This window comes from Mya arenaria, chromosome 14 (assembly GCF_026914265.1).
Source record: "Mya arenaria isolate MELC-2E11 chromosome 14, ASM2691426v1".
NCBI lineage: Eukaryota > Metazoa > Mollusca > Bivalvia > Myida > Myidae > Mya > Mya arenaria.
In genome coordinates this window covers 9,702,218-9,815,765 of record NC_069135.1, presented here as the reverse complement: position 1 = coordinate 9,815,765, position 113,548 = coordinate 9,702,218, and the positions used below count along the sequence as shown (strand labels likewise).

The 113,548-nt window shown below is 37.1% G+C and overlaps 8 protein-coding genes across 8 annotated transcripts; 2 read left to right on the top strand and 6 right to left on the bottom strand.

Annotated features, from left to right (window-relative positions):
- Positions 1-4,905: 4,905 nt before the first annotated feature.
- LOC128218417 (uncharacterized) lies at positions 4,906-6,513 on the bottom strand. The gene is made up of 2 exons (XM_052926082.1): positions 5,975-6,513; positions 4,906-5,740 (listed from the first exon to the last, which is right to left on the bottom strand). Exons 1-2 carry the CDS (start codon positions 6,504-6,506, stop codon positions 5,046-5,048), a joined length of 1,227 nt encoding a protein of 408 aa, XP_052782042.1. The 5' UTR covers positions 6,507-6,513; the 3' UTR covers positions 4,906-5,045.
- A 13,498-nt stretch (positions 6,514-20,011) lies between these two features.
- Positions 20,012-21,124, bottom strand: LOC128217538 (uncharacterized). Its single transcript, XM_052924736.1, has one exon. It carries the CDS (start codon positions 21,122-21,124, stop codon positions 20,012-20,014), a length of 1,113 nt encoding a protein of 370 aa, XP_052780696.1.
- A 5,628-nt stretch (positions 21,125-26,752) lies between these two features.
- LOC128217535 (uncharacterized) lies at positions 26,753-27,769 on the bottom strand. The gene has a single exon (XM_052924726.1). The coding sequence runs from the start codon at positions 27,767-27,769 to the stop codon at positions 26,753-26,755; it is 1,017 nt and encodes a 338-aa protein (XP_052780686.1).
- Positions 27,770-27,782: 13 nt separating this feature from the next.
- Positions 27,783-37,200, top strand: LOC128217529 (uncharacterized). Its single transcript, XM_052924710.1, has 5 exons — positions 27,783-27,791; positions 31,461-32,978; positions 33,169-34,575; positions 34,803-36,762; positions 37,172-37,200. The coding sequence occupies exons 1-5, from the start codon at positions 27,783-27,785 to the stop codon at positions 37,198-37,200; spliced, it is 4,923 nt and encodes a 1,640-aa protein (XP_052780670.1).
- Positions 36,977-43,174, bottom strand: LOC128217528 (transforming growth factor-beta-induced protein ig-h3-like). The gene is made up of 6 exons (XM_052924709.1): positions 43,015-43,174; positions 41,769-41,992; positions 41,319-41,508; positions 40,990-41,091; positions 37,618-37,725; positions 36,977-37,344 (listed from the first exon to the last, which is right to left on the bottom strand). The coding sequence occupies exons 1-6, from the start codon at positions 43,172-43,174 to the stop codon at positions 37,244-37,246; spliced, it is 885 nt and encodes a 294-aa protein (XP_052780669.1). The 3' UTR covers positions 36,977-37,243.
- A 4,558-nt stretch (positions 43,175-47,732) lies between these two features.
- LOC128215832 (uncharacterized) lies at positions 47,733-57,678 on the bottom strand. Its single transcript, XM_052922442.1, has 6 exons — positions 57,525-57,678; positions 56,511-56,756; positions 54,556-54,689; positions 54,253-54,430; positions 48,488-48,541; positions 47,733-47,996 (listed from the first exon to the last, which is right to left on the bottom strand). Exons 2-6 carry the CDS (start codon positions 56,752-56,754, stop codon positions 47,941-47,943), a joined length of 666 nt encoding a protein of 221 aa, XP_052778402.1. The 5' UTR covers positions 56,755-56,756; positions 57,525-57,678; the 3' UTR covers positions 47,733-47,940.
- A 144-nt stretch (positions 57,679-57,822) lies between these two features.
- On the top strand, positions 57,823-60,704 carry LOC128215833 (complement C1q-like protein 4). The gene is made up of 5 exons (XM_052922443.1): positions 57,823-58,418; positions 59,036-59,180; positions 59,670-59,776; positions 59,902-60,121; positions 60,491-60,704. The coding sequence occupies exons 1-5, from the start codon at positions 58,371-58,373 to the stop codon at positions 60,586-60,588; spliced, it is 618 nt and encodes a 205-aa protein (XP_052778403.1). The 5' UTR covers positions 57,823-58,370; the 3' UTR covers positions 60,589-60,704.
- A 238-nt stretch (positions 60,705-60,942) lies between these two features.
- LOC128215784 (uncharacterized protein C12orf56-like) lies at positions 60,943-85,033 on the bottom strand. Its single transcript, XM_052922353.1, has 13 exons — positions 84,692-85,033; positions 83,068-83,294; positions 77,795-78,547; positions 76,914-77,085; positions 76,300-76,370; positions 75,471-75,612; positions 72,853-72,950; positions 72,018-72,107; positions 70,809-70,902; positions 70,423-70,491; positions 64,989-65,066; positions 64,601-64,782; positions 60,943-64,365 (listed from the first exon to the last, which is right to left on the bottom strand). The coding sequence occupies exons 1-13, from the start codon at positions 84,914-84,916 to the stop codon at positions 64,251-64,253; spliced, it is 2,316 nt and encodes a 771-aa protein (XP_052778313.1). The 5' UTR covers positions 84,917-85,033; the 3' UTR covers positions 60,943-64,250.
- Between the last annotated feature and the right edge of the window lie 28,515 nt (positions 85,034-113,548).

The following is a 113,548-nucleotide window of genomic DNA, read 5'->3' as shown; positions in this document are numbered from 1 at the left end:
GCTTTTTTCACAACGGCAAAAATTGGCTAATGCCTCGGTCCATATACACCTTTGTTGAGAACCCTTTCATGCAGCGCTATCAGCGCTTTGATTACACTAACAATTATTGAAAATATCTAACGTGCCAGGTTTAATCAATATTTTTTTAGATCAATAATTGGACCGGTTGTATTTGGTTGCCATAGAAAAAAACAAATACAGAGAATAACTATTTTTTTGTTCATATCATGAAAAAAACGTCATCTTTTAGAGTTTTAAAAATGTGTTCACATACAAATCATAAAAATGCATAACTAGATAAAATTGACAACAACCTATATACATGTATAACAATTAACATGTAGACTATGTACACTCGTTTATTATAATAATGTCATGAATAAAAAATGAATGCCATTACTCTAATAAATGATATGACTATGAATAAAATGTATCTATATGCTTAAGTTTTCAAAGATCAATCAAGTGTGTGTTTTTGGTTGCCATGGAAACCATACATTTCCAAAAATCATGATCTAAAGTTGTTAGCCAAGGAAATAAGTTCTTTAAATGATACTGAAAACATCCCACTTAAATATATATTTTTGAATATACGTTTAATTCCCAGCAGCAAATAAAATATGTTTAAATAACTCTTATGAGTCATGCTATCATTGTTATGGATATTCTATCAGAAATGAATCTCGTCATCGTCATTGCAGAGATGTAATTATTGTTTATTTAAATGCCCCCACTTATATGAAAGGGGATATAGATTTGCGTCCGTCCATGATTCCGTCCGTGATTCCGTCATTTTTCGCACTTGTGTCAATCAAAACCCCAATACTGTATTTGACCTACAACCTTGAAACCTGAGGGGAATGTTGTTGAGATGACGAAGATGTTCATCTGTGGTTTTGTTTTCCACTGCACTGAGTGAAACTAGAGTTTTATCGATGACTTATGTCGCTCAAAAATCCAAAACCAAGAGTTAAGAAAACCTTGGCGAAGTGTTATACTGAGAGCTAAAGTTGCATACCTGGGCTTTCTTTCCCCGCTGCTTTTAGTAAACCAGAGTTATGGCATTTATTTGCAAAACTTGTTCGTATTTGTTTTGGTACATGCCATCTTCCCATACATGTGACGCCGCTTTTAAAGCTTTTGAGGTTGTACTGGACTTTTCTGGTTGTTGTTTTTTTGCGTCTAAATATATGAACATTGAAATACATTGAAATACACATGTAGTACCTATTTTTATGTTCTAGGTACCCATAGCTTTCCATTTCGTGTTTATCTAAAAACAATCTGTAGTTTACGAATAAAATTTTATCTTTTCAGGCCCTTGGTTGAGCCAAACATAAGTAAACCCAATAGTTGGTTTCTGCTGCATTATTTTGTATGTCAATTTATGCCGTTATCTGATAGTTTTTCTTACTTCTGTCGTTGTTATTTTCAATCAAAATTGAATGATGGGTGACAAGCGGTATACACTTAGTGGAACACTACATATCTATCCGTATAGAAAAATGTCTAACATTTGTTTTAAGAAATGAAGGTGAATTTCTCAAGGTACATCTGCTTTTGAAAAAAAACACTTTTACTTCTGAACCAACCTTTAGTATCGGTACTATCAATGTGTCAAACAATATACATTGGTATAAACGACATTCTAAAAGTAAATGAAATTCCTCTTCAAGAGTGTTAAAAAAATGGATTTTTTTTCTGGTATTGCGTGCGATTTTTGCCACCGTTCCAATTCCTTTTCTCATCGTTGAGATAAAACTCGTTATCTTTATAATGCCTTTCTGCGATGTTTATTTTGAATTTTATCAAACTATTATTGGAAACTAAAATGAGCAGCTGATAAAACATAAGAGGAGTGTCTTAACGCTGCATTTCATTTTTGCTCGTTTTTTTTAAACTTTCTTGTAAATATAAAGTCTACTGCTGGGCCGTAGAAGCCGTAGAAGATTGTCATAGCATAAAGAAAGTTTACGTTTTGCTGAATTTATGAATCACTCTTCAAATCTAGCAATAAATTATTGGTACTGTAGCTTTAAGGATATGCCGTTTTATCGAAATGAGTTTCCTCAGTATCGGTTTTGTGTTTGTCCCCATGGTTAAGAGTGAAATATGTGTTGATGGAAAACCGTAGTTTGACGCAATAAAACATTTTAACGAACCATTTATCCAAACACAAACTAACATGCTGCCAAGTGATGGTTCTGGTTGAGTGGTGTTCCGTTGAGTTGTTGGCCTCACTTTTATTTTCAGCTAAGGGAGCTTCACTTTCAATACACGTTTGATTGTTTCCAGTATGTTCATTATCGTCATCTTCCAGACAGGAGCATCGCCTGCTTATACGAACCAATCGCTGTAGAAGTCTTGGGATCGTCTTATTGTTGCGTTTATTATAAAGCTTTGCATTCAGCAATATGAGTACAACAATCACGGCACTGGATACGTACCAGGTAAAAAAGACGATGGTGATGAACGGTACAGGATCGGATGAGGAAGATTGTCTGCGACCAAAGTCATGTATACTGATACCGCAAGTAATACTGTTAGAGCGAGTCCAAGCCTGTCTCCTCCATCTTTAGGGAGAAGGAACACCAAAGGTGCAAGGGACACGAGCATAAACACAGGAATAATCAGGATAAGAATAGGAGCAAATGGTTTGCGTTCAAATATGAACTCGACTGTCATATGATAAATTAATTTAACATAGCTAAAACGCTGATTAACTTTTGTGTCAATCAATCTCCAATTTCCATTGAACCAAGCTTGTTTTATTGATTACTAGATTGGTCAAGATTAACATAAGAAACATAGTGACATTGGGGTCACTAGGTAACATTCGCGGTGACATTGAACGCAAAAACGGGTCCGATTAAAGCTGAAGTATCTCTCGCCCTTTAGTCTTCAAACTTAAAAAGATGGATGTTCTTGACCTGCTTATGCCCTATAGTAATTATAAGGTCAGTATTTGAAGGTCGCGGTGACCTTGAACTTAAAAACCTTAACCGACCAAAATAAAGAGGGCGTGGACATACGGTACTCAAACTTGTTCAAAACAAATTGGTTCCCTCTTCAATTGACCTTTATGCAGCTATCTATACATCTGTTTCATCTGTATTGCCCATTTTCTTAAATCTATACTTTAAAGTACCCATTAACTAATCCACTGCTCTGTGTTCGACACATACATGCTTAACTGTGAACTGTAACCCATCAACTCCTATGACAACAATTAGAACTGGTTAATTACTATTCCTGCTATACTAAAAATAAAGGAATAATGGTCATTACCTTAAATTACATCGAACACTTTTAAATCAAAAAGACTAATGTGCTGCCATTTGGGAGTATACATGTTTCACAAACATCTTTTGTTCTTTCAAGATGGCTATATTTCCGACGAGGACCGATCGGGGGACATTTTGCACGTTTCGCTGATATTTTAGATGAGTGCATTTCGCTTGATGTAGCTATATTTTAAAGCGGTTGAGGTAGATCAAGTCGGCACCACGTGGTGACCTCAATTGACGTTGTTGCAGCATGAGCAAAACGACCTTTATTCAAATTTAAAATTAATACAGCATGATTCTTCCAGCAGGGTTTTATCGATTTATGAAAGCCCGGTTACATCCTTAAATCTGGTTTAAAAAGAGCAACACATTACGTCTAATAGAACATAAAAAAGAATAAAGTATTTTTTTGTCAGAAAAGAACTGTTTATAAAACAGTTTTAAATAATTACAATTTTCTAAAGTTAGCAAACCAATGGTAAAGTGCACTGTCATTTCAGTGGATTTCAATTCGGCGCGTTCTTTATATAAACGTTTTTGATCAGGAGTTAAACGTTTTCCCTTGCAAATCGCATTTGAATGCAGTATGTAATTTACATGTAACCTCGATTTCCGGGCGAAAAATGTCCTTAACTTAACCTGCCTCACATGCTATTGAGCTAGCATTTATTGTGACTCTGTAGTGCCCAACTATTGAGCGAAAGGTCATTGGTCCGATCCCCGACATATGCACATTGCAATGTGTGCATTCCGTTATATTTGCGCCCAACGTAAATAATTCACGTTGCACGATGAGCATCAAGTTCATTGAAAATAGACCTTAGACTTCGGTCCGAAATTCGGGGTCAAATTTAAAAATAGAGGGAGCAGTGTAGCCTTGTATTTGATATGTATATGTTTTTGAACATGTATGATCAATATTTAGAATTGTCTAAGCTCTGGGTAATAGTTTAGTTCACTCTTGTTTCATAGCATAGTCTGTGATTAATATAAAGTCTTTTATTTCAAACAAATTTTGTTGTTTACTGTTTACTGTTTCGAAAATGTCGGAAATTTGTTAATTGTTTTTTTTTGTTTATTGTGATTATATACCCGACTTTAAATAATGATTATTGTTTATTGTATCTTGTATTATGCGGTTGATAATGACTCACCCTTCTTAAGAACCCAGTAACATTAAATATTGCAGACGGTAGTTTATCAAACTTTACACTGATTCAATGACAAATATAATATTATGTATATGACGTTCGTGCGTGGAGAGTATGTTTGTGGTTGATTTTGTACACATTAAACATTAAATAAGACATTGGAGAACACTCATAATTATTAGATAACAACAAGTAATCCTCATCATATGTTTTCGACTGGTGAGCTTACCATACTATTTTTCGACTACTAGGCCCCTCATAATAGGTTTATGGCTATTCAGCCTGGCTTAACTGGTTTTCGACTTCTGACCCTGTCGTTTTATATCTTCGACTACTGAGCCTATCATAAAAGATTTACATCTGAACATCGCTGAATGTCACTGTGGAGACAAAAACAGGGCAGGTAGGATCAGCAATATTAAACAACGTGTTTTTTTTAATATTGCACAATGATGGAACGACTGAAAACGATGGATGAAAATTGCATATTTGATTACAAATTTACTGACAAACTTGAAGGATAAGTTTTTGTTTCTCATTTATGGGGCTGATTACACTTAAAGGGTTCAAGTGCTTGTCAATCATGCTGTATGCTGAAGTTGTTCCGTCAGTTGCACATTAAAGCATGGATATCTTCCACCATTTCTACAACATCATTGGTGTTAATGACAGTATATTTATTTGCACGTTCATTAGACGGATCAGTATTTTGCCACTGTAAGTATTTGAGGTTTCTCCAGCGTGCCATGGCCTGGAAGTGTACATTTGCAGTGGGCCAGTAGTTCGGGTACAGCTCGATCAAACCGGCATGCTTAGGTAGGAATAACGTGTGAGTAAGGCCGGCACCATGCATACCAATCAGTATGTCCGTCCGTGATATCAGAGTCAACTGATCTTTCATGGAAAGAAGATCAATTTGAGAACAAAGCACATTATGTCGAGGCAAAAACTCCTTAAGACTTTGAACCAGTTCTTTATCATTTTCTATTTTTCTGCTTACTAATCCTGATGGGTTTCTAGGATGTGCTATATAGTCTTTGCGTAAAAGGAGTACTACCGTCAGATTATCACAGTCGAGTGCGTCATTGAAATGTACAGAGTGTCTTAAGAGAAAGAAGCTTCTAAATTCCTCCAGAAATGGCACTTGATGTAGACGGTGGCTGTTGAGCATGCTGTCGTAGCCGATGGTGGACCAGACCATACTTGGGAATGTTACTGCTTCAGTTATCTCACCTGCACGAATCATGCCACCAAAGAGTCGAGACCACGTGCCGTCTAGCGCACCTGCTGGGTGGCCGTCCACTATAAATACGATCACGTGGTCAGGTACTAGCCTGAGAACCTTAGCGACAAGAAACGCGTTGTAAACGTCCGTCATTGTGTGATATAGATTTGCGTATTCAAACCGCTTTATCGCGATTGCTGTCTTATTTAACCGTTGTTGAATAAATATCATTTTAGTGGAGATGTTGTAAAATTCTAGTGCATTAAACCAGTCATTTAAATGGCTCTTCTGTTTGAAATGGTATGATTTACCTTCCTGACAGCGCAGCTTGAAGTACCCCTTTTCTAAAGTATAATATTCCAGATCTTCTCTCTGATTTATGACTTCAGGTATATTTTCTCCACCTTTTCTGCCATGCCCAAATTTCGGATCAACGCTGACATTCTTAAGTAAGGCGAAACTACGGTTGTATCCGATAAAGTTTCCTTTACACATATCTTCGACTTTTCCAATGACTGCTTGTATCTGATCTGCACCTAGATTTGGCAAAGTCCACATATCCCTGGCAGTGGTCACATCTAGCAAGCGCATTACTGATAGATTCTTGGTCAGCAGAATGTACCTGGATTGACGTGATTTGTATGAGTGCCTCCTTGTAAACTTCCTTTTAATGCCAAGTTTCCTAGCTAAGAACATTTGGTATAATGAGCTATGTTGATTAAGATCGTCACCCACTAGACTGTTGCTCGAAATCCATGAGGCTTTTATGATTAATAACGTTAACAGTGTAAACACACTCGTAATCAAGACCATTATAACCGCTGTCCTTACATAAAACTTCATTTCTTCGTGTGTGTAAATTCCAACAGTGTTGTATCACCTTGAGGGCTGAACGCTGTTTAAATATGGAGAGTGGTTTAAGATTGACAGGCGTTGCTCATCAATTGTGCTATGTTGTTAAAATATAAATTTACACTTTGCACTTAATAGATACACAATATGTGTTAAGTGTATTAATTCAATGAATAAAACAATGCGTTCAAGGTTCAAGGTGCATAATAAACTTGATAGATGCGCTAAAAACTATCAACTATAAAGTATATTATGTTTGACTCATTTGGCCTTAATCATCAAAACAAAACAAAACATATGAGTTGTGTGCAGATAAATAGATATCAGACTTTGTTAAGTACGAACAACCAACAAATAATTATTCGAAAAAGATCTCAAAACATATTTCGGTTCTGGACGTAAATACATTGGTCGACTAAAAATACCAGACAAAACGAGAGAGACGTTAGAATTTATTTTTAATATAAAAGCTCTTACTCCTCTTTGTTACACCTTCTTACCAAACATAAGTTTTTTTTCTTAAAAACGGGGTTGGAAGGCGGAGAGTTCGAAATTACAAATGAAAATTATTTTTTTATATAGCAAGATATAAACACAAGCACGTGTTTACCTCATGCATCGCTTTGCATGATATGACGCTGTATAATATGAACATGCAATCAGTTTGGGCTTTTAACGACATTGCGGAAGTTAGGTTAAACAGTAAGAGAGCAGTTTCAATTTTATGGTTTGAAAATTATCATATGCAAGCCAATCCTAAAAAGTTTCAGGCAACATGTATTGGTAAAAAAGCTACTGACTATATTAAGGATTTTAAAAATGATGACTCCATATTTTGATGTCACACTAGTGTCAAACTATCTGGGAATTGAAATTAATTTTATGCTTAATTCTGAACAACATGTGTCGTCTGTCTATAAACACGGCACGATTATATAAGTAATTAGAGAATGATATTAGAAGTTTGATTTTTCACATCTTTTATAAGATCAAACTTTAGCTATGTTTCACTTGTCAGAAAGGCAAATACCGAAGAGATTGATCGATTGGGATATGGAGCCTTGAGATTTGTTTAAATGGTTCGACATCTAGATACACACAGATGTGAAATAATGTAAATATGCCAAATCTGAATGTCAGTCGCTTGAGACAAATACAGCTAGCAGTGGAAGTGTTTTATTGTCTTCAAAAACTATACTCTGTATGTGTTAAAAATACAAGAAACAATGCATAGCGGCGCGATAAGAAAAAGAAGAAAAACATACATGTAGATCACCCAAAAAAGATGTTATTTATTTCAATGAAAACGCATGCTCGAAATACATTATTGTTAAGAATACTGTAACAATGGTTTTTGTTTGAGTGAACACACTTTACTAATATGAGTAAACTGAACGGGGATAGAAAAGGACTATCGATCTTTGACGGAAAAATCTAAAATGTAGTCTTTTAATGGCATTTGCAAAACAAACAATTAAGTTTTCTGTAAGTTTTTCAAAGCTCTCTTTTTCGCTACTCGCCGAAGGAAATTACTGTGTATGAGATTGAGAAACATATTGTTATAGTACCATGTAACCTTGATCTAATCTCGAGGAAAAGTTTTTATTTAAAATCAATATTTACACAAAAAACCCAGAAGTCAGTGCTGGTATAATTTCAAATAAAGTATACATTTTTTAAAACACACTGTACCTCACATTTCATTGTGCAACGTGGGAAATATCTAAAACAATCTTCTACAATTTATGTACTGGTCCTTCAGTTAAAGCTGCATTTTGAACATTATCAGAAATAGTCCTGAAGCGCCGACTAAAAAGCATTACTCTCACAGGTATATTATAACTGTCCTCGATTCATTACCGCATGTAGCATGTGGTAAGAAGAGCTTTCGCTATGAAACCATCCAGGTAAATAACCATCTTCCAAATCGCATCAGAGCAAACACAGAATATGGTGAGACTGATCCAGACCTGGAGTGTCTTCAAGTGTGGCTGGTTTATGTGTTCATAGTTTGTATGTTATATGTATACTAGCATGTGTTGATGTGCCTCTAATATATATGTTTCTGTGTGACTATAGTGCCTTACATAAAGTATGTTGTATTCCTTCGGATTGATTTGAAATGTACAAAGACACAATGTTTTGGTTACATATTACCGTGTGATGTCTGATTAACAAGTGCTATTAAAGTGTTAAACACCAGTTTAAAATAAACAAAACATGCAATAGAGTTTATGATTAAAGGGAAGTAATGTAATTTAACTCGTTGTCTATTGTAGTGTTTGAGTAGTGTATAAAATACAATAGCTCCACATTCATGAATTAAATTGAAGGAATCATTTTAATACAATTTCACTGAAGAAAGGAAAGTTCATCAACACATTGGATTAATTTGGAGCTGTTCTACACTTGAAACATAAGATTAAATGTTAAATGAGCATATGTTATTAATGCAATTGGCAGAGTGTCCACCGTTTGTCTATTTCACATGAATTAATATCAAAACAAAATAGGAAAATAACAAAACATGAATATTTACATTATTTATTAGAAGCACGTTTTTTAGTTAACTTGCTATACTATTTGCCTTTGTTGTTGTTGCTGTTGCACTACAGGGAACGTCAATGGTCGTGATGTCATTGAACTGGTGTCTGCGATAATGTACCATTATGTGATGGTAATAGATCAGGTGCTTCTTGTTTAGGAATGTTCAAACTGGCTGACAGGGTATCATGTGATTGTGGTGTGTGCACTGAAGTCTATTATCGGAAATGGCTTTTCATTAGAACTAAGTAAGTGTCTTCGATTTCGTCGATACTAACCTCCTTCGGCAGTTTCATGTACGACCTACCGTCAACTATGTTTATTAAAAATAGCTGGTACCCATTTCTCACCTTGTTTAATTCATATAGCTTTACCTTTGGATAGTATTTTAAGAGGTGTTTTTACCATAGCTGGTACCCATTTCTTACCTTGTTTAAGGCATAATTAAAATTATAGCTTTACCTTTGGATAGTATATTAAGAGGTTTTTTTACCACATCATTATACGATTTTGACATGTGCTGAGTTTTCTGCACATTTTCTTTGATATTGTGTTTGTTGTTAGTTTTTTTTGGATGTAGACGATCTGATGTCAATGGTAATATTGACCTTAGTAGGCGAGATATCAATAGCTCGGCAGAGCTTTTACCACATGAATGTGATGAGTTGTAGTACTCAAGTATAGCTATGTATGGATCTTTATTCTCAATTTGCGCTTTTGTGAACATGTGTTTGATAGTTTGAATGCACCGGTGAGCTGCGGCATTGCCTCGTGAATACAATAGTTAAGATGTAATGATCTCAAAATCTAACATGTTTTTTGCAAATTGTTCACTAGTGTATGATCCGGCATTATCATATATGAGTTTAAAAGGGATACCATGTGTTGCATATAATCCTTTCATCTAGTGTGATAGTATTTGATCTGAGATTCGGTATTCAGCCAACTTCAAAGAATCTTAAATATAAGTCTTCTACGACAATGTTACCTTCGACATTCCAATGAAATATGACTTCCCATGGTCGATCGGGAACAGTGTTTAAAAATATAGCCTCTTTTGCGTCAGCATTTCTGTTTTCAAGACATATTGGGCAACTGAGAACCTTGTTCTCAATGCATTTTTGTCATTTCATGCCAAAACATTATTTTACAGGCTCTTTGAATGCATTTTTCTACACCAAAATGTGACTCAGGAATCTTATGTAACATCCTCTGTCTACATGTTTGAGGTATAATACCTTTGTTGCTTTGATCACTTATCAAAATGTTGGCCATGATTGTCTCTGCATGTGCGCCTTACCCTTCGCAAAATTCTGGGTTTTTGTCAGACAACTGGATGCGGCTATGGCTGTCGGTTTTTCGAATATATTTTCCAGAGACATGGACAATTTCGTAGTCCTGAATTGTCACGTGTCGTCCGTCTGTGCTGAATTCCTCTCTGCATTGGTCAGTCGTTTCATAGCGAAACTCACAGGCTTGTTATTTTGTAACAATACACAGCCAAGGCCAATTTGGGTTGCATCAACCTGTATATTCGGATCAAAGTAGGTTTGTACTTGACCAGGTTGTTGTGTAATAACAGTCTTTTGCAAAGCAATTTCATGTTTTGCATCCAAGAGGAATAAAACGTCTGTCTTTATCAGATTTCTAAATGGACTTGCAATATTTGGTGCGAATCGTTGCAAATACTTTATCATGGCAAGAACCGTCTCTAGTTCTGATTTGCTTGTCGGTGATGGAATTTCATTGATTGCCTAGGTCATGTTTGGGTCGATTTTAGTCCATGTGGAGTCAGTAAATGTACATATTTATTTTCGTTCTTTCCAGTTTCCGTTTTGTCAGCATTTAATTTGATGCACTTATCTCGACATCTTTGAATTAGCATGCCGAGGTTTGCGTCATCATCGGCTCTGTCTTTGCCAAAACATACAATGTCATCAACAATGACCTTGACCCCAGTAAGACCTGCTAAACATTCGTCTATCTTCTGTACAAACGCATCATTTGCATTATAAAGTCCGTGTAATAAGCGAAGAAAATGATATTTAAAAAAATAATGGAGTGTTAAATAGCGTCAAGAAAGAGGACATTTTACTCAATTTATCTAACCAGTAATGGTTTTGGGCATCCAGTTTTGGAGATGTCGCTTTTACAGTCGCTCATGTAAGATCTAGTTATATGTCGTTATAGGGATAGTGCAGTCTTAGGATCATCGTTAAGGTCTTTCAGATCTAGACCTATTCTTAGATCGATCGACCATGCTATTCACCCAATGAGAAGGACGTATAACCTTTACAATGATCACTCTGTCACGTTCTTTTTTTAGTTTGCCTTGGATAGCAAACGGAACACGTCGCGCAGAATGAATGGTAGGTTAAGCGTAGGGGTTCAGATTAATTTCAGATTCGTAGCTTACCTAACACGGTAAATACCTCTTTGATTTTTTACAATACTTGATATTTTGTAGGGTTCGGGATTTGGTTGCACTGTAGGCACAAATTTCAACATGAGTTTAACACTTGTGCTGAGACCTCATTAGAGACTTGATCTTGTATCAGCATGACGTGTTAAACTGTTATGTGTGATTTGCATGATGACTTGACCTTCCACCTAGAGCTTAGACCCATTGGACCTTTGACCCCTAGTGTTTTGTATATGTCCTTTGGTATGACATTGACGAATCAAGTTTGAAATTAACTCGAATTTCTTTCGGTCCAACAACAACAGTAACAATTGCCTGTTTATTTCGGTTAACTGTGATAGTATCTACGAAATATTGATCTGTGTAATCATAATCTGCATTGCTGTTATATTGGCCAAGAAACAAATCATTTACATGTCGAGCGTTTTTCGTGCACGTGTCTTTGTTCTGCATAACGCACTTAAGTGTGTGTGTTTTTTGCAATAAAGACACGTTTTCCCATTCGCTTGACACGTTGTTACGATTATGTATCTTTGGCTTTGGTTTGTGAGTCTGTACTGTAAGTATTCTTTTATAATTTCCATTAGTTATTTTCACTTGTTTTCATGTATAAATACGTTGATATGTGTACTACATAAATGCTTATTTTGTTCAATGGCTACCTGTCAATACTGCTCTGTTATCTTTTATCTTATCAAATGTAAGCGTCTTTAAGTTATTTTAACTTTGCGAAGTATTTTTTTGTTTTTAAATAGTTCATGTATATTTTGCATATTATTCCTTTTTAACTTATCATTTTATATAGGGTTGAAGAATGTAATATTTGTAAACTAAGAGTTTCTATGACATTTTTTTATACTTTAATCAAATTACGTGAACTCATATGGGCGTTCAAATATTACTATTACTAGTTGTTTCACTGAATATCTTTTATCCTTTGCTCAATGGAAAAGGGTGTTTTGTTTTCAACTGGCCTACACCCATATGGCATTTAAATACCAGAAAATATTTCAGCGGACATTTTGAATATGAATAACAAATAATCAAATTAAATAATAAAGGTTAATATCTATTTATGATCTATTTATAATTATTTTGTTTATGTGTTACGATTTTGTATGGTCAATTAACATTCTTACACAATGGTAGGTGCTGATATTGTCAGGACAGTGGTCGGGCAGAGGGTTTGATGGTTACCTGTTGGAAGGGATTGACCCAATCATGGGATCAACAATGCCTTTGTAAGCTATTGTTTCTGATAATAACATTTAGTGGTAAATATCATACCTCCTCTAAGCAATACTTTCCGAAGATTTTCCTCTCAAGCTAGATTGATTATAACATTTTTATCTACTACACTTCAATGAACTATGCTGTAATTCGAATGCAAATAATGCTACTTACAATTTTGCTATTTAAATGTATACGATTACCCTTTAAGTTATACCCTTGAAAGAATTAGCCATTTTACAGTGGTATGTCAACTTGTGGAACCGTGCACGTGTCGATTGGCCGTACAGCCTGGAATACTTGTTGATGTTATCACAGTCTTCAATGCTGTAATTCATCTTACTTTTTGTAATTATATGCATGAATATAACATCTTTTGTAAATACTTGATCCAATATTGTACCTATTTTAAACGCTTAAATGATTTTATTTCCAGGTCAAAAGCTCACTGTTATGTTTTATTATGTTATGTATGTTTTTTATTCATGTCGGAAAATAGCGCATTGAGCTAAGGTTTTCTTGTTAACATATACCCATCTTCCAATTAAGATTCGTGTATCTTGTACCAGTTTAAACTTTCCACATTTATCAAAAAGTTATGATGGGAATGCTACATCTTTATTGCACCGTTTCAGTATAAACATTTTTATCCATATACTAGTAGTTCGTATTAAATCAATCCGGTATAATATTACTTAAAGTATAAGAGCACGTTCTGAAAATAGAAAATAATAAAATTACTTATAACAATACTTATATAACTGTTCTTGTAGTATAAACATAATGAAGTAAACATAATTATAATATATACGTTACTTAAAAATGATAATACACATACGTCAAGTAATTGTCTAGTGTCGTTTATATGACATGACACATGCAATGACATAAAAATGAACATATACAATAGACAAATATGTACAAAACAGTTCACATTAATCACCTGGACTGAATTCTTTACTCTAAATCATAGATCGCTGAGGTGAAATACCACGAAAATACATAATTCAGCCTGACAAATCAACCAAATGCATTTCCATATTTTCAACACATTACGAACACAAATAGAATTGTTAAAAGATCAAATGCAAACAATACTGACAATAATAGTTTTCCTTTACTTGGACCAATCAAGCTTCGACAAATTCTTAAACATTTTCAACAGGCAGGGGAAATCTTTGCAACAATAAAAAGTACGGTCACCTGACACCTTTCAAAGAAATTACTCAACCATATAACAAACCATGTTTCAAAGTTTCAAAGTTTATTGTACACTCTGCACATATAATACATGTGATACGAGGTTTACAACAAATAAACATACACAAATTAAATCGGTCAAACTGTGTAGGTACTAAGAAAAATAAGAAGAACGCTATATTCTATCTTCTGGAGTCAACTAAGACAAATATAATAAATATATTTATATTAATTTGTGACAATTTATTAAAAAAATTGAGGTAAGCGCTAGTTAGCCTGGTGTATTAATAAAATAATCCAGTATAATCTTAAAAAACTTCGCTAAATCTATCAATTTCTTTTCATCTGTTTCATTCATCAATTTTTTATACATAATTGTGTTACAGTTATCACCTTTAATATGCGGTAGCAGTCGTTTTCTTGCATCAACAAAGTGAGTACATTTAAAAAGATAATGAAATTCGTCACCGACATCGTTTGATTGACAAAGATGACATTTCCTATTATTACGTGTATAGGATAGATAACGAGTAGCAGTTTGATATGGAATTGATCAGCGAGCGTAGCGAGTTGATAATTCCATATCAAACGGCTACTCGTGATCTATCCGACTTAGACAACAGAAAGTGTATTGCTTGTTTCTCAGTCCGATACCATACATTTGTATGAGAAAAATGTCAGAAAAGCACAGGAAACAAACATTTCTGTAGTATTAAGAACGTCCTTGTAACATAAGTAGGTGCACGATTTGCACGGGATTTACCAGTTGAAATATCCGACAGAAAAACAGTTGTGTGTGAGATTTATCAAACACTTTTGCAGGCCTATGATTGGCCGGCTGGAGGTAGCTGTTGTCTAAGGTCTGTTATAGCTAATGCTACTCTGTATGAATGTAATCGACGTTAAATAAAGATTATTTTATATTATCTATCTATCTACCAGTATTGTTTATATTACAAACGATTAAGATCAAAATACACAAACGTGAACTGTTGTGTGATAAAGGTGTTAAAGGTTGCAACTCGCTTAACGTGTTTCCAAAGCATACAAAAGAAGTGAACGATGTATATACATGAACCTATAATTAAATATTTTCGACTGATAAGCCTTCCAATATATATGTTTGACTTCTGAGATTTTCACAAAACATGTAGAGCCTTCCAAGAAAGTCTTCAGCTTATGAGACTGTCAAACTCCTGAGTTTGTTAAAAATGGTTTACTGAGCCTTTAAATATACGTTTTTAAATACTGCGCTTTTTCCGATAGGTGTTAAACTACTGAGTATGCCAAGATAGTTGTTCGACTATGGTGTCCATCCAGATAGTTATTCGATTATGGAGCCTGTCAAATTAGGTTTTTGAATATCAATCTCTCTTCGATATAGAATTTCGATCATCGATTCTTTCGAGATATTTCGACTATTGAGACTGCAAGAATAGTGTCGGACTCCTGAGCCTTCCATGATACGTTTTCGACTTCTGACCCATCCATGATATGTTTTCAAAGCCCGAGCCTTCCAAGAAAAGTTTTCGACTTCTGAACCTTTCAAGATATGTTTTCAACGCCTGAGCCTTCCAAGATATGTTTTCGATTTCTGAGCCTTCCAAGATAGGTTTTTGACTTCTGAGTTTTCCAAGATAAGTTTTCGACTTCTGAGCCTTCCAAGATAAGTTTTAAATGCCTGAGCCTTCCAAGATAGAATTTCGACTTCTGAGACTGCCATGATAAGATTTCGACTTCTGAGCCTTCCAAGATAAGTTTTCAACGCCTGAGCCTTCCTATATATGTTTTCGACTTTTGAGACTTCCTAGATAAGTTTTAAACGCCTGAGCCTTCCAAGATAGAATTTCGACTTCTGAGACTTCCATGATAAGAGTTCGACTTCTGAGCCTTTCAAGATAAAATTTCAACGCCTGAGCCTTCCAAGATATGTTTTCGACTTCTGAGCCTTCCAAGATAAGTTTTCGACTTCTGCGCCTTCCAAGATAAGTTTTCAACGCCTGCGCCTTCCAAGATATGTTTTCGACTTCTGAGCCTTCCAAGATAAGTTTACGACTTCTGAGCCTTTCATGATCAGTTTTTTACTTCTGAGACTTCCAAGATATGTTTTCGACTTCTGAGACTTCCAAGATATGTTTTCGACTTCTGAGACTTCCAAGATATGTTTTCGACTTCTGAGCCTTCGAATATGTTTTTGACTTCTGAGCCTTCCAAGATAAGTTTTCAACTTTTGAGCCTTCCAAGATAAGTTTTTGACTTCTGAGACTTCCAGATATGTTTTCGACTTCTGAGCCTTTCAATATATGTTTTCAACGCCTAAGCCTTCCTACATATGTTTTAAACTTCTGAGTCTTCCAAGGTATGTTTTCGACTACTGAGCCATCCAAGTCATGTTTTCGATATCCGGCATTCGTCAAAACTCTTGTTCTACTATTGAGATGGCCAGGATATGTGTTCCATTATTAAGCATGTCAGGATCAAATTTCTTCTAATAAGCCTGCCCATTTACTTAGGATTCGAATATTGTTATTTGTTCGGGATTTCTTCTTAATGTTTTCTTGCGAAGCGCCATTTATTTGTCGTTAATATACGTGAATGTATGTGAATGAACAAGCTGCTGTAGAGCCACTATAACCTCATAAAACATCTTTGTTTTCGCCGGCAACCAAGACAAAAATATGAATAGCGTTTTGTGCTGGTTTAATTGGAAAATCCCGATGAAATAGATTTATTTCTGTCCTATTCTAGGATTTGAGTAATATTTACTGCATATGCTACATGAGCTATGTAGATTAAACACGGGTTCGAGGCATTATTTCAGTTAGAAGATGCTTGAACTGTTATTAATTGTAATTCATTTAAGCTTGCATATCAGTTCTAAGATTTTTGTCATATTATCCTAAAGTGTCATATGTTTTTTACAGTCGGTTGCATTATAACTGTAGAATAATTTCGATCTTAATCATTTAATCATGCTTTAACTAGTCAGAGTACATGTATGTTATTTTTTGTATAAGCAAACCTAATTTAAACAGCTTACAACTGAAATCTTGGCAAATAATTATATTTGTCATAAGGACCCCATTGAAAATAAGTTGAACAAGAAAAACTGTGATACAAAGTATCACAGCGGACCCACAAACAGATCTACCATGTAAATATTTTGAAGTTGGTAATGGTAAATGAACAAATAATAAATAAAAATGAAAATATTACACTTATTTCGCCATTAATGATTCATGCTTTATTTTTTTCACATATGAAAATTTCATTAGCAACAGTTTGCCTTGTTTTCCACAAAACAACTTCGAAAATACAACAGCTTAAAAAGAAATCATTTCTTAATTACAATGATCAATAATGGATTGGCAAACAACATTCTTTTAATCGTTCTTTGATGTAGTGCAGATAGTTTTTCACAAGTTGTGAGGCTAACATTTAAAGCTACATTCACAATTAAAATGATTGGTTCAAACAATTGTAAATGAAAAACCTAAAGAAGTAATTTAATCCGTGATATCTCCTCATATTTTCACCAAACCAACAAAAAAATACTCAATTCATTTCAATGAACTGCCTTTTTCAATAAATATACACAAACATCCGTCTTTACGTACAGTTTAAGGAGTATATAAAATAAATTAAACAAAATAAGTCTTAAAAAATCTTTAATTTCAAAACATTATTTTGTTTCCTTCTTTGTCTATATGGTCAGCAACTCTACTTTATTTCTATATCGTCAGCACTTTCGTACGTGCCCAGAAATGTTGCGAAAACAAACGTACGAAAGACAACTCTGTAAAATACATAGACTGTGTCTTCATTATTGATGTCAAAAGAAACACCGTTTATTTAATGACGAGACAATCATTATGGTAAGAACGACAACTCATGTATTCAAAAGAAAAAATGACTGCGTCTCATTTCCAGCTCAAAAGTACTTGAATTTTTTAGGAAAATATATAAAGATATTTGGTTTGTTACTATGACATATATATATGCACGAATCTATCCATCCATCCATCCATCCATCCATCCATCCATCCATCCATCCATCCATCCATCCATCCATCCATCCATCCATCCATCCATCCATCCATCCATCCATCCATCCATCCATCCATCCATCCATCCATCCATCCATCCATCCATCCATCCATCCATCCATCCATCCATCCATCCATCCATCCATCCATCCATCCATCCATCCATCCATCCATCCATCCATCCATCCATCCATCCATCCATCCATCCATCCATCCATCCATCCATCCATCCATCCATCCATCCATCCATCCATCCATCCATCCATCCATCCATCCATCCATCCATCCATCCATCCATCCATCCATCCATCCATCCATCCATCCATCCATCCATCCATCCATCCATCCATCCATCCATCCATCCATCCATCCATCCATCCATCCATCCATCCATCCATCCATCCATCCATCCATCCATCCATCCATCCATCCATCCATCCATCCATCCATCCATCCATCCATCCATCCATCCATCCATCCATCCATCCATCCATCCATCCATCCATCCATCCATCCATCCATCCATCCATCCATCCATCCATCCATCCATCCATCCATCCATCCATCCATCCATCCATCCATCCATCCATCCATCCATCCATCCATCCATCCATCCATCCATCCATCCATCCATCCATCCATCCATCCATCCATCCATCCATCCATCCATCCATCCATCCATCCATCCATCCATCCATCCATCCATCCATCCATCCATCCATCCATCCATCCATCCATCCATCCATCCATCCATCCATCCATCCATCCATCCATCCATCCATCCATCCATCCATCCATCCATCCATCCATCCATCCATCCATCCATCCATCCATCCATCCATCCATCCATCCATCCATCCATCCATCCATCCATCCATCCATCCATCCATCCATCCATCCATCCATCCATCCATCCATCCATCCATCCATCCATCCATCCATCCATCCATCCATCCATCCATCCATCCATCCATCCATCCATCCATCCATCCATCCATCCATCCATCCATCCATCCATCCATCCATCCATCCATCCATCCATCCATCCATCCATCCATCCATCCATCCATCCATCCATCCATCCATCCATCCATCCATCCATCCATCCATCCATCCATCCATCCATCCATCCATCCATCCATCCATCCATCCATCCATCCATCCATCCATCCATCCATCCATCCATCCATCCATCCATCCATCCATCCATCCATCCATCCATCCATCCATCCATCCATCCATCCATCCATCCATCCATCCATCCATCCATCCATCCATCCATCCATCCATCCATCCATCCATCCATCCATCCATCCATCCATCCATCCATCCATCCATCCATCCATCCATCCATCCATCCATCCATCCATCCATCCATCCATCCATCCATCCATCCATCCATCCATCCATCCATCCATCCATCCATCCATCCATCCATCCATCCATCCATCCACATCCATCCATCTATAACTGTTTCGAAATAGTTCGAAGCTTACCGCGAACTATCGATATTATTTTTACGCAATCCACTTATTGTACGGTTGTTTCAAATATGAGAATTACATATAAGGTTAACTACTTTTTGAATCAAACATTCTACTTAACTTCGGTCATTTGCAATCATGCATCACGTGCATATACGCATGATAGCATTGGGCAACAGATTTGATTTTATAAAGTTTTAAAGAACATTAATGACATTTTACTGGGGTATGGAGAAATAAATAACATCATCAAGCATTATTTTCAACAGGTAATATGCAATAATATATCACAATTGATTCGATATAGTAAAATTATTTCTAGTACGTTGAGGAAACATATTACTTGATTATTGAGACACAAACAGGGCAGTTGGGGTCAGCGGGATAAAACAATGTATTTTTGCACAATGGTGAAACATCTGAAGGTGAAGGATTCGAACTTATCATATTACATCATTAAAAGTGCATATTTGATTTAAGAAATGCTATAAGATACACTGACTCCCTTAAAGGATAATTTGTTGTTATTCATTTCACTTAAAGAGCAAGTCAGTCATTCATGATGTTCCGTCAGTTGCACATTAAACTATGGATATTTTTCAACATTTCCACAACATCAGTTGTATTAATGACCGTATATTTATTTGAAAGTTCATTAGACGGATCAGCATTTTGCCATCGCAAGTATTTGAGGTTTCTCCAGCGTGCCATGGCTTGGAAATGTACATTTGCAGTGGGCCAGTACTTAGGGTATAACTCGACCAAGCCGGCATGTTTAGGTAGAAACAATGTGTGGGTTAGGCCGGCACCATGCATGCCAATCAGTATGTCCGTCCTAGATATTAAACGCAACTGGTCTTTCATGGAGAGAAGATCAATTTGAGAACTTAGAACATTATGGCGAGGCAATAACTCCTTAAGTTTTTGTACCAATTCTTCATTATTTGCTATTTTTCTGCTTACTGATCCTGATGGGTTTCTAGGATGAGCTAAATAGTCTTTTCGTAAAAGGAGTACTACCGTCAGATTATCACAATCGAGTGCGTCATTGAAATGTACAGAGTGTCTTGAGAGAAAGAAGCTTCTAAATTCCTCCAGAAATGGCACTTGATGTAGATGGTGGCTGTTGAGCATGCTGTCGTAGCCAATGGTGGACCAGACCATACGTGGGAATGTTACTGCGTCAGTTATCTCACCTGCACGTATTATGCCACCGAAGAGCCGAGACCACGTGTCGTCCAGCGCTCCTGCTGGGTGACCGTCAACTATTAATATGATCACGTGATCAGGTACTAGCCTGAGAACCTTGGCGACCAGAAATGCGTTGTAAAAGTCCGTCATTGTGTGATATAGATTTGCGTATTCAAACCGCTTTATTGTGATTGCTGTCTTATCAAACCGTTGTTGAGTAGATATCATTTTGGTGGACTGATTATAAAATTCTAGTGCATTAAACCAGTCATTTAAATGGCTCGTCTGTTTGAAATGGTATGGTTTACCTTCCTGACAGCGAAGCTTGAAGTAACCCTTTTCTAAAGTATAATATTCCAGATCTTCTGTCTGATTTATTACATAAGATATGTTTTCTCCACCTTTTCTGCCATGCCCAAATTTCGGATCAACACGGACGTTCTTAAGTAAGGCGAAACTACGGTCGTAACCGATAAAGTTTCTTTTACACATATCCTTGACTTTTCCAATAACCGCTTGTATCTGATCTGCACCTAGATTTGACCAAGTCCACACATACTTGCCAGGCGCATTTGGGCTACTTGTCGTCACTACATGCACGTGCAATAATACCTTCTTGGGAGACAGACTGTACTTGAATTGACTTATTATGTCAGAATTTCTCCATGGAAACTTCCATCTTGTGCCAGGTTTCCTACCTAAGTTAATTTGAAGATTCTCACCCACGACACTGTTGCCCAAAATCCATGGGGCTTTGATGTTGATGAACGTGGTTAGTATAGAAACACACGACAAAACGACAATTATAACCGCGATTCTTAAATGCAACTTCATGTTATCTTGAGAGTTAAATCCAATATTGTTGTTCAATATACTGGCATATAGAAGAAAGAAGAACGTTTATTCAAAGAAATATTTCATACAATACGTACTTGAAATAGGCCAACATAACCCTTGATTAAATCAATGCAATACAATGAATGGGCTTTGATGTTGATGAACGTGGTAAGAAAAGTAACACACGACATCACGACAATTATAACCCGCGATCCTTGAATGTAACTTTATGTTATCTTGTGAGTTAAATCCAATATCGTTGTCCAATATACTGGCCCATCCTGCTTTACCTGTGAGAGATGGATGCTAATCAGATATAAATAGAGTTTTAACTATTAACAAGCAACCAATGGTGCGCTAGGTGAGTAAAATAAAGCTTTTTTGTTATTCATTATAACCAACGGGGACGTTTTATGTTTAGTTAAATAAGTAGATTAGTGCCCTCGGCGTTTGTAGTGGTTCAATTCATTGTTTTATTTCAAACAGAATGCTTTCTGTCTGATGCTTAAAGAAATACACCATATTGGAGAGGGTTACAAAAACGCATCCTTTTTCATACAATAAACTGTAAATATTGAAGATGTTTTATTCATAAACGATATCATAAACATAATTGTTCAAAAATTAGTCAGTATGACCAATGATTTAAAAAGTTCAATACATACAAACCATGCATTTTAAACAATAATTTAGACGGACATAATATTGTATATATTGACAACTCCAGACATTTGGTATGTTGATTTATAATTTTGTTAAAAACTGCAAAGAGTTATATCATATATATGGTATGTGATTATGTTATATTTATTATTATTATTATTATTATTATTATTATTATTATTATTCCGTGGATTTTGTCGTAGTAAACAAATATAACATCTACGTTTATATATATATATATATATATAAGTAGATGTTATCTTTGTTTACTACGAAAAAATCCACGAAAAAAATAATTCGCAATCCTAATGACAAGCACAAAGGCACTTAAGACCATCCATTGGACCCAATGAAATATGTGATATTGGCTTTAAGTATTATTGCCGGAAACGTTAAAGTTATGAATCTTTATTGACGTCAGTTTGGAATAGGCTTCAGTGTTGTACCATGTAGGGTCAAGTGATATGAATAGACCAGCCAACATTATTATTGTAAAATAAAACCATAAAATATGTTTCATAAAAAACAACCTTTATGAACAAACAATTGTGTAAACTGATTAAAGAAAAAACAACATCAAGATAGAATAAAAACGTATGTCTTATACCGTAATTACAAACCTTTGGACATATATAAGTGGGTTTTAATAACGTGTCCCCAAACTCGTAGTGTACGGGTTTTTTATAGCTTGGTTTACGAACCGTAGGACCCGATTCATCAAATCTCAGAAAAAAGTTTCGGAAGATGTTTTGCATATTTAAAATAATAGGATTTTTAATAAATGGGTAAATTTAAAAATTCAATGACAAATCATTACATATAACAGTCTGAATGTTACAATGTTGGAACTGTTCATACCCAACTATGCAATAATCGTGGCTGTATCATTGTCTTATTACCTCCCTTTTCTACAAACAACATAATTAAGGTTTAAATTGAAATATTTTATGAAAAAAAACAGTGTTGGTATGAACGTTGTTAGACATAAAGGATATGTGTGATTAAAATTAAATAAATATATTAATATTACTATTATTTCTATGCTACTGCAGTTTAAATATCTTGAAGTTCTTACATGATTTTAGATTATTTTTTTCTAATTGATGGCTAACATCTAAAAATTTCTTTAGATGCTTCTGAAATACGGGCACTGTTGTTCTTCTGTATCATACCTCTAAATACATTACAGTTTGCTTGTTTTTCAGACCAGTGTTTTCTTGCTAATTGTCGAGTAGACAATTTAAGAGATTGTATTTACACCGGGAGGCTCTTTTACTAAATGTTTGATACACTATCTGCTCAGGCTATGAAAGCGATTTGCAACTAAAGCAGTGTTTGTCTAAATTTCCTACATTGTCTGTTAAACAAAGATTAGATATTTTTGACAAACTTATATATTCTATTCTTAGTTACGGCTCTGACGTATGGGGTCCCTTTAATAATCCACAAATAGAAAGAGCTCATTTACGTTTTTTTGTAAAGATTTACTAGGGGTAAGAACTCTAAACTCAGAATAATTTTGTTGATGGTGAGCTAGGTAGAACGTCATTGTTTATTAACCGTGCTTTAAATGTTATTAGATATTGGCTGAAAATAGTGACTATGCAAACTATCAAATATAGAATTGCTTTATCGAGAATAATAGTATCTGCTCAAAAAATGCAAGTAGAGGCAGGTAGATGGCATAAGCCAGTAGCTAATTCATATGCAGAAAGAAAATGTAATGTGCTCGAAGGTGAGTATCATTTTGTTTTTGAATGTACACTCTATACTGATATATGAAAAACATACAAGGTAAGAGTTACTATGTACGACCAAACATTATGAAATTTGTAAATTTATTCACCTCTCAAACTATAATGCAAAATAGAAAACTAGCGATGTATGCTTTCAAAGCTATAAACTAAAAGAAAAAATATTTTAATTGCTACGGATAAATATTGACAATATCTCTTCACGCTTTTTTGTTGTTGTTTTTTTATGTAGATAAATAGTATATATATTGTATATATATTTTGAAGAAAATTTGGTATTTTTTAACGGAAGAAAGTTCCATGGCTGCCGTCGATGGTTTTTACAGTGAGAATACAGTAAGAATATTAAGTTAACCTACTTATTTCAGCAATTTATCAACAAAAGCAGCTGCGATGAATCTGATATTTCCTATTAAATACCCAAAACAATTACCAACAACTTGGTGCAGTCTGTAGACCCAGATTACCCGAGTTCGAATCCTTACGCTTCAAACAGAGTGCACCTTGAGTTTAAATCATTTCACTGCACATCGAGTTTCCAAGGCGGTACCTAACAATCCTTGATAAACATACCTAGTTCTTTATTAGAGTATGTATGCACTGTGCTGTTTGTGGATTTTTGTGCTGTTCTGCAGAAAACATTTTATTTTTATTCTCTTTTTTATTTATTCGTGTTTGTTGGGGCGGGGGCGTGCACACGTGCGTGTTATATATTTTCGACTTCTGAGTGTTCCAAAATATATATTTTATATATTCCTATATATGTTTTCGACGTATGTCCTTCCACGATAGGTAGTCGACTCATGAGCCTTCCAATATGAGTTTTCGACTTCTAAGCCTTCCAAGATACGTTTCCAATACCTGAGCCTGTCAAGATACGTTTTCGATTTTCAACTCCTGAGCCTTCGAAGAAATGTTTGCGAGTCTGAGTCTTTTAAGATATGTTTTCAAATTACGAGCCTTCCAAGATATGTTTTCGACTTTTGAGCATTCATAGATATGTTTTCGACTCCTACGCATTCAAGGATATGTTTTTTATTCTGAGCGTTCCGAGATATTCCAATATTCGACTAAAGAGCCTGATTACTTTTTGCATCAAGCATTCTACTTAAATGCCTAGTTTGAATGGCCTAGTTTAAGGAATGGTTGGCAAGATAATCCTGCATTGGATCCTGTGTATTTGTTTATTGGCTCAGGGCCATTTAGGGTTGACACTTGTAGAGTAAATAATCTCATTGTCTCACTAATACATAAAAACAAAATGCATAGCTAATGTATTTATTAATCAAACCGATTGGAAATAAATAATAAACAAATAAGAGTGAAACGTTAAATGGTCATATAACATATATATTTAAATTCATTTTAAATGCATGGTCACCATTATTTTATCCATATTATGAAGCACCCTGGTAATATCATATAATTCAGCTATCATGTATAACAAAACTCTTATTATTTTTCAAAGGCATTACATAATGATACGATTATCATTTGAAAACAACAACAACCACAACTAAAGGACAAGATGTATTGTCCATTTTTATATAATAGTCACTTATAAAAGGTTTAAACTAGGCCTATAACTTCTGTCATTTGCAATTACATGTATATATCATGTGTATATACGCAGGAAAGCATTGTGCAATGGATTTGATTTTATAAAGTTTTGAAGTACTTCTGGGGAATGGAGAAATAAATAACATCATCAAGCATTCTTTTTAACTTAGGTTATTTGCAATCATATATCACAATTTATTGATGAAAAATATTTCTAGATTATGGAGACACAAACAAAGCAGGTAGGGTCAGCGGGAGTAAACAACGTAGTTTTCCATATTATTGCATAAAATGTATGTTATCGGTCCGTTATCGTGGTGTGTTAAAACGTAAAAACCCGGGTGTTATCGGTACAAAACGTGCATTATTCAGTAAATTCACATATATAGCTGTAAACAAATATTAACAAAATGAAATCATTCACATTTAACTTACATATTTTCTTCTGAGTTGTCTTTTCTTGGCAAGCATGTTTACTAGATAGTACTTTCTGTAGTTGTTTTGACAATTTGTTTGCTTTAAAAGCACTAAATTCTGTCTTATCTTTAGAAAACGTTTAACTCCTCCCAACTTTAGTTATATCTGTCGATTTTATTCAGAACAAACGACTTATATGGACATGATTCCATTACGTCGTATGCAATGAACAAAGAGTTTCAAATATATTTTCTCTGATGTTGAAGATGCTGTACATTTTATCCAGATCATTTTAACATTTTTTTTCCGGGTTCAATTAGTTGCCAAAACATATAAATGTTAAAGTAGGAATACATCGGTAATCCAGTAAATTTCTTTAAAAAAAGCTATCCAATCGACTGAACACTGGAAAAAATGGCGTCGAAACAAAAATGCAACTGTCGGGTTATGTTGCGGCCCTTATCGAGCTTAATGTAAAACTTTTTCAATGACATCGCTCGTGACGTCACACAAGTACCTGTTATAGAGGTTATTTTGAACTAACTATTTTTTGCATTTTCGTGACATTTAGCAGCTTTTCTTCACACAAAAGTTACTCATGTTGTGTATTTTATGCAATAATAACTATGATACAACTTACACAGCTACGCACACGGGCTTAACGTCTAACGACCTCAAAAAGGTGTATTAACCCTATAATACTTAATGATAAACCGTCTGAAGGTGAAGGATGTGAACTCATCATATAACATCACCAAACTGCATATTTGATTTGTGAAATGCTGTTAGATATACTGACTCACTTAAAGGATAATTTGTTGTAACTCATTTATGGGGCTGATTACACTTCAAGAACAAGTCAATACTTCCGGATGTTGAAGTTGTTCCGTCAGTTGCACATCAAAGCATGGATATTCTTCACCATTTCCACAACATCAGTTGTATTAATGACAGTAAAATTATTTGCACGTTCATTAGACGGATCAGCATTTTGCCACTGAAAGTATTTGAGGTTTCTCCAGCGTGCCATGGCTTGGAAGTGTTCATTTGCAGTGGGCCAGTAGTTCGGGTATAACTCGACCAAGCCGGCATGTTTGGGTAGGAACAATGTGTGGGTTAGGCCGGCACCATGCATGCCAATCAGTATGTCCGTCCTAGATATTAGACTCAACTGGTCTTTCATGGAGAGGAGATCAATTTGAGAACTTAAAACATTATGACGAGGCAATAACTCTTTAAGTTTTTGTATCAGTTGTTTATCATTTGCTATTTTTCTGCTTACTGATCCTGATGGGTTTCTAGGATGAGCTAAATAGTCTTTGCGTAAAAGGAGTATTACCGTCAGATTATCACAGTCGAGTGCGTCATTGAAATGTACAGAGTGTCTTGAGAGAAAGAAGCTTTTAAATTCCTCCAGAAATGGCACTTGGTGTATGCGACGAAATGCGTTGTAAAAGTCCGTCATTGTGTGATATAGATTTGCGTATTCAAACCGCTTTATTGTGATTGCTGTCTTATCAAACCGTTGTTGAGTAGATATCATTTTGGTGGACTGATTATAAAATTCTAGTGCATTAAACCAGTCATTTAAATGGCTCGTCTGTTTGAAATGGTATGGATTACTTTCTCGACAGCGCAGTTTGAAGTAACCCCTTTCTAAAGTATGATATTCCAGATCTTCTGTCTGATTTATGACGTCAGATAAGTGTTCACCACCTTTTCTGCCATGCCCAAATTTCGGATCAACACTGACCTCCTTAAGTAAGGCGAAACTACGGTTGTATCCGATAAAGTTTCCGGTACACATGTCCTCGACTTCTCCAATGACCGCTCGTATCTGATCTGCATTGAGACTTGACCAAGTCCACACATTTGGTCTAGCTGTGGTCACTGCATACACGCTCATAATCAATGAATTGATGAACGTGGTAAGTATATAAACACACGACATCACGACAATTATAACCGCGATCCTTAAATGCAACTTCATATTTCCTTGAGAGTTAAATCCAATATTGTTGTCCAATATACTGGCACATAGAAGAAAGAAGAAGAAGAAAGTTTATTCAAAGAAATATATCAGAAAATACATATTTAAAATAGGCCAACATGACCCGTGATCAAATCCATGTAATACAATGACTTATATGTACATGTATGGCAGAACAGATTTATTGACTCTATTTATATATTCATATCACAAATTTAACAACTACATTTTAAAATAATAATATAATTGTCTATATATCAACCGTATAACTTAAGCACAACACTACAATGATGTCATGACTTTTATTAGCAATACACGTTACTACTATACTCATTATGTACAAATAACTTCAATAATGCTTTGCTAGTTTGGACTAAGGTTTTAAAAAGGTAGTCTATGGTATATACAAAATTCAGGCTGGTACGTACAATTATGCATGATTGTCATCGATACAATCTGGTTAATGTGTGTCAACTTATTCCTATCAATTTTTATTAATCTGCTGTATTTCATATATACACTGTACGTCTACTATAAAGAGTACCGTTATTCAAATACAATGCTGCTGTACACTTTAGTCGTGTTTACACTCACACTTGTTTTACTTATTTCAAAAGCATGATATATGTATGCTGATAAATTTATGACAGTATTAACGTTCTCAAAATTGTACAGTCTTATACATATTAGGCCTAATTCTATAATATCGTTTTATATATATTTTCTCTAATAGTATTAAAAAAGGTTACATTCCATCAAAAAGTGGAATTCATCAATATGATATGTTTGTTCCAACTAGTATATAAAAAGCAAATTATTGGTTATTGTATTGTATACTATTATAGTTTGATAGATTTGTGATTTACTATTCCAGTTCATCCTTAAACATAGATTAATTATAATATTGATTTAATTTTTCACACTACATTGTATAATTGTAATATATTTAATATGTATATGAAACACACACAAACTTTATAGTTTACGTGTAATAAATTCTGTTCTGTTCTGTTCTGTTCTGTTCTGATATAGCAATGTCTCTATTCATATGTCTATGTCACTATTTGAAGCAATATTACTTATATCACTATTTAGTTGTTGTACATGGTTTATAAAATCAATGTCATTAATACTTTCATATAGACTTCTTTATGTTCTGTGTTCCACTTATAATATACATTCATGTTTAACCCAGGCGCACAATTTTCATTCTGCACACATTCTATAGTATAACCGTTTTGGCAAACAGTGTTAAATTCTATTAGCAATGATCAGATAAAATATTTGGTCCATGGTTGACAATCGCTAAAAAATATTTAATAAATGTTCGCACACAATACAGTAATCTACCACGCTTAATCCATTACTGCCAACGTAAGTCAAGCCATCACAATAAACGATCTGCAATGTAACCATCGGGTAAAATATTTAGAGTTGGTAATTCAACAATTTCATCTTCGACAAAATCAAGTAAATTCCATGTGCGTGAATTTGAATCGCTTTGAATCATAAACGTATATTATATCCTCTCCCACTGCGTTTTCAAAATGGACGATATTGTTAAAATATCGTCAAAAGTAAAATTGTCTACAAGTAAATTTCTGCTGGAGTTAGCCAATCAGCCATAAGATCAAAATGTTTTCCATCTAATTTAACCCGAAAATTTTACTTGTATTGTTGCATAACACACATATCTGGACTTGCTCTAATATATAAGATTATTCCACCTGAATTTAGAGTACTGTCTTTAATATTCTCTTTTCTGTTTTAGTGCTGGTCCTACATTGTCAGCCAATCAGGGGTGCTAGATTTTTTTTTTTAAATATTTCGTTTCTTATTTGTGAAGAATCGTTACTTTATGATTAAGTTAATTGCTATAACTGCGCATGCGCATATTTTAGGCGTATTTTATTACTTTTCTTCTCCTAAATCGAGATAAAAAGTAAACGTTGACGATTTTAGGGGGATCTAATGATTGCTTTCAAGTTTGATACTACGCTTAAGTTTTAATCCCTTAATGTTTGATAAAGCAAATTAAACATTGTCTATGTATACACCGGTTGTACTACAATCGTTCTATGCATAAACCCCCATAGGCGGTTCACATACTGATATCCCTGTGAGAATCAAACCAAAAAATACTTTTCCCATCGTCAATCCCAAACGGATTGGAATATATTTTGTCAAAGCTTTTAAGAAAGCACAAAATTCAGAATTTCAACATATTCTTTATTTGTTTGAAGCGACATTGAATGCCAAAGGACAAGAAGAAAACATTGTTACATAGATATACAATAAACTTAATGATCATATCACGTTTAACTTGAAAAACTTCCCGAAATGTGTACAATACATTTTATGGAATGAAATCCATTAATAATATTATGATCGAAAAACCCTCGTTCATGTGTCTTGAAATGTAATTTGGCGCTTAAAATTTAGCAAAAATATTATTTTAATAAAAAACGAAATTTTCATCCGTCATTGTCGGCTGTCCAAGCGCTGAATGACAACGCGGTAAAGAAACACGAAAACCCCGTGGACAAAATCGCACCACTTACCAATCCATTGGAAATAGACAGGGAGCATTAATTGTCTTCTAATTCACTGCGTTCAAACGCAGAAAATTATATGTTGCGCAAGGTGATTAAAACATAAAGCCTTTTTGTTATTCCTTAAAACAAACGGGGACGTTTTATATTTATGTATTTATTTATTTTATTTTTCTATGTAGATAAGTGCCTTCAAATTCTTACACTGCAGACCGAGAGCACCCCGAGCTCCAATCCTTACACTGCAGACCGAGAGCACACTGAGTTCCAATCCTTACAGTGCAGACCGAGAGCACCCCGAGTTCCAATCCTTACAGTGCAGACCAAGAACACCCCGAGTTCCAATCCTTAAACTGCAAACAGAGAGCACCCCGAGTTCCAATCCTTACAGTGCAGACAGAGGGCATCCCGAATTCCAATCCTTACACTGCAGACAGAGAGCACCCTGAGTTACAATCCTTACAGTGCAGACCGAGAACACCCCGAGTTCCAATCCTTACAGTGCAGACCGAGAACACCCCGAGTTCCAATCCTTACACTGCAGACCGAGAGCACCCGGAGCTCCAATCCTTACAGTGCAGACCGAGAGCACCCCGAGTTCCAATACTTACACTGCAAACAGAGAGCACCCCGAGTTCCAATCCTTACAGTGCAGACCGAGAGCACTCCGAGTTCCAATACTTACAGTGCAGACCGAGAGCACCCGGAGCTCCAATCCTTACAGTGCAGACCGAGAGCACTCCGAGTTCCAATCCTTACTCTGCAAACAGAGAGCACCCCGAGTTCTAATCCTTACAGTGCAGACAGAAGGCATCCCGAGTTCCAATCCTTACACTGCAGACCGAGAGCACCCCGAGTTCCAATCCTTACACTGCAAAAAGAGAGCACACCGAGTTCCAATCCTTACACTGCAAACAGAGCACCCCGAGTTCAAATCCTTACACTGCAAACAGAGAGCACACCGAGTTCCAATCCTTACAGTACAGACATAGAGCACCCCGAGTTCCAATCCTTACACTGCAAACAGAGAGCACCCCGAGTTCCAATCCTTACAGTGCAGACCGAGAGCACCCCGAGTTCCAATCCTTACAGTGCAGACCGAGAGCACCCCGAATTCCAATCCTTACACTGCAAACAGAGAGCACCCCGAGTTCCAATCCTTACAGTACAGACATAGAGCACCCCGAGTTCCAATCCTTACAGTACAGACCGAGAGCACCCCGCGTTTCAATCCTTACAGTGCAGACCCAGCGCACTCCGAGTTCCAATCCTTACAGTACAGACAGAGAGCACCCCGAGTTCCAATCCTTACAGTACAGACCGAGAGCACCCCGAGTTCCAATCCTTACAGTGCAGACCCAGCGCACCCCGAGTGCCAATCCTACAGTGCAGACAGAGAGCACCCCGAGTTCCAATCCTTACAGTGCAGACAGAGAGCATCCCGAGTTCCAATCCTTACAGTGCAGACAGAGAGCACCCCGAGTTCCAATCCTTACACTGCAAACAGAGAGCACCCCGAGTTCCAATCCTTACAGTGCAAACAGAGAGCACCCCGAGTTCCAATCCTTACACTGCAACAGAGAGCACCCCGAGTTCCAATCCTTACAGTGCAAACAGAGAGCACCCCGAGTTCCAATCCTTACAGTGCAAACAGAGAGCACCCCGAGTTCCAATCCTTACAGTGCAAACAGAGAGCACCCCAGTTCCAATCCTTACACCGCAAACAGAGAGCATCCCGAGTTCCAATCCTTAAAGTGCAGACCGAGAGCACCCCGAGTTCCAATCCTTACACTGCAGACCGAGAGCACCCCGAGTTCCAATCCTTACACTGCAGACCGAGAGCACTTCGAGTTCCAATCCTTACAATGCAGACCAAGAGCACCCCGAGCTCCAATTCTTACACTGCAGACCGGCCCGAGAGCACCCCGAGTTCCAATCCTTATACCGCAGACCGAGAGCACCCCGAGTTCCAATCCTTACAGTGCAGACCGAGAGCACCCCGAGTTCCAATCCTTACAGTGCAGACCGAGAGCACCCTGAGTTCCAATCCTTGCACTGCAAACAGAGAGCACCCCGAGTTCCAATCCTTACACTGCAGACCGAGAGCACCCCGCGTTCCAATCCTTACAGTGCAGACCGAGAGCACCACGAGTTCCAATCCTTACAGTGCAGACCGAGAGCACCCGGAGCTCCAATCCTTACAGTGCAGACCGAGAGCACCCCGAGTTCCAATCCTTACAGTGCAAACAGAGAGCACCCCGAGCTCCAATCCTTACACTGCAGACCGAGAGCACCCCGAGTTCCAATCCTTACATTGCAGACCGAGAGCACCCCGAGTTCCAATCCTTACATTGCAGACCGAGAGCACCCCGAGTTCCAATCCTTACAGTGCAGACCGAGAGCACCCCGAGTTCCAATCCTTACATTGCAGACCGGGAGCACCCCGAGTTCCAATCCTTACAGTGCAGACCGAGAGCACCCCGAGTTCCAATCCTTACATTGCAGACCGAGAGCACCCCGAGTTCCAATCCTTACACTGCAAACAGAGAGCACCCCGAGTTCCAATCCTTACAGTGCAGACATAGAGCACCCCGAGTTCCAATCCTTACAGTGCAAACAGAGAGCACCCCGAGTTCCAATCCTTACAGTGCAAACAGAGAGCACCCCAGTTCCAATCCTTACACCGCAAACAGAGAGCATCCCGAGTTCCAATCCTTAAAGTGCAGACCGAGAGCACCCTGATTTCCAATCCTTACACTGCAGACCGAGAGCACCCCGAGTTCCAATCCTTACACTGCAGACCGAGAGCACTTCGAGTTCCAATCCTTACAATGCAGACCAAGAGCACCCCGAGCTCCAATCCTTACACTGCAGACCGACCCGAGAGCACCCCGAGTTCCAATCCTTACACCGCAGACCGAGAGCACCCCGAGTTCCAATCCTTACAGTGCAGACCGAGAGCACCCCGAGTGCCAATCCTACAGTGCAGACAGAGAGCACCCCGAGTTCCAATCCTTACAGTGCCGACAGAGAGCATCCCGAGTTCCAATCCTTACAGTGCAGACAGAGAGCACCCCGAGTTCCAATCCTTACACTGCAAACAGAGAGCACCCCGAGTTCCAATCCTTACAGTGCAAACAGAGAGCACCCCGAGTTCCAATCCTTACACTGCAACAGAGAGCACCCCGAGTTCCAATCCTTACAGTGCAAACAGAGAGCACCCCGAGTTCCAATCCTTACAGTGCAAACAGAGAGCACCCCGAGTTCCAATCCTTACAGTGCAAACAGAGAGCACCCCAGTTCCAATCCTTACACCGCAAACAGAGAGCATCCCGAGTTCCAATCCTTAAAGTGCAGACCGAGAGCACCCCGAGTTCCAATCCTTACACTGCAGACCGAGAGCACTCCGAGTTCCAATCCTTACACTGCAGACCGAGAGCACTTCGAGTTCCAATCCTTACAATGCAGACCAAGAGCACCCCGAGCTCCAATCCTTACACTGCAGACCGGCCCGAGAGCACCCCGAGTTCCGATCCTTATACCGCAGACCGAGAGCACCCCGAGTTCCAATCCTTACAGTGCAGACCGAGAGCACCCCGAGTTCCAATCCTTACAGTGCAGACCGAGAGCACCCTGAGTTCCAATCCTTGCACTGCAAACAGAGAGCACCCCGAGTTCCAATCCTTACACTGCAGACCGAGAGCACCCCGCGTTTCAATCCTTACAGTGCAGACCGAGAGCACCCCGAGTTCCAATCCTTACAGTGCAGACCGAGAGCACCCGGAGCTCCAATCCTTACAGTGCAGACCGAGAGCACCCCGAGTTCCAATCCTTACAGTGCAAACAGAGAGCACCCCGAGCTCCAATCCTTACACTGCAGACCGAGAGCACCCCGAGTTCCAATCCTTACATTGCAGACCGAGAGCACCCCGAGTTCCAATCCTTACATTGCAGACCGAGAGCACCCCGAGTTCCAATCCTTACAGTGCAGACCGAGAGCACCCCGAGTTCCAATCCTTACATTGCAGACCGAGAGCACCCCGAGTTCCAATCCTTTCAGTGCAGACCAAGAGCACCCCGAGTTCCAATCCTTACATTGCAGACCGAGAGCACCCCGAGTTCCAATCCTTACACTGCAAACAGAGAGCACCCCGAGTTCCAATCCTTACAGTGCAAACATAGAGCACCCCGAGTTCCAATCCTTACAGTGCAAACAGAGAGCACCCCGAGTTCCAATCCTTACAGTGCAAACAGAGAGCACCCCAGTTCCAATCCTTACACCGCAAACAGAGAGCATCCCGAGTTCCAATCCTTAAAGTGCAGACCGAGAGCACCCTGATTTCCAATCCTTACACTGCAGACCGAGAGCACCCCGAGTTCCAATCCTTACACTGCAGACCGAGAGCACTTCGAGTTCCAATCCTTACAATGCAGACCAAGAGCACCCCGAGCTCCAATCCTTACACTGCAGACCGACCCGAGAGCACCCCGAGTTCCAATCCTTACACCGCAGACCGAGAGCACCCCGAGTTCCAATCCTTACAGTGCAGACCGAGAGCACCCCGAGTTCCAATTCTTACACCGCAGACCGAGAGCACCCCGAGTTCCAATCCTTACAGTGCAGACCGAGAGCACCCCGAGTTCCAATCCTTACACTGCAGACCGAGAGCACCCTGAGTTCCAATCTTTACACTGCAAACAGAGAGCACCCCGAGTTCCAATCCTTACATTGCAGACCGAGAGCATCCCGAGCTCCAATCCTTACACTGCAAACAGAGAGCACCCCGAGTTCCAATCCTAACACTGCAGACCGAGAGCACCCCGCGTTCCAATCCTTACAGTGCAGACCGAGAGCACCCCGAGTTCCAATCCTTACAGTGCAGACCGAGAGCACCCGGAGCTCCAATCCTTACAGTGCAGACCGAGAGCACCCCGAGTTCCAATCCTTACAGTGCAAACAGAGAGCACCCCGAGCTCCAATCCTTACACTGCAGACCGAGAGCACCCCGAGTTCCAATCCTTACATTGCAGACCGAGAGCACCCCGAGTTCCAATCCTTACATTGCAGACCGAGAGCACCCCGAGTTCCAATCCTTACAGTGCAGACCGAGAGCACCCCGAGTTCCAATCCTTACATTGCAGACCGAGAGCACCCCGAGTTCCAATCCTTACAGTGCAGACCAAGAGCACCCCGAGTTCCAATCCTTACATTGCAGACCGAGAGCATCCCGAGCTCCAATCCTTACAGTGCAGACCGAGAGCACCCCGAGTTCCAATCCTTACAGTGCAGACCGAGAGCACCCCGAGTTCCAATCCTTACAGTGCAGACCGAGAGCACCCCGAGTTCCAATCCTTACAGTGCAGACCGAGAGCACCCCGAGTGCCAATCCTTACAGTGCAGACCGAGAGCACCCCGAGTTCCAATCCTTACAGTGCAGACCGAGAGCACCCCGAGTGCCAATCCTTACAGTGCAGGCCGAGAGCACCCCGAGTTCCAATCCTTACACTGCAGACCGAGAGCACCCCGAGTTCCAATCCTTACAGTGCAGACCGAGAGCACCCCGAGTTCCAATCCTTACAGTGCAGACCGAGAGCACCCGGAGCTCCAATCCTTACAGTGCAGACCGAGAGCACCCCGAGTTCCAATCCTTACAGTGCAAACAGAGAGCACCCCGAGCTCCAATCCTTACACTGCAGACCGAGAGCACCCCGAGTTCCAATCCTTACACTGCAGACCGAGAGCACCCCGAGTTCCAATCCTTACATTGCAGACCGAGAGCACCCCGAGTTCCAATCCTTACAGTGCAGACCGAGAGCACCCCGAGTTCCAATCCTTTCATTGCAGACCGAGAGCACCCCGAGTTCCAATCCTTTCATTGCAGACCGAGAGCACCCCGAGTTCCAATCCTTACACTGCAGACCGAGAGCACCCCGAGTTCCAATCCTTACAGTGCAGACCGAGAGCACCCCGAGTTCCAATCCTTACATTGCAGACCGAGAGCACTCCGAGTTCCAATCCTTACAGTGCAGACCAAGAGCACCCCGAGTTCCAATCCTTACAGTGCAGACCGAGAGCACCCCGAGTTCCAATCCTTACAGTTCAGACAGCGAGCACCCCGAGTTCCAATCCTTACAGTGCAGACCGAGAGCACCCCGAGTTCCAATCCTTACAGTGCAGACCGAGAGCACCCCGAGTGCCAATTCTTACAGTGCAGGCCGAGAGCACCCCGAGTTCCAATCCTTACACTGCAGACCGAGAGCACCCCGAGTTCCAATCCTTACAGTGCAGACCGAGAGCACCCCGAGTTCCAACCCTTACACTGCAAACAGAGAGCACCCCGTGTTCCAATCCTTACAGTGCAGACCGAGAGCACTCCGAGTTCCAATTCTTTTGTCGCAGAAAACATTTTATTTTTATTCTCTTATTTATTAATTCGTATTTTGAGGGGTTGCTAACATATGTGCGAGTGCGTGGGTGTGAGAACGCGTGCGTGCCCATGTGTGTTTTGGTGTGGTTGTATTTTGAAAGAAGTTAAAAACAAACAAACAACAAAAATCTCTGTAACTTTTATACTCAATATATCACGTTATCACTTTATTTCGAATAACTACGGGCAAATTTATAACAAATGATTTCAACAACCGGAGTGACAGGATCATATTTCAAAATCATTTTATGATATGTAAATAGCAACATACAAATTAGCCAATGAATACACTTAATAATATTTGAATTATATTTAAAGTCATATTGACTTTTTCCTAGAACTGAAGCCGATTTCAGAGGATCTGTAGTAAATGTTATATGACGGTCCTAACCCCTGGGTCGGCTGCAACGCTAATTAGCTGGAATGAGGACGCTGTCTATCTCGTGAATGACGCCATTTGAGGCTGGTATATCCGCCGTTACTACCGTGGCATTGTTCACCTTTACGCCATCTGTATATATAGGAGAGAGACAAGGTGCGTACTAAACTGTTGACTGAAAAATCTCCACTCTGAGATCAAACCTTTAATATCGTGTCTCTGGTATGAAAGCATTTATTTGTTCAAAATTATGTGAAAAGAATCAACTCGAATTATGAAAAGTTATAAATAATGATATCAAAGGAAATTGTATTGTTTTTATTTATCATTTTATTTCATGTTTACCCGGTAAACGGAATCCTTAAGCTTGTGCATGCAATGAGACACGAACGTAAGAACGCATACCGTTAGTGACGTCAATTTGGATAGAGCGTCCCTCGAGTGTAGCCACCGAGCCGTTGGACAGCCCGGCGCTGTAATCTGCCGCCGCCAACACGTGATACTTCAGCACCGCTATAAGGCAACATAAAAATGTTAAGGTGGCTTTGACGAAGGTATTTTTGATTCCCGTCCGACCCAGGTAATTGATTTGCTAAAGGTGTAATGATATTTATATATTTTTATTCTGTTAAATACAGCTTAAAGGGATTCGCTCATGTTTTTGTAAAATGCCCTATTTTGTATGACGAAATACAAAGTGGCAAAATCATAAGGAGTGTTAAAACTAAGATACCAACATTTTAAACAATTCATCAAATGTTGATATTTGTTCAAATATCGTCCATGAAGACCACACTTTTCGTTAGCGTTAATAACGGCATTGAGCGATTCGTCGTTGCGTGATTGGTTGATTGACATTATCACGTGAGGTTATCAAGTTATTGTTAAAAGGTCAAAATATCCATCACCTTTGTAGTTGTCCTGGGGCCGTATTTAATAAGCATTGTAAGACCTTATTTTTCCAAGACTATGTTCTTCCCACCTGGGAAAAATAGGATCCTATTCTTCACAGCTGGGAAAAAAAATCTCATTTGTCACACATTTCGAACATATATGTCACAGCTCCTGGGAAATTTTGGAAGCCGGGTTTTTTTATGTACCATGAAATCACATTCCTCACAAGTCAAAAATTGCATTATCTTGTTGGCACCGTAATAGTTGGTGTATGCCTAGTAAAGGTAGATGGCATTGTGTTTGTTGTCGTAAGTTGTGTTGGCATAAACAGATGTACTGGAAAAAAGTATTTCCAACGCTTTCGACGGCTAAATTTCGGGCAAGCAGTGAATACCGCAGTTCTAGAAAAGCTTTGGTTTAAAGATAGTTCTGTTCCGAGCTTGCCTGATATGGTCGAGCATTTACGATAGTGTAATAATACACCTTCTGGGACACAATCCGACTAAGATAAATATAGAGAAAATTTAAGTTTTAAGAATTGGTGCTGGTGTTGTTGTTATTGTTGTTGTAAGAATATTTTTATTGTTTGTGTATAAGGCGTAGTTTTAAGAATATGTGTTGTTGTTGTTGTTGTTGTTGTTGTTGTTGTTGTTGTTCTTCTTCTTCTTCTTCTTCTTCTTCTTCTTCTTCTTCTTTTTCTTCTTCTGATTATTATTTTATTATTATTATTATTTTATTCGTATTATTATTTTTATTATTATTTTATTCGTATTATTATTATTATTATTATTATTATTATTATTATTATTATTACTTTTATCATGCTATTATTATTATTTCATTTTTATTTATTTTTTTATTTCTTTTTATTATTACATTTTTTAATATCAAATTTATCAACAGCAATGTCATCGATAAAATCTGTGAGGAATATGATTCTCTTGCTTACCGCCATTTTGGTCAATCATATATGTTTGAAACTGTGAAGAATAGGATCCTATTTTTCCCATACCTGTGAACAATCTGATCTGGGAATAATAAGGTCCTTCAAAGCATCTTTTCAATTAAGTGAAAAATTGTCTTTTTTCTAATTTGAATTCTTAGAAAACGAACAATGTTTATACACTAAAAATATGAAAATGAGCAAGAAAATGGTCTAAACAATATATGCATGTGAATAAATCTGATGAAAAGTAGTGGTTACTTTAATGAATTAATGTAAAAAATTACGAAATTCTGACCAAGTGTAAAATATTTACTAAGATGCTTATTGAATATGGCTCCAGGTGGTCAAGTTGTCAAGCATCTGTTTTCTATCTATTTTCTTTACTTTACCGGCGTGGGTTTGTACCCCACAAAAACCAAACTACTTCTATATTACAATTGCCTTTTTTGACAATTTCGATATCATAGAGTGAAATAATGACGAAATAAGTGTTTTCAGATGCATCACCGGAAAAACTATATTTTGACCCCAAACTTGGCATAACATGAGCGAGTCCCTTTAGGACAAAAGCAGTATTTCTCCTCTTTATTCACACATTTATATGTAATGGCTATATTCTGTTTAACTACAAGTATACACATATTATTAATCTACCGACCGATCCAAACTTTACTACCTTAGTCGTCAGATGGTTGATTCGGGCCTTTATAAATACTTAAGATATCCAAACCACAACTTATTAAATAAAATTGGATGTCTGGTGACCAATAGTATATCAAAATATGTTAAAAAAAATAAATAACCGAAACAATTATTAATTATTAAAATAAAAAGCATTGTTTTATTTCACAGATTGCAAAATACGTCAATTTATGTCCGATTTCAGTTGAATAAAGCGAAAATATAATACTGTTATCATTTAATATAGTATATGTTTTAATTGCAAATTCCTTTCAAACGATGCCAATATTATATGAAGTCACTAGAAATGAAAACAAAATATTTAAAGTTAATTGGGCTATCACTAGCTTATGTGTGTGATTCCTTACCATGGCCAGTGGTTGGACATCGGTCACTGGCTCGTTATCAGGAAAGTTTATGACTTGATCAGTGTAAGTAGAACTGTTCAACAAGAACAATAGGACTGCCAATAAAATCAATCTCAAAACAAAATGCTGTGGTGTTTCTTATTTTATCGTTCAATTATTCAAATTTTCCTAGAATATCAATCAGCAATGTCTTTGATACGATTTGTAATAAATCAATATTCAATTTGTTCCAACTTCAGGTCATTACTTTACCTGTCTGTACTTATATCATAAAACTAGTCTAAAGGAATCAGCGTGCCAATATAAATGACCATTGATGCATCACGCATGGAAAAAAACACGCAAATCGTCGACGTCAACTATTAGATTGTATACGACTTTCAATACTGAAAAAACGATCACTCCATAGGCCATTATTACAAACTGTCTTAAGTCGAGTCCGAAATAAGACTCAGAGAAGTACTTTTATCAAATTACAAAGAATGACTTTTATTCCATTTGTTTTACAAAAATGTCATCATCAAAACTTAACTAGAAAGAAAGTTGAAATGAAAAGAAAATTCCAGTTTTGTCCCTTGAGTATAAACTCAGACTTGAGACTGTTTGTAATCATGGCCCCTGACGATCATGGATTGAAGATATGATTAGATATGATTATTATGTTTATAGTAGTAACAGATTCCATTTTGAGACAGTTTTCTGGTGGGGATCGAACCTACAATATACGATATGCGAGGCGGGCACCTATACCACTTGACAACTCTCACACACAAACTATTTGGGTATATAATGTCCTGATAGTCGATAATACATGCTATTTCGCTTTCCCTTCCCTCCTAAATTCGGCCATGACTACCATTTTTCTAGGTGCTGTCCAATATTTCTTACCAATGAGGGCTGTCTGGTTGCTCAGGAGGTCACTGAGGGCGTTTGGCGGGAGTTTGTCGAAGGCGGCGTTGTTTGGAGCAAAAACCGTAAACGGACCCTTGCCTAAAATGGATGGGGTCACTACATCTCGTAACGTTCAATTTTAACAGGCAAATGAAGAATACTGGATCTCTTATATCGTTCTCGAGCTAATATTAACAAACTAGAACTCAACTATATAGCTGGCTGCGCTCTCCAGATAAAACAGTTAACGCTTAATGCTAAACCAAAACTATCTAGCCAAAATTTCCTAATATGAGTTCGACAAAACTCAGGCGACTTTAACACACCTTCCAGGGCAGGAATGAGCTGACCCTGCTGAAGGGCGTATACGAGGGTCCCGAACTGCTTGGCCACAGCTGCCACCAAGGGGATGGTTCCCGACGGAAGTGGGTACATCACATGGTCGATTACGTGGATCACGCCATTTGTTGCATTTTGGTCCGCCATGGTCACCAGCGCGCCGTCCACCGTCACAACCTGAGGAACAGACACCGGTGGAACAATGAGGGTATTTAAATCATCAATAAACGGTGGGGTCATTTAATATTGAAAACAACAATTTATTATCAACATCTTTAAACATGAATTTGGTCAAACTTGACTGTATGCCCTCTAATCTTATTCAGTCGACAATTAGTGACAACATATAGCTGAATCTTAATAAAACAAAATAAGTAATTAAACCGAAAAAAGTTAGTAGTATAACTCGCGGTAGCGAGGAAGATGTATATACATACTGGAGATCCCGACTTCTGGTAGATGTTAACCCGGATCTTATCGGCCGAGTCTAGTGTGTCCACGAGCATGTTATTAGTGAGACCGCTTGAGTAGGCTAGTCCATTGGTCACGTGGAAAGCGAGCACCTGCTTCAGCAGCGCCATGTCGCCCGAGAGTTTCTCAAGGACATCCTTGGGAAGGGCGGCAAAGGCGTCATTTGATGGTGCGAAAATAGTGAACGGGCCTTGAAGGAGGACTGTAAATTCACTGTGTTATAACGTATACACTGACATCCTTCACCAATATTTCTGCAACGACCTCACAACACAGGTGTGTGTTTTTCTTTTTTACTTTTTCACGGCAGGGAATCCATGTGCCCAAATTGTTGGTTCCAGTTCAAAATGACGTCGCATACGAAAATGTATCTAATACATAAATTCATAATGTTTTCTTGAATTTAAAACATAGCCTGTCATGTGCCCACATACCTAGTGTTTATTATCATACTCATGTTTTCTTGAAACTTTTACCGTTTTCGAGAACACTTCTGCAATGTTTCCAAAATGTAAGCCTCGTTACCGGCTTACGCGCGTGCACTCGGGTCGGATGTTTATATCCGAATCGGAAACACATGATAGATACTTATAATATTCGACTTGAACACTAAAAATAAGTCACAGGATTAAGCTGTCCAGATGGTAACCTATTTGTGGAACTTCAACATATCTCTTTGAGAATCGGAACTGCAACCTATCATTTTCTTTTCGTTCTCATATCTTCATAATCATAAAAATATTCGTTCACAAATGAAGGTACCTGTTATATTTAAACAAACCTTAAGTGTTGTATACGTTTTTCTCAAACTATTCCCTCATAACTGAGTCTGTAACCTACCAGTCGGATTTTGAACATTTCGGAAACATATGCTTTTAAACACTAGGTAGGTAGGCATACGAAAGGCAATGTTTAAAATTCAAGAACATATAACTATATGTATTACCTTGATTTTCGTCTCGAATCGAGCCTTCTGGCGACGCCATTTTGAACTGGAACCAACCATTTTGTCACGTGGAGTCCCCGCCATGTTTTTAGTGTAAACGGATTCATCGCTTGGTAAAGTGGATAATGCTATCTACATCTATCCGTATATGTTTCAGCTTATACAACTCAATAAAGTAATTTTGTTACAGTCCAGAAACTGTCTGAGTTTGTTGAAGCAATCTCAAAATAGAGACTTAAGTGAATATGGACTCATATAGCTCCTACCTCCACCGGAAAAGGTGCCCTCGAAACCAGCCCGCCGCACGAGCTGCACGAGAGTCGTGGCCCCAAGCTGCTCCGCAAGCTGCACGAGGTTTACGTTTGCTCCGAGACTGCCGGAGACTAACACGCTCACAAACAAACACGCGATTTGTAGAATATTCATTTTGTAATCTAATTTTGTATTTTGATAGTTAATTGTAACTAAGGTAAGTACTCTGGCACAGTATGGACAATCAAAACGCCCGGACTTGGTTCTTTTAAAGACCTAAGTGAAGTCACGTGTTTGTACAACAAGTCCACTGCCTTAATACAGTGGCTTATGCAACCATAGCTCATATATGAGATAAGATCTCTTCCATAACTATGTTCTAGATCAGTCCTTCGCAATGTCAAATGCGGTCTGAACGCTTCATCTGTCGTATATCTACCATTTTCGAAATTTTCCTTGCTTGCCGCGTGTAATGCAGAGCTTATATTTAGAATATTTTTTTAATCATATTGATTCAAAAGCAAAGTTGGTAATCATTCCCATGTAAAAGATACAATATAAAGGGTCATCCGGTTTCACAAAGAAAGTTGAATCATTTAATAGACTTATCAGGAACATTTTCGCTATCTAGTTATTATAACTGTTTTTTCAAGCACATTGTAAAGATTTTCTGAAGAGAGAGTGAAAATCTGTTAACATAGTGATAGCTTGGTACTATTGTCATTGTTTAACTTGTCTCAACCCTTTTGGCGCTGCAGTCACAAACGTAAAACATTCATTTTTGAGACAGCTGGGGACAATCAACCCCATCGATCATATTTGTTCTAACCCTTAAGGCTTCGTATTTGCACAAAAGCGTCAGCCTGGCAGGCCGCCGATGCCGAGTCTCACCAATGCTCTATACAATAGTATATTATGTATTATATAAAATTGGTACCGAAAGGGGAAAACAAGTTTTCTACCTGAGGATTTAACTGCCATATTTGTTTAATGTAGTTATTGTAGTGATGTTAGCATTTTGCAGGAGCAGTACACATTGAAATGGTGTACTTAATATTCTCGTTATCCTTTTCTAAGTTTAATGGACGATGAAGTGGGTCATATCCCTATGACAGGGCACGCTTTTAATATCTGATTTGTCCATGACCAATAATAAATTGAAATATCAATATTTATAGATCATAAACTGATGCTGTATCAAAAGCAACTTGACAATTCAATCCCAGCGCACAATTGATGAGCCATATCAAGTGACCCTCTCACAAATATAATTTATCAATTCAGTTTTATATTCATATTTCTCCTTCAACAAATAAATCACCATCATTTATTTAGTGAAAAACGACAACGTCTTCTATAACCTTCTGAACTATAAAAATAAATCGATGGGCTATTGACGCGCTAGACTGATAACATTGCCTGTGGTGAGCTTACAAGCGTTAAAAGAGTTATAGATTATAGACCACTTTTTAATAAAAGCATACAATTTATAGTTGAAGTCCACCAATCTTAAAGCTGCACTCTCACAGATTGAACGTTTTGACAACTTTTTTATTGTTTGTGTTGGAACGAGCTAATTTTTGCGAAAATCCATAGAAACCAGTTATATCAGACTGCTGACAAAAATCAGATCGCAGAGTTTTATATTTAAGTACAAAAATGATGTGTTATGCATTTTGCTTAAACCGTTAGTAACAGTTTAAGCCATAAAACAATAACTTTTGAACGGAAATATGAATATCTACGATCTGATTTTTTGTCAGCATTCTTATATCATTGGTTTGCAGATACCAAAAATTTGCCCTTCTAAGACAAAAAAATAAAAAAGTTGTAAAAATGGTAAATCTGTGAGAGTGCAGCTTTAAACACATGACAATAACAATCATGTCAAAGGGAGACAAACAGAACCTCCAACATCAGAATGTAAACAGACTTTTCAATCAAACAAGGACATCTTTAAACAAGAAGTATCTTTAAAAAAATGCTCGTCCGAGATATACCAGCGGAATGAGTTTGACTAGTGTTCAAATGGTTTAAAATTGCTACAATAGTCCAGATATCGATTTTGGTTTAATTGTTGTGTGGAAATACTTTAGTCAGTGCAGCTTTTGAAAGGAATATCATAACCATGCACAGTATTACAGAATTATTTTATGTTTGACATGTTATTTTTTAATACAGAAATGTGTTCAGCCTTAAAAATTAAACGAAATTTGTATGCCATGTGCTGTATTATTAGAATCATTGTAGGGGGTCAATATATATGACTAACTGGATCTGCATGAGTTCTTGATAACATTTGTTTAGACTTTATAATGATCGACCTTGAAAGTAGCGTACGCCAGTTTGCTAGTGGCTTTAATTGCAACTAAACGCTCTTATAAAATATAAAAAAGTATCAACTTTAATGACATATCATTATGAATAAAATATATAACAGACTAAAAGTACATAATGAAATATAAAATAACTCTTCATACTACTTTATTTCGCTTGTAAGAATGTCCTTCTCTTACTATACGGGTCAGAAGTATCTCTTTAGTCCTATATCGTCAGCTAATTGGTCAGCATTTAAGCACAGCCCGAATCAATGTTTTTGTTAAGTAGGTCGCAACGCCAGGAAGGGAAGCAAAGCAGGACCGTAATAACAAAAAACAGTCATGTCCGAAAATAAAACATTGTGAATACTATTTTTAGCGTTTTACTTTCGTATTTATTTTTATGGTATTTGACTCATAGTGTTTTCAGTTTAAAGGAATAATAACCAATGGCAATCTTAATTTTATTCAGTTCATTTCTGTCAATTTCACAGGAAGTCAGGGTAATTTCAGACGGCTTAAAGCCGAAAAAGTAAAAGACAGTCTATCTAGAATATTAACTGATTTACAATTAAGCAAATACCAAGCATATATTCGTGGTATGATTTTCTGGATGTGATTCTTTATCATACAATTATTATTTTTTGTGTACATTTTTGCGTGAAATCCTTTAGATGCAGAGTTAAACAAACTAAAGAACTCTTTTACATGAAAAAGCTGTCATGTTTGATCAATTCTAAAAGTTTGAAGTACATAGTGAAAAAAAGAAGATGTTAACGATTAAAATCTTACTTTTTTACCAAATTACATTTACATAAACAGGTTAATTCTCCTAGCTCGTTTGTCAAGCATTAACCTGGTTTGGTGTACTTAAGTGAATAAAATACTGCATCCGTGAAAACTGAACGCGCTTATATGGTTGAACCCGTGAGGTTGAAGTTACAAGCAGTTAATTATTTGATATTGCTGGACAAAAAAGCCAATATTTATCAGATCGCCATATTCATACACTTGGAGTGTCAACTTTATTATCCCTAAACTTCATAATAATAAAAGCTATTACTAATAGGCGGAATTCAAGGGCACCATTCAAATGCCCTCGATTGGGCACACGCTATTTTTATAAAAACAACAACATCGATGCCCCCCGAATGGCAACCAGTTAGTCATTTTGTTGCATGAAATGTTTGTGGGGTGATTTTTGACAGTCATGACAAACCAATCCAGTTTGAAGGACATGGTCTTTGTGGTTAAGGTCATTGTGGTCCTGAATTTTGATATGCTGACCTTAAAAAATAGGCCTAAGAATACCCTAGTTTTCAACCGAATATTTTGAGTGCTAGGTCACCGAGGCCTTTGACCTACTGACTTCGAAAAGAATAGGGGCCAACTGCTGGTCATGACCAACCTCGTTTCTACTTTGAGGACCAGACAAACCATATTTATCAATCGGACAAGCTGACCTCAAAATCAATAGGGGTCATTTGCTGGTAATGTCCAACATATCTACCATGTTTGAGGACCGTTGGACAAAGAACACCCTAGATATCAATCGGACAAGGTATTTGTGTTCGAGGTCACTATGACATTGACCTTAGATTGATCTCAAAGTAAATAAGGATCATCTGCTGGTAATGACCAACCTCCATATGAAGTTTGAAGACCTACTCTATTTATTAATCGGACAAGCTTTTTTGTCCAATGTCACCGCGACAATTACCACGATATCTAAGGTCATTTGCTGTTCATGGACAACCTCCCTGTCAAGTACGAAGAGCTGAAATACTTAGTAGCAAGCATGCTCTTGTTTGCAATCTGACATTTTATGCCCAAAGTCACCACGACCCTAAATTTATCTTTGACCTACTGACCTCAACATATATAAGGGTCATCTGCTTGTCATGAACAACTTTCATGCTAAGTTTGAGGACCGTATGCACAAGCATACAGTAGTTATTAATCGGATAATACTTTTGTGTTCAAGTTCATCACTACCGTAACCTTTTGACCGACTGGTCTCAATATCAATATGGTCATCTGCTGGTCATTACCAGCCTCTCTACCAAGTTTAATGACCATAGGCCTCTAGTTATCAATCAGACAAAAAATGGTGTACCGACCGACGGACCGAAAAGTGTAAAGCAATACACCCCGCCCCTTCGAAAGGCTATACAATGTATATATTGGCTATTATAGTCATGTTCTTCATTGACCAATTACCCTTTGAAGATACTGGTGAGCCTCACGCCAAGTTTTGAAAAAATTGGCCTAGCCGTTCTAAGGTAGATGTCGTTTAAAATAAGACTTTTCTCAACGGACAATGGGCAGCCCCCAAAACACACATTGTGCACAAACAACTAACCTTTACATTCTCCATAGCTTATACTCCCAAGCGGGTCATGAAAGAAAACATGTTAATGTTTTATTTTTGTTTTATTTGAAGGAATGGAATAGTTAAGAGATCAAGTGTAAATTACCTTTCTTTACAGTGATGGAATTTTAGCTGAACAATATTTATTCAATGTTGTTCCACGCGTTTCATTAAAACCAGTTTACTTATAAATATATCAACGTTCTTCTACTGAATGTTCGACACAGCGTATCGTTTACTGCATGTAGCTATCAGACTGTGGCGGGAAAAGCCTTGGCCATGTTGCTGAACTCCGCTGCCATTTGCACTGAAACGTGTTATACATGTACAAGTTAAATATATGAATAAATTGGAAGTTTGGCATATACAAACAATTGTTAATTTCTGACATTTGTAAACCGTGCTTGTTATTATGTTGCTATTTGTTCAAAAAAATCAAAAATTAAAGCACTGAAAGTATAAAAGGAAGGTGGAGTAATATTTAGTTCATTAGTTGATAATGAATGTTGTTATCCTTGTATGAAAATCTTCTTTAACTGAGAGAATTTAGTGTATCCAAAGTCAGTCATAGGCAATACTTGTCTGTCAGAGAATTTAGTTCAGCCTCGGCTCTGGTGTGGTGTCCATCACAACAGTTCCTGTGCTTAACGATCACGTGGAAACAAACATCACTTTCAGAATTACCTTTTCTAAAACCATTGAATGTTTTTATATTTGTAAATCGCTTTTAAAAATATGAAAGCATCGCAATAAGAATATAAATATTGCAAAGAATAAAAAAATCATTGAAGTTCGTACCTGTGAATACAAACGGTCCTCCTTTCATCTCATCTGTGTCCAAGTACCCGTCCCCTGAAAGGGCGTATAAATGTAAGGAATACCTTATCAAAGCCACACTTCATCAAGTGTCAGGACTACCATAACAAAACCGCACTTCATCAAGTGTCAGACCTACCATAACAAAACCCCACTTCGTCAAGTGTCAGGACTACCATAACAAAACCGCACTTCATCAAGTGTCAGGACTACCATAACAAAACCGCACTTCATCAAGTGTCAGACCTACCATAACAAAACCGCACTTCGTCAAGTGTCAGGACTACCATAACAAAACCGCACTTTGTCCAGTGTCAGACCTACCATAACAAAACCGCACTTCGTCAAGTGTCAGGACTACCATTACAAAACCGCACTTCATCAAGTGTCAGGACTACCATAACAAAACCACACTTCATCAAGTGTCAGACCTACCATAACAAAACCGCACTTCGTCAAGTGTCAGGACTACCATAACAAAACCCCACTTTGTCCAGTGTCAGACCTACCATAACAAAACCGCACTTCGTCAAGTGTCAGGACTACCATAACAAAACCGCACTTCGTCAAGTGTCAGGACTACCATAACAAAACCCCACTTTGTCCAGTGTCAGACCTACCATAACAAAACCGCACTTCGTCAAGTGTCAGGACTACCATAACAAAACCGCACTTCATCAAGTGTCAGACCTACCATAACAAAACCGCACTTCGTCAAGTGTCAGGACTACCATAACAAAACCCCACTTTGTCCAGCGTCAGACCTACCATAACAAAACCGCACTTCGTCAAGTGTCAGGACTACCATAACAAAACCGCACTTCATCAAGTGTCAGACCTACCATAACAAAACCGCACTTCGTCAAGTGTCAGGACTACCATAACAAAACCGCACTTCATCAAGTGTCAGGACTACCATAACAAAACCCCACTTTGTCCAGTGTCAGACCTACCATAACAAAACCGCACTTCGTCAAGTTTCAGGACTACCATAACAAAACCGCACTTCATCAAGTGTCAGACCTACCATAACAAAACCACACTTCGTCAAGTGTCAGGACTACCATAACAAAACCGCACTTCATCAAGTGTCAGGACTACCATAACAAAACCGCACTTCATCAAGTGTCAGACCTACCATAACAAAACCGCACTTCATCAAGTGTCAGACCTACCATAACAAAACCCCACTTTGTCCAGTGTCAGACCTACCATAACAAAACCGCACTTCATCAAGTGTCAGGACTACCATAACAAAACCCCACTTTGTCCAGTGTCAGACCTACCATAACAAAACCGCACTTCGTCAAGTGTCAGGACTACCATAACAAAACCGCACTTCATCAAGTGTCAGACCTACCATAACAAAACCGCACTTCGTCAAGTGTCAGGACTACCATAACAAAACCGCACTTCATCAAGTGTCAGGACTACCATAACAAAACCCCACTTTGTCCAGTGTCAGACCTACCATAACAAAACCGCACTTCGTCAAGTGTCAGGACTACCATAACAAAACCGCACTTCATCAAGTGTCAGACCTACCATAACAAAACCGCACTTCGTCAAGTGTCAGGACTACCATAACAAAACCCCACTTCATCAAGTGTCAGGACTACCATAACAAAACCCCACTTTGTCAAGTGTCAGGACTACCATAACAAAACCGCACTTCATCAAGTGTCAGACCTACCATAACAAAACCGCACTTCGGCAAGTGTCAGGACTACCATAACAAAACCGCACTTTGTCCAGTGTCAGACCTACCATAACAAAACCGCACTTCGTCAAGTGTCAGGACTACCATAACAAAACCGCACTTCGTCAAGTGTCAGGACTACCATAACAAAACCACACTTCGTCAAGTGTCAGGACTACCATAACAAAACCGCACTTTGTCCAGTGTCTGGACTACCATAACAAAACCCCACTTTCCCCACTTTGTCCAGTGTCAGGACTACCATAACAAATCCCCATTTCGTCCAGTGTCAGGACTACCATAACAAAACCGCACTTTGTCCAGTGTCAGACCTACCATAACAAAACCACACTTCGTCAAGTGTCAGGACTACCATAACAAAACCGCACTTCATCAAGTGTCAGACCTACCATAACAAAACCGCACTTCGTCAAGTGTCAGGACTACCATAACAAAACCGCACTTCATCAAGTGTCAGGACTACCATAACAAAACCCCACTTTGTCCAGTGTCAGACCTACCATAACAAAACCGCACTTCGTCAAGTGTCAGGACTACCATAACAAAACCGCACTTCATCAAGTGTCAGACCTACCATAACAAAACCGCACTTCGTCAAGTGTCAGGACTACCATAACAAAACCCCACTTCATCAAGTGTCAGGACTACCATAACAAAACCCCACTTTGTCCAGTGTCAGACCTACCATAACAAAACCGCACTTCGTCAAGTGTCAGGACTACCATAACAAAACCGCACTTCATCAAGTGTCAGACCTACCATAACAAAACCGCACTTCGTCAAGTGTCAGGACTACCATAACAAAACCCCACTTCATCAAGTGTCAGGACTACCATAACAAAACCCCACTTTGTCAAGTGTCAGGACTACCATAACAAAACCGCACTTCGTCAAGTGTCAGACCTACCATAACAAAACCGCACTTCATCAAGTGTCAGACCTACCATAACAAAACCGCACTTCGTCAAGTGTCAGGACTACCATAACAAAACCGCACTTCATCAAGTGTCAGGACTACCATTACAAAACCCCACTTTCCCCACTTTGTCCAGTGTCAGGACTACCATAACAAATCCCCATTTCGTCCAGTGTCAGGACTACCATAACAAAACCGCACTTCGTCAAGTGTCAGGACTACCATAACAAAACCCCACTTCATCAAGTGTCAGACCTACCATAACAAATCCCCACTTTCCCCACTTTGTCCAGTGTCAGGACTACCATAACAAAACCGCACTTCGTCAAGTGTCAGGACTACCATAACAAAACCGCACTTCGTCAAGTGTCAGGACTACCATAACAAAACCCCACTTCATCAAGTGTCAGACCTACCATAACAAAACCGCACTTCGTCAAGTGTCAGGACTACCATAACAAAACCCCACTTCATCAAGTGTCAGGACTACCATAACAAAACCGCACTTCATCAAGTGTCTGGACTACCATAACAAAACCCCACTTTCCCCACTTTGTCCAGTGTCAGGACTACCATAACAAATCCCCATTTCGTCCAGTGTCAGGACTACCATAACAAAACCGCACTTTGTCCAGTGTCAGACCTACCATAACAAAACCGCACTTCATCAAGTGTCAGACCTACCATAACAAAACCGCACTTCGTCAAGTGTCAGGACTACCATAACAAAACCCCACTTTGTCCAGTGTCAGACCTACCATAACAAAACCGCACTTCGTCAAGTGTCAGGACTACCATAACAAAACCGCACTTCATCAAGTGTCAGACCTACCATAACAAAACCGCACTTCGTCAAGTGTCAGGACTACCATAACAAAACCGCACTTCATCAAGTGTCAGGACTACCATAACAAAACCCCACTTTCCCCACTTTGTCCAGTGTCAGGACTACCATAACAAATCCCCATTTCGTCCAGTGTCAGGACTACCATAACAAAATCGCACTTCATCAAGTGTCAGACCTACCATAACAAAACCGCACTTCGTCAAGTGTCAGGACTACCATAACAAAACCGCACTTCATCAAGTGTCAGGACTACCATAACAAAACCCCACTTTGTCCAGTGTCAGACCTACCATAACAAAACCGCACTTCGTCAAGTGTCAGGACTACCATAACAAAACCGCACTTCATCAAGTGTCAGACCTACCATAACAAAACCGCACTTCGTCAAGTGTCAGGACTACCATAACAAAACCGCACTTCATCAAGTGTCAGGACTACCATAACAAAACCCCACTTTGTCCAGTGTCAGACCTACCATAACAAAACCGCACTTCGTCAAGTGTCAGGACTACCATAACAAAACCGCACTTCATCAAGTGTCAGACCTACCATAACAAAACCGCACTTCGTCAAGTGTCAGGACTACCATAACAAAACCCCACTTCATCAAGTGTCAGGACTACCATAACAAAACCCCACTTTGTCAAGTGTCAGGACTACCATAACAAAACCGCACTTCGTCAAGTGTCAGACCTACCATAACAAAACCGCACTTCATCAAGTGTCAGACCTACCATAACAAAACCGCACTTCGTCAAGTGTCAGGACTACCATAACAAAACCGCACTTCATCAAGTGTCAGGACTACCATTACAAAACCCCACTTTCCCCACTTTGTCCAGTGTCAGGACTACCATAACAAATCCCCATTTCGTCCAGTGTCAGGACTACCATAACAAAACCGCACTTCGTCAAGTGTCAGGACTACCATAACAAAACCCCACTTCATCAAGTGTCAGACCTACCATAACAAATCCCCACTTTCCCCACTTTGTCCAGTGTCAGGACTACCATAACAAATCCCCATTTCGTCCAGTGTCAGGACTACCATAACAAATCCCCACTTCGTCCAGTGTCAGGACTACCATAACAAATCCCCACTTTCCCCACTTTGTCCAGTGTCAGGACTACCATAACAAATCCCCACTTCGTCCAGTGTCAGGACTACCATAACAAATCCCCACTTCGTCCAGTGTCAGGACTACCATAACAAATCCCCACTTCGTCCAGTGTCAGGACTACAATAACAAAACCCCACTTTCCCCACTTCGTCCAGTGTCTGGACTACCATAACAAATCCCCACTTTCCCCACTTCGTCCAGTGTCAGAACAACCTCAATAAAACAAAACGTCATCAAGTGTATGTCTTTCCTCAACCAAAACACACTTCATCAAGTGTATGTCTTTCCTCAACCAAAACACACTTCATCAAGTGTATGTCTTTCCTCAACCAAAAACACACTTCATCAAGTTTGTGTATTACCTTATCAAGACTACTATACTTATTCCAGCGTATAGGTTACTTTCGCCAAACCACACTTCATCCAGTGCACGGTTTGCTTATAAAACCCACTTCATTAAGTGTACTGGTTACCATCACCAAACTACACTAACAACACCACACCTCATCAAGTGTTTTACTCTTACTTCTCACTTATATTACAAACAAGTAGGCGAGTGTACAGAAATGACTGGAACATTGGATGTTTTCGTTAGGTTAAACCACGTTGCTGGCACAACTAGTATAAATTAGAATACCCTTGAGCAGTTTTCACCATAGCTCTTGCAAACAGGTATGTTTAACACGTTCGTCTAAATAATAACGTTATTAAAGATACTTAAAATGGCTATAACTATAGTGTGCCCCTTTCTACTTTGTGTTCTTGAAAACAAGTAACATGTAATAGATGACTTGAAGTGAAATCTTAATGATTAAGAATGGGCAGCTTGAGCTTAGCGAAAGAAACCTTCCTTAATCATTAAGATATTACTCCGCAGGTCATCTAACTGACTTAGAATGCAACCTTACTGGCTGACACATTGGCAATGCAAACTCTGACGCAAGGTGTGTGTATCAGATACGTGGTAAAAGGCGAACCTTTAAACACATTCATAATGATTAAGTTTTTTCTTAATGGTTTATCTGCAAGTCTAGTGGCTGAAACTGTACATCGTTTTCTAAAATAAGTAATAGGAAACATATACAGGTACAGACTTCGGCAAAGACTACTGCTAATATTTCCAAAATACGCCAGACATCCTACCATTGAAATCGGCAAAGTCGAAGATGACCTGCGCGTCCTGTCGTGACACACCCTCCTCACGTGCGAACTCCTCGAGCGACACGCGCTTGTCATCGTTAACGTCATACCGCGTGAACTGGAACTCACTAGGAACAACCTCGAAGCGCGAGTTTCCTACGTATGGGTTCCGGGCTATAGTCTGTGGATGGAAATAAAATTATCATCTAAACAGCCGTACATTTCATACCGAAAAGTGTTGACAAATATGACATCGATCTGATACACAATGTGTTAATTAAATGTCTTCATACTGTAACTGATTACCTGTTTATTACAGACGTTGCCGCACACGAAATGACAATCAGTGACGTTGACGTCAGGACTGGACCGGCTGGCGCACCAACGGGGGCATATGACGTCACACACGTTCGTATACCCCGGAAGCTGCGTCGTTGTCTCTGTAATGTCATACAGCAGATTGGTTAAACACTTCTTACAAAATGTATGCAATACTAGATATTTACATTTTAAGTAATAGAATGCCGAAAATAAGAATTATATTTGATGGTTGAAGGCATCACATGGATGACCACATTACATTAGAGGATAGATCTACGCATAAGTATTACATTTAAATGCAATGAAAGGAAACGACGTCATACTGATATCGTACAGTACAGTTTTGAAGAACTTGGACCCGTTGCAATAAAGTTTTTAGTCGATTTTAGTTGCATATTGAAATACTGTTAGTGCTACACATGTGTGGGAATTAAACCTTTCCCAGTGTTTAAAGTGAACACACACAGGTGAAGATAAACAAAACATACAGATTTAAGAAGATTGACTTCATTAAAATGATCCTTTACTGAAACGGCCCCCTGGTGCACGAATCGCCCCCTGGTGCCTTAAAAGGGCCCCTGGTGCCTTAAAAGGGCCCCTGGTGCCTAAAACGCCCCCTGTGCCTAAAACGCACCCCCGATACATTCAAAAGGTCCCTGGTGCCTAGAACGCACCCCCAGTGCATTAAATGGCCCCTGGTGCCTAGTACGCACCCTGGTGCATAAAACGGCCCCTGGTGTCTTTAACGCCCCCAGGTGCATTAAACGGGCACTGGTGCCTGTAACGCCCCCCCCCCCAGGTGCATAAAACCGCCCCTGACGCCTGTAACGCACCCTCGGTGCATAAAACGGCAACCTGGTGCATAGAACGCACCCCCGGTGCAATAAACGGCCCCTGGTACCTAGAACGAACCTCCTGGTGCCTCAAACGGCCCCTGGTGCCTAGAACGCACCCCCGGTGCATAAAACGGCCCCTGGTGCCTAGAACGCATCCCCTTTTGCCTCAAACGGCCACTGGTGCTTCAAATGGCCTCTGGTGCCAAGAACGCACCCCCGGTGCATAAAACGGCAATCTGGTGCCTAGAACACATCCCCCTGGTGCCTATAACGGCCCCTGGTCCGTTAAATTGCTGATGTTGGTAAACACATACTTTTATGAAAAACATATATTATAATGTCTATTTAAACAATTGTTTATGTCAATGAAGTGAACGTTATACGTTGAAAGTTGACAAAGGCCCTAGGTTGATTTCTTTTTGACTTTTCTTATGAATTATTTTTAGCAAATGAAAATACAATTAAATGGGCGTGAACAAACAAACGCACTTCGAAGTCGTCCATTAAAATGTCTGCGGTTATACGGTAAGTTGAAAGTATGTGCGTAAAAGCCATTTAAAATATACCAAAATAACTGGAGAAGTATACAATCATACTTTTGATTGAGTAGTTTTTAATTGTAAACACATCGGTAAAAGGAGTTCAATCAGCCTATACATTGGTAATGTCTTTGTTTCATTTCTCGGTTAAACATACTGTTTTTTATAAAGTATATAAAGTACTAGTATCAGGGGCGGATCCAGGAAATGACGTTAGAGGGGGCGTGACTTAGGGGCGTGACCTTTTGACACGCTCCCCGCCCTCAATTCCGAAAGTATATGGCATAAACGGTTTGTATGGGGATTTGGAGTTACTCCCTGAAGATAATTTTGACCATTTGTAGTAGTAAATTGTGCATTTTGAGCGTGTATTAATACATTTTTACATCCAATATTGACATAAAAAGTAAACTCAGAAGATTTTAGAGGGGCGCGCGCAGGGTGCATCCCCCCTCTAAACTCGCTAGTGAAAGAGCTAATTTAAATAAGTTTTTTTTCAAACTTTATATTTATGCACACTGGATCAGTTGCGTCTAAACGAAGGACATTAAGTCAGACTACTTACCCCTGACTGTTTGAGCCCTGTTAGACAGATGCGACATAGACTGCCTGATGGAGTTCAGGAGACTGATGGGCCGTCGATTCGTTGTGGGCTGCGGGTGATGGCGTGCCCAGGCAACCTGGCTGAGGGCTGACGGCGATGGGATCTGCTGTTGGTACTGGTGGTACAGGTGCGCAAAGTCCAAGAAGGAATAACCCTCGCAGCCCAGCATGACCGCTCCCAGCAGTATGTACGTGAATAGTCCCATAGCTGTAACATCATTACTTTAGGTCAGGCTTTCCTCAGTCCCATTATATCAGAAACCTTTTCGCCATTGAATTTAGGTTAGCCACATGTTTGTAGAATTATCATGTTTTAAAACTACCGATTCAACTCTAGTGTTCCTACATTATTTGTTTTAGATGAGTAAACTACTTTTCCTACCGCCTTTTCTTTCCATGTATTATAAACATACACACACACATGTAATAACAATTGTCTAATTCTTAGTTAAATTCTAAGCCATACAACGAATATGCAAGCACAATGAATTGCTTTTGTTTTGACAATATTTGTTCTGGTCTACAACGACCTTATAGCATTTAGGAAATAACAGCAACTTAGCACCACATCAAGCTGCTCATATCATGTCCGTATCAAATGAAAGGTGCTGGTAAGTGAAGAAGAAAGAAGAAATATGTTTATTATGATCAACCAAGCTTTTTGGCATTTAAAACTAGCAAAAATTGTCATGTTTCACGTATGATTATTAGTTGAATTAAGTACGAAACTGTAATTATGTATACTGCAACTATATATAACCCTATGTGTTCGTGTAATATGACTTATCGATGTCATATAATTCACATATTTGTAAAAAGCTAGCTTTCCTATGGTTCCCTAAACGGACGATACCACCTGGCAGTAAACGTATACATAGTGTGGTATTAGAATAGTTGGATAGAGTCATGGAACTCGCGGTAGACAATAACGTGGCACATATTTATTAATTATATATGAGGAGAAAGATCAACTAACCTGATTTCTTGTTATCCGAAACTTCCTATGTTTGTTTAAATCAGTCTGGCGTGGGATTCGAGTTTCAAATTATAATTATTTCGATGATGGATGCTTTTGCTTAATAATATCAAGTAGTTATAAGCGTGTCACCACGTTAATGTAACGTTTGTAGCGTTTGTGTCACATGGTTAAGCGTCGAACGTTATGATTAATGAAAAGCACGTCACGCTTTTGAAAGTGAAAAGTATGCATCAGTGAGGATTAAAATAAAATTTATTACTGATTAATTTGAATTAAATGTTTCTTTCAATGCTAAGAATGACGGTTGAATAGTTTTTAAGCAGTGGGGAGGGGGTATTTGCAAACGCTGTTTTTTCGTATTTTCGCTCAACTGTACCAGTACTGAATTACGTAATCTTAAACTACGGGAAGGGACTCAATCAAGATTGACAACTACTGAATTGGTTGTTGTCCGGTTAGGGCAGTGAGTAGCGCACTCGCTTCTCACCTAGGCGACCCGGGTTCCATTCCCGGCCTGGGCGCATATGTGAGTTTGGTTTGTGGTCACCAGGTTTCCTGCACAACACAAGACCACACGACCGATGCAACATCGTGCCACCGAAAGTGATTAATATAATGTTGTAATGTCATGAATGTGTTTCACAATCGTTGAAGAATAAGTTTAAACTAACTTCTGATTTAGGTGCCTTCAGATATAGAAAAGTGCACATGTCTATTTGAGACGGTGCTTTTATCACATTGAGTCTAATATGATAGAAACCGTTCCAACTGACCATTATCAGGAAGGCATAGACATGTTATCTTGAAGAATTGAGGTCGAGTCAGCCGAATATAAGGTTATATATGGCCGTCATGTTGGTTCTTGTGTTACTTGGTCAGCTTTCTGTACATGTAAGTGTCAGTTGTACCGTTTATATTTCTGATTGGCTATGTTCTTGAAATATATATATATATAGCAAAATAGTGTAGTAATATATACGTATGTTCATTCTCCGCGAATCTGCCGTATGTTCATCCTTACATCCTTACTTTACGAATACATGTATGTTCAGTATGGAATATGTATGTGTATGTTTTACATAAAATTTAAAGTTTTAAGCAAGTGATGTGATAGGGGACTACCGTCTTTCCCCCCCCCCCCCCAACCTGAATAAATAAATAATTAAATATGTGAATATCGGAGAGTAAAACTAAATACACCATATACATGCATATATATTTCGTGTTGTTGACTGTTGTTGTTGTTTTTGTTGTTTTTTTTTGGGGGGGGGAATGGTCGTACATGTTCAACGCTGCGTCCCTCCCCCAAAAGTCAACGCATGGAGCCGCCCTTGCTTGAGTGTTTTAGCATGAATCTAAAATTTGCAATACATATAATTAACACTAGCAGTAAAATAGAAAAAGTTGCAATTTACATTACATGTAAATCCATTCAATATGTGTGATTTTTGCTCAAATCAATGATTATTTTTAATAAACACTGCTTGGTGGACACCACTAAACTTCAGGTGTTGGGTCAGAGCCTGCCCGCGGAGCTGGGGACGACGCTGCTTTCACTGGTAGCGGAAGAACGAAATCTGCGCGCGCAGCTCGAGGCGGAAGCTGACCTGCTGGAGCGTGAACTCGACAAACTGACTACGCTCCGTCAAAACGGTTTGACAACGGCTACCTTGTTTACAATTACGTGGACACTCCTAACATCTACATAACAGACTTACTGACCCTTTTACGATCAGATAATACTATTTTCCATACATCTCAGAATGTATCACGCTTCCAACTTGTATGACACAACGCCATTGGTCCAGGGCTTGTCACGCGGGGTAGCCATGTTTTTCCATATTAGGTCACTGATCTCTATATCGTACCGAAATTCCGTATAATTTACGATTCCGATGAATAATATGAAACATTTCCCAGATAGCGTTGGCGTCTTGGTCATTGTTAATAGGTTGTTGGTGTGATATTTACGCTTCGGGGCTAGTAAGTGACCCGATATATATTGGAAGCAAAGCTCGAATCCGAATATTGTTTTCTGCGCCCTGTATATTCCACATCGGGTCACCTACTAGTCCCGTAACGTATAATATCTAGAACATTCATCAACAACCTAATATTCCCGAACCTTTCTGTCCATAACAGCGACGTGCGGGTGTCCGTCTTTGTCTAGCAGTCCTGTGGCCTTCACCGCCACACTCGGACACAACATCGCCACCCTCGGGAAACAGCAGGCCATCATCTATGAGGAGGTAAATATTCGAGTTAACCGATAAGGATAACCTCTTTGTCATGCATCTGAACGATCAAATATAACTAGCCACGAAATTATATGAATGCAAGGTCCTTGAAACTATACTATTTTTTTTTTGGCCAGGTGACGTTGAATCTCGGTGACGCGTACGACGTCCGTCATGGTATATTCACGGCGCCGTTCGCAGGCTTGTACGAGTTTACGGCGGTGGTGTTGAATAGGGGTGGTGTGAGCACGGGGTTGTCGCTGGTGCTAAACGGGGAGGCCGTCACCAAGGTCCAGTCTGGGGACAGCAGCTACTACACCATGGGAACCAACGCTGTCGCTCTCAAGCTCGTCGCTGGTAGGTCACCAATACGGAAACTCGTACGAAACACAACTTTCTAATATTTAACTAAGCATACAAACGTGTAACTCCAACAACAATGAGAGGGGGGGGGGGGGGGGGTCTGTGTTGGTCCAACAACAATGAGAGGGGGGGGGGGTCTGTGTTGGTCCAACAACAATGAGAGGGGGGGGGGGGGTCTGTGTTGGTCCAACAACAATGAGAAATGTTGAATGTTAACTTCAGTATTTAAGTCTTTTGTTTCATTCAATTATACTTGAGCACTCTGTAACGGGAAAGGGGTGGTGGGTGCACTGCAAGGAGATGCGTAATTGTGTTGATGTAGGGTATGCTGTGTGTTGATGCATGCATTATCTGTGACCGCAGGTGACGAGGTGTGGGTGCGGCACACGGACCAGAGCGACAGTAACTCTATCCAGGGGGAGTCCACCTCCTCCTTCACCGGCTACCTCATAGATGTCTGAGCCCCGTCCTGGGGTCGAGATTTGGGGTGATTGCGCGGTATTTTGGTTGCTGACATGTTTGTCATGGAAAATAAATATTTTATTTAAAAGTCTGTACTAAAACAAGTCTAGTTGTTTGGCGTCTTTGGTGAATACTCCTAGATCCATTATATAATAGATGCTATAAAAGTGGCTGACCTTGAAACCAATTCAGTTATACAACAATGTGCGCATTAGTTTAAAAATCAATTTGTACTTCTCATACTTCTGTAGTCATTGTCATTCATCATTTCAGAAAAACAACAACCATAACAATCATGAAATTCCCTGTCACATTTGAATGAGTCAACAAAAACAAGTCAACTTAAGAATTGCCATATTTTATTTCATAAGAAAAGTTTAACAAAGCAATGCAATATGTATGCGGAGGGTTTATAAGGTATAGGAAAAACACTGTTGCACACGTAATCATGTAAAAACACTAATCTCAATATGTGTTTCAGTAAGATAAATAAATTTTGTTTATAAAATAAATATATCTAAATCATGTAACAGTATTCAAAAAAGAAATATAATAAATTATTAATAAAGCTTAAATAAACTCTGATGAGATGAATGTCCATTGAGAGAAAATCAGTAAAAACAATAGAAGGTAAGCATTGAATGATTAATTTTGTAAACTTTCGAAATGCAATATTACAGCAGTAGGGAAACCAACTATAGTATTTGTATATACAGCTAAAGCCTAAATGATTCTAACTTGATAACAAATTGAAAGAAATGACTGAGAAAAAAACGCATGGTTTATTCAAAATGGTGAATTGACAATCCGTAACAGAAGTACAAAAACTGCCCGGTCAAATGGCATCTGAAGAGACAAACTAACACACAATGGTAACTATAGTTCATACCCTGTCAATTAAGAACAAAAAGACTTACACCCTAAAGCTTAAAGCTGTTCTTGTATATCTTAACATTAAAGAAACTATACTTACACAATCATAATAACAAGTTTTCAATAAAAGTATCAAAACTAAAATACAAAACAGCAGGTAAACCATACATCATTTACAACAATTGAAATCTAGTTAATATACAGCGAACATGTAATTGTAAACAGAATGAATGTTTAAAACAGAATGTTACTGTATAATAAAAAAAAACATCTAAAGAAATGAAAATAAAATGATTGCTAAATAAACTATGTCATGAAATGCACATTTATTACAAGTACAAACACAATGGATGGTCAAACAACACTGAGACAGTTTGGTCATTGCATCAAAACATACTTCTATCACATAATTGTTTGCTTTATGACATATTTTTTTCAAAACTATTGTTTGTAAAGAATCAGTATAAATAAAGAGTTCTTGACTCAAAGAATTAACATCTCCTATTTACAACTACACGACAAGATTTGTTCCTACCCATGATCCTGGCCATGTACATGCAGAACGTCTGTTTGTACAATTACAGATAATACATGAAAACAAACAACTTATACCATCCATGTGATAAAGCCGTGATAACTAACAGAATAACGACTCATTTAAATGATCGGAGTTCAGATTGTTACGCATTCTTTCAACATTTTGTAGTTTTTGGTACAAACCTGAAGTTCTGGAAAAAAACACAACTACGTGTTACAATGAATGTTTTAGCAAAAGAAACAGAAAGAGATCATTTAAACAAGCAGCTACATTCCAAAGATAGAAAATTCCCCGTTTATATGCAAGCAAAACATGACATAATTACGAATTTAAACAATGCAATTAATCTGAGCTGGTGATTTAAGTGTATTTAAATTACCATGCATGTCACTTTTATATGCATGCATTCAAACACGTGCTGTATTCAAAGCAAAAATCTCCTCTATGATTTATTATTAAATTAATCTTAATTTGTTTCCATAAACTGCGTGTTTTGATTTCCTTACATAGTTAGAAACCTGTCCTTAGTGGTTACTGTAACATTAGGAATGTTCAATATGTTCATTTTGTGGTCATATGCTAACAAATTCAGATTTTATGTATATAAATAAATGACAAAAGATTTAAAAAAAATCTTGTTGAAATAACATTATAAAACAAAACAAAATATGAGACCACCATTTTCATTCTCATATATTTACCCCTAAAGCCAAAGATATGGCCCTTTAAAGACCAAATTCTTACTGTTCTTAAAAGATCAAAATAGTTCATAGACTTTATGAAGAGAACATAAATTAAAATGTGTGGAAAACTGTAAAGACAAACAAGCTGCATTCTCAAAGATTTACCGTTTTTACAACTTTTTTTTTGTCTTGGAAAGAGCAAGTTTCTGCGTAAATATCTGCAAACCAATGATAAGAGATTGCTGACAAATAATCAGATCAGATTTGCATATTTCCGTTCGAAAGTTAATGTTTTATGGCTTAAACCGTTACTAACGGTTTAAGAAAAATGCATAAAACATTAAGATTTGAACTAAAATATAAAAATCTGCGATCTAATTTTTTGTCAGCAGTCTTATATAACCGGTTTCCATGGATTTTAGCAAAACATGGCTCGTTCCAAGACAAACAATAAAAAGTTGTCAAAACATTTAATCTGTGAGAGTGCAGCTTTAACATTTATTCTTACATAAAGTATATACAGCAAAATATATAATGCATTCTGCATATACTTTTTGCATCATAATATTGAAACATGATGTTAGGTCTCTTAAGTCATAAATATTTTAGGTGTTCGTTTTGACGATTTAAGCAGTTTTCTTCAAGCTAAAGCATTTTTTAAATTTTTTAGACATAACTGTTTGATATAAAAAGATGATCTTTTTAAGCACTTTGCTTCCAATCCAATTCTAAAATGTTTGTATTGAAATAAGTTGTCATGTGACCCTTTTCATTAAATAAAATATAATTACCGTTTAAATCTATATAATTTTAATATAACAAAAGTAGACTAAAATATTTTAAATTCATGAAATATTAATATCAATTAGTGACTAGTTCATGAAATGAAAATCAACTATAATGGAAAAAAGATTGCAAAGAATAAATGAAGACATAAATTCCTTCCAGCAAATGGCAAAATACATGAGTTAATTTGAGTTTGAAATAAAACGGTACATATAAAATGCAATGACATCAGTAATTAAAATATACTTGTATTACCAGCAGTACAACCAAGCATAATTCCCCAATAAAAGGATTGAATATTAATACATTGACAAGCAGATATTTGCAAAGCAGTAAGGAGTTACTACATTGGCAGATTTACATAGTAAACCTACCTATATGTGGATGACATTACCATGTGTGGCCTTGACCTTGATGGCTTGAGTAATCTTTGTAGATACATATAAGTGGAAAGATCTTGTTAGATAGCAGAAGTTCTATGCTTGGTTGGAGAAAGGACTGGTTCGATGTGAGGGTTAACCTTGCTCCATATTAGATATGAACTGGCTAATTCACAAAGGTCAACTTTCCTAGATAGTGGGTATGACCTTGTGATGGCTGCGGAACTTGTTTAGTTGCTGGGCAGGATAACATTGCAGTGGAGGTTGTTCCAGTTGTCAGGTATGACCCTGAAGTGGATATCAACCATGACCTTGTGGTAGACCTCAACCTAGCTGACAAGCATGAACTTGTGGTTGACCTCAACCTAGAAGTCAGGCATGACCTTGTCGTGGGTGTCATCTTAAATGGTGGGTATGACCTTGCGGTAGGCATCATCCACCTGTGTCTGCAGTAGCTGGTACACGGGGTAAGTCTGAGGCAGCTTCCTCATCACCAGGGGAACCTTCACAAAGTACCTGCACAGAGAGGAAACATACTTGTTCAACAGACATTGCGATTACAATATTTGGATTGCCAAGACCGAAGCCGAAACACAACTATTTAATTAGCTCACTGTAATACTAAAGTGTACTTGTGTTGGTCTCCAAATTAAAAAGAATACTTGCTCAAGATTTGGTTGTAGTAGTAACTAGTTTAGGCATGTCATATGTTAAATATTACATATTGCATCCAAGAAACCAAAATGCTTACTTAAATTCCTCGGCATATGTTGTCGATATGAATGTCTTGATGCGTCTGCTGTACTGGAGGAAGTTATTGAGCACAAAGAACATTTGGTAGAGTAACACAGCATCCGCAGGGGATAGCCTGTCTCCAGACGACTTGGAGATCATGGACAACATCATGTCAACAACACGTGCTATGAATTTCTCCTAGAAGAGAGGCAAGATAAAATAGTGTATATGGCAGTGCAGATTGGTAAAATTAATTTTAAATATGATCTCTATGTAGTCCTTTAGTCGTATAACGTTAATCCATATAACATTTGACAACTATAAAACCCATAAATATACACCAAATTCATTAATTCAAGTCCTATTATATGATGTTCTATGAAGTACATAAGCAGTCCACTCACAGTGTCTCGTAGTTCCTCCAGTGTGGAGATCATCCAGCTTATGTTGTAGAAGTTTCCCTCCAGGTGACTCCAGTTGGCCTGCAATGGTCAGTGGTCAGTATAGAATGGCCATTGGTCAGTCTTCAATACTTCCCAGAACTATGGGTAGTGGTCAGTATGCAAAACTTCCAAGAACTCAGGTTGGTGGTCAGTATGCAAAACTTCCAAGAACTATGGTTAGTGGTCAGTATGCAATACTTCCCAGAACTATGGTTAGTGGTCAGTATGCAAAACTTCCAAGAACTAAGGTCGGTGGTCAGTATGAATAACTTTCGAGGACTCAAGTTTCCTCACTGTGTCATTAACAAGAGCTGTCACAGAGACAGCGCGCTCGACTATTCCGCCGCTTTTCAGTGTGAGATTGAAAAGTTTTGGCGAAACATGCATGGATCACTGTTAGATTAGATTTCAATGCAATACATAATGTGCTGAGATATTAACATAAATGTGGTTACTGCACATGCAAAATTATAACCAGAATTTTTAAGTGTAATAATATAGGGCCATTATTTGCAAAATACAGTTATTTAACTTGGTTATTCAATAAGGTTGGGTGGTTGAATACCATTGTATAAAGACTCAATGCAATACATCAAGTAGTTGCTGAGATATTATCCTATGTGTGCTAACATGCAAGACCTTAACCAGAATTTCTAAGTCGCATAATAAAGGGGCAAAAATTATATAATATGAAAGATAGAGTTATCTTACATGATAAAATAAGAAGGTTAAATGGTTGGGAGCCTGTGTGTAAAGTTTCAATGCAATACATGATGTATTCGCTGAGGTATTGACTTAAAAGTGGTTACATGCAAAACCTTAACCAGAATTTCTGTGTCGAATCAAAAAGGGGTAATTATTTGAATTTAATGCAAACAAGAGTTATCTTACTTGGTTATTTAAGTAGATTGGATGGTTGAGTACTATTTTATAAAGTCTCAATGCAATACATCCAGTAGTTGCAGAGATATTAACCTATGTGTGCTTACATGCAAAACCTTAACCAGAATTTCTAAGTCAAATAATAAAGGCCTATAATTTGCATTATACATATCTAAACTTTCAATGCAATACATGATATATTTGCTGAGATATTGACTTAAATGTGGTTACATGCAAAACTTTAACCAGAATTTCTAAGTCGAATAATAAATGGCAATTAATTTGCATTAAATGCAAACTAGAGTTATCTAACTTGATTAATTTAGTAGGTTGGATGGTTGAGTACCATTGCATAAAGTCTTAATGCAATACCTCAAGTAGTTGCTGAGATATTAACCTATGTGTGCTTACACGCAAAACCTTAACCAGAATTTCTAAGTGGAATAATAAAGGGCAATTATTTGCATTAAATGCATCCTAGAGTTATCTAACTTGCTTAATTAAGTAGGTTGGATGTTTGAGTACCATTGTATCGAGTCTCAATGCAATACCTCAAGTAGTTGCTGAGATATTAACCTATGTGTGCTTGCATGCAAAACCTTAACCAGAATTTCTAAGTCAAATAATGAAGGCCTATTATTTGCATTAAATGCAAACTTGAGTTATCCAACTTGGTTAATTAAGTAGGTTGGATGGTTGAGTACCATTGTATAAAGTCTCAATGCAATACCTCAAGTAGTTGCTGAGATATTAACCTATGTGTGCCTGCACGCAAAACCTTAACCAGAATTTCTAAGTCAAATAATGAAGGCCTATTATTTGCATTAAATGCAAACTAGAGTTATCCAACTTAGTTAATTAAGTAGGTTGGATGGTTGAGTACCATTGTATAAAGTCTCAATGCAATACCTCAAGTAGTTGCTGAGATATTAACCTATGTGTGCTTGCACGCAAAACCTTAACCAGAATTTCTAAGTCAAATAATGAAGGCCTATTAATTGCATTAAATGCAAACTAGAGTTATCCAACTTGGTTAATTAAGTAGGTTGGATGGTTGAGTACCATTGTATAAAGTCTCAATGCAATACCTCAAGTAGTTGCTGAGATATTAACCTATGTGTGCTTGCATGCAAAACTTTAACCAAGGGGTGACGCCGACGCCGAGTCCGACTCGGACTCTTTGGTGAGTAGTATAGCTCTCCTTATTCTTCAAATAGTCGAGCTAGAAACAATTGTCATATTATAGAACTAGAACAGCTAAAGCATAGCAAGCCCAACGCCTGTCTGTTCTATTTTTCCAAGGGAGCATAACTCGAAAACAATATTTGTATTGATGTAATTGTGGACATGTGCACCAAGTTTCTTGAATGGTTTCCGAGCTATGCCGAAATTTATTATATGTCTGCACATGATGCAAGGCTATGACAATGGGATGAATTGTTTTCTTCAGACAAGTTAATAAGCACTTCAAAACCTTGTACAAATCTCCACACATCAGTGTTAAATATCTCCAGAAAGGTGATGCTATTTCACTTCTGCATCAAAAGTCTGCTTGTGATGACAAACACTGTCATCAAGACCTCTACCCACTATCATTATCATAGATTTGAAAACATGCTGCATATCATGAACCTGAGATGTTACATGTACAGGATGGGCTTATTTCTCTTAAAAAGAACACAACTAACATGAATGATATACTAAATTGTCAGAAAAGACAGACTACAAAATTACCTTATATTTGAACAATACTGATAGTACATGGCATGCTTAGGTGATTGATCTCTTTTTAATAGACTAAGTAATACTACAAAAATTAAAAAGTACACCTGTGCACACACTGGTAACTAAAATAGAATTTTTTCTGACAAATATGCTTAAGCAAAAAGTATGTAAAAAGTACCGGTACATACATTTGAGTGATACACATAGCATGTAGATTTTAAAACAACTACTATAGAAACTAAATGCCATAATTCAATAACAGCAATGTGGTGTATGAAAATGTTCCAAATGAGGTAGTCAGCGTTGAGCAATGGAGCTTTTCACGATACATATACTGCCTGGATGAGCTACAAACTTCCCATCCCACTACAGGGAAGCAGCTATTCTGATGATATAAACATGAGCTTTCCATAAAACAGCTTGCTCTACGATGTATGCCACTTATAGAACGGCTGATTAAATATTTCTAAATCCAAAGTATTCAGTAACTTGCTTTTAATTGATGGCATCTGTAATAGCCATCTGTATTCTTGAATGGTCAGTATTAAATGGTCAAGCTATCACAAAGTAAATGATTGATTTTATCAGATGTGAAGCCTAAAATTAATAGCAAAGAAAGCGGTGCACAAAAACCTTGGTGATATTATATGGTAAAGTCTCTGGTATCATCTGCAATAAAACATCCATATATTTACTTACAAAGTACACTATGCTGGTTAGGGGACTACCCTTTTGGCTCGTACGGATTATTCGCCCACCTTGTAAATTTATTTGTTAGCAATTCCATTAAAATAGTTTTGATACAAACAATAGATTGTGTTCAAATGAAGCTTCAAACTAGAAAAACCAAAAACAAATCTGTGAAAATGAGTAATTTATCAGAAATATGGAAATTGCACCAGGTTGTCCTATATTTGCTTTAGCTGGGGATTAACAATAATTTACTGCTTAACAAAATGAACCATATTTCTACTAAAATACTGGTTTAAACACAATAATATATTCAATTTTAAGAATAAAAAGAAATATAAATATTTTGTTGTCAGTGAGGTATTTAAAAAAATATATAATTACAATATTTTAAAGTAGGCAAATTACTTATAGAGTGAAGGGTCATGTAGAGTGAAGGGTCATGTAGAGTGAAGGGTCATATAGAGTGAAGGGTCATATAGAGTGAAGGGTCTTATAGAGTGAAGGGTCATATAGAGTGAAGGGTCTTATAGAGTGAAGGGTCATATAGAGTGAAGGGTCTTATAGAGTGAAGGGTCATATAGAGTGAAGGGTCATATAGAGTGAAGGGTCATATAGAGTGAAGGGTCATATAGAGTGAAGGGTCTTATAGAGTGAAGGGTCATGTAGAGTGAAGGGTCATATAGAGTGAAGGGTCTTATAGAGTGAAGGGTCATGTAGAGTGAAGGGTCATATAGAGTGAAGGGTCTTATAGAGTGAAGGGTCATATAGAGTGAAGGGTCATATAGAGTGAAGGGTCATATAGAGTGAAGGGTCTTATAGAGTGAAGGGTCATGTAGAGTGAAGGGTCATATAGAGTGAAGGGTCTTATAGAGTGAAGGGTCATGTAGAGTGAAGGGTCATATAGAGTGAAGGGTCTTATAGAGTGAAGGGTCTTATAGAGTGAAGGGTCATGTAGAGTGAAGGGTCATATAGAGTGAAGGGTCTTATAGAGTGAAGGGTCATGTAGAGTGAAGGGTCATATAGAGTGAAGGGTCTTATAGAGTGAAGGGTCATGTCAGTGGTTTTTACTTAGTATCTTCGGCACATAACTTCATTCTCAAATAAGCCTTCATTTTTAATCTTAGCATACAAATGTTGAGATCAGGGCCTACTCCGATATCTTTTTCTTCGTAAATATTCAGCATTTCTTGAGTTATTCAAGAAAAAACTCTATTTATGGGCAAAAGGGTTCCCTAAACCAGTGACATACATTTATTACACACATGCTGTTCTACTTTTTCATGAGAAAAATAAAAAATCACAAAAAACAGTTTCTCTTCTTATCAAAATGAAATGCACTCCCATAATATGTTACCATTTTGAATACAGACAATAACTTGGCAAGTGACCATGTGACAGACAACATACTATGTCAAACATCAAACCTTTCTGCTTTTATCTAGATGATCAAGCTGTAATTATAGGACTTGAGAATGTAACAGTGCTTAGCCTGTTGGTGTGTTATAAAATTATGAGAGAGTAACAGTTCCAAATTAACATACTACCTGACTATTTAAGGACTTGCATACAGCACTTTTACATCTCTTTCTCTTTATTTTTTGTGGAGTATGTTTTTGTTAATAGATACAAATGTCTCATTAAGCTACCAGGTGCCATATTCATAAAACTTTTTAAATAATTTCTAATTATATCATCTTCTACCTCCAATGGTTTTTGAATTCAAGTTCAAAGAAAGAAAGAAATATAAATTGTATATATCCAATAAAATCAATGAATATAAAGTACTTCTGATATCATTAGGTTATTAAAAGAAAAATTACCAGTGAGATACTTAATTAAGTTTAATTAACTCAAATTTGGAAATATTTAAGATGTTTTATGAAAATGAACTCGATACTTGTGAACCAATTTAAGTTTTGTATTCACTTATTTATATTATACATACTAGTTCACCATTTTTGTAGTTTAAATATTGCTTTATAACAAAATCACTGCATTGTCTATAAAACCTGTACAATAAAGCAGAGTGCTTGCTATGAGTAACTTTCACACAGGATAGCAGGACATCTATGTCCTCACAGTAACAGCCTTATACCTGTTTAGCCATCAGGAACAACTCGAACACCGTGCCAAGAGAAGTCCGGGTGAAATCTGCCAGCATCATCTGTAATGACATGAGAGAAACCATGGCTTAATACCAATATATAACTATAATCAGACAATTTATAGCATGAATGTCTTCATCTTGAAAGAATAATAACAAAAAGTGAAATCTTTAACAAGTAATACATATCAAATCCACATGTCATGTGAATGCAGTGGTTAGCACACTCCCACTTGACCAATGGATCCCAGTTTTAATTCTCAGTCTCAGCACACGTGAGGTTGATTTGTTGTCATCAAGGTGGACAAGTGGGTTTCTTTTATCTGAATTTGTAGCTCCTTAAGTTGTTTCATCTACAGCTAGTTCATCTCTCTTACCTCACTGTCAATAATGGTTTTCTCGCCAGGCCGTTTCTCTGGGATTTCAGGGTTACACGTGAGTACCATCAGCAGGGCTAGGACATACTTGCCCCTGGGGGAGTAAAAATAAACAAGTTAATATGATAACAGTAATATGATGGCATTTCCATCTACTAGCTGTGGAAAGTGGTGGAGTATTTTTGGATCTCTGGTGTACAGGTTGGCAACATCCAAAAGGCAACCATTTGGCCCTCAGCAGAGAGAAGCTGATGGAAATTTTGGTCTCAAATCACTAAAAATAAAGCCCTGTTAGTTGTTATAATACCCTACACTACCAACCACATATTTTTTGCATAGTTCGCACATGGCATCTATTTTTCCTTACCACAGGCGTTATCTTTTTAATCTAATTTTATAAGCCGCGTTTGAAGCATAATGCCCACAAGCATAATGCCCAACACGTTTATATATATATATAATTCCCCCGCGTTCCACCGCCTCTAGTCATATGTGGCATTGCGAAGTGTTAATTAACAGTGATTAAGGTAGCCGTCTATTCTCTGAAGGCTTTTTCTTTGTTCCCTTCCTATAATTCTAGTCGATCTTTTTTAACACATACAAACTTGATCCGTAATGTACAAATCTTGGTTAATTATCAATTTTTAGCTTGATCCCTGCGTTGCAACAGTCAAAGTATTTAGACGCTATTGTCGCCTTGTCCCAAAATTTCAAATGCCCTCGTTAAACTTGTTTGATTGTGAATAAAATTAATACCAAATTGAGTAAAATTTCTTATTAAAAATCCTTAAACAAACACTCAATAGTCCTGTAACATAATTATCAAGTCTGGGGGATGAGATTGTTTACCCCCGCAATTGAGTGAAATTGCTTCTGCGAGCACAGTTCTTTTTTTCCTTTTTGTACAACCTATACCTGTTAAATACACAGCAATACACAGCGTGGATGTTTTCGGAAGTCATACACGATAGAAGCAGATGAACTAGGATGACGCTCACCACCGCGTTGGCTTCTGCGGAATATATTGCCGCGATTTTCCCCGGTGACCCAATCTCTCCCGCGGTAGCAACGTGTCTTTTGCAAAAAACGAGTGGTTGGTAGTGTACCATTTGATTTATTATATGATCTCAAATTTCTTTAAAAGCCTCCCCAGTTGTGGATATAATTTTTTAAACATTTGCTCACTCTGCATTGATAACTGAACCCTACCTCTCAGCCTTGAGTGCCTGGGTCCGTTCCTGGATAATCTCTGACTCGTGGAACATCATACACAGAATGTCCACCAGCAGTGTAATCAGTCTGCAACACACATGTTATCAGGATTATTCAAGTTATATAACTGGTAGTAACATTAATAAAATTATCAAGGGAAACACTGTTTGAGATCACAAGAGCAAGACCTATAACAAAAGCTTCATGGAATGATCGCCAATATCTGTAAACTTTAAGTCAAACAAAAGGGCACAACTCGACAATAATGTATTCCACAGATTAGGGACTTGCAACACAGGTGCACACAGTATCTGGTAATAAGTGAACACAGTTTCAAGAGATTATCTTCAACAGTAATTAAATTATGGCCAAGGGTTTTCCATGTCTTATTCAAACTGTCAAGGGCCATAACCTTACACTTATTAAAGCCAGATTTATGGGCTTTCCTTCACATGTGCATCTGGTCACTATGTGAATATATTGAATGATTTTTTAGTAACAGCCAAGGTAAAAGTGATTTTACCAGAAATGCCAATACCAACAAAAACAAAGACATGCAAAAACAGTAAACTCATGTCTGGCACAATTGTTCTGACCCACTAAATAAAATATTATAATAATTGTTCACATCATCTTAATCAAAATTATGGCTTGTCTGAAAGTCAACTAAATCATTTGCATCTCTTAACCTGCTTTATTGTTATCTATTGTTGTAGTTTTTGTTGTTTTATTGAAACAACAAAACAACAATTGGAACAGTTAATGCCACTGAGTTTCAATGCTAGAAACTGTTAGCAACCATCGAACATATAAGTTGCAAAAAAGTATTTACTCAAACTCATTGGTCCTTCTCAGCTGGCCTGCCTTGTCAGCGGAGCGCTGAAGGAACGACTGTAGCTTCTTCACAAAGAAGTGAAACAGGTCCGCATTCTAAAAGAGCAGAATGTTTCACTTTATTATAAGTATTTCAGATTAGAATATATATATGTTTCAACATTAGAGAAAATTTCAACACAGCAGAATTATTCAATACCATAGAATATTACAACACAGTACAATGTTTCATTATACAGTTATTTTTTATCAGTCAAGATTTCCAACCTGGAACTTACAAGTATGATTAAACTTAAGGAAGAATGTTCCACGTCGGCAGACTGTGCCAACTACAGATGATATTTCCTCATAAATGTAGGTAAACACAGTGCAAAACCTTTATTTAATTTGTCTTTTTATTGTTATATACGAATAATAAGGGAAAGAGAATATATGTCATCAACTCAAGGTGGCATCTAGAATTTACAGCAGTAAATGTTCAATGAACTTTGTAAATGTAACAAACGTAAACGAGGCATAAAACCAGTGGTAAAATAGAGACCAAGCCCATAACTGCATGGTACATTCTAAAGCTTGCTCAAATTTTGGATTTAAAAAGCAGGACTGAATTTTTGAATAAAAACACTAATGAATGTAAGAATTCAAGCTAGTTCATCCAAAATTCAATATTTCGATGATTGTAAAACAATGAAATAATCATACAATGCAGATACATTTGTTTGTACAGTAAGACTGCTATCGTTCGAACAGGCAGTTGTTTGCGAACTGGCAATAGGGCAAGGTGGAAGCTTAGTCCCAACAATTATTCCTTTTTTTTATACAAAACAAGAGCTGTCACAGTATGTGACGAATGCCCCCGATTGTGACATTGACCTATGAACAAGGTCAGTACATGAAAAGTTGATCTTGCCTTTACATGTCAAATATATATGGCCAGTTATTTTAAATTGCCTCTAAACATAAAAAATACCACCCATAGTTGACACTGTTATGTCCTTATATATGCAGCATTCCATTGTGAATAAACACCCAAGTGTGACCTTGACCTTTGAGATAGGGACACGGGTCTGTCATGCGACACGTCGTCTTGGTATGTGGAACACATGTGGCAAGTTATTTTAAAATCTGTCCATACAAGGGAAAGTTACAGCCCGGACACGACAACTTATACTCTATGTCCTTATATGCAGCACTCTGTTGTGAATAAACACCCAAGTGTGACCTTGACCTTAGAGGTAGGGACACAGGTCTTGCACGTGACACGTCATCTTGGTATGTGGAACACATGTGGCAAGTTATTTTAAAATCTGTCCATACAAGGGAAAGTTACAGCCCGGACACGACAACCTATACTCTATGTCCTTATATGCAGCACTCTGTTGTGAATAAACACTAAGTGTGACCTTGACCTTAGAGGTAGGGACACGGGTCTTGCACGCGACACGTCATCTTGGTATGTGGAACACATGTGGCAAGTTATTTTAAAATCTGTCCATACAAGGGAAAGTTACAGCCCAGACACGACAACCTATACTCTTTGTCCTATATGCAGCACTCCATTGTGAATAAAGACTAAGTGTGACCTTGACCTTTGAGGTAGGGGCACGGGTCTTGTACGCAACACGTCGTCTTGGTATGTGGAACACATGTGGCAAGTTATTTTAAAATCTGTCCATACAAGGGAAAGTTACAGCCCGGACAAGAGTTATTGAGCCGAACACACGGACGGACGGAAGGACGGACGGACGGAAGGAAGGACGGACGGACGGAAGGACGGACGGACGGACGGACGGACGGTGCGATTTTAATATGTCCACCTTCGGGGACATAAAAACAACAACTGATGATGGTTTGAAACCTAAATAAGTCAAAGACTCTAGCACCATTGCCGGTCCCAAACACAAAAATCATGCGCAAAACCATATGATTACTTCGAGGTTATAATTTCACACTTCTTTTGAAAAGCGTGTTCCAAACTAAACAAACAATTGCCAGATGGTAAAATTTAAAAGTTGAAGAAATTGCAATGACAGATGAAAGGAAATGCGATAAAGTGTGCATAACCGATTATCACAATTCATGTATGACCGTTATTAATTAATTAGGGCATTAGAAAAGATAATTTTGAGAAGTTAATGACAAGAACTTAATTCTGCGCTGTTACACCTGACTAAATGATACAGCACTGTCATAACTCCAATGTTGCTTGTTTAGAATATGTGCTCTCTGGTAAAAATAAACTTTGCTATTTAGTCACTGTTCTGTGTTGTTTTTCTCTCCTACATTTTCACATTTACTCTGTATTGCTGTCGGACAACCAAATACATAATAGGGCTGAAGTAAACATTTGGTATACCGCCTTCCAACTTGAAAATGCATTGCAAGACATTTCATAACAGACAAAAACTTTGGGCGTTTGAAACATGGGATCACTCAAGGTTTTAGCCCGGGCCCCAGCATCCTCGAGCCACCAGTAGTTTTACTTTACTTATTAACAACTTACTCACAGTATGGCCAAATAGAATACAAAGCATGGAATTTGGACTCCAACTTATTTCAGACAGTGTTTATTTTGCTCAACCCTACCTCATTAACATTTTAAGCCTGTGCACTTACCTTCCAGAAGAATCGTTTGAGGACAAAGTTTTTCTCTGTAGCAAGTTTGAGCTCATTGAGGAGGTAGAAGAGATCCTCGATGTCATTGTCAGGCTTGAGAAGGTCACGCTTTAACTCCTGAAAAAGCATCTCCTGACGACCCCTGGGGAACAGAAATAAGACAAGCCACAATGCAAGGAAAACCATGTTTTTAACTAAATTTTCTGTTGTGAAAAAAGTGCTTGTCTTGTCAAGTGTTATTAAGGCAACATCCATGCTACTGATCCCAGTCCAAGCCAAAATACAAGGAATTTTGACCAATGACCCATAAGTGTGGCCATGATCAGGTCTTGCACATGATACACTGCCTCCTCAGGTGTACATTTTAAGGTATTTTGAAATCCCCCTATGATAGGTCAAATTATTACCCAGACAAGACAAACTGCAAAACAATTATGACAAATGAACTTTCAGTGTAATCTTGACCTCTGACCTACAGACATGGGTCTTACACCAGACAGTTTTGAATGGTAAACATTAGTGCTCAGTATAATTCAAATGCCCCTTTGCTCGGTCAACTTACAGTCCATACACAAATTGTTGACTCCAGCCCACGACACGACATACCTTTATCTAATAACTTTGGTTAAAAGCTATTTAAAATATGCATGAAGTTATTTTTTTTACAATTTTCTTAGGCTGCAATAAGGTTTTTTTATCTGACCTCTTTAATACTTCTTCACCCGAACGGTACTGGATGATGGAAAGAAGTCTGCTATAAATCAATATGATTTTTTTATTGAATTAATATTAGTATGGTAAATAATTACAGAGAAAACAAAGTATAAACCTTTGTGAAGTTTGCAGCACACTTCCTTTCGGTGTTTCTAACATCTCTGGATTCAACATTAGAGTTGCTGACTGAAAAATGCAAGAACTTACAGCTTCTACAAAAACTGAATAATGAAATATAATATATACATATCTAAAGACATGCGATCATTGAATAACAACGCTCTTATGATATGCTCCGATGCAAATCCCAAAGTTTTGCACATGATTTCTGAAATAAGTATTTTTTGCACACAACGCTTATTAATGCCTGCACTTTATAAAATGAAGCCATTCATTGGTGTACGGAAATTGATATTCAACTATCACAGTGGATTACAATGAAAAAATGCAATAAATGAGAGACACGTCAGTCACAAGGGATAGTGACAGTCACAAGTTTATTATAAAACTTGATACGTAGAGATGTGCTAATTGGTGTATCTGAATATAAATCCAAACCTGAAACCACATCTAATCTTTCAAAAATTTCTTTCAAATCATACAGTTTTACCAAAAAGTTTTCATATGGAATGATCAATCCCCTTACAGGATTTCAAGCGCTATTTTCGTCCCCTGATAACAGAAGACTAGAGACCCTATCTCCATGCCAGAGGAAAACCCTTGACTTACAATAAGGCAGTTGCACCAGGCACTCCGTATCAGCATGAGCATGGGGGACTGGCTGCTGAGCAGGTAAAGGTTGAGCACAGCCCGTCGCTTCTCTGCAATCCCCTCCATCCCCAGCAATGAAAGACGTTGCATCGAACCTCCGTAGTCAGACATTGAAGCTATACTCAGAACGCTGCCAGACAGAATGGTTTCATAGTTTATATATATATCATATGTATAAATGTGCCATGTAATATCATGTGTATAAATGTTCCATGTAATATCACATGTATAAATGTTCAATGTAATATCATATGTATAAAAGTTTCATGTAATATCATATGTATAAATGTTCCATTTAATATCATATGTATAAATGTTCCATGTAATATCATATGTATAAATGTTCCATGTAATATCACATGTATAAATGTTCAATGTAATATCATATGTATAAAAGTTTCATGTAATATCATATTTATAAATGTTCCATGAAATATCATACGTATAAATGTTCCATGTCATATCATACGTATAAATGTTCCATGTAATATCATACATATAAATGTTCCATGTCATATCATATGTATAAATGTTTCATGTTATATCATATGTATAAAAGGCATCAAAGAATCACACTCATGGCATAATTTGATTAACAACAAGAGCTGTCACAGAAACATGACAAATGCCCCCAATTTGACTTTGTTTGAGTAAAAGCAAATTAAAATTTGCAATAATGCTGCAAAAAGAAAACAACAATGCCAAAATCAAGTAAATTGTAGATGGCCCATGAACCAAAGAAAACTCCATTACAACACCTGGTCAAAGCAATAAGCAATTTCAGAGAATTTAGCGTCAAAACATTTTACACAATTTTTACTTAATGTAAGAGATATTACCTTCTCCGCTCAATGTCATCCATGGCAGGAGTGACCGCCCTGTCACCATGGCCCCGAAGCGTGGTCACTGAGGAATGAATGGACGACCGACGATTAGGACCATATGGCATAATGTCTGAATTTGCTGCCGTAATCTCTATATGAACATCTGACTTTGTGTGAGCATTTGTTGTGTCAGTAGAGGCACTAAACAATCGTTTTTTGTCCCCAGGCTGAGGAGAGGAGGACTTGCCAGCCCCACAAAGGGGTGACACCTTACTCTTACCAAAAGTAAATGAACAACATTTTAAACAACACGATGTTGGCTCAGAGTCATCATTAAATGAAGGATCTGGTGGTATTCCTTGCTTCTTTGGCAAGCCATTTGAGTTTATTACAGATGAGCCACTGTTTCCATTCACTGGTGTTTCAAAAGCTTTGGTGTTAGGTACTGGTGAGGGTAAAGGCCTGCTAGACTTGACAGATCGTGTGGACCTTGCTGACCGCTGTGAGCGAGGGGCAGTCTGGGTATTGTACGACTTAGCTAGGGATTCCCCAAGCTCACTCTGGTTCTCAATATCTTCAAGAATGTCTTCTTCCTCCAACTCCTCCTTGAGAGACTTAAGGATCATGTCCTCTGACTCACTCTGGATGGTACGGAGTGCTGGTTTGCCCTTCTTGATAGATTTCTTGCCAGATATGCTCCCCTTACGTGACTCACGGGCTGACGACATAGAACCACGACTGTCTGGCCGATGGGGAAGGCTGCTCAGACTGGTGAATAAAGGAAGACAGTGACTGGTAGAAGGCTGGATCATGTAAAATAACTCAAAATTGGTAAAGAATTTACTTAGTTTACTTTTGGCAAAATTCCATGGAACTTGCCTTAAAAATGTAAAGGATGCAGGTGAATTTTAAGAAAAACACTGGGTTTGTAAACAAATCAAAACATGACATTATTGTTTTCATATCAAGAAAATCCCAAAATGTCATTTAATAAATTTTACTCCAAAAGGCCAAAGGGCACGATGAAAAATATTAGAGTTATAAAAATATTGAAAAAGTACCGGTATATAACCTTTTACCCATAAATAAGTAGTTCTCGAACACTAAGATGTTCCTCAATATTTTCCTGACTTTTGAATACAAGTTTCTTATAGTAAGGTTTAGCTCTTTTTTTATTTAAATTAGCGCAAAATAATGTGAAATTTAATAACTTCACTTCACTTCTTTGGTTCCACACGATTAATTTGGTTGAAGGCAGAGGTAAGGTGTCCTTCATAAAATTTACAACAGGACTGGGGAAATCATCCTTAACATGTACAAAATTTAATATTTCTAAATGGTGAATATTTACACCAGGTTTTATGGTTTTGAAACATTTGTTTGCCATGCCAACTCAGGTACCTAGTATTTTTAAAGATTTTGAAAGTTTCTACAGTGAATGTTTTAGATGTTTTTCTAGCTGATTTGGTATTATATTATGTTTTGGTGACCTTTTGTAAATTTTGGAAATCTTAGTGAGGGTAATCTATCGAGTGTCAAGATATAACAGCAAACAAAACAAACAAAGATGCAATCTTTTAATTTAAAAAAATATATGGTAAGGTTCAGAAGAAATAGAGGAAATTTATTGGTATTACTAATATTTAAATTCTTATTAAACTATCCTAAATTCATACCGGTAATACCAGTATTTTGTAACTTTGTCAGCTTTAACAACCTTTAATTACATTTATAAACATCTATGAAGTACAACAATATAAATAACATGCCATTAAAATACTTGCCATTTAAATATTAAATGCTCTTGACTGATACATGTGCAATTTATTGGATGAAATAGGTCATATTTCATCAACCATTTTATTGGCAAAGCCAGAAATCAATATTTGTACTTTTAATTTCTCTTGTACAATTGTTCTCTTAAGTACACCATAAATTTTAAGAAAAAATCCTGATAATATATATTTCAATGAAATGCAATAGTTGAAAATTGATCTCTTAAATTATCATTTCACATTCCTCTGTGGTGTATGAGAAACTAATAAGCTCAGATTTATCTATCACGGATTGCTACTTATGTGTATACAACTATTTCCTTATTTAAAATCAACCTCATAATAATACATTATTATTTTTTACTGCGAGCTAGTCATATCATGATTGATTGGATTTCCTATCATTTTTAAATATACAGGCGTGTAGTTTATAGCAGTTGTTGAATTATACAGGTATTGATACAAAATGCATGCAATGAAATTAAATATATTTACAAGAGCATTCTTGTTTCTATTAAAGGTGGTAGATTGTTCAGAATCACCCCTAAGGCCACACCAAACACTGATGGTCCATATGGGAAATTTACCACAACTTTAGGTTTTTTCAGAAAATTGCTAAAAATATAATTAATTTATTGAAAGGAAGCACACCTATTTTTCACCAAAAATTGTAAAAAATCCCCCCAAAAAAGCATTTCATGCAAAACATTTGCATCCAAGAATTCGAAAAACATAATTATAATAAAATGTCTCTGATGATTTCTGGAACACCGAAACAGTTATCAGGGCTCAAATTAAGCGCCTGCACATTCGCAAAATGCAAGTGAGAATTGGAAATTGCAAGTTGGGTTTTAAGGTTAAAATTTTGTGAGTGAAAACTCTTAATGATACCAACTTTCAATTTGCCTACTCTCTATTTCTTGTAAACACACATAAAATGATGCCATTTACCTAAGCCTGTTACCCTAAGCACACATAATGTAGCATACATGCCATATTTCTGAGAGGCTTCCCAGGGGATTTTGGTCTGAATTCCAGGGGATTTTGATATTACACCAGGGGATTTTTACGTGGCAAAATTTTGCGCAATATCAACATTTATAATATAAGAATAAATACAGATATACACTCTAATTACAATAGTTTTTGGACTTAGTCATCATGGTCCTTCATGGAATTTCACACTCATAATATCAGTGTGTGTATACCACGTAATAAATTACATCATATTTGCTACGTCGGAAGGCAACATTTAAACAAAATTGAAGTCTTAAATCAAAGATAACTTTTCTTTTACAACACCATTTTAAATGAAACAATGGGCAGTCTATGCTGCTTACCGTAGTTTGATAAGTTGATTAGTTTCATCAAACACTTCAACAAACCGCTGTTTCCAAAATAATGTTTTGACAGTGCTCCGTCAGACAGCCATATTGCGAAAAGGTTTGTCGAAGTGGTTAAAGAAACTAAACTCTCAATCAAAATCTGGTTAAAGATCGAAGGCAGGGCTCCGTAACCTGTGTAGACTGTGCTATGTTTCATTTAAAATGGTAAAGAAATTATATAAGTGAAGATATCTTTGTTTAAAGTCGTTTTTCAAATCAAAATATTGCCTTCCGACGTAGCATTTATGACGCAATTTATCACGAGGTATACACACACTGAATATTATGGATGCTTTCCACTGTCAACCTTAAGCAAGTTTTAAAATATATTTTTTTCTTTTTAAATTCCAGGGGATATGGATCCCCCGGCATAGCCAGGGGATGGGTCTGAATTCTGGGAGATTCCCCCCTCGCACCCCACTGGGGGATATGGCATGTACGATGTAGACATTGTTTTTTGGGTTCAAATTTTAGGCGGCAGTATTACCAACGTTGAGAAGCAGTACACTATCATGAATCAGACTTTACCGAATGTAACGCACTAAAGGGGGAGGGTGTGGGATGGGGAATATCACTGTAGTCGGTTGGGGGTTCGGGGGGTCTACCCAGTGGAAAATGGAATGAACATGTTGAGCTCTAAGGTGTATTTGGAAGGATTAATAGATTCGAGGCCGCCGATTTTGTAGTTACCAAGTGATTGATTTCTGCTCAGAAAGCTATCTATTATAGGGAAGCAACGTTTACTTTGGCTACTCTTCCTTTTATTCTGATATCAATTTTTAGCATAGCCCTCGACCTTTCATTTTTCAAATAAATGTTACGCACATGCGTAAGTGTATAACGCTGACAATGCATGCCCCTTTCAATCGCTTCTAAAGATTTTCAGTGCTTTGATTAGATATCATACGTTATGCAAGTTTTATGAACATACACGTTTTAATTGTTTAAGGAAAAGGATTTTATTTTTACGAATAACTTTAGCAATAATTCCTATCAAAATGCAGAGCTTATCAGATGGTCATTTTCCCGCAGTGAGGGCAAACATGTGGTCAGTTACATGTAATGTACATGTAGAAACTATTTTTAGAAAATCAGTCCGTTAATGTAGTTGAAACTATTTCTAGATTATCAGAAATGGCGATGATTAAACTAATCTGACATAAAAGCCTAAATTAAATAATCTTTCCATAATAAAACTAAATGGGAGAAAAAGATCCCCATGAAATTAACCTTCAATATAGACAATGATGGAAATGACTTCAAGATATTTTGTGTAGACTGTGTATCAAACTTCCTCAATATGTTTTCTATGTTTAAGAATCTAATTTAAAAGGTGAATTGTTATGACACAAAAAAAATTGTTGTTGTTTTTTTATCACATTACATATTCCTAACAAAAACAGAGGTGTGAACAGAAAAATTTCGAGACAACTTCAAATTTTACGAGCTGGCATTTTAAGCACATGCAAAAATATGCTAGTTCAATTTTTTTCTAAATTCAAGCCTGAGTTATTTTAAATAAAAACCTTGTGGAGTATATCCTTTAACTAACATGTACGAGGGTTATGAAGTTATTGTTCTGGAGTATCATTCTGACAATAAGTTATGGTTTTACCTTTGAATCAGTCAATCACCCATTCCTGTTTTTGAACAAAACAGAAGAAAAAAAAGATGATTTTTATTACTCCTGCTCGCTCCAATTTTGTTCACATCCTGTTTTCAACAAACAAATACGGTGGAACCTAAGAATGGTAAACCCAACAAAGAAAAATATCTGTGAATATATACATATATATATATACACGTCTCCAACATGAATGATGCAATGCCATTGGTCCAGGACTGGTCATGAAATGACCCCATATTTTCCATATGTGGTCACTATAATCTTTATATCGTATCAAAATGGTGTCTATTTTCTGATTCCAATGAATTAATCAAACATTTCAAAGATAGTATTGGTGCCTTTATCAATGTTAACAGGTTGTTGAAGTGAAATATACATTACAGGGTTAGTAGGTGACTCAATATTGGATATACGGGGTGCAGGAAACCGTTTTCGGGTTTGAGCTTCCATTTTTCACAAATCAGGTCCCCTTCTTAACCCATAACATATAATGTTCCTCACCTTGTATTGAAGGAGTGTTCATCAGCCCAGAGGTCATATGATGAGGCCATACTAAGTGGGGTGGAGGCATTAGAACGATCACCATGGAGATCAGACTGGGATCCACGTGGGGACTTTTTCTTACGGAACGACCTGCGTTTGACTGGTTCACTGGTCCAGTAGGTAATCGCAATATGCTGGCAATTCTTCTTGTCATCACCCATGAGGAAGTCAGGGAAGTCGTTGACCTGATGTGCAACATTAAAAGAAGTGTTGTTGAAATGTTTTGGAGGAAGCGGACATCATTCTTCGATGTGTTTTACGGGATTCTTTCAATCCCTAACCTAACTTCTAAAAGGGTTTGTGCAAAAACTGGGTGGGTTTGAAAAATATTGAAATTGCATTAGGTGAAGTATTTTATGTTTGAAATGGATAATAAAGGTTTATATTCATATTTTACTATGTAAGTATAAAGCTATTTTGCACAAAACAAGCATATAACACATGATCTACCTTTCCAATAAAACGAAACTTGACTGACATAGACAACAATTATGCCAAGCGGAACAACTCGACCCAATTGTAATAACTCGGCCACCTCCGACAAGCTTCGTGATAGACCTCGTAAATACAATCATAACAACTCGACCATGACCGAAGTGCTCCAATTGTTGTGAAACTGTGAACAGCAACCTTGTTTTGACAGAATGAAATGAAGAAAACCCCATCAAACTCATAATTATTTGTTGAATATTTATTTTTTGTGTACGGAACTAATATAAAATAACATTATCTAGTAATATTTCCTGTTTTTACGATATTTTATGGACGTAAATCACATAATATGCTTTAACCCGGAATCCCGATCAGAACAACTACCCACTTTTGGTACAAACCAATTTGTACGTGAAGGATTTGCCATATCAAAAATCGTAAAAAAAATCTGTCAACGTACAATTATTTGGACTATGTCCCTTTAGAAGCCAAAGTATATTTTTAACTTGTCATGTGCTTGACGTGGATTTTGAGGTTAGTTTTGTATCTGTTCATATTTGTATTTGTTAAATGTTGCAAATGGGCAATGCCTTGTTTGTTAACATCCTTTTGAATAATATTTCATGTACATGGCTGTACCTCTATATTTCATTATCGCAGCATAATTCTGAAGAACAATGTATTGCATGTTTTTATAGAGTCATGACCTAAATCTATTTCACCATTACTAACTTTGCAGTACAGTAACAGTAGCAGTACAGAGATGAGTGATAGCGGGGCGAGCCTTATTGCACAAGTTTGATCCACAATCGGTGGGTTCTATTGTGAACTTGTACCTGTGAATGTTATGTACTTTGTATGTGTTTTATATGTGTATTGTTATTTGTTATCAATGCTTCATTTATTCTAGTATTGGCCACTAGATACCTTGCCTATTAAATGTCAACGCAAAATCAGAAAAGTTAGCGTGCATTGAATGAGTGGCAGTAGGCAGACATTTTAACATTTTCAAAAGTTGAAATTCTTAATGATGAAGCCTTATACTTAATTATAGCCGAACTGCAATTTCTTTGGCTGAAAATGTACAATAGATTGAATTCTAGTAGTATACAAGTCAAATGGGTCAAAAGCCTTCTGGGACAAAACTCACAAGCTCAACTGAGATGACATCATTGAGCGGGACAGCCTCCTGGATGACCCGGGGTGGGTTCTCTGTCAGGTAGATCCACTGGTCCCCAAGAACCACATACTTAAATGCCTTGTTCTCTTTCTCCGAAATAACAATGCAGGCCTCATATCCACGGATCCGCTCGTACTTGTGCTCAGGTAAGGATTTAAACAAAAAACTCTCAAGTTTATTATTCTTCTTTTGCATTATCAACTTATATTACACACAAATAACGTTTCGGCTTGATCGAATCATCTGAAACTCATACACACTGTGCAAAAACAAGCGAAAAACATTTTGTTTTCTCCTAAATGTTCACCTCGCTACTAGGCACTTGTAAACTATTTACAATTAGAGAGCGCTCAAGGGGAGATAAATACACAAGGATACATTCAACTATTTTTAATATTGTCGAACTAATTATTCTTAATCAATTTTAGCCGATAATATAAAAAAAATCTTTTCGCTGCTACTAAAATCGAAAGCAGGACAAAAGCCCTCCTGGACAAAAGCCCTCCCGTCCAAAAATGACAAAGCGGACAAAAGCCCTCCCGTGAAAATTACAAGGCGGACAAAAGCCCTCCCGTGAAAATTACAGGGCGGACAAAAGCCCTCCCGTAACATAAATATATAATTATGTATGTTAAATACCTGCTTCTTTGTTTTTCTTTCCAATATTTTTAAACAGTAAAGTAGGCAGATATATTTGTTGTTGATATTTTCAATTTGGTCTTATGCCGTATCGGAACATTCCGGACATAAAATGCTAAAATCTGTAAACATTTCGGGAACATTCAACATATGAATAAGCCAACACTTTTTTCCGTTCTTTATTTTATAACAAATTTCAAGGTTCAAATTTAGTTACATAACGTATAGCAATGCAAGTTATATACACTACAGTAAAGTAGCACATATAGTACGTAGCACATAGATATCCGTTCATTTATTTATCTGTCTATCTTGCCAGACGTATGCATTATCCCATGGCAATGAGAAATTGCGCCATTGTCTTCTCTCCCCTTTCATGTTGCTGGCACAAGTTTTTAACCCTCTTCTGGTGATTGGCTGCTGATTTCCTTACTCTTTTTGACTTCGGTTGACCTTCTTCGTACCTAAGAATGGCAGCCTCGGACATTGCTGCATCTTTCTGAAGACACCCTAGTATCGTCCATAAAGATGGATTGTTGTGGCCCACCAGATGTTTAAAGGAATTGTTCCAATACTCGCACATGTTGTTGGTCCTTTGACGGTCTTGAAGGGTCGCTTCTCGTACATTCCATGTCGGTGGGTGGAATCGGGGTGGCGTTCTTCATCGTAGTGTACCCCCTGCTCCAACTACTGACCTGTTTAATTATAAATATATTTTAATGTAGTTGTATGTATATATATGTATAGAGAGATCAACATTGGTTAATTAGTGTAAACAGCAAATATACAAAAAGTTGTAATATACTCGTAATATAAACATTTAAATCTTTGTTAAATAGCACCAGTTTAATAAAAAAATTCACGAACCTATAAGAATATATCAAAATAACATTCGTACAAAAATAAAGATTATTATAATAAAACAGTCTGCTATTAGTGTTGTTTATTTTACCTAAACAAATAAAATGGATTCAAAAATAATTTAAACAAAAAATATGAAAAATAGATATTTGAAATGATAAAACAAACAAACCTGTCGAGTGTGTACCATCCATGAACCATGTATCTGCGGTACCTGCTGAATACCCATTTCGCTAACGAACATCAGGATCCTCTCTGTGGTGGACTCATTATCGTAGATTAGGAATTGATCTTCCTGGAGTTGAGTGTATTGTAGTGGAAGAGGGTTGGGTATGACTGCGATACTGTTGGGTTCTGAGGGTGCTGTTCCTCGCTTGGCTCTTCTAACTGATCTTTTAAGAGTGTCTGTTCTACCAGCTGCTGCTCTCACCTGTGAAAATAATATTAATCATGTATCTATAAGAATCTTTGTGGATCTTTCCTTTCATATTTTACTTATAAATAGGAAAATATAAAGTACGCTTTTCATTTGAATTAACGATTAATAACTGGTATATATATAATCAGTTTTTATTATGTGATAATACACGTAACACTCTATTTTTTACATAAACATGTTTATGTTCTTTAGTGGACATAAATATTACCTCTTTTGGCACTGTTGCCAGTTTGTCAGCTAAGATCTGGCCTGGTTTTCCTCTGTTTGCGTCTGCGGCTGACATGATATCAGCGCGGACCTTCATTGCTTCCAGCTTGAAGGAGTCTCCGTCATGCGTGTGAGGGTACACCGACTTTATCTCTACAGTCTGAAAAAATAAAAAAACAACAACAGATTAATGAAAAACAAGTTACGTGTAATTTAATGCAAGCATACTTCATACATAGTAACAAGATACCACAAATTATAAATCATCAGTATTTGAACATTTATGTTTAAATGCAACATGTATATATACATATAACATATATTACAAAAAAAAAATAGATCGATCCCGTGTGTGGATCCCGTGTATAGAAAAGTTTTGGGAAATGCAGATTATAAATTACGTTTAACTTTTATACGTTTATTTCTGTTAGCGATTTCAATGCTTGTATATATCTTCAGACAATAACGTATAATAATTAAAACAAAAATTATATATTTATAACATATTTAGCACTCTAACAGCATAGTTTATTACTATACTTACATTTATGTCTGTGGTTACAGCTCCTTTTCACTCAAGAGCTTTACGCTGGGTACACTCCCAACGGATGGTCGTCTTGTTGGGTTTTTTCTTAGTGTAAGCATGGCCTGCATAACACAGTTTAATGCCACCTTTGTTGTTCTTAATGACTTTATAATTGAATAGTGATACAAGGTATGCACTAGTTTTATACATATAGTTTTATAAAACAACAGTTTGTATTCAGCGCAAAAAACTAATTAACAAATATTTTATAAGCAATTAATAAATTTTATCATCAAATTAAAGAGATTAAATTGCATAGTGTCAATAACAAACAATTAAGCTTAATGTAATCCAGCATTTAATTAAAATGTGATAATGTTAAATATATTGCCTTTTGATAATGATTTTACAAAACTAATTAACTATGCCTATATTTTTTATTTATTTTTTTGCAACTAAAAATATAATAGCTACTTTTATGAATAATTGATTCGTTACAAGGCACGTTAAAAACGTCTTGAATTTAGTGAATTTAAATTTCTGTATGTCATTTTACTCTGTCAATCTTAATCCTCATATGGGAATAATCCGTTCATATTTACGTGAATTCAAATATGTTAGGGGAGGGCTTTTGTCCGCCCTGTTATTTTCACGGGAGGGCTTTTGTCCGCCCTGTCATTTTTTACGGGAGGGCTTTTGTCCGCCCTGTAATTTTCACGGGAGGCCTTTTGTCCGCCTTTTTTTTTGGACGGGAGGGCTTTTGTCCGCCCTGTAATTTTCACGGGAGGCCTTTTGTCCGCCCTGTCATTTTTGAACGGGAGGGCTTTTGTCCGTTTCCCACTAAAATCACAAATTAATCGAGTTTGAATACGTTAGTGTTTTTTTTCTGTTAAATTTCTTCGATTTCTCTCCCTTGTCATGATTAAAATTGCATAGTTATATCCTGGTAGAAATTAAAACATTTTTAATTAGTGCCTTGTTGGGAGTGACTAATCTAAGAAGTGTTCGTAAGAACTTGTCTTGCGACCGGAAACACTTGTCCGGTATTATAATAATGTTGTGTCTGCCATGTGTTAAAACTGTAGACATACTACAATATATTTGTTTTAGATAAAAACCTTTAGGTCGGGTGTAAGGAAGTGTTTGACATCTACAGTATCAGATTTATATATTTCCGTTCCAAAATTAATGTTTTGTGACTAAAACCGTTACTAACGGTTTAAGAAAAATCCACGAATCATCGATTTATGAACTTAAATATAAAAATCTTCAATCTAATGTTTTGTCAGCAGTCTTATATCATGAGTTTATATGCATTTTCACATAAATTGGTTCTTTCCAAGACAAAAAATAAATTAAAAATGTCAAAACGTCCAATCTGTGAGAGTGCAGCTTTAAGTCAACAAGTCTTAGTAGTAAAGTTTGTAGTACTGCTGCAGTTATTGCTGTTGATAATAATTCGACTTCTTCAACTGATAATCATTATCATGATCATGATGACGCCACCCGAAATACTACTACGCACTATCACTACCACTATCACTACCACTACCACTTTCACTTCCACTTCCACGTTCATTACCACTTTAACTACCACTACCACATCCACTACCACTACCATTTCCACTACCTCTACCACTACCACTTGCACTACCACTACCATTTCCACTACCTCTACCACTACCACTTGCACTACCACTACCACTACCACTACCACTATCACTTCCACTACCACTACCACTTCCAATACCACTGCGGTACCACTTCCACTACTACTTCCACTTCCAATACCACTACCACTTCCACTACCACTTCCACTACCACTACCACTACCACAACCACTACCACTACCACTTCCACAACCGCTTCCACTAACACTTCCACTACCACTTCCACTACCACTACCACTTCCACTACCACTACCACTTCCACCACTACTACCACTTCCATTACCATTCTACTTCCACATTCACTACCACTTCCACTACTACTACCACTTCCATTACGATTCCACCTCCACTACCACTACCACTTCCATTACTACCACTTCCACTTCCACTACCACTACCTCTTCCACTACCACTACCACTTCCACTTCCACTACCACTACCTCTTCCACTACTACAACCACTTCCATTACTACTTCTACTTCCACTTCCAATACCACTTCCACTACCACTACCACTGCCTCTTCCTCTACCACTACCACTACTACTTCCACTACTACTTCCACTACAACTACCACTTCCACTACCACTTACACTACTGCTATCACTTCCATTACCACTTCCACTTCTACTACAACTTCCACTACCACTTCCATTACCACTTCCACTACCACTTCCACTACTACTTCAAATTTCATTACCACTTCCACTACTACTACCACTACCCCTTCCACTTCCACTACCACTACCACTTCCACTTCCACTATCACTTCAACTACTACTACTTCCACTTTCACTTTTATTTATTTCAACGCGTTTCTTGACAAAGTTATCCCTACTAGAAGGTCTGCGTTTGACGTCTCCTCAAATGTAACTGTTTCTAGCAGTTCTACACGTGACTCCATTACCACTTCCACTTCCACTACCACTTCCACTACCACTTCCATTACCACTTCCACTACCACTTCCACTAACACTTTTATTACCACTTCCACTACCACCTCCACTACCACTTCCACTACTACCTCCACTACCACTTCCCCTACCACTTCCACTACCACTTCCACCACTACTACCACTTCCATTACCATTCTACTTCCACATTCACTACCACTTCCACTACTACTACCACTTCCATTACGATTCCACTTCCACTACCACTACCACTTCCATTACTACCACTTCCACTTCCACTTCCACTACCTCTTCCACTACCACTACCACTTCCACTTCCACTACCACTACCTCTTCCACTACTACAACCACTTCCATTACTACTTCTACTTCCACTTCCACAACCACTACTACTACCACTGCCACTTCCTCTACCACTTCCACTACTACTTCCATTACTACTTCCACTACCACTACCACTTCCACTACCACTTCCACTACTGCTATCACTTCCATTACCACTTCCACTTCCACTACAACTTCCACTACCACTTCCATAACCACTTCCACTACTACTACCACTTCCATTACCACTTCCACTTCCACTACTACTACCACTACCCCTTCCACTTCCACTACCACTACCACTTCAACTTCCACTATCACTTCAACTACTACTACTACCACTTTCACTACCACTTCCACTACCACTTCCACTACTACTACCACTTCCATTACCACTTCCACTACCACTTCCACTACCACTTCCACTTACACTACCACTTACACTACCACTACCAATTCCACTTCCACTACCACTTCTTCTTCTCCTACCACTTCCACTACCACTACCAGTTCCACTTCCACTTCTTCTACCACTACCACCTCCACTTCCACTACCACTCCCACTACCACTACACCTACCACTACCACTACAACTACCACTACCACTACGTACTACCACTTCCACTACCACTTCCACTTACACTACCACTTACACTACCACTACCAATTCCACTTCCACTACCACTTCTTCTTCTCCTACCACTTCCACTACCACTACCAGTTCCACTTCCACTTCTTCTACCACTACCACCTCCACTTCCACTACCACTCCCACTACCACTACACCTACCACTACCACTACAACTACCACTACCACTACGTACTACCACTTCCACTACCACTACCACTTCCACTACCACTACCACGTTATTCTGTTACACACCATTGTCGTCAACTGTTCATATTGCCCAGTACTATTGCACCAGCAATGGAGGTAAATAATAAAGTGAAGCTTCACACCAAATTATCACATTGTTAGTCTTGTTATATCAAATTAACATACATGTATTGATATTATTATTATATGAATACTATAGGGCCGTAAGTATTGTCCGCTGCTGGAGACAAAAACATTTATTTGAGCAAATGCAAGCTATTGGTCAGTGCATAAACGGTATTTTTGTAACATAAGGGACGTAGCAATAGGCTATGTTATTTTATTTATTTCAACGCGTTCCTTGACAAAGTTATCCCTACTAGAAGTTCTGCGTTTGACGTCTCCTAAAATGTAACTGTTTCTAGCAGTTCTACACGTGACTCGCGAGGAGGCCTGGTTTGGATTTTAATTAGTTAATTGATTAATGTGTCAACCAAATTTTGGTCGGTAACTTTTTGTTAGATTGAAATCGCAATTAAACGGCGGTTTCACTAGAACAATGAAAACTACAGGGAGGCAAAAACTACAGGGAGGCAAAAACTAAACAAATACATCCTGTTTAGAGGTACAAGGCGAGGGCCAGAAAGATTATGAACTAGAGAGTCAAGATTTCCGTAGCTGGGCCTATGCTGTGAAGCTGCCGAGCCATTTGGTCTTGGTGTTTATATCGGGTCAGCCGTGGGTTGTGCGTGATTTTAGATTCAGCAAATAATACAGTTCATTGCGTTTGAAGCCAGTATATACAGCTAATGGTTTCACGAACCTGCACTTCTATCCATTTATCTTCGTCTCTGCAAACCCAGATCGATGCCGGTGTTCTGTACGTCTCAGAACCTCTGCAGCTTGTGCCGGTGTAACGTTGTAAACTGACTCCCATAGAATAATGACCCCCGGTCATTATTTTATATAGAATAGTGACTCCCCGGTCATAATATTATGACCGGGGGTCATATATTATGACTCCCCCCACACGTAGAAAAAATGACCCTCGCATAGAATTGTGACCCCCTATAGAATAACGACCCCTTACCCAAACCCTAACCCTTACCCATCTAAGGTACACTTACAATATAATTATCCCCACCGATGGGCATCGGAGGAGAATATGGTAATGGCACCCGTCCGTGCGTACGTGCAACGTTGTGACCGCAACTCTTCATTCATTATTGGACGGAATTGACTCAAACTTTCAGGGATTACTACTACCGATGTTGTGCAGAAAGAAAAAAAATGGATTTGCTCCACCTGTTCGGGAGTTATGCCCCTTAAATTCGAACAACATCTATTGTCATGGGCGTCACAGGTCATAAAACATGGGACTTCCCCACAACCGATTTGCATATTTTATGTTTTATATTGATATAATTGTTTACTTTTTCTACTGAAAAGTGACACATATACCCCATATCCAAAGAAGGATGTTTCTTTAACAATATACTGAAATTTGAATAACTTCTAACGACGAGGAGCGTCACAGGTAATAAAACCACTGGGCTACCCCATACCCGTTTCGCCTATTTTTGAAGGAATATATGAGTGACATTTTAGGTGACATAAAGAAGGTATAAATAAAGTATTTGGCATCACTTTTAGGGGTGGCATAAAACATTGTGCTTTTCCACATATGAATTGGCTTTTTTACAATCTTGCACTCCAGTTAATGAACTAATTTACCGTTAATATCATTTTTTCGTAATGAGCCCGCGAGCCCATTCTATTACGAAATTAGTGCAACATGTAGGATGCAATAACAAAATGATGTTTCTTGTAAAATTTCGGACAAAATCACCGTTACTATAAGTTCCAGAATGCTTACAGTACATCGTACAGATGGTAAATTAATAATTATATACATGTATGCGTAACTTAATGCGATGTCACAAAGTTACGAGGCTTATAAAGGTACTATCTCAACGAATCTTGGGAAAATCTTGGAAAATAAAACTTAAGCCTGTTGAAATACTTGAAGCACGATACCTTTATACGTAACAAAAAGATTTAGATCTAAAACGTGTTCTAAACAAAAAGGCATGCACCTTTAAAGCAAGGGTTTCGTGATCTATGTTCTAAGTATGTTCTACCGTGTACCTTTAAAGTTGCAGGGGTTTCAAGTTGCAAAAGGATTCCATTATGTACCCCTATTCCATTAAGTCATCTGTTTCTATTGGCAAAGGTTTGATACGGCGAAACTATATCCCTTTGGTGCGACTTTTCCGTTTTAATAAGCAAGAGCGCTGTCATTGCGCCACCGAGGCTCACGGTCAAGATCTTTCATGTGAGGAAGCTAACCAGCTAGCTTGTGGAACGTCGGTGGTTCTACCAAGGTGGCCATCCGAGCCTGAAAATTGCCCGGAGAGGCACCTGGGGTCTTCCTCCACCATGTAAAGCTGGTATGTCCTCACCATAATGTCCCCGTAAAGAGGCGGGAGGGTCATAAAACTGGGAAAATAACAACAACAACAACAACAGCAGCATCGGCCTCAGCCGATATAGCTGGTTTTTTAAGATACTACCGTAATTCGATGAATAGAGTGCATAAAGGTGGCTTGCCAGTCTTCTTTGACGTCGGTCGAAGTAATAATGGTCGAAAAGTAAAGATGCCATATTGCCCTGATATTTGGTATTCATATACAAGGACACCTCTCCTTCATTTTGTACGATTCAGATCTTTTTTATTCCTTTTTTTGTTTAGCAAAGGGCTGTTTCGTACATTTTATGAAAAATTGAAGTATCTGGGGGAAAAAGAGCTTATTTTTTCGCTTCATAATTTTCAAAAACAACATCAACAAATATACGCAATAGAAACACGACAGTGACTTATACTGATATAGAGTATGTAAGTAATAGGTTCGGTGGGGGTCAATATTATATAGATAAGATCGGGGGGGGGGGGGGGTCATTATTTTATAAAGAGTGTCGGTATTTTACAGAAAGGGGTCATTATTCTATATAAAATGATGACCGGGGGTGTGTTGTGATTTAAGAGTTGGATTTATTAATCTAATTTTAAGTTAATTGTCAGTGAAGTGTTTTATTGCAATCATAATTACGATTCAAAAGAGTTTTGTCATAAAGTGTACCTGCCAAATAAAATTACTACGCGATCTACTTGCAGCGGACTTAAACGTACCGGTTTTTGAGTATGTAAACAGTCCAAATACATCCGAGGTTGTTTTCGATAAATATTGATAAATAGATTAAATATGTGGTGCATGTACCTTTACTCGTAAAATGTCTAGAAGTAAAGGAGCATAGTTAGCACCTATATGTAAGAATGATTTTTCCCTTTTTCATGTAAACTGACTCTTCGACTTTGTAAAACGCTAAGAAATAAAATGTGACTTCAAAAAATGTATATTGATATCATGGCCTGCAAGTGTAAGGGTAAAATGGTTTAATAAGCCTCGCACCGTACATTTTGAATGAGCTTCTGTTTTCCAGCCTAAATATTATAATGCATAATATAAATATTAAACTTTGAAGTAGAGGAAGACCATGTTCAAGTAAATAAAAAACATATGCAACAATTATATCTCAGCTACGTGTTATGGCATTTGCCTTAAAATTTAGCAAATGGTAAGTTATGTATTATAACTGCAAACCAATACACGTGCCAATGTCGTTATGGGAATTGCCAGTACTGGGGGTTCATCGGTGTCCTTGTAAATGTTTTGCACGTCTTTGCTGATAGATTTGTCTGGCAAAACATGTTAGCTGTTGTTTATTTAAATATATATCTATGGTATATGAATCTATTTTCAGGTTGTCTGTTCGACACGCTAATTTTCAAAAAAACCCAATTCTTTCAATAGCTGGAAATATTTGCTTAAATGAATAATTCTTAAAACTTCGGGGAAGCCACGGTGATTATCCAATCCTGGAAATGAAACGGAGCATTATTATTCATCCTGAAAATATTTTGAAGTATTAGTCAAAGAATGGGTTTAAAAGGATCTAGGGAGGTATATAATTAACGAACGCACAAAAAATAGTGTTCGTACAATACACAAATATAGATGTCAATAAAACGAGTATGGGGTGAAATATTATTTATAGCAGTAAAACAACGAGTACCTCGAGTTAAATCAATTTGTGTCCGTCAAAAGTGTTAAATGCTTTAAGACCAGAAAAAATCAATTTGGGCAAATTTTGATAGAATGCAATAACTCAAACAGTTAATTAAGCAAAAAGGCTTGTAATGAAATGGGCCCAAGATAAACTAGCCAGTACAACGACCTTCTGTCGTAATTTTTATCTTTCCATTCACTCAAAAACTTTAGTAATACTCACCGAGTTACGATCGCTTCTGTACACTCCAACACGATTTCTGCAAAAAATAAGTCGTTTACTGCTTCAAATAAAACACGAACCGTACAATTCTGACACCGTTCACACATATATAGCCGACGTATGGCGGACGAAAGTGACTGTTGGTTGATTGAACTCCAATTAAGATTATCCGTTGTTTTGCTAGCACATATTTGTGTTTTCAATTGTTTCATTTCATCAAACGATTCCATTACAACCTTCGACCGCGTTTTGATGGCGTGTATCAACATTAGTCTTGTCTTTTATAGTACAGAGCAAAGATTATCAGATGTAAGATGTATCTGGTTCACCGCCTCAAATTATGTTTGATGGCGAAGTCTGATCGAGACCAAACAAACAACGGGAAAAGTACATTTTGACCTAATGAAGGTGTATGTTTATTAGTAGTGCTAGCCCGAAGATGGTCTTCGACGTCTTAAAGCGCTAGGCCATGAAATGTACATGAACAAATCATCACCAAATGGTAGGGTTATACTCGACAAAACTATTTGGCTACGTTTGAAAAATAAATGAATGTCAGAAAGAACAGATGCACAATAATGTTATCGTATTATTTCAAGTTAAACAAAAACGGTTAAATACAAAGTTATATGTAATAAAAACTTACACGAATAAGAGGGGTATTTGGTACTTATTTGCAAGTGAAGAACACACGGTCTAGTGGTAAACCACTTGTCTGTTAGTCCGGGCGTCGCATGTTCTATCCCCACCCCCTCATTAAAATTGTTTACCGTCTATTTATAGAGGAACATTAGACGGGGGTTCCGTGTGTTATTTTTCAACACATGCACATGTTAAAGAACAGAGAAACTGTAAACATCGTGTCCCACCGTCATCAGCCCACAAGAGGATCATTGCACTAGTACGTTAGGGTGAAAATGTTGGGATGGTTAGTAAATTCAAAGTTGTAGGTATTATGCAATGATTCAATTAAAAGATGTTGCCGAGGATAATTTCCTGCTGTTGATGTTTTCTAATCGTAAATATTGTTGTGCTTGATGGATGTGGTTTTGAATAGTCTTTGAATTGAAAGCGGCATATGTGTGTGCTTCGCATTTGTATCGAATTTATTCATCCATGAACCGGGTGTTGTTTTTTTTTCTGAAAAAACAAACAAACTTATATTCCAAATGTTGACGAGGATACTTTGAAACTATTTATATTTCCTTACCGTTAAGACAGTTGTGCTTGATAAATGATTTTTTTTAATGTCCTTTGAACTGAAAGTGGCAATTGCGTATGATTCCTATTGAGTGGTTTCATATCTGGACCGGGCGTGGATTTTTTCCGGGATTTGTTCATAGGACAAGAAGATATTTAGCTTGGAAATAATGTCGCGGAATCGTGATAAACTGTTGAATTATTGCCCATGATGTGATAAACAACCCAAACAATGTAGTTTTTTGCAGAGTCAAGATTGACTGTATCCCAGCAGTGGTCACAGGCAACAATGAAACTAAACAATGGGAATTGTTTGGGCTCTGTATTAAATATTTAGGAGCAACAGCCGAACGGCTAGCCTCCCATATGCTGGCCGCAAGCGTCACAAAGGAACATGAAAACTCGCAAAAACAAACACAATGACACCAGTTGCTACGATATCTTTATCACATATAGTTGATTATGTAATGTATGTTAAGACAACAAACGCTCTCTCTCCATATGTATACCCAACTTTGTAAAGGAAACCCAATATGTCTAGAACATAAACTTCGGCTTAATGAGGTTTAATAATACATTGAAAACTAACTTCGATGATTTTTAATAGTATTTTTTATCATCCTTTATATGTCAATAATAAAATTCATTTTCTCATCTTTAAGTTTTAAATCTGAGCCGTCTTCAGCGCTTTGATTGTGTAATTTGCTTGTTTAATGCACATTTGATTAAATGAATAAAAGCAATGTCGGAGAAATGATCTTCCAAGCATAACTTGGCCAATGAAAATAGTGCTTTCCAAATACATGTATACATACATGTATAACATCTGTTTTGGGCCCCCCTAGTTACAGTTCACAGTTATTAAGTAATTTATATTCCATATTCAATATATCATACCATAATTGTAAATTTATAGCATGATCTATAACTAAACTGTTTCTGCTTGGACAGGGAGCAACTTTAACCGGCAGACTAAACTGCTATATTGATCTTTAAATAAACATTGGGATTTTAGGACAAATTAGGTTAACCTATAACTTGACGTTTGAATAGAATGGATGTCAATGTTTTTGTTTGTTTAAATTTGAGACGTCAATCTTTAGAAGAAAAACAATTAATACTGATGAACACATAGATTTTGGTTACGATGTCACAATATTAAATGGTTAACTGTACGACAATTTGTTTGTATGTGAGTGAAGATTAACATGTGTATAGATTTGAACCCCGACGGTGAAAATAATGATACGGTTTTGTTTTACTTATTCTGCTAACTAACTGTTCCTAATCTGGATCGACCAGTTGCTTTGCTCACAAATTGAAATAAACGTCAAAATCATCTGACGTAATCAAGATATAATCAAATAATGGTTATATGGACGTGTAATTGCGAAATTACAAAGAAAAGGTTTGCCTTTTATTTGCTAAGGCAGACTGTTTGGGATTTCAATAGTCTCAAACAATAACTGCATCATATCTTTGAAGAGTTTTTTGCATTAGGTATTCTGAATTGTATTTCTTAGTCTGCAGATATAATCGGGATCCCTAATCATAGAAGTGCTTTTACCTATTAGTTTATTATTATTATTTGTTTTATTTTTCAGTTACCTCAAGTTAATGCATACTTCGATAAAACCATTGACGTTTTTACTTTATTCGGGATTGTTTGGATAAGAGTGAGGTTGTTTAAACCCCCAGTAAATTTACATCTTACTGACCGTTCCAAGTTGGTACCTAACAATCCCTGATAAACACCCCTAGTTTTTATATAGTATATATGCACTGTGTTGTTTGTTGAGTTGTGTGCTGTTGTTCCATGTCTCTGGTATGCGATTGTTTTGTGTGTTTTTTGTGTTCTATGTTTTTGGCGTATACCCTGAGCCATTAAACGGGGTTTATGTTTATACTTTCGACCACTGAGCTTGTTTCTGTAGTTTTTCATACAAAAAAATGTTTTTTCTGTTTCCAGTTATTAGGTATTTTTGATAGCTTATGCCATTCAAAACCCTATTTGTTGTTTGTCATTGTTTTACTTTTCAGATATCCTGTTAAAAAATACTATAGATGTCCAAAATTTATTTTGCAAAATTAACAAGATATTGTTGACCATTGTTTATGGTTAGTAATTGCCCCAAGTGAAAAGTAATTGCCCTCCGGCCAAAAATATTGAATGTTTGTCTGCACGTTGTGGCAACGCTACAGTAAACGTTGTTTTACTGTTATGTATCACAATGTTGTGTTTCCTTAACGTTTTGAAAACATTATTTAGAACAAATACGCAACCTTCATACAATGTTTTAAGTACATTTACCATTTTATTGCTGATTTGAGGATTTTAGCTCTAGTTCAGCAAGGCGAACTTGTCCCATACGCTTGACCATTACCTAATTGCATAATTTATAAACTAGATTCGAATGATTGATTTTTTTTTCTTTCCAACAATCATTTATCTATTAACATCATTATAATAAATTAAACTTTACGTTATTAGAAATCTAGAGATTTAGTTGTATATTTCTTAATTCTTAAATGCGTCTATCATAGAACCAAGACGACGTTGTAGCAACGTTAGGACAACGTTAATTTAGTTTAAGGAAACTGAAAAAAGTCTCGCAAAGTCTTTAACACAACTTTAGTTCAACATTAACATAACGTTGTCCCATCACTAGAATGACGTTGTCCCATCACTAGAATGTCTTTATCATTTTAAATTTGTAATGCTTGCAAAACATTGTTAGATGCTTACCTTGAACTATTTATTCCATTACTCATAGTTTAAATGATAATTAGAAGAAAATAGTTACAAATAAGTCTAATCACTAACGTTGTAACAGCATTGTGACAACCTTATACAATAGCATTATCTTGGCACAACCTTCACACAAGAATTATGCTTACCTTTTGTGTTTGCTAGGATACAACGTTTGTTTTTCATTATTGATATTGTTTTTGGTAAAATACATTATGAGAAATAGCATAACACAGACATGTTTATTATTGGTAATGCATTCTCTAGATTCTACGATGATGCATCATTCACCATGATGACTAGATGATTGTCATGAACTTGCTTAAAATCTCCGTCAATATTTATTTTAAATTATTTACATTTTCTGGTCCAAAGTGAAGTGTTCTGTTTCGATCAAGGAGAAGTGATCACAATTTATTTTAAAAGTAGTTCTGAAGGTTGATATTTTCACTCCTTATTTTGCAGTGAAAAGATCAGATTGATATTTTCACTGTTGTTATTTCACTGCTAAAACTCCATATTTCATCGAAAAACATAAAAGAAAAATCAAAATACTTCAATTGAATACTTCTTATGTCACTAAAATAATACTCCAACATTATTATCTGTGAACAGTGTCGAACATCAGTTGGAATTCAGTTCACAGCTGAAATTTAAAATTTAAGTACACGCTTTTTACCATAATACATTCTGTGTTTACAAGGTTGCATACTACTGTGTAAAAGCTGTCAAACATGTAATATTCATGGTCTGCAAAATAAAGGTTGACCTCGGCTGACGCCTCAATTATTGCTTAATATAAATAAAACATGTAAATGACGGAATACAAGTAAACGATTCCCAACTTCCGTCAAGTCCTGAGTGGTCTGAATTATGCTAACTGCTTTGGTCGAGGGCAATGCCCGTTAAAATCACACATACTGTATACAGGCTCCTTTTGTTGCAACCACGTGATAGCATGATACAAAAAGGTTTGTAGTTTCCATCGTTCAGTGCGATTTCGAAACAAGCACTATCATTCAATGACTTGCATTTCGTCCACAAAAGGATTGAACTTGTCAAACAAACCTGTATAATCAACAGACATTATTCTGACAAATCACAGTTTTACAAGCTTATTCAAATACCAGAGTTCATGGAAACATGATAGCATGAGTATATGCAAAAGTAAATGCATTATTAAAAAGGGGCTATTTTAAAGAAAAATGTGGTTGGTGCTGAATAACTTTAGTTAGGGTTGACATATTGCGATCAAACTTGGTATAAAGGAAGAGTTTATAGAGATAGTTTATTGAATTGTGTTTAGGGCCCCTATATGGTCAAAGTCAAGGTCACTGTTAATAAAAAACTAGATAACCGTTTGATACTGAATACCCGCCCCCCATACACAGACAAATATAAATAATAAAGATATAAATAATTAGGGTAGGTTGGTAGGTAAGAATGATTATTTATTTAGGATTTATTTTATTATCAATAAAAAGTATTTTATGATAAATACACTGTTGTTTCAGCAAACGTTACACTACAATTGACGTAAAATTCAGTGTAAATGGCCACATACTATATGTTTCAATGTAGCCATGGTTGACATGAAACGAGTTTATGAGTCAATACATCGTTCTGCGTTATTGTATAAACTTTATAGACTCATGTTTCTGGTAAATTATACAAATAGCAAGGTAAATGTATAAAGAAGTGTAATTCAATGTGAAACATTGTAATGTAGTGCGGGGGCAAGTTGGCATTTTCACTTATAACTCAAATACTCAAATACTCTTCATTCAACTTCCTTAATACTTCACACAGTTGTTCAGGATCATCACACAATGAGGTTTCATAACTCCATATTATGCTTAGAACAATTTATGGCCCTTTTTTACTTTTGATTTACTTTTGTATTGCGTTTGAGAGGCACATTATTATATTGTTTTATAATGACATGCTTCATTGTTCGGGCGGGCCGGCAGGAGGTAGGCATCAAACTCTCCTATGGTATCGAATAATTTTAGTTATGTTAAACATTAAGTAACCAAAATTGGTTAAGTTTGTGGAAAAATGATTGGTACTGAATAACCTTAGTTAGGGTAAACACATTGAGACCAAACTTGGTACATAGGAAAAGTTTATGAAGACATTTCATAGGATTGTGTTTGGGGACCCGAGAGCCATGGTCAAGGTCAAGGTCAATGTTGCTAAAAATAGAAAAATGGTAACTACTGAAAAACTTTAGTTAGGTTAACATATTGTGACCAAGCTTTGCATATAAGAGGAGTTTGTGGATACCTTTCATGGGATTTCATTTGGAATTCCTAGGGTCAAGATCACTGCTACTAAAAATAGATAACCCTTTGGTAATGAATTATTTTAGTTAGGGTTGACATATTGTGACCAAACTAGTTATGTAGGAGAGTTTATGGAGGAATTCCATGACATTGCGTCTGGGACCCCTATGGTCAAGGTCAAGGTGACTGTCACAAAAAAAGAAGAAAACAAAAACAGTTGAAACTGGATCTCACATCGAAGTTCTTCAGCCATTCATTGAAACCCTGTTTTTTTTCGCATTGCAGCGTTTCTTTTTTAGTTGACCTTTTATTGCTTTTGCAGGCACATTACATCATTTTTGTATAAATTTCTAAAACAAAGCGGCGTAAAGTCGAGCGCGCTGTCCTACGACAGGTAATGTCAGTCGGTCTCGAGCAGGAGAGCGTGTGTTTTACGGTTCGTAGAAGACATTTAAATTGTTTTTGCAAAGCAAAACAGAAGTGGATTACTGATAAAAAAAAGTTACTTTAATCCTACTCATGTATACCGAAGTCATGGCCTTAATAGCGGAACCTCCCAAAGACTTTCAGAAAAGTTTGAATTCACTGAAAGAGAACAGTGATAAATAAGGACTTCAGTTCAACACTGACAACAATATGGAAAAAGCTAGAGCACATTGTTTATTCAATTGTTATGGTTTTACGTTTGGAATTATACAACGGGAAATAAAGTAATGGGAAATTCCAACAAAAATATTAAGATTAATGAAAAAAAATCTGATACATACGAAATATGAGCCTATGGTCGGAGATACATTTTAGGGTAGGTCGGGAAACCTGTTTTACGCCTTTCATCACTAGCACTACATCGCATAATTTCTTAAGCTTGCTATTAGAACAATTGCCTGCAAATGAAAACCTCGTAGTTTAGAAAAAAAAACAAAACAATTTTGATCCACTATACTTATGTTTACGTCTTATTAATTGTACATAGTCATACATTAGCACAATAAATAAGACAATCAGAGCTACCCTTTTACATCACAGTTCATTGGCGGCCCAATTTTCACCTCATCAGCGCTTCACAGGTCTCCCCCTCCTAGCTGATTGCATGGTAGGCGTCGGTGGTGTTGTTGTTGTTGTCGATGATGTAGTAGTGGGATATGCCTCTGCCTCTCGAAAGCATAAGTTACAAGCCTCTTCGTATGGTCTATAAAGAGAAATAGTTAGAATATAGTGAATACCATGTTACTGCAACACTGAAGATAATGCACATTCGTCAAATTGGCCATGTATATTACGTTAGAGCAGTAAAGGACCAATAGAAGTTCAACAGCACTGTTTTGTTTAGATTCGTTTAAACCTGTTTTTTGTGTGTTTTCCTCCGATTGTTTTGCCTTTTCTTGTGTTTTCCTTCGTCTGCAGATAGAGACGGGATCACTAATCATTGAAGTACCTGGAGTTGACCTATTAGTTTATTATTATTTCTTTTATTATTATTTTTTTTTTTTACTGCCTACTTAAGATTTACCATTTACGTTTTTACTTTATTCGTGATTGTTTGGATGAAAGTGAGGTTGTGCACACAAATGGGTTTAAACCCCCATTAAATTTACATTTTACTGACCGTTCCAAGGCGGAATCTACCAATCCTTGATAAACATACCTAGTTGTTTTATATAGTGTATAATATGTACTGTGTTGTTGGTGGAGTTTTGTGCTGTTGTTGGATGCTTCTTGTTTGTGATCGTTTGTTTTTGTGTTTTATGTCTTTGACCCTGTGTCATTAAACGGGGTTTATGTTTAAACCTTTGGCTACTGAGCTTGTTTCTGTAGTTTTTCATATAAGTATTGAACGGGTTCTAATGAGTCTTTAAACAACGTAATACATTTTGTTATTATTGAATACTGTACATTTAAGAACTTTTGTTGCTTAAAATTGTTAGTAGGCATATTAAAGACAGCAATCTGTACACCATTTATTTCAATATTGGTAAATGTGCAGGTAGTTATTCTGTTACACAATATTCGTAGTCACCTGTTCTTGTTGCCCAGTACTAGTTAACATTGAGAAATAGAACTAGTCGCGATAGATAATTAAGTGTAGTTTTACACCAAATTAACAAGTTGTAAGTCTCTCTACATGTATTTATATGCATATATGAATGATGCCTACCGTAATTCCCAATGTAATTCCCATTGTTGACGACATAAACAATTCCCATGTGCAGAAACAAGCTATTGCCAAGTCCATCAGCGTTTTCCATTGACAAACACCTGGTACTCTGAAATAAGATGGAGTGACTGTATTTTAGAAAAAAGCAATCCACTTCGAACTAGTATTCCCCGTTCAATTTTAAAGGTGTGTGTTGCAATCATATCATAGCTCTTTTAATGGCATTTGCTTTAACATTCAGACAATGATAAGCCGTTGACAAGAAATACAAGCCCATATACGTGTCTACGTCGTAATGGAAGTTGCCACTCTATGTGTTCTGGTCATGGTCCTGCTGGTCTTTGCTGTTAGAATAGTCTCGTTTATTTAAAAACATTTATTTATGTTGTCTGTTTGGCACCTTTCCAAAACGTATCTTTTTTTATCGCTGTAAGAATATTTCCTAAGCACCCCGGTTATTAAGCGTAGCAAAATGTATATCGATTAGGGAGGGGGTCGTGTTCTACTTTGGGGTACGCAAACAATTATGTTCTTTCGGATAAAACATTTAAGCGGAAGAAATATATAAGAATGGGGTTAAACAGTATTTTGTTCTGTATTACAAAGACCACTAACAGATAAACCATTATATGCACCCGTCAAGATATGAAAACTCAAATTTCATCAAATTTTAGGTAAAAAGGTCAAGCGGTAGCAAACGTTGGCCTTTACATTCACTGCAAAATTGTGGTAATACTCACAAAGCAAGGAGAGGTGAGCTGAAAAATGAATGTTTAAATTGCCAAAATATTTCTGAAAATGCCTATCATAACTTAGAACTACTGAACGAATAAAGGCAGTGTACGACTCCTTATACAACCCGTACCGAACTCTCCCGATTCCAAGGCGGACGGGCCATACGATTGCCGTGTCATGATGGAATTCAATATAAGATTATCCGTTGTTTTGTGATTACATTTTTACGTTCTCAGTTGTATCTAAATGTTATTAAATGATTAGATGACAACTTATGCTGCCGCGATATGGATGTCTGTTTCAAAATGCCCCAATTACTACCGTTTATTTAAACTCAACTACAAAGGGAATGTATAAAGGATTTTCAAAGACCGGAGAGTTATCGAATGAGAGAGTACTGTACCTGTTTTAACCACATTGCATTCTGTATGATGGCGAAGTCTGATCCTAGAATTCCCGACACCGAATTTGGCGGGAAATGTTCATTCAGAATTAAGGCATACGACATACGTTAAAGTATAGTGGCACTCCGAAATTGTCATCGTCGACTTCCATGATTTAGACATGAACTGCACATGGAAAGCCATAAAGTAGTGTTATACATATGTACTCGATACTGTATTTATCATTATAGGGTTAAGAGGTTAAGAGAAGTCATTCAACATCAAATATTATCTTCACTATATGTTATATTTATGTTATATGTGAAATCAACATCGCCCCCAATCCTGCACATCAAGAAAATATTTTGTTTATACAAGCATCATATCAAAAGACATATTTTTGTGAAAATATTTGTCGATGAATAAGATGAAAGGGTTTACTTTTAATCCAAACAAAAACACTGCTCATGGTCATGTATATAACTGCTTAGCTGCATAAACTTAATTATGTGGGCCTTAAAACTGTTTTACATCAGTGAAATCAAAACATGTGGCTTAAGTCATCAAGAGCACATGCTAAGATGTAAAATAAATAGTTTAAATGATACTTGGTTTTAGAAACTTTCCTGGTATAAAATATTCAAATAATAAATGTAGATTTGTGTTTTATTCAATATATGATAATATATGAGGTTATTTCTTTAAAACTACATCCCTTTACAGCTGCATGAAATATGAAACAGTGTATTTTAATAAATCAATAATAAAAGTTGTTCATAGATGCAAATCAAAACAAAAATAGACAAAGTCGTAACATGGGAAATAATAATGTCCCTTTAACAAACACATGTATACGCATACTCTTAACTGCTTAAAATGAGCATTGAAAAATATGCAAATACATATCGATAATGTCCGACGTTCTTTCGTTGCTAGGTTTGCCATGTTTGTTAACAAAGATAAAACAAAACTTGATGACTAAATAATTAGTTCACAGTGTTCTATAACACATATTCATTATATAAGTGTAGTTTTTTCAATACGAAATAATTTTGACAAATTTTTAAATCAACGATTTCCCAAAGTTTCCAAAAGTAATGCTTTAAAGCTGCACTCTCACAGATATACCATTTTTACAAAACAAAATTGGGTCGGAAAGAGAAATCTTTTGCGTAAACATCTACAAACCAATGATATAAGATTGCTGACAAAAAAATCAGATCATAGATTTTCATATTTCCGTTCGAAAATTAATGTGTTTTTTTGGCTTAAACCGTTACTAACGGTTAAGAAAAATACATAAAACACCAATTTTTGAACTTAAGTATAAAAATCTGCGATCTAATTTTTTATCAGCAGTCTTATATAACTGGTTCCCATGGACTTTCGCAAACATTATCTCGTTCCAAGACAAAAAAAAAAAAAAGTTGTCAAAACGTTCAATCTATGAGAGTGCAGCATAAAATAGACAGCAAATTTGTTTATTTCAACTGATTTCATGTGTTACTGTAATTTATCCGTAGAAATAACGTTATGAAAGACTGCGTTGCAGCGTCCTTTCGCTGTGGATATAGTGTAAAGGTCAATTGATCAGGTGTTCTGTATACTTATTTTATGGATCTTTTACAAATAGCTTCATTTGCAGTCGGTGTAATGAAGTAAGGTATCCGATGTAGGATGATCATGTCAAATTTGGATGTCTGGTGACCAGGTATCTGATGTACACTGATCATGTCTAGTGTGGATGTCTGGTGACCAGGTATCTGATGTACACTGATCATGTCAGGTGTGGATGTCTGGTGACCAGTATCTGATGTACACTGATCATGTCAGGTGTGGATGTCTGGTAACCAGGTATCCGATATACGATGATCATGTCAAGTGTGGATGTCTGGTGACTAGGTATCCGATGTACACTGATCATGTCAGGTGTGGATGTCTGGTTACCAGGTGTTCGATGTACACTGATCATGTCAAGTGTGGATATCTGATGACCAGGTATCCAATGTACACTGGTATCTGATGTGCACTTATCATGTCTAGTGTGGATGTCTGGTGACCAGTATCTGATGTACACTGATCATGTCAGGTGTGGATGTCTGGTAACCAGGTATCCGATATACGATGATCATGTCAAGTGTGGATGTCTGGTGACTAGGTATCCGATGTACACTGATCATGTCAGGTGTGGATGTCTGGTAACCAGGTATCCGATGTATACTGATCATGTCAGGTGTGGATATCTGGTGACCAGGTATCCGATGTACACTGATCATGTCAAGTGTGGATGTCTGGTGACCAGGTATCCGATGTACACTGATCATGTCAAGTGTGGATGTCTGGTGACCAGGTATCCGATGTACACTGATCATGTCAAGAGTGGATGTCTAGTGAACAAGGTATCCGATGTACACTGATCATGTCAAGTGCGGATGTCTGGTGACCAGATATCCGATGAACACTGATCATGTCAGGTTTGGATGTCTGGTGACCAGGTATCCGATGTACACTGATCATGTCAAGTGTGGATGTCTAGTGACCAGGTATCCGATGTACACTGATCGTGTCTGGTGTTGATGTCTGGTGACCAGGTATCCGATGTACGATGATCATGTCTACTGTGGGTGTCTGGTGACCAGGTATCCGATGTATGATGATCATGTCAAGTGTGGGTGTCTGGTGTCCAGGTATCCGATGTACACTGATCATGTCTAGTGTGGATGGTTGGTGACGTATCCGATGTACACTGATCATGTCTAGTGTAGATGTCTGGTGACCAGGTATCCGATACAGAAGGATGTCATGTTTGGATTGTGTCTGGTGACCCGAAAATACGTTGGTATCAAGGGTTTTGTTGGAAAAAAAGATTTTTGTTTTAATTTTACCACAATAGAATTAAAACAATCAGTTTTGGTCGTCAAACATCGCAAAATATGCCAAAATAACCAACTGCAATAACTTTATGTATAATGTTGGTCCAGAAATTCCTTTTAAATATTTTATTTGACATACTTGTTATGTGCAACTAATGTGTTGCCAGACGATTCCAACACTGTATATTTACACCTCATGTTACAGATGTAAAACAAGAAGACAGTTGATGTTTGGCATCAAAGACGCGGCGAAAGCATTTCCCTCATTCAGTATACAGTCTACATTGACAGCCGTTAATGAGGACATGTGGTTGTGTTCGTAACCAAAAAAAGCCAATAATGCAAACAGAGCCATAGCGGTACATTGCATGCCATTGTATGGAGAAAACAAAGTTTGCCCTTGGTGAAAATGTCATAAAACACATCTTACCATAGTAAGTTTTCGCGTTTTCTTTTCCCCCAAAAAGATGGAGGAGGATCCTGAATCGTTGTGTCACGTGAAAAATATCGATACCCAATTGGCTCAATAAAGTCATGTGACAATATATACAATTGTTAACATTCCGAACTATGACGGTTTTATCAACTTTCTAGGTCGTAGTTACTCGGTCGTCTCCGGCATGCGTAAATTATTTATACTGGTACCTTGCATTATCACCAATAAAAGTATTGTTGTCGGGTCGATTCGGCCGAGATATCATTTCGGCCTGATCCTTTTCGGCCTACTTTTATTCATTAATGTTTGTTTTAAATCATGTGAATTACGCTTTGAACTTTCATTTTATATCAGTTAAATTAAAATTGTGTTAATTTCGTTATTGCGACTTATATTTGTTAGTAAAATCGTGTGAATTAAGCTTTGTACTTAAATTTAAAATAGTCAATTAATGTCGTGTTAAGGCACTTATATTTGTTATCAAATGCATAATTTAAACTATTATTCACAATATGCCCGTAAATTCTCACATGCTTATTTACTACCACAGCGTGTATATAAATCGTTATCACAGAAAGTAAATTTCTAGAATAACGAACTCGTATGACCGGCGACCAGTCAATACAAAAACACAGAGAATAACTTTTTTCAATTTCCTGTTTTAAACATTAGGCTCATTCGTTTTATATGACGTTTTGGAAGTTTTACACGCATCAAAACGATTATTGACGACAAATTTTAAGTAAAGTTGAATAAGAGTTGATATCATTAACAAATCTCCTTTTTTCATAACTAAAATTTATTCGTATAAACTTCCCCATTGACAGTTGCAAACATGTATCCCTATAGACGCGGCCTCCGTCTAATAATGAACTGCCTTTCGGCAAGTGCATACATTTTCCTATGAACGCAACTCGGATATTTTCGGGTTGAGAATCATCGCATCACAGTATATATATATATATATATGTAAATTAAAGATGGTTTATCTTGTTATTGTTTGTATTTTGTCGGCAGGTCCCGAAAAACTTCAATCAACATGTTAGTAAGTGTAAATTTATCATATGTTAAATGTATTTTTGTCATTATAATTTCAATTTAGATTTTTTCCGCGTAATTGTGTCATCATTTGTTTGATAAACTATTTTCGGTTACGGTCGTGTCGTAGGATTTACAGAATTGGTGAGAAAGAATTTCTTTAAAGAAATAAAGTAATTTTTAAGTAATTTTTAACAATTCTTGAATGAAATAATGAACTATTGGTGTAAATATAAGTAATGAATTGCGTGATTGGTGGCATTATCGGGGATATGAACGCAGTAGAGATGGTTAAAGTACGCTTGGAATCCTTGGGACTCCATACACTTTAACAAGCCCATTTGCGTTCATACCACGATAAGGACACCAACCCCTTAATTCATTCCTTAAAAAGAGCCACCTGGCATCACGATTTAGCATTCATGATTGCCGAGGCTTGGTGAAACCGCAAGCTTAAGTGTGCATTGGATTCTTAAGGTCATTTAAGGGTCAAATTACCATTCACGAACGATGAACGAATTTATGTACTCTCGATTTGTAAATTTATCTATACATTTATCAAACTATTATAAATAGTTGTTTATATGTATATTTTTTGTAACCTCGAATGACAACAGTACCAAAGTATGTTAGTCTGCCGTGCTTATTAATACATACACAATATAAAGTTCCCTGAAACTTACATATACACTACATAGTCGTTGAACAAAAGGAGTCAAGACTTATCGTGTATATAACTGAACACGAACATTTCTATTACCTATTCGGTCTCCCAAATTATACAAAAAGAATCACATACATGCATACATGTAATTATACTCAATACTATATTTGCTGCACACTTAAAAAAGTTTGTATAAAACTGCCCCTGTTTACTGAAAAGCAGAGCACATTAAAAATGGCATAATTATACACATAAATTACAAAAATAATGCACGTTGACAGGATAATTATTTTTGCAGAATATAATAATAGAATAGGCTGGTTCAACTTCAAAAATATGTCGGCAGTCGGGTAGAAACTATATATTTGCAATTATATGAATTTCTTCCATGGGTTTCTGCAACCAAGGCACATTTCAATATCCATAATTATTACACCAGTTCAAAATATCACTACTTATAGTCATACATTTTTTGTTGTTGGTGTTCCTTCCCCTGCTCCCAACATTTACATAAATCAAAGCTAATTGAGACCAACGCCTTTCTGACGATACATGTAACTACATAAAAATACAAAGTATTGGAACAAGTTCAATGACATGACAATTTCAAATGAGTCCATATTCACTGACGTCTTGAGATTGAGTTTGCAGCACAGACTCACAAAGCCAATTTTTATTTTGTTGGAACAATGTTATAACAGGACAAGAGCGGCCAAAATTGCTTTATCTGTAACGAATAATATTTTTTACAATAGGGCATACATCTCTTGTCCAAATAAGTTATATTTTATATTAAAACCTATAAGAATTCCGTTTTCGGAGCCTGGACTCAAGATGCTAGAGAATATAAACCCAAGCAACATTCTAGCCCCCGTTCATTTCGTTTTAGTAATATTTTGAAACTGTTTAAACCAGTGTAGAGTCAAAACATTACAGGTGAAAACAGAAGAAATCACCCCCAGTGTTTTCTAAACAATGAAACGTTTCCAATGTCAAAACAATGAAAACTAAATTAAATATTAATGCAGCAATTGTTCTGCCAGATTGTGTTTTGTTGTGTTGTGATGTGTTGATGCTTTTTCAGAAATAAATTGAATACGCATAGCAAGTTCGCGAGCAATCTAAATCTAAATATCTTAGCATATTGCCACAGACGTCCACTGGACCATATGGACAGTTACATTAATTTGTCTTCAAATAGTACGTTGTAGACGACATGACTCCTAAGCAGGCAGACATAATAGAGCCTTGCCATTGATTGAAACTCGATTGCAACCATTGAATACCAATGTACACAATAAATACCGTCCGAAATGAATGAGCAATTTCCATACACTCCAACACATTTTCAAACAATCGTTCACGCTTTAATTCAGGATTATTAAAAAACATTGACGTTAAAACGCGCTTATTTTCAATGACCATTAATCATAATCCTAAAATTAACATCGACAAAATGGTTATTATCAGCCTTAATGTTTTTACGAAATTGTTTTATCTCTTTCTTTCTAGATTTGTGGAAAACACCATTTCTGTTCATAAAATATATGTTTTTCCTGTGAAAGAGCACTTTAGATAGTAAAGCACACGTTTGTTAAGAAACATGTTTGCAAATTGAGCTAATAGATGTGGTTATACCAATGCAAATACACCAAGTAAGAACTAACGGTCATCTGAATGGGCTTAATTAGCGTTCTCAACGGGCCAACGAACTTCGTTTGACCCTAACATATAATGTTTTATATGAGAATCCGTCCAAACAGGAAAATATCGGTGAAGATTAGTTCTTAGACTATATCTGTGTAGGAACGGACACCATTATTAACTGATTCATTCTACATAATAGCGTGGGTTGAGCTTTGCAAATATGTCGTCATGTATTTTCGTTTAAGGCGTAGGTGTATAATATATACTTAAGATATAAAAGTTAGAACAATTTTCTGTCAATGTTGCTGTAAAATCTTTATGATTATTACAAAAACAAGCGATTAGCCTCCTATTCTCTTTTTCGCATTTTGAGAAATATTTAAATGCCAATGCATGAAATTATAACAAGCACCCGTTCATGTAACTTCATAAAGCATGTTTAAAAGTTGTGTCCCTGAACATAAAAGTAGTCACTTACAAATTAGAAATAAAGATTAAAACCATATGTTGATATTTAGCACATCGTCATATTGTCATATCATTTTTATTTCCTCATCCAACCGGTGAGTATTTGGTAAACTATCGGCAAAATAAAACTGTTAAACTATATATATATATATATATATAGAGAGAGAGAGAGAGAGAGAGAGGGAGAGATAAAAACAACGACTATGAAAATAAAACAAACAACATTCAGCAAGCTCAATTTAAAAACTATCCCTATCAATTGAAAACAAGAGCGTTTAATGGATTTTATTCTGGAGGCCGTCATCCAGCCAACTGTATAGTGGGCTTGCTCCGAGCATTAACTTGTCAACGTGTCCCTCTTGGTTGACAGGCGATCTGCCACACAGAACGGCGTTGTCGAATAAAGATTTATTGCCGCTACAGAAAGGCGCACTGAGGTTTGTTGCAGTGTTGGTGATATATAAATATGCTTTATTTCTGCAAACCAAAAAAGAAAAAAAAGAAAAGTTGTCTTAAACAAACGATAAACTCCACTTCCCTCAATTTTTCTCAGCAATTTCCAGATCCGGCCTCAGAATATTTAGATACGAAATAACTAGTATATGTTTTTCACAAAATAACATAAAGCCAAAAAGAGTCGTTTTGAAATGTATCCAATCTTACATTATAAATCGAGGTTACCGGTTGATGTAGTTTTTTATTGCTGAAATGTGTTCAAGATAAGATAGATTGACCAATTAGACATGCATACTGGGTACACAAAACAAAATCATGAAAAATATTCTGAAATTTATGTTATGAAGTTATGTCTGAGGATACTGTCTGATGTAATTTAGGAGCTTAACGATTATACAAAAACACTAAAAGTATGTCATTCGTTCAGGCTACGTTATAAAAATGAAGAAAAACAAGAGTCAAAATTCATCTGGAAAATATCGATACACTTGCATGTGGAAACAAGCAAATTCGAGAAATAACAGTCTCCGCCAAATGATTCCTTTGTCGAAAAAAACATATATATATTCTAAGACTCTGATTAAATTAAAACTCCGTATGGAGTACTTTATTTAAATGAAAGTAATTTTGAAAATTAATTGGGTTAAAACCAATAAAGTTTGAGTTTGATGATGTTGGCTTAAAATTTCTTTATAGAATTATTTGATATTTGACTTATAAAGAAAAAAACATTAATTAAAGGGCTATAACAACGAATGTAGGAACGTGTTCTAATCTGGACAACACATGTTCATGCACCACACCACACCACTATGGCTGTACACATAATGTTTAACTAGTCTTTGTCAGTAAGTTATTTATAAATGACTCTAAATTGGCGCGTTTTTTCATTAATTAAAGCGCAATTGTTTTACTGACAAAATTCAAACGATTCTTGCGTATTCACCATCATACTAATGTGATACGCATATCATATTAATTAGTTTTATTAAT

What these genes read in the sequence shown, in the direction of transcription:
- LOC128217528 (XM_052924709.1), bottom strand. Translation starts at nt 43,174, where the DNA reads ATGAATATTCTACAAATCGCGTGTTTGTTTGTGAGCGTGTTAGTCTCC. An exon ending in GGGCACCTTTTCCGGTGGAG is followed by an intron (nt 41,993 to 43,014) that starts GTAGGAGCTATA and finishes TCCTCCTTCAAG; the next exon opens with GCCCGTTCACTATTTTCGCA. An exon ending in CAACCAGACAGCCCTCATTG is followed by an intron (nt 37,726 to 40,989) that starts GTAAGAAATATT and finishes GTTGCCTTATAG; the next exon opens with CGGTGCTGAAGTATCACGTG.
- LOC128217535 (XM_052924726.1), bottom strand. Translation starts at nt 27,769, where the DNA reads ATGAGCGTGTATGCAGTGACCACAGCTAGACCAAATGTGTGGACTTGG.
- LOC128217538 (XM_052924736.1), bottom strand. Translation starts at nt 21,124, where the DNA reads ATGTGTAAAAGAAACTTTATCGGTTACGACCGTAGTTTCGCCTTACTT.
- LOC128217529 (XM_052924710.1), top strand. An exon ending in CCCGAGTTCCAATCCTTACA is followed by an intron (nt 32,979 to 33,168) that starts GTGCAGACATAG and finishes CTTACACTGCAG; the next exon opens with ACCGAGAGCACCCCGAGTTC. An exon ending in CCCGAGTTCCAATCCTTACA is followed by an intron (nt 34,576 to 34,802) that starts GTGCAAACATAG and finishes CTTACACTGCAG; the next exon opens with ACCGAGAGCACTTCGAGTTC.
- LOC128215832 (XM_052922442.1), bottom strand. Translation starts at nt 56,754, where the DNA reads ATGGGACTATTCACGTACATACTGCTGGGAGCGGTCATGCTGGGCTGC. An exon ending in CAGGGCTCAAACAGTCAGGG is followed by an intron (nt 54,690 to 56,510) that starts GTAAGTAGTCTG and finishes ATGACATTACAG; the next exon opens with AGACAACGACGCAGCTTCCG. An exon ending in CGACTTTGCCGATTTCAATG is followed by an intron (nt 48,542 to 54,252) that starts GTAGGATGTCTG and finishes ACGCCCTTTCAG; the next exon opens with GGGACGGGTACTTGGACACA.
- LOC128218417 (XM_052926082.1), bottom strand. Translation starts at nt 6,506, where the DNA reads ATGAAGTTTTATGTAAGGACAGCGGTTATAATGGTCTTGATTACGAGT. An exon ending in CAAGCTGCGCTGTCAGGAAG is followed by an intron (nt 5,741 to 5,974) that starts GTAAATCATACC and finishes TCGTATTTATAG; the next exon opens with TGGACGGCCACCCAGCAGGT.
- LOC128215784 (XM_052922353.1), bottom strand. Translation starts at nt 84,916, where the DNA reads ATGCAAAAGAAGAATAATAAACTTGAGAGTTTTTTGTTTAAATCCTTA. An exon ending in AGAAGGACCAATGAGTTTGA is followed by an intron (nt 72,108 to 72,852) that starts GTAAATACTTTT and finishes TGTGTGTTGCAG; the next exon opens with ACTGATTACACTGCTGGTGG. An exon ending in ACATATGCCGAGGAATTTAA is followed by an intron (nt 64,366 to 64,600) that starts GTAAGCATTTTG and finishes CTCTCTGTGCAG; the next exon opens with GTACTTTGTGAAGGTTCCCC.
- LOC128215833 (XM_052922443.1), top strand. Translation starts at nt 58,371, where the DNA reads ATGGCCGTCATGTTGGTTCTTGTGTTACTTGGTCAGCTTTCTGTACAT. An exon ending in AGGCCATCATCTATGAGGAG is followed by an intron (nt 59,777 to 59,901) that starts GTAAATATTCGA and finishes TTTTTTGGCCAG; the next exon opens with GTGACGTTGAATCTCGGTGA. An exon ending in CGCTCTCAAGCTCGTCGCTG is followed by an intron (nt 60,122 to 60,490) that starts GTAGGTCACCAA and finishes CTGTGACCGCAG; the next exon opens with GTGACGAGGTGTGGGTGCGG.